Source organism: Gorilla gorilla, chromosome 2 (genome assembly GCF_029281585.2).
Source record: "Gorilla gorilla gorilla isolate KB3781 chromosome 2, NHGRI_mGorGor1-v2.1_pri, whole genome shotgun sequence".
In the NCBI taxonomy this organism is placed as follows: domain Eukaryota; kingdom Metazoa; phylum Chordata; class Mammalia; order Primates; family Hominidae; genus Gorilla; species Gorilla gorilla.
Window position 1 is genome coordinate 191,991,547 of NC_086017.1, and position 144,179 is coordinate 192,135,725.

Sequence of the window (144,179 nt, forward strand, 5' to 3'; positions counted from 1 at the left end):
ACCATTCAGTCCTATCGTAATTTTTTTATTTTTAACAAAAATGAGGACTGGAGAGAGAGAAATTATGTTCCCAAACTTATCATACATTTGTCACTAAATTCTAAACTCACTAGCTGTTTTTAAGTTTTCGCCTACATGTTAGACTAGCCCTGCTTGTTCCTGTGAACCAAGCAGCAATCTCTAGCTCTAACTCAGAAAAGACAAGAGGGATGGTAATGTAGAAATCCAGATCAATATTCTGGTTCTGGGCAATTATCCTACAAATCCTGGAGATCGTGATGGGGATAAACAGGATGTCCATCACTTGGAGGTTTCCTTTTTGGGAAAGTAAAACCAAGGGAGCTAACAAAAGCCAGGAACCATGCACCCAAATCCTAACAAGCATAACTATAGCTACCAGTTATCTGGGTGTGTCACAAGACATCCTTTTCTCTCCCTTGTTGGAGGAGGACTCAATTCCACAGTTTCACCTTAGCATTCGGCTTATGATAAGGAGTCTATGCACCGCCCCCTCGTGACACATTTTTGTCCCAGACTCAACTTCAAGCTTCAAGTCAAAGCCGTGGGAAAGAAAACTGGATCTAAGGGATCCAGAGGCAGATGACAACAGAGGTTAAAAGGCACAGCGCAGGTGAGCGTGGCTGATTCCTGCCGATTAAGCCAAGTCCAAGCTTCCTATTTCATGGATAAAGGCCATGTTAGTATCCATGATGTAAATTAGGTCTAGGCAACTCCAAGGCTACTGACAGCAGGGGAGATAGGGTATATGTGGATAACAGCAGATGATTCTCGCCCCCTAGATGCCCCCTGCTTCATGGGTGGAAGTCGCTTTGACACCCATGGCGGCACCTGCCAAGGTCGCAAGGACTCGGGGATGCAAGGACGGAAGATGGAAATAAGATGCTCTTCAGTCTCTCCCTCACATACCCTGGGTATCTGCTAGGAAGAGAAGGGAACCAGGGAAACCTGCTTCCCTCTTTCTAGATGGGTAGCCATTCATCTTCAGTCTGTACCCCATTCAAACGCATACTGAACCTCTGGGACTCCTTTAAAAATGCCTTCTTTTTCCTTTCTCCTCCTCTGTTCTCTCTTCACTAATAGGTAATTGTGTTTTCGTACTACACTCCCCTGAGATGCATCCTCCAACCTGAAAGAGTTAATTTGCCAAGCTTTAAACTGGTTATCTTAGGATTGGACTTAGGGGAAGGGAACCCAGAAGCCCAACATGCTAGCAAAAGGGTAAATTTTTTTTTCCAGTTGGGCTTTTGGCCTCCCTCTCCCTGTGCAAACTGGTAAAAGGCCTAAGGATTTTTGAGCTGTCCTTACCCCTACCCTTGTTTCGTTTTGATACATGTTTTCTAATAACCTGGTTTGTCTGTTCTTGCCTTCAGGCCATCAAATTCCAAACAGTCATGCAACTGGAGCTTCTGACAATGGCCTCTTCTGCCAGGAACCCTTAAATAGGCCTCTGAGGGAGCTCTGACTGCTATTTCCCCCAAAACAGCACCCCCTGTCAGCAGGAAGCAGTTAAGATTGGTCTTCGTCCTCATCCTTAATCTAAGAGCAGTTAGATGTACCTTTTTTTTTTTTTTTTTTTTTTTTTGAGATGGAGTTTCACTCTTGTTGCCCAGACTGGAGTGCAATGCATTGCATGATCTTAGCTCACTGCAACCTCCACCTCCCGGGTTCAAGTGATTCTCCTGCCTCAGCCACCTGAGTAGCTGGGATTACAGGCATGTGCCACCATGCCTGGCTAATTTTGTATTTTTAGTAGAGACAGGCTTTCTCCATGTTGGTCAGCCTGGTCTTGAACTCCTGACCTCAGGTGATCTGCCCGCCTCAGCCTCCCAAAGTGCTGGGATTACAGGCGTGAGTCACCGCACTCGGCCAGATGTACTTCTTTAGAGAGGGGAATGAGACAGCCAGGTGGGAGGGGGTCCTCAGAGAAACTCCAGCCAGTCTGCCCACTGACATGGAGCCTTGGGAAGTTCACTTTGCAGCAGGGAGGAGACTGGCCCCTCCTCTTCCTGTGTGGAAAGTGGGATTCGAATAGCGTGTGGGAAGTGCTCTGACGGGGACTCTGACCTAGCGAGAGTCCCTGTTTCCCCCTTTTGTTCCTTTTCATCCAATAAAACCCTGCTTTACTCACCCTTCAAACCATCTGTGAGCCTAAATTTTTGCAGCTGTGGGACAGACAAGGACCGCATCTTTAGCTGAACTAAGGAAAAGTCCTACAACACCAGCACTTTGGGAGGCCAAGGCGGGCGGATCACCTGAGCTCAGGAGTTCAAGACTACCCTGGAAAACATGGCAAAACCCTGTCTCCACTAAAAATACAAAAATCAGCCAGGCATGGTGGTGCGGGCTTGTAATCCCGACTCTCAGGAGGCTGAGGCAGGAGAATCACTTGAACCTGGGAGGCGGAGGTTGCAGTGACTGCACTCTAGTCCAGGCGACTTAGCGAGACTCTGTCTCAAAAACAAACAAGAAACCCAGTTTATCAGATTTAGCCAGTGGGAACGTCTCCAAACTGGCTGGTGGGTTCTTATAACATGGTCCATCAGTATTTGAGCTATACGTATATTGTGGCACAGCAGCATGTACTAGGTTCATCTCATACTCTCCTTCCCCTGACATGGAATCAGCCATTTCTCCTGGAAGCCTTGGTTCCTATTATTGGGGAACTGCGTTTACAAACTGAAGTCTGAATGATGGGTATACGTCTGCTTCTTTAAAAATATAAAATGTTTTATCAAAGACATTTTTAATGAACTAAAAAGGTAAGACTTTAGAATTTCTAATGAACTAAAAAGATATGACTTCAGAATTTTATTCGTAGGCATAAAATATGAGCTAGGATGCCATGGACTTCAAAAAGTACTTTTTTTGATTTTGGTGGTCTTGAAAGCATTGGAAACTAGGAGTTATTTTATTGTAAACATAGACTTGACCTTAGACTTTTATGAATATCATAACTTATTACTGTAGTGAAGACTTTGAAAAACATACACAAGGCCAGGTGCAGTGGCACACGCCTGTAATCCCAGCACTTTGGGAGGCCAAGGCAGGCGGATCACGGGGTCAGGAGTTCAAGACCAGCTTAGCCAACATGGTGAAACCCCGTCTCTACCAAAAATACAAAAAATTAGCTGGGCATAGTGGCAGGTGCCTATAATTCTAGCTACTTGGGAGACTGAGGCAGGAGAATCGCTTGAACCCAGGAGGTTGCAGTAAGCCAAGACTGCGCCACTGCACTCCAGCCTGGGCAACAGAGAGAGACTCCATCACAAAAAAACAAACAAACAAAAAAAGAAAAACATATGCAATTAATCATTTTTAATCATCTTTATCCTTCTATAACTGTTCATTTTCTCTTTCCATAATTGTGCATTTTATTATTTTTAATCTTCCATAACTGTTACCTTAAGTGCATTTATTTATTTTTAAGTTTTTTTTTCTTTAAATCAATGTTACTGTGCTCTTATTTAAAAGGAGGGGACCACCATTAGCTTCAAACAGCACTAGGCCAATGTTTCTCAAACATTTAAGTAAGCCTTTATTAGTGGAAAGTTCTCTGGTCTATTCATTAGTATTTTATTTCAACTTTTAAAATGTTGATAATATCCACTGAATTGATTTCATGATCCAATAATGAATCGGGATTAGCCGTCTCTATTAAAAATACAAAAAAATTAGCTGGGCGTGGTGGCATGCGCCTGTAGTCCCAGCTATTCAGGAGGCTGAGGCGGGAGAATGGCATGAGCCCAGGAGGCGGAGCTTGCAGTGAGCCGAGATTGCGCCACTGCACTCCAGCCTGGACGACAGAATGAGACTCATTTAAAAAAAAAAAAAAAACACTAAGTAAGGCTGTGCGAGGTGGCTCACGCCTGTAATCCCAGGGCTTTGGGAGGCCAAGGTGGGCAGATCATCTGAGGTCAGGAGTTCAAGACCAGCCTGGATAACATGGTGAAACCCCATTTCTACTAAAAATACAAAAAATTAGCCAGACATGGTGGCACACACCTGTAATCCCAGCTACTCGGGAGGCTGAGGCAGAAGAATCGCTTGAACCTGGGAGGCAGAGATTGCAGTGAGCCAAGATCGCGCCATTGCACTCCAGCTTGGGCAACAAGAGTGAAACTGTCTCAAAAAAAAAAAAAATCACTAAGTATTTATAATGATTTCAAATAAACGAGTCTTGTACTTAAAATACTGAATCTAGCAGTAATAGACTTCTAGAGTTTAATAATAATAATTTAAGTGCTTATTACATGCCAGACACTGTGTAGTCAGCACCTTTACATATATTTCTTCACTTGATCTTATTAGCCCATTGAGGTAAACATTATTCTACATTTTAAAAAGAGAGAAGTAAAGCTCAGAGATGTTAACCAACTCACTAAAGACCATATAGCAAATAAAGGATTCTAATTCTAAAGTTCATGCCCTTAACCGCAACATCACAATATCTCAGCACTATTAGCAATTTAATTAAGGTGGAATGAGCATAAGAGTTACATTGTAAGAGTTGCCTAAAAAGCATAGTAAAGGAAAGCAGCTTAAGAGTTGAAAAATGGCATGATAGCATAGGCCTGAAATATGATCCTAAAGTTAAGAACCATGTCTTGTCTATTGACTTTCAGAACATTCTATTTTTCTCGGTCACTACTGGTGCTACCAGACCTCAGACCCTCAGTTCTGCATTAATGCATCTCAGTCCTGGACTGTCTACAGAGCAGAAACTATACTCTTTCTTCTGAAGAAAATTGTATTTCTTCTTTTTAGCTTTGATCTTTGTCAAAAATTCTACCTATTTAAAGAATCAGGCTGCTTTGGGCACACTGCCTGTGGGGTAGCCCTGCTCCAAAAGGAGCAGTTAAAAAGAAGGAAAGGGGCCAGGTACACTGGCTCATGCCTGTAATCCCAGCACTTTGGGAGGCCGAGGTGGGTGAATCACCTGAAGTCAGGAGTTCGAGACCAGCCTGACCAATGTGGTGAAATCCCATCTCTACTAAAAGTACAAAATTAGCTGGGCGTGGTGGTGGGCGCCTGTAATCCCAGGAGGCTGGGGCAGGACAGCCTGTAATCCCAGCTACTCAGGAGGCTGAGGCAGGAGAATCGCTTGAACCTGGGAGGCGGAGGTTACAGTGAGCCGAGATTGCGCCACTATACTCCAGCCTGGGCGACAAGAGCGAGACTCCATCTCAAAAAAAGAAAAAAGGGCCAGGCGCAGTGGCTTAAGCCTGTAATCCCAGCACTTTGGGAGGCCAAGGCGGGCAGATCACTTGAGGTCAGGAGTTCAAGACCAGCCTGGCCAACATGGTGAACCCCCATCTCCACTAAAAATACAAAATTTAGCTAGGCATGGTGGCAGGCACATGTAATCCCAGCTACTTGGGAGGCTGAGGCAGGAGAATCACTTGAACCCAAGAGGTGGAGGTTGTAGTGAGCAGTCTGGGTGACAGAGTGAGACTCCGTCAAGAAAGAAAGAAAAAAGAGAGAGACAGAGAGAAAAGGGAGAGAGAGAGAAAGGAAGGAAGGAAGGAAAGGAGGGAGGGAGGGATGGAGGGAGGGAGAATCAATTAGTTCTCAAAAAATTTTAGAAAAACTTCAATGTCTCACTACTCTCCATAATTATTTTCCTTTTCCCAGAGACAACTGCGTTTAACTTTTTAGCTTATTATTTGGTGTCTTCCATATCTCTAAAAAATATGTGGTCATTTATCTGTTGCCCATATATTATGGGCATTGTGGAAGATGAGACCTCAGCTCTCTTCCCTTTATTTCCCACATTACACATGCACAAGTACCACTGCTCTTTCTTCAACTTACTCATGTTGGAATTCAGTTGGATCAATTTTATATGTATTTTCATAATATTTATACATTCAGAGCTGAGCCGTGAGATAAATGAGGACTACTTTTCTGGAATGACTTTATTTCTTCCTAATGTTGTTAATTATCTTTTTAAAACTTGCTTAATGTTCTAACTACCTATGCATAATTCAGTCCCAACAGTCCATTAACCATCTAAATATCCGCTCAAGAAGTTCATTCACAGGAAGCATTCTATCAGATTAATCCTGAAAAAGTCTCTCTCAAAGATGTTCTTACTTCCTAAAAACTGGGCTGGAGGCTAGGTGTGGTGGTTCATGCCTGTAATCTCAGCACTTTGGAAGGCCGAGGCAGGCAGGCAGATCACCTGAGGTCAGGAGCTGAGGCAGGAGAATCCCTTGAATCAGGAGGCAGAGGTTGAAGTGAGCCAAGATTGCTCCACTGGACTCCAGTCTAGGTTATTTTTAAAACAAAAAACAAAACAACAACAACAAGAACAAAAAACTGGGCTGGTTACACTCTTTTGTGTTGATGTTGTTACACGCTTTTTAAAAAATATATTTTTTTAGTTTTTCAGATAGCCATTTCTGGGTGCAAGGGCTGGTTAAACTATTTTTTCTTTCCTTTTTTTTTTTTTTTTTTTTTTTTTTACTGTTGGACACCATTGACTAGACGGTTACGCTCCTAATACAACTGTTATGCTGACATCTTCCTTCACCAACACCTGGGGATTCACTTTTCACCTCTCCTCTGTGTTAGAATCCTTTGTTGACCACTCAACTTTCTTTTTTTCCTTTGGAATAACCATAATCTTCAGCTGCTTCCTCAGAAAAAAAGTTGAGTAAGTAAATTTTTTACATTTTTTAATGTCTTCTTTTCTTTTTTTTTTTTTTTTGAGACAGAGTCTTCTGTGTTGATCAGACTGGAGTGCAGTAGTGTGATCTCGGCTCACTGCAACCTCCACCTCCTGGGTTCAAGTGATTCTCGTGCCTCAGCCTCCTGAGTAGCTGGAATTACAGGCATGTGCCACCATGCCCAGCTAATTTTTTTTTCTTTTTTTTTTTTGAGACGGAGTTTCACTCTGACGCCCAGGCTTGAGTGCAGTGGCACAGTCTCGGCTCACTGCACCCTCCATCTCCCAGGTTCAAGCGATTCTCCTGCCTCAGGCTCCCAAGTAGCTGGGATTACAGGCGCATGCCACCGTGTCCGGCTAATTTTTGTATTTTTAGTAGAGACAGGGTTTCACCATGTTAGCCAGGCTGGTCTCAAACTCCTGACCTCGTGATCCACCCGCCTTGGCTTCCCAAAGTGCTGGGATTACAGGAGTGAGCCACCGCACCGGACGTTTTTTTTTTTTTCTGAGACAGAGTCTCGCTCTGTCGCCAGGCTGGAGTGCAGTGGCATGATCTTGGCTCACTGCAACCTCCACCTCCTGGGTTCAAGCGATTCTCCTGCCTCAGACTGCTGAGTAGCGGGGGCTACAGGCACACAACACCACGCCCAGATAATTTTTGTGTTTTTACTAAAGATGGGGTTTCACCATGTTGGCCAGGATGGTCTCCATCTCTTGACCTCGTGATCTGCCTGCCTCAGCCTCCAGAAGTGCTGAGATTACAGGCATGAGCTGCCGCGCCCAGCCTTATTTTAATTAGAGAAGGGTTTTTGCCATGTTGGCCAGGCTGGTCTTGAATTCCTGAGCTCTAGTGATCTGTCTGCCTTGGCCTCCCAAAGTGCTGGGATTACAGGTGTGAGCCACAGCGCCCAGCCTTAAAGTATTTTCATTTTACTGTTACAGCTGATGATAGTTTGGCTGGCTATAAAATTCTAATTTTAAAATAATATTCCTTCAGAATTTTGGAAGGCATTGCTCAAGTATCTTATTTCCATTGTTGCTATTTAAAAGTCTAAAGTGATTTCAATCCTCCATACATTCTTTTATTTCTAGAAGCTTGTAATATCTTATTTTCTTCTCAGGCATCCTTGAATTTCTTGATGTGCTTTGGTGTGGGTGTGTTTATGTGTGGGGCACTAGATGGGGTCTTTCAATGTGGCACTACGTGTCCTTCTTCTCTGGGAAATTTCCTGAATTATTTCATGTACAATTTTTCCTCCTCCTTTTTCTCCATTCTCTCTTTTTAGAATGCTTACTATTGGGAAATTGTATCACTTAGACTGATATTCTTATTTTCTTATATTTTCTAGTGTCCCTATGTTAATCTCTTTGCTCTATTTTCTAGAACATTTTCTCAACTTTATCTTTCAACTCCTTTATTGAGTTTTTTGCTTTTGCTGACATACTGTTAATTTCCAGAAGCTCTTTTTAATTTTCTAAAATAAATAAATATATAATGTATGCACAATAGCATATATACGTCATAGATTTTATATATATATATAAATATATACGTATGTATAATTCTACACACACACACACACACACCCCACCATCACCACCACCACACCTAGCTAATTAAAAATTTTTTTTCTGTAGAGATGAGGGGGTCTCACTCTGTTGCCCAAGCTGGTCTCAAACTTCTGGCCTCAACTCAAGCGATCCTCCTGAAGAGCTGGGATTACAGGGGTAAGCCACCATGCCAAGCCTGAAGTTTTTTTTTTCCTTGAGACAGAGTTTTGCTGTCATTGCCCAGGCTGGAGTGTAATGGCGTGATCTCGGCTCACCGCCACCTCTGCCTCACGGGTTCAAGTGATTCTCAAGCCTCAGCCTCTCGAGTAGCTGGGATTACAGGTATGCGCTACCATGCCCGGCTAATTTTTGTATTATTAGCAGAGACGGGGTTTCTCCATGCTGGTCAGGCTGGTCTCGAACTCCTGACCTCAGATGATCCACCTGCCTTGGCCTCCCAAAGTGCTGGGATTACAGGTGTGAGCCACCGGGCCCGGACAATATTTTTAATATTTATAAAATCAGGCACAATTAGTTCTAGAAACTGTTGGTTGAGAAATTAAAAGTTATTTTATATTTCCTAATTTTTTGTTTCTTGAGGAAGGATAACTATCGTCTCAATTTAGAAAAGTTAAAATTGGCCGGGTACGGTGGCTCATGCCTGTAATCCCAGAATTTTGGGAGGCCGAGGCAGGCAGATCATGAGGTCAGGAGATCGAGACCATCCTGGCCAACATGGTTAAACCTCGTCTCTACTAAAAGTACAAAAATTAGCTGGGTGTGGTGGCTCGCACCTGTAATCCCAGCTACTCAGGAGGCTGAGGCAGGAGAATGGCTTGAACCTGTGAGTCAGAGATTGCAGTGAGCCCAGATTGTGCCACTGCACTCCATCCTGGCAACAGAGAGAGACTCCGTCTCAAAAAAAAAAAAAATAATAACAATCAAATAAAAGTTAAAATTAATTTCAAGGCTGGGCACAGTGGCTCACGCGTCATCCCAGCACTATGAGAGGCCGAGGTGGGCGGATCACCTGAGGTCAGGAGTTCGAGACCAGCCTGACCAACATGGACAAATCCTGTTTCTACTAAAAATACGAAATTAGGCGGGCGTGGTGGCGCATGCCTGTAATCCCAGCTACTCAGGAGGCTGAGGCAGGAGAATCGCTTAAACCCGGGAGGCAGAGTTTGCGGTGAGCCGAGATTGTGCCACTGCACTCCAACCTGGGTGACAAGAGCAAAACTCCATCTCAAATTAAAAATAATAATAATAATAATTAATTTCAAGTGAAATACTTTAAGGAGATTTAAAATGATAGCACGTTTCAATATCACATTAAGACAATTCAAGCTAAAAATAGTGCCACAAAATTGATCGAAACCTTAATCTTAATAAGTGTTCCAGTAGCTGTGTATACAAGGTTTCAATCTGCATTTACTTTTATTTTAAAAAAGTATTTTCCTTTTTGGAGTGCAGTGGCACAATCTCGGCTCACTGCAGCCTCTGGGTTCAAGTGATTCTCCTGCCTCAGCCTCCTGAGTAGCTGGGATTACAGGCGCCCACCACCACGTCTGGCTAATTTTTTTGTATTTTTAGTAGAGAAGGGGTTTCACCATGTTGGCCAGGCTGGTCTTGAACTCCTGACCTCAAGTGATCTGCCCACCTAGGCCTCCCAAAGTGCTAGGAATATAGCATGTAACCCAGGAGGCAGAGGCTGCAGTGAGCCAAGATCGGGCCACTGCACTCCAGCCTGAGCAACAAAGTGAGACTCTGTCTCAAAAAAAAAAAAAAGAAAAAAGAAATAGTACTGCTTTTCAATACAGAAAACTTGGAAAATATAGAAACTCACAAAGAAGGCAGGGCATGGTAGCTCATGCCTCTAGTGAGACTCTGTCTCAAAAAAAAAAAAAAGAAAAAAGAAATAGTACTGCTTTTCAATACAGAAAACTTGGAAAATATAGAAACTCACAAAGAAGGCAGGGCATGGTAGCTCATGCCTCTAATCCCAGGACATTAGGAGGCCCAGGCAGGAGGATTGCTTGAGCCCAGGAGTCCAGGGTTGGCCTGGTTAACACGGCGAGACCCCAATCCCTATTTAAACACACATACAAACACACACACACACACACACACACAGAAAGAGAGACAGAGAAATAAACATTCATAATGCCACTACCCTAAGAGAACCACTGTTAGCATTTTGGTAAAGTCTTTGTAATACATTTTCATGCAATATACATATATGTATCCTGTACAAAATTGGTTGCATACATAAGCTGCTTTTTACAGTTATAGACATCTTCTCATATCAGTAGATAGTCTTCTATAATTTCATTGCTAGTGGCTGTAGAAGATTCCATGGTATAGTATTTAAAAATGAAAATATCTTTTTTTTTTTGAGACAGTGTATTGCTCTGTTTCCCTGGTTGGAATGCAGTGGTGCAAACACAGCTCACTGCAGCCTCAACCTCCAGGCTCAAGCAATCCTCCTGCCTCAGCCTCCTGAGTAGCCTGGACTACAGGTGCACACCAACACGCCCTGCTAACTTTTGTCGCTTTTGTAGAGATGAGCTCTCATTATGTTGCCCAGCCTGGCTTTAAACTCCTGGCCTCAAGTGATCCCCCTGCCTTGGCCTTCCAAAGTGCTGGAATTAAAGGTATGAGCCACTGTGCCCAGCCAAAAAGAACTTTTTTTTTTTTGATCAGGTAACATGCTCATTGTGAAAAATTCAGATGAGGCAAAAAATATAGACATTATATAGTTTATGTAAATCATTAGCCCATCTTCTGGAAATATCCTCTAATAATATATGGAAATATTAACTTTCAGACTTTATATATGTACATACACACTGCATATATATTTTAATATGATTATGTATGGTGTTTTGTGACATTCTTTAAAGTGAACATCTTTTTATGATGATGAAAATAGATCTACATCAAAATTTTAAAGTTTGTGTAATGTCCCATTTTGAATATTATATGGAGGCTGCAAACAGTCATTGATGTGGCACTGGAAATGGAAAGCAAGAGGGCTCAAATCATAGTTCTGACACTTATAGCTTGTCTGATCTTACATGTGTTACTGGTTGCTATAGGGCTCAGTTGCTTAACTGAAATCACGAAGTCTACCTAGAAGAAGTAGTAAAGTGTTGGCTGGGTTCCAAATTCAAATGTTTTCGCTATGCAAGGCCTGAAGAGGGACAATACTTATTCTTTAGAGTTCAGGCAGTATGAGATGCTTTGGCCTGTGCCCAAGTGGAACTTTTACATCCATACTCAAAATCACTCACATTGAGAACAAACAAAAAATACACTGAAAGCCAAAACAGAGAGAGAGAGGAGAGAAGAGAGAAGAGAAAAGGAGGAGAAGGGAGGGGAGGGGAGGACAGGAAAGGAGAGGGGAATCCATAAAGAAAAGCACACTGGGACCCTCATACACTGTTGGTGGGAATGCAAATAATGCAGCCACTTTGGAAAAGTCTGGCAATTCCTCAAAAGGTTTAAACATGGAGTTATCACGAGTCAGCAATTCCATTTCTAGCTATATACCCAAGAGAAACAAAAACATACATCTGTCTATACCAAAACATATACAGAAATTTTCATAGCAGCATTATTCCTAACAGCCAAAAAGTAGAAACAAAGCAAACGTCTATCAATTGATGAATTAATAAATAAAATGATGTGGTATATCCATACAACAGTATATTTGACAAAAAGGAATGAGTAGTAATACATTCTACAACATGGATGAAACTATAAAACATTATACTAAATGAAAGAAGCCAGTCATAGGCCAGGTGTAGTCGCTTACGTTTGTAATCCTAGCACTCTGGGAGGCTGAGGCAGAGGCAGTGGATAACTTGAGCTTAGCAGTTCGAGACCAGCCTGGGCAACATGGTGAAACCCCATCTCTACAAAAAATACAAAGATTAGGTGGGCGTGGTGGGTGGTGTCTGTACTCCCAGCTACTTGTGGGGCAGGGGGTTGAGGCAGGAGAATCACTTTAGTCCAGGAGGTGGAGGTTGTGGTGAGTGGAGATCAAGCCACTGCACTCCAGCCTGGGCAACAGAGTGAGACTCTGTCTCAAAAAAAAAAAAAGATTAAAGAAAAAAGAAAGCCAGTCATAAAACAACACATATTCTGCAATTTCATTTATATTAAATATCTAGACTAGGCCAATCTATATAGGTAGAAAACAGGTTAGTGATTTCCTAGGGCCTGGGGAGCTGGGGTTAAATCCAGAGTGAACGCTAACAGGTATGGGGTTATTTTTGCAGTGATGAAAATGTTCTAAAATTGACTGTGGTGATGGTTGCACAAATCTGTGAATATACTAAAAACTACTGAATTGTACATTATAAATGGGAGAATTATATCTAAAGAAAACTTTTTAAGAAAGCAAATAGGACATTATAATTCTGAAGGATCATAATGAGATACAATATAGAGTGTTAGCATAAGGTGCCCTTAATAAATGGTGGCTATTACTCATTGATGGGCATTTAGTTGTTTACATTTTTCTCATGATGATCAACACTTTAAAAAGAACATCCCAGCCCAGTGTGGGATGGCCAAGAGTTCAAGGTTACAGTGAGCTATGATTGTGCCACTGCACTTCAGCCTTGGCCATAGAGATCCTGTCTTAAAAAAAAAAAAAAAAATAGGCCGGGAGTGAATAAATAGGCTGGGCACGGTGGCTCATGCCTGTAATCCCGAGGCAGGCAGATCATGAGGTCAGGAGTTCCAGACCAGCCTGGCCAACATGGTGAAACCCCATCTCTACTAAAAACACAAAAAAATTAGCTGGGTGTGGTAGTGCGCGCCTGTAATCCCAAGTACTCCGGAGGCTGAGGCAGGAGAATCACTTGAACCAGCAGGCGGAGGTTGCAGTGAGCTGAGATCTCACCAATGCACTCCAGCCTGGGCGATAGAGCGAGACTGTCTAAAAAAAAAATAATAAATAAAATAAAATAAAATAAATATTGTAGTCCTAGTTACTCGGGAGGCTGAGGTGGCAGCATCACCTGAGCCTGGGAAGTCCAGGCTGCCACGTAATCACACCACTGCACTCCATCTTGGGTAACAGAGTGAGACCCTGTCTCTAAATAAATAAATAAATAAATAGAATATCCTGTACATAACAACAGTGAGCACTTTCACAGCCCTCATTTTTTCCCAGAATCTTCAGAGATGCAGACGTGCTCATAAAATGTTGTGTACATTTTATTTTTTTAGAATCTGAAAAACTGGGTCAGTGGGCGTTTCATGGGAAGTATAGAATGTTAGCAAAGTATCCTTTCTTAAGTTTTTCTGCGAAAACGGTAATAATGTAAGTATAACAAGGAGCACTTATAGTATTATTTTCCAAAGCCCTTGCTTAGGGAAGGAGCTTCAGTATTAAGTTGTTAAAATCCATACCCAAAGTATTTGTTATGCTTACAAAACTGGAGATGGTTCTGCTTTGATCCTATTTGCGGAAATTTGCATGCATTTAGCAGAGGAAAACGTGGTCTCCTGCTCTATTAAGTTTGTCTGACTACTTTTAATAAGGCGAATTCACCTAAACTCTGTTCTAGGGTGTGAACACAATTACTTGCCCTGAAAATACTCAGTTTGACTTTTAAATAGCTAAAGTGGTAACAGGTGGGGAGAGGGCTAGGTCAAATTGTTTGAGGGGGTGTGGAACTGTGGAATTTGAGTCAAGAGAAGGCCCAACTTTTTTTAAAAAAAGAGCGGGGCGAAATAACTTGGGGCACAATAGTATGTCTATTTTGTAGGCATCCCTCTTCCCTAGGGCAACTGGAGCCCAAAAAGTGGGTGAGAAAGCCATTCCAGGGCAGCCAGCACTTCCAGAAGTTTAAGGTCAGGCTGCCGGAGCTCAGGGGAATGCCGATGCGCCGCGCAGGCTGTGCCTGGGCAGTTCATTCTGTGGCAGCTGGAGGCACTACTCGGCCGCCGCGGTGCGAACTGCGGGCACGGTGGGGCGGGGACCTAGGGGCGGGTCAACAAAGGTCGGGCGATTGTGTCTGGAGGCAAATCCGACGTAGACGGCGGCAGGCGGAGCCCAAGGCCAGTGATGCAGGGTGCGCAGGGATCCCACCTGGAGAGTCGGGGCGGCACGTTGAGACCCCAGGGGTGAAGGGCGGGGGATTCCAATCCCAGCCCTGTTTTCCCCTCCCCTTTCCCCGCCTCCTTCTCGCCCCTCCCCCCTCCTCCCCTCTGGTTGGAAAGTTTCTAGAATCTCTTCCCAGCGGCCTTTGCGGTTCCAACATGGCGGAGCTGACGGTGGAGGTTCGCGGCTCCAACGGGGCTTTCTACAAGGTACTGACCGTTTTGCCACTTTGTCTAGTGTTCTGGGGGCTGGAGCGCGTTTGAGGGAGGGTTGGTGGTCCCAGAGAGTGAGGTTTGGGGTCGGAAAGGCAGCCAGGCCAAAGCTCGAGGCCGCTGGATTCCTTGCTTCTCCCCCCTCCACCCGCGGTTTAACGGTCTCGGGGGCCGGGGCTCCGTTATGTTTTGAAACAACACGTCGGACACCTCTTACATTTTCCTAGTTATGAACCCTCTTGGTTGCTAGTACGGTTCTTGGCGGGTCGGTGGGAAGCAACTGAGTGGCTGCTGGGCGGCGGGAGCTCCTTCGGAGCAGGCCCGAGCTCTGGGAGGTGGGGGAGTCGTGAAAGGAGGCGGTGGGATTGTGTGGTCACACCCGCTCCCCCGCCCCTCGAACTGGGCCGGGCGGGAGCTCCTCAGCCCGCTCCTCCGACCCCTCCCCACCCCTTGGGGCGGGTGTATCGCGGAATCTTTGGAATTCACCCTTGTATTTGAGTTTTGGGCCAACAAATGTTTAGTGTCTGAGGAGAATGGGGGTACCGGATTGAGGGTTAGGATCAAATACAGAAAAGCAGAAAACCTTGAATTGTGGCGGGTTGGAATATTTTTACGGCCTGGGAAATTGGGCGGCGCCTTAGCCCCTCTATTACGGAAGAAAAGGAGAGTTGTGAGCTTTAAAGTAGGATTTAAAATGCGAAATGGATCAGGGAGATAGGTGGAGAGGTGACTAATTTCTTTATATCACTGCCCCTGTTTTTGGAGGGAGGTTTGGTTTTGTTTTGTTTTTTCTCCCACGAGGTTTTTTGTTTGCTTGGGAGGAAGGACATCCATTACTATGGAATCGGGGCTGAAAAACGTAAGAGGAATAGAGTAGAGGAATTTGGTGGGGCATTCAGCGTTCACATATCTGAAAATGAAATCCTAATAGTTTATTTTTTGCCACTGTAGCGTTCTTTTCTCCTTATTTTCCCGAAATACGCCAGGCTGTTAGAAGATCAATACAGAATCTCCCCAGCTGTTGTCTGTCAGTCAATCTCACTAAGCCAGCATCTCAAATGTTTGAGAGTCTTGGCTATTTTTATGAAGGGCCTTCTTCTAATACATGAGTATTGTGCGTATGCAAAATGAATTCTCACAGGTTTTCATTTCAGCGTACCTTTTATCCCATGGGTTTTTATTTTATTTGGCCACGATTTTCTATTTTCAGCATTTTGATTTTCTTAGTTTACTGATTAGCTCTGTGGATTTGGTTTAACTGTCACGTGGTACTAGCATAATGGGGAATCACAGCGTATAAAGGATCCCCCTAAGCTTTTTACAAGTTTAAATCTCCTTAGGTGGTAAACTTAAAGTGGGAACAGTGCCTGTTGGAAATGAGACTTTATGTTAATGCGTGAGTAGTTAACATTGACGTTCTCGGTTTAAGACTTGATGTCAGACCAATGACCTAGGTGAAATTTGAGTACATAGTTAATTGACTTTTGTTGTTATTGAAACCTGGTGGTTGCTTTCCCTGGACTACTGCAGATACAGTTCGCTGGGTAAGACGGCGAAAAGAATAGACTTATCTATGTTTTTCCTATCAAGTGTAGATAAGTCGTTTTGCATCACCCCCCACCCCTTTCCCGAAAAGTTTTAAATTCTCACTATTTGGCTCTATAGTTCTTGTATAAGGGAGGTATGCATTTTTTCTTGCATATTGGAAAAATAAAGTGATTATTTTGCTTTAATTCATGGTTCTGCATCATGCATGTGGTAGACCACTATTTTTAGCAAAGTATATTTGTCAATAGCCTGCTATGCAAGATATTTTTTCCTTTTTTTAATAAGGTGAAGGTAATTTTAGTAAAGATTGTTTGCAGTCTTACTTTGGTTTCTCACGGTATTTTTTTTTTCCAGTCAATTCACAATGAATCAAATGTCCCCATTTTGGAACTCTGAAGTATTTATAATTGATCTCTATACATATCTACAGTCTACTGCTTGTTTCTACTTAGACTTTGACTCCATTACTCATTTTGCCTCACAAAGTGAGTTGGTACTTTGACAGAGGTTGGAAAGGACACTAGCCACCTGTGTGTGCACTGAAATCATGTACGCTTGAACATTTGGAATTTTATGTCCAGCCATAATCCACTTGCATATGCACTTTGTGGAAACTGTGGTCTTCAGAACTCTGGAAGAATGAGAATGGCGAAGTGGAAAAGAGTCCTGGATTTGAAGTAAACAGATGAGAATTCTAGGTCTGTACTTCACCTTACCATTATCTAACAATGGACCCCTGAACAAATCTGTCTAACATGAGGGGCTTGAAGTAGTTCTGTGATCCCCAGTATATTTTTATCCTATTAAACTGCTGACTTGAAAACCATTGGCTTATTGCACAGAAATTTATTGCTTTTTATTCATTAGAATGTAAAAGTTGATGTTAATTTACATACAGTAAAATAAGCCTTTTTTGGTGTACGGTTATGAATCTTGATAAATGCTGACAATTATCAAGATTAACTGTCACTTTAACTGTGGTGGTGTCAGCATTTATCAAGATTCATAGCCCCCAAGTTTCCGTCATGCCCTTTTCAGTCAACCATTCCTCAACTCCAGCTTCTAGAGTGTTTTCTGTCCCCATAGTTTTTCTTATTCAGAACGTTACGTATATAGAATCGTACACTATATTGTGTAGTGTTTTGAGTCCGGCTTCCATTTAGCGTAGAAGCAATTTAATTTTAATTAGTTTATTTCCAATTTAGAAGATAATACATGGTCACTGAGGGAATTTTGGAACTCAGCAAAAACTAGAAGTTGCCTTGAGATGAGAGCTGTTAACATTTTAGTGTATTTCTTTGGTTTTTTGTGGTGGTTTTCAATGTACAGGTGATCTGAATTTCCCTTTTTTCCTCTCCTCTTACCCCGTGTAGGCAGAAGACACACATTTGGCCATAAGTGTGAATTGCCATTGATGAGTTTCAAAGTCAGTTGTCATGCCTTGAGGCAGTACTCTGTAGACTTTGATTAAAGTTTTTGTAGTAGAACTGAAACTTCATTTCACAAATTAGTTGGAACCAGTGAAACGCTGAAGATCTGAATATTTTACCTAAAATTAGGGTAGCCTTTAAAAAATAGTATGTACACAAATGGTGGCGTGCTAAATACATTGTTCTGCATTTAACAGTGGCTCTATAGTTAGAGATATTAAAAACTTGAATTGTGCATGTTCGTAGCCCTATAAATCTGTGGGGATGAGAGAGAATGGGAAGATGTTAATTAAGCAGTTGTTGGTGGGCTGTGCTGTTATATAAAATAACATTATAGGCTTTGTACTTTTGTACTTATCATACCTAAAGTAGCATCTTAGGTTTTATACTACTGGACATTTAAGGTGTCTTGAAAAAGAAAGTTTTAATGAGGTAGAATGTATATTCTATAAAACTAACCTTTTTTAAGTGTACGGTTGAATGACATTGTATTTACAGAGTTGTGTAACCACCGCCACAGTCTTCCTTCAGAACATTCCATTACCCCAAAGAAACCTCCGGCTCATTTGCATCATTAAAGTGCTTTTTAACTGATGTATAAATATATATTAGTCTTTGTAATAGCATTGCAATTTGTATGGCCTTGGGCTGAGTATAATTTCATTTTATTTTTATTTTTTGAGACAGAATCTTGCTCTTTTGCCCAGGTGGGAGCGCAGTGGTGCGATCTCGGCTCACTGCAACCTCCACCTCCCAGGTTCAAGTGATTCTCCTGCCTCAGCCTCCCAAGTAGCTGGGACAACAGGCATGCGCTAACATGCCTGGCTAATTTTTGTATTTTTAGTAGAGACGGGGTTTTACTATGTAGGCCAGGCTGGCCTTGAACTCCTGATGTCAAATGATCGCCCTCCTCGGCCTCCCAAAGTGCTGGGATTACAGGTGTGAGCCACCACGCCCGACCATGAGTATAATTTTAAATAGAAGTTGGAAGTAAGTCACTCAGTTTCTGGCTCATAGGAAAGTTTCCATGATGTTCCAAGGGAACCTGTAAGCTCTAAGATTTCAATCACTTTCTGCAGAAGATAGAGTTACTTTTTTTTTGTTTTCTTGAGACGGAGTCTTGCTGTGTCACCAGGCTGGAGTGCAGTGGTGCAATCTTGGCTGGCTGCAACCTCTGACTCAGTGGTTCAAGCGATTCTCCTGCCTCAGCCTCCTGAGTAGCTGGTATTTCAGGCACGCACCACCACGCCCAGCTAATTTTTTGTATTTTTAGTAGAGATGGAGTTTCACCATGTTGGCCAGGATGTTCTCGATCTCCAGGATGGTCTCCATCCATCCGCCTCGGCGTCCCAAGGTGCTGGGAATACAGGCGTGAGCCACCGCGCCTGGACAGAGTTAATTACTTTTAGAGCTGTCTGCTTCAACCGTGTAACTGTCTACAAAACAAATCTCAAAGTACTATATTTCTATAATTCCCTGTTTAGCTTGATTTAATATTAAGTGGAATTTGAGTGTAATCTAAGTTATGCAGTGGATATATTAATAATGATGACCTATAGATTTATAGTAAAAAGTTGCGTTCAGAGGGTATGCTGACTTTTCAAGGTTAGTACAGAATCTTGTTAGTTGGTTTCATTGTGGAGATTTGTAATTGAAAAAATGATAATTGTCTTAATATTAGGCCACCCTGTTAATTTAAAAATACATAGTTCCAGATACTTTAAAATGGTTGTTTTGCATATTTAAAAAGATAATTTTTGTTAAAATGCTAAGGAATGAAGATTTAACTGGATGTCAAAATAAATGATCACAACAGCTTTTATTTTCATTCACAGATAGTTGCAAAACGTGGAGGGGAAGGAAGGCTGGGATTTTCTACTCTATCTTGCTGATGGTGATCACAGTTATTAAAAAGTCAACTTAGGCCGGGCGCCGTGGCTCACGCCTGTAATCCCAGCACCTTGTGGGGCCGAGGTGGGTGGATCACGAGGTCAGGAGTTCGAGACCAGCCTGGCCAACATAGAGAAACCCCGTCTCTACTAAAAATACAAAAATTAGCCAGGTGTGGTGGCACGCGCCTGTAGTCCCAGCTACTTGGGAAGCTGAGGTGGGAGAATCGCTTGAATCGGGGAGGCAGAGGTTGCAGTGAGCCGAGATCATGCCATTGCACTCCAGCCTGGGTGACAGAGTGAGACTCTGTCTCAAAAAAAAAAAAGTCAATTTAAATGCATATATTTCTTGTAAAGTTTTGTATTTTGTATTAGAAGAGCAACACATAATTACGAAAAATATGAAAGCAGAAAAGCACATCTTATCTATCTAGAGAGATACTGTCAAGGCCCTGGCTTTAAATACTTCCAGAAAACATTATTTTTCCGTAGTTTTACTTTTATGTACCTGTTATTTTCTATGTCAGATATTTGTGTGCCTTCTGTAAGATAATAGTTTAAGATGAGAGCCTGTTCTTTACTAGATTATGTATTAAGCTTCTATATGTATTTCCTGATTTTCTTTTCCCAAGAACTCTGTGAGGTTGGTTTTATTTTTTTAGTTTTTATTTTTTAGTAGAGATGGGGTCTTGCTATTTAGATCAGGCTGGTCTCAAACTCCTGATCTCAAGCAATACTCCCATCTGGGCCTCCCAGAGTGCTGGGATTACAGGCATGAACCACTGAGTCTGGCCAGCTTTAGGGATTTTTCAAAGTAACTTTTGGGATAGTGAGCTTACATTTTCATTAGGAGGAAAAGGGCAGACACTTTGCTGGATTATCACTCTGAGTAAGTTCTCTATCACAGTGTTTAAGGTTGTCAAATTAGCTTTTTTGTAGTGGGAAGAGGAATATGCATTCATTCCATGATTGACCCCTAATTCTTGTAATAGTCTTTAACTGGCAGGATCATCCAGGTAAACACCTTGGTTTTTTCATATGCAGTATGAAGCAGTTGTATTTCCTTTAACCTATTTATAAGTTGTGAAATCTTTGCTAGTTTCTGTTGATGGCAGTCCCATCTACTTCTAGCAACTGTAACTAATTTTCATTGAGTACCCAGACTACTTACCAGACTTTGTAGGTGCCTTACTCGAATTTCCCATTTAATCCTTTCAACCACAGTGAAGTAGATAACAACACTATTTGAGAATACTGAGGCTAAGTGAATCCAGGTCTGTAAAGTTAGATGCTGATTCAAGATTCAGACTGTGAAGTTTGACGCCACAGAACCAATTTCTTTAACCATTATGGTGCAATATTTTTTGAAGTACAAATACGTTTTGCCACATTATTACTAATTTTGAATTGTTACTAATATGAGGAGAATTATGAGGAATAAATTGGGAGGTTCCCAGAGAAATGATTTGAGCTATGCCTTTGCTTCAGACAAATCTGCTTTCTAATATAGTAGCCACCAGCCATGGAGCTGAAATGTACTAGTCTGAATTGAGATATGCTTTAAATGTAAAATACAAATTGGGTTTCAAAGCCTTAGAATTAAAAAAAAAAATGTGAAACACCTCAATAGTTTTTTTTTGGTTTTTTTTTTTTTTTTTTTGAGCCAGAGTCTTGCTCTGTTGCCCAGGTTGGAGTGCAGTGGCACTATCTTGGGTCATTGCAACTTCCGCCTCCTGGGTTCACGTGATTCTCATGCCTGAGCCACCCGAGTAGCTGGGATTATAGCTGTGTGCCTCCACGGCCAGGCAATTTTTGTATTTTTAGTAGAGACAGGGTTTCACCATGTTGGCCAGGCTGGTTTCGAACTCGTGACCTCAAATGTTCCACCTGGCTCAGCCTCCCAAAGTGCTGGGATTACAGGCGTGAGCCACTGTGCCAGGCCAATAATTTTTTTACATTGATTACATGTTGGATAATACTTTAGGTATATCAGGTTAAATAATACTGAAATTAATATTACCTATTTCTTTTCATGCATTTTGTTTTATTTTGAGACGGAGTCTTGCTCTGTTGCCCAGACTGGAGTGCAGTGGCGCAATCTCAGCTCACTGCAACCTCTGCCTCCCGGGTTCAAGCAGTTCTCCCGTCTCAGCCTCCTGAATACCTGGGACTAAAGGTGCCAGCCACCACGCCTGGCTGATTTTTGTATTAGAGATGGGGTTTCACCATATTGGCCAGGCTGGTCCCAAACTCCTGACCTTATGATCTTCCTGCCTCAGCCTCCCAAAGTGCTGGGATTACAGGCATGAGCCACTACCTCCTTCTTTTAATCAAGATAATTTATGCTATCAGTGTATTTAACTTGCCTGCCATTCTCTATCTTCAGCGTTTTTTGCTGTCTATTTTGGGAAGATGAACAGAGGTCTCCATTAGTAAAATAGCTGATGAAGTTTATTATTGTTGGCAAAGGGATGCGCTCCTGTGTTGAGATTTCTTCAGATCAGGAGCCTCAGAGGCTCCTGAATTCCTTTCTTAATCTACATAATTAATCATAGGTAGCTGTTTTTGGTTCCCTTTTCATATAACCTTTTTGTTTTTACAGTTTTTCAGGTTATTTTCAAGTCTTAAATTTTGTTGATATATGTACTTAGTTCATAGTAAGCCCTCAGTATATATTTGTTGAATGATGTGTAATCTTAGTAACTGCTAACTTCGTCATTTCTGATTTTGGTTCAAACTGAATTTAAATGATTTTTTTAAAGAAGTTATGTTTTGATCTTGGTCAAGTTCAGATACTGTCACAAAACTTTATGCATGCATAGAGGGAACTGTATAGAACTTAAACTCTGCAACAAGAAAGTCAGAATAGTTTTGTTCTTTTTTTTTTTTTTTTTGAGTCTAGCTCTTGCCCAGGTTGGAGTGCAGTGGCACAATCTTGGCTCACTGCAACCTCTGCAACCTCTGCCTAAGAGGCACAAGCGATTCTTGTGCCTCAGTAATTATTGTAGCTGAGATTACAGCCATGCACCACCACGCCCGGCTAATTTTGTATTTTTAGTAGAGATGGCGATTTGCCGTGTTGACTAGGCTGACCTTGAGCTCCTGATCTCAGGTGATCTGCCTGCCTCAGCCTCCCAAAGTGCTAGGATTACAGGTGTGAGCCACCATGCCTGGCCCAGAATAGTTTTGGGTGGCCATTTGGAACCATTAACTTATTCCATTTCAAAGAGAACTGTTAGATAATACATACTAATGGGTGAACCTAACAAGCCAAGAACATTACTGGTATGTAAGCAGTAGTAGTAGACACTTGTGTATTCTTAAAGAAATCTTCACATCCTCATTGTCCTTTTTCTTTTTTCAAACTCAGAACAGTTACGTGCTCAATACTAATGAATGCTGAATGCTTGCCTTGAATAATTTTTTTTTCTTATTAGAGCTTACTCCATAATTGGCTGGGCGCGCTGGCTCTTGACTGTAATCCCAGCACTTTGGGAGGCTGAGGCGGGTGGATCACTTGAGGGCAGGAGTTCGAGACCAGCCCGGCCAACATGGTGAAACCATCTCCACTAAAAACACAAAAATTAGCAGGGCATGGTGGCTGGTGCCTGTAATCCCAGCTATTCTGGAGGCTGAGGCAGGAGAATCCCTTGAACCCAGGTTGGGGGTGTGTGTGGAGGTTGCAGTGAGCCAAGATCACGCCACTGCACTCCAGCCTGGGCAACAGAAACTCCATCTCAAAAAAAAAAACAAAACTTATAATAATTATTGTAATGTATAATGTAATTGGTAAATTTGCAGACTTTTTGAATTTGTGGAACAAGTATCTAGTGATTTGGAATAATTTTACTTTGTAGATTTAGTTGCGTAGATCTTTTTAAAAAGTATATTGTTTGAAGTTAAGACTTTTTTTGATTGCAGTAGCAGCCTTGACTATTTGGTACTTGTTGGAATCAAATTACAACTTAGATCTTTTAGTTGTTGTAAGCATCTTATAAGTTTATATCTTATAAATTTGAGATCCCTAGCGATGGAAAAATTAGAAGTGGGGAGTGGTGATGCACATACATGCTGTATGGAAAACGTGTTGGCTGACAATAAAATATATTCTAATTCTTAAAAGTATACGTTTACATATACACGTGTATAATTTTACACACACGTGAGTATGATATAAAAACTTAGTCTGTTGTATTTTTTTTTCCCCTGGTTGCTCTTTACCACCTGGGTCTCTCACAGCCGCCTCCATATTAGGTAACCTTTGTTTGTAGCACATATACGTGGTTCCATATATTTCACTATGCTCGTAGAATTGTATATAGGTACGCATTCAGTTACAAGTATAGGGTTTTTCAGTATTACTGTATAAAAATAGGATCATCCACATCTTAACTATTTTCATGTGGAGTATGGTTTATTTTTTAAGGTTATATAATCATAAGAATGTATTAAATTCAGCCATTCCCCAGTTAATAGACATACATTTTGTTTTCAGTTTTTTGTCGCTCTACATACCTATTTCCATTGGATAGATATCAAAGAATGGGATAGCTTGGTGAAAGGGAACCTTTAAAAAAACAAAAAACTGTAATAAATGTTAAAAGATTGCTTTCCAAAAAGGCTTCTGATGCTTCCTGTGTTCTCCATCAATAATAAATGGCAGCTTTTTCTTTTTATCTGTGCCAGAAATTGGCTTTACGATCTTTAATTTTTGCCAGTCTGTTGGATGTAAAGGGATATCTCATTGGAACTTGATCCCAGTTGTGAATTTTAATCTTTGTTTGCCATTTGAACTTGTTCTTTTAAGACTTGCCTTTGTTTGCCATTTGATTTTGTTTTTCTAAGAATTGCCTGTCTTTTGCCCATTTTTTTGTTGGGGTGTCCTTTGTCAGTTTTGAAAATCTTTCTGTATTATGGATATTTAGCCTCTGACCTAATGTAAGAGTGTCCACTCTCCCACCTATTTATTTAGGTTATTAATTTTGAGATAGGATCTCAAAATAAATAATACTGTGTCACCCAGGTTGCAGTCCAGTGATAGGATCATGGCTCATTGCAGTCTTGACCTTCCAGGTTCAAGCGATCCTCCTGCCTCAGCCTCTGGAGTATCTGAGACTACAGACATGTGCCACCATGCCCAGCTAATTTAAAAAAATTTTCTGTAGAGATGGGTCTTGTTATGTTGCCCAGACTGGCCTCCAACTCCTGGACTCAAGTGATCTTCCTGCCTTGGCCTCCCAAAGTGCTGGGATTACAGGTGTGAGCCACACTGTGCCCTGCCTCCCCATCCTTTTAACTTCTTTTCTTATATTGCTGGTCATAGTGAGATTTTAGTTTTTAACATAATTTTTTTTTCCGTTATGGCTTCTGGGTTTCCAGTCCTGGTTAAGACAGTCTGTGCCCAGATTATACATACAATTTCTTAGGTTACTTTGGAGTTTTATTTTTACATTTAAATAGTACGTTAATATTTTTGCATATTTGTATGTATAGGCAGTTATGCTAGTGCCATGTATTAATCATCTCTGTTTGAAAGTTGTTTTTCTTGCATGTGTGTCTCTCCTTAGCTGGATCTCCCTCACTTCTAGGATTGGGATGAGAGGTTGATGCTCAGCATCCTGGAGGGCTGAATCCCATTCCAGATTGATAGACCCTCCTGAGAATTACTCCAAAGAGTCTGGGGTGTCCTGGGAATACCATACAGAGATCTCGAGAAGGGAACATTGTGATTTGCTTTTTGGCAAATAAGGCCAGTTAGGGATCTTATTTTCCTTACATTACTGTCTTGGATCCTCTTTTGTTATACACAGTAAGTAGTGGGATCTGAGACCTTACAGTGAAACCACTGTATTGTAGTGCCTTCATTTAGTGAGGCTTTTTTTTTTTCCTTGCCCTGATAAGGAGCCCTTTATATAATCTGTTAACTATGTAGACAGTCCAGAAACTTTATTATGAATCTTTTAAATTACTTTACTTATCATAAAAGCTCCAGGAAGATTTACCATGGTAGTTGTGGGGAGGGAGTAGCTTTAAGTACTCCTAGCACATCTTTGAGTGTCAGGGAGTACCCCAGTTTAAGAATCTTCACCTCCTTTATTTTGCAAATAGAGAAATTGTTGTTGTTTTAGGAGACCGGTCTGTTGATCTGTCTCCCTATGTTGCCCAGGCTGGCTGGCCTCGAACTACTAGGCTCAAGTGATCTTCCCCCCTCAGTCTCCTGAGTGGGTTGGGATTACAGACCCCTCGGGCATCCTTCTTGAGAACTTTAAAGTTGCCTAGATAACGATGATCACCCAGATCTGGGAGACAAGTCAGACTTTTGCAGCTTGTTTCTTTTTTTTTTGAGACAGAGTCTTGCTCTGTCGCCCAGGCTGGAGTGCAGTGGCGTGGTCTTGGCTCACTGAAACCTCTGCCTCTCGGGTTCAAGTGATTCTCCTCCCTCAGGCTCCCAGGTAGCTGGGACTTCAGGTGTGTACCACCATGCCCAGCTAATTTTTGCATTTTTAGTAGAGATAGGGTTTCGCCATGTTGGCCTCGAACTCCTGACCTCAGGTGATCTGCCTTCCTCGACCTCCCAAAGTGCTGGGATTACAGGTGTGAGCTGTCGTGCCCAGCCTTCAGCCCGAGTTTCTTATCTGAACTATAAAGCGCAGAAACACAGTTTCTCAGTTCTCCTGGTGATGGCACATAGGTCGTAGTACCATTCTAGATATATGTGAGAGAAGTTAATTCATTACACACAGCGGATGCCTTATTGCATCGGGCTGTATTCTCCTAGAATCCTGGTTAAAAAAGATTGTTTGCTGTGTTCAGTTTTCTCTTTCATTTTGAAAATCCTGTTAAATGGATCATGCTGTGTAGGGTGCAGAGCAGGACAACAGATGAGATTCTGACTGTGGACGTGTTGATTTTAGGTGTCAGTAAACTATGGGTGGAGATGCCTGAATAGTTGGAAGTTGGGTTTAGAATCAACAGAATAGATTGTTTTTCCATATATAGATTTGGGAAATTAGTGGAAGATCAACCAATTTTTGTATCTTTAGTAGAGACGGGGTTTCACCATGTTGGCCAGGTTGGTCTCAAACTCCTGACATCAGGTGATCCACCTGCCTCGGCCTCCCAAATTGTTGGGATTACAGGCGTGAGCCACCGTGCCTGGCCTCAATGCAATTTCATTATACATAAAACAGCATCAGTTGTCAGAGGGACTGTACCATGAAGAAAGAAGAAATGTGCCAATTAATCTGAACAATGGCTGTCTTTATTTTTTAATATTCTTATGTAGTTATTGAAAGATATCCTTCTAACAGTCTCATACATAAAATGGGAAGTTCAAGCAAAAGAAATTCATTAAAACATATTCATATTCAGATACCTGCGTTTCTTCTCAAAATATCTTCCTCAGTGCCATGGAGAGTATTGATGTTGTAAACCTACTTTAAAAGTGCTCTCCTGGCCAGGCGCGGTGGCTCACGCCTGTAATCCCAGCACTTTGGGGGCTGAGGTGGGTGGATCACGAGGTCAGGAGTTCGAGACCAGCCTGGCTAATATGGTGAAACCCTGTCTCTATTAAAAATAAAAAAGTTAGCTGGGCGTGGTGGCATGTGCCTCTAGTCCCAGCTACTCGGGAGGCTAAGGCAGAAGAATCGCTTGAACTGGGAGGTGGAGGTTACAGTGAGCTGAGATCAGGCCACTGCACTCTGGCCTGGGCGACAGAGCGAGACTCCATCTCAAAAAAAAAAAAAAAAAGTGCATTCCTCTGTTGTCTCCAGGATTTTCTTCCAGTAATTTTTACTCATTTTGTGAGCTTTGATCCTGGTGCTTTCTAGATTTTATCAGAAGGTGTTAACAGACAAACATTCTGATAGGAAACCGCAGTCATTCCTAAAATCGTTCTTCGTTGGTTTGCTGACTGAAATGCTCAGGGGTTACCATCAGGTGCCACAGAAAATCGCAAGCAAACCAAGTTTGAGTACTAAAGAGTGACATTTATGTCCTGACTGACATGTGGCTATCAGCTATTCCAAGACGCCATCCATTGTAAGAAGCATCCTGATTTCAGAGATGTTAAATCATTCAAATTGATGGGCTGGAAAGGTAGACTGGGGCCAGAGTATGAATCAATAAATAAACTGATAATTGATCAAGGGATAAAAAGTGATAATAAAATCCATTGTGGCAGTTCTTGGGGAAGAAAAAACCCGAGGTACTGAATTTTGCATGAATTATGCTAGTACCTTTTTCTCATGGGCTATATATTTTGTAATCAAATTTATCCACATCAGTAATATTTAACTGATGTAGTTGGGGTAAATGGAGAGTTAACCTAGTCAGAGGAAAGACCCTTCACTATCTAACAAACAGCCCAGTGTCTGTAATAAAGAAGGATTTATTTTAATCAGTTTATCTTTAGAAATACAGTAAGTACTTTACCACAAGTTTGCATCAGGAATTAAGCCATGAACTGCACTTTTTTCTTTTTTTAACACATTTGAGAAGGCATAAAAAAAGTAAAGTTATTTCTGACTGTTGTGCCAAATCTAGAGAGAAAAGTAAAATGTTTAAATTTCATGCCAGCGATTCATGAGAAGAGAATTAAAAAGAAAAACAGTAGTCTTAAAGCTGGAGTGACAAACTATGTAAGAATACTTGATCAGGTTTGAGGGAAGCAGTAATGTGAATCTGATACTTCCTTTTGCTTACTTAAGAGAATAAATGTGAACTTAGAGGTATGATTCCTGACAGGTCTCCTGCTTTACCATGAAACTTTTAATAGGTTGGAATCTTGAGACTGGAGTCATTAAAAAGTTGGGTTAAGCCAAGGATAGTTCCTAATCTCTATTTAGGGGGATTGTACTGTATATATATATATTTATATATTTTTTTTTTCCTGGCCTTTTGTTGGCATTAAAAAAGAAAAAAGGCAGTTTGTTTTGCAATCAGAAAACTCTTCTAAGAAGAATTTTGAAATATGAGAGTTACACTTTTAGGGTGTAAATCTTCGATTTTTTGGTTCTGGACTTGCATTTTAAAACTTTGGATTCAGGCTGTGCTGTTTCTGATTACATTTGGTAGTCTGCCAAATATTAAGGTTTTAAAGTTTCTGTTTACTCCTTTATAAAGTTTGTTTACTCCTTTATAAGGAATGTAAATTTACTGTTGTAATGAATTGAAATGGTAGGAAGGCATCAGTGGGTCTTAAAAAAAATCTAAAGTAACAGATGAATTTGTAATCATGGTTACTTTCCAGTCAAAGGAATTTTTCTAGACTAGGATGGTATATTCTTAATGGGTTTATTAGGAATGTTCCTGAAGGGACATCTGTACAGATTTCTAAGCCACAACTCAATCAAGATACCTGATCTATTGATCAGTATTTCAAACATTAAAATTTTCTTTCAGCTTGAATCCAGGTTTTGGACAAGATAATTGCCTTACCAGTTGTGAGTTGGTTTTTGATACTTTGGGAACCTTGCCTTAAATATCTTTTTATGATAGGTGCCTTATTTCCTCTGATTAACATTACTACCAGACTCAGTCTTTTAGAGTTTAAAACTATATGAATTGGCAAAAGTATTTCATCATTTGGTTCATAGTGATTTAGTGAAAAGAGCTCAAGACAGATGAGATTTTAAATTTGTACTTTTAACCTAGGGAGTGAAACTTTGGGGCTATATAAGATGTGTATTGTTTCAATTTTCCTTCTTTAAAATGAGTGCTCTTATAAAATGAGTGGTTTGTAAATGATATTTTGTCTGCCCTTATACAGTGTCATTAGGTCACTGTTCCACAGCCAGGTTCCATAATACATCTGTTCAGATTTTTTGCTATATTTGTAATATTAATCTTTTAACTCCTGAAATATATTCATACCATGTTTCTTTCTGTTTAGCCTATAGGATTTTTTTTCCCACAACAGCTCCTGTCAAGTTGAGAAACTTTTTGTTTTTCAGCTATATTCTGTAATTTCAAAAATATATTCATAAAGTAAGCAGATATCCTGTGTACTTTTTTCCCCCACAGGCCATTTAAGCGCCCATCTAAAAAAAAATGAGTAGATCTTCATAGTAAGGTAGGATCTACAAGACACAAACTGAAGAGAAAAGCAAAGTTCAGAACAAATTGTAGCAAATGTTTAACACTTTAAAGGAGATTTGTATATTATTAAAATTACATTTTTTCCTGTGAATTACTTGTTCACCTAGTTCATATCCATCGATACCTTTTCCATCAGCTTGTTCTTACTCACCTAAGAATATTTGAATTGGGGATTTAACCCTGTTGTATGCTGTTTCACCCTCTGCCCCCTTTTATCCTTTGTATGTGATGCTTTTATATTTTAGCTTCTGGGTAGTATACTTTTATCAAACTTTGTGGCTTTTGGGTTTTGCTTTTTTGGTTAGAAAGGCCTTCCTTACTGCAAGTTATAGATAATTGGCTCCTGCTTTCTCCTGGAATTGTTACTGATTTTTTTTTGAAGTTTGAATGTTTTGTCTATTGATTTTTTTTTTTTCTGATGAAGACATCCATTTCTGTTTTCCCCAAGAATTATTTAAATGTTCCAATACCATTTTAAAAAGAGTCCATTCCTTCCCCATTTGTAAATTCCTAAATGACTTTAGGCCTACTTTTGGAATCTGTGTTCTGTTCCTTTGAAATATCTTTTCCATCTTCATTATTGTAGTTTTAAGATAATCTTTAAGGTTTGGTAAGTATAGAGTGTTATTGTTCTCTCCCATCCCAGCCCCCCCCCCACCCCATTTTAGAAGTTTCCTTTTTGAATGCTTTCTTTTTTAAAATTTTTTGAGATAGGCTTATTTTATTAGGTCCCCCCACCCCAAACACATACACACTCTTAATATTTCAGTGGGATCCCATTGAAATTATAGGTTAATTTTAGGGGCATATTGAAATTTTTATAATATCAAGGTGTCTAAGAACATGATGGTGTTTTACATTTTCCTAAATTTTGTATTTATATTTATTAGAGCTTCAGACATTTTTGTACATAGCTTTTGTGCATATTTCTGTTGTTGAGGACACTTATAGGATTTATTTTTTGGTTGTTGCTGTAAGTTGAATTTTTTTGTATAAAATTTTTATTTTACAGCTGCCTGTTGTTTACATGTAGAAGGCTAATGGATTGTTAGTTAACTTGCTGCTTAAGTGGATCTTTGACTAGAACCTTTTTTTAAAAAATTGTTTTATACTACATTGCTTTTGAAATTAGTTCTTCGGATAGTGCTTTTTCACTGCTCAAGGATTCCTTCTACTCCTTCCATCCCTACTTTCATTTTACACTTAATTTATGGCATTTTTTGTTTGTTTTTTTTAGACGGAGTTTCACTCTTGTTGCCTAGGCTGGAGTGCGATGCACTACCTCGGCTCACTGCTGCCTCCACCGCCTGGGATCAAGTGATTCTCCTGCCTCAGCCTCCCAAGTAGCTGGGATTATAGTCATGCGCCACCACACCCTGCTAACGTTGTATTTTTAGTAGAGACGGGGTTTCTCCATTTTGGTCAGGCTGGTCTCGAACTTTGCCTGCCTCGGCCTCCCAAAGTGCTGGGATTACAGGCGTGAGCCACCGCGCCCGGCCTAATTTATGGCATTTTTAGTTTTTTATTACATGATGCCTATTTGTTTTGTCAGAGTTATGTGGGCATTTTAAGATTTTTTTTTTCCGCCTATCCATAGCAAGTTGTGAACATTTTAAGATTTTGAATACACTTCAGATGTGTTATACTGCCTAGTTATTAATGATTATCTTAAATTATAGTTAAGAGTTTCAAATGTAAACATTATTGGACTGTGTGAGTGAACAAGACAAGTGACCATTTAATAAGGATGCCTTGAAATCTTCTGTGTCTGGATATGTATGGGAAGAAGAAAAAGACATGTCAAAGGCTTTGTTCTGAGAAATATGGGACCTGAGCCAGGTGGGTGTGAATAGGAAGAGAAACAGTCGAAATCCCCAAAGATTGGATGGAGACTTAAAGGCATAAAGCCCCCTGCCATGTGCAGACAAATGTGGCTGTTATGGTGTCTCCTGACTATCGGATTTTGGCAAAGACCCAGCCCTGTCAATTTGGGTCTCTTGAGCAGGCGGGGAGACCTAGCATCATTCTGGTGGCTTGGGAATACAAAAATACATTTAAAAGTATTGGCTGTGTCCTGTATCAAGTGGACTAAATTTTAGAGAAATCTGGCCATTAGAAACACCTTTCTCTAGAATTTAGGACTTGGGGATTAGATTTTATGGAGTAGGATATTAGAAATCGTTCACTACAGTCCAAATAGATTTTAAGGACTTGGTGTCAGGCCTTACTCTGGTAAATCTTATGGCAGAATGATAGTAGCAATAAGAGTAGATGCTCAAGGGCTGGGGCGTGGTGGCTCACGCCTGTAATCCCAGCACTTTGGGAAGCCAAGGTGGGCGGATCACGAGGTCGGAGTTCGAGACCAGCCTGGCGGACATGGTGAAACCCAGTCTCTGCTAAATATACAAAAATTAGCTGGGCGTGGTGGCGTGTGCCTGTAATCCCAGCTACTCGGGAGGCTGAGGCAGGAGAAGCACTTGAACCAGGGAGTTGGAGGTTGCAGCCAGCTGAGATTGCACCGCTGCACTCCAGCCTGGCAACAAAGTGAGACTCCATCTCAAAAAAAAAAAAAAAAAAAAAAGTAGTTGTACAGAGCTATGTTTTAAAGTTTGTGAAAAATGTGCACTCAAAGTTGATACTGATGTTTATGGTGGAAGTGTTTGTGGGAAAGGTAGAAGTGGTGATTTTTAGATAGAAAAAAGGTTTTTATTACAAAGGAGAGTGAGAGATTATTATAAAGGTGAGAAAGGAGTGAAAGTTTCCAGTGATTTAGAGTTCTGATTTGAACTAATCCACTATGAATTATACAGAGACTAGAAAGATTAATTTGTGAGACTTTTCAAACTTTGTGAGAGTTTGTTGAAGAACTAGAACACGTTAGTGGAAGTTGAAAATATGGCTGTCTTCTGATGGAAGAGATGCTTTACTAATATTCATAAACATGGAAATTCCCAGTTTCTGAAATTTGTTAAAAAGTGGCAAGGGTATAATACAGTTATATTTGGTGGTAACATAACTGAATGCGCTGACCAAAGTGATTTTTGAAAGCGAATGTGGGCCAGGTGTGGTGGCTCATGCCTATAATCTGAGCACTTTGGGAGGCCGAGGCGAGTGGATCACCTGAGGTCAGGAGTTCGAGACCAGCCTGGCCCACATGGCAAAACTCTGTCTCTACTAAAAATACAAAAAAATTAGCTGGGTGTGGTGGTGTAGTCCCAGCTACTGGGGAGGCTGAGGTAGGAGGATCGCTTGAGCCAGGGAGGTGGAGGGTGGAGGTTGCTGTGAGCCCAGATCACACCACTGTACTCCAGCCTGGGCAACAGAGCAAGACTGCCTCAAAAAAAAAAAAAAAAAAAAGAAGTGAATGTGCCCTACTAGAAATAGAGAAACTGGCCAGAAAGTCATTATTATAGCATGGTCAGATAATCAGAGCCTGAACTAGAGTGGCAACTCTTAATATTTAAATTTAGGGAGGATTAATTAATAAATATCTCCAGAATTGCAAGGCAGGAGCTACTATAGCAGTCTTTTTTGTTTTTTTCTTTGAGATGGAGTTTTGCTCTTGTTGCCCAGGCTGGAGTGTAGTGGTGTAGCCTCGGCTCACTGCAACCTCTGCCTCCTGGGTTCAAGCGATCCTCCTGCCTCGGCCTCCCGAGTAGCTGGGATTACAGGCACCTGCTACCACATCTGGCTAATTTTTGCATTTTTAGAAGAGATGGAGTTTCACCATGTTGGCCAGGCTGGTCTCGAACTCCTGAGCTCAGGTGATCTGCCTGCGCTGGCCTCCCAAAGTGCTGGCATTACAGGCGTGAGTCACTGCACCGGGCCTACCATAGCAATCTTCAAGAGAAAGATATCCTGGGTTTTAGGCCTCAGTGGGGATGTTTGCATAGAAATGTCTGGTGGCACACAAATAAATGAGACAACAGGCAGTTGGAGCTGGAGAAGAGAACTGAGCCATTCCCACTGCCAGTTTATATTTTATAGTCTTAATTTGCTAATTTGCTTAGAAAAATGTCTAACACAGAGTATGCCCTTAAACATTAGTTGTTGTGGGGTTTTTTTTTTTTTTTTTGGGGGATGGGGCCACTCTGTCACCCAGGCTGGAGTGCAGCAGCATGGTCATGGCGCAGCAGTGTGATCATGGCTCACTGCAACCTCTGCCTCCCAGGCTCAAGTGATCCTCCCGCCTCAGCCTTCCAAGTAGCTGGGACCACAGACATGCCACCAGGCCCGGCTAATTTTTTTATATTTTTGGTAGAGATGGGACTCCACTGTCTTGCCTAGGATGGTCTCGAACTCTTGAGCTCAAGGTGTCCGCCTTTCTTGTTCTTCCAAAGTGTTGGGTGCCTGGGCTTGCTTTGTTTTTTATTACTTAAGTTACCCTTCTTCCATTTACTTTGTAAGTTTCAAAAAAACAAACAAACAAAAAAAAACAAAAAAAAAAACATTTTTTGTTGTTGTAAGTTTGCCTTTTCCCTTTATTCTCTTCTTTCTTTTGGGTTTATTCCTTCAAATCTCTTTACTGTTAGTTAATGGACTTTTGGGAAGGAGTGAGATAAACAGATGTGTTCATTTTTGTCTTACTTTGACCAGGTACTATACATGTGTTTATATAGCTAGTGTGCCTTGGACATTATGGAGTCTAGTGTGATAAAGATGTTTTAGAAAAGTATTTCCTATGTACCCCATGGTTGAAAGTGTGTGTAAGCATTTGACTAACATTCAGTAATTTGCAGTTCTGATTCATAGTAATATAAAGTCATTTAATGTTAATTGTAATTATATAAGTGCCAAGGACTGCTTGCCTATGGTTACATAGTGGTGGAATCAGGATTTCAGCAACAGTAATTCTACACCCAAGTCCTTTGCTCTTTCTTGAGTATGTGAGATCTTATGGTTTCTTTCAGCTGTATTAATCAAAGGAAGATAGAATAAGAAGGCTAATTTTAATAGTAATTTTAAGGCTGAAAAATGACCGCCAATTGTTATTGAAAATCTGTATTCGTTCCAACATAATCGTGAACAGTGTACTCACTATAGCCCAATTTTCTTTTAAGGGAAGGGAAAGCGAAGTATGTAGGAAAAATAAGATTAAGTTAATGGCAAAGATAGTATTCAAAATGGAGTCATGCATTTTACTGAAGGTGAACTATAATATTGATAACATTTATAACAAAATTGGGTTCTTACTTTGTGCCAGGTACTGTGCTAAACATTACTTCATTTACTTCTGATAAATTTTTCATTAGGTGGATGATACTGTAATTAATTTCATTAGATCAAAACTGTATTCAAGAATATACAAGTGATAGAGCTTGGGTATGAATCCTGGCAGCCAGTACTCCACAGCTTGAACTCTTTGTCACAGTAGTAAATACTGAACTCTTAGTCACAATACTAAATAACTACCTTGCTGAACTAATACCTGAGATGTTCCAGGGATGTACATTTACTTTTGCTAATTCCCAGGTAGATGACACCGGGTGAAAAATGAGGTTCAGAGAGGTTAAGTAACTTAAAAGATCATATGTCTCATAAATGGAATAGATGGAAATCAAACTCACATCTGCCTAATTCCAAACCTTGTGTTCTTTTAGTACTCCCTATTATCTTTGAACTAATACAACCTTTTAGAGTTACGAAGTGCTTTAATATATATGCTTTTATAATGTTTTTGTGTCTTGCAGGGATTTATCAAAGATGTTCATGAAGACTCCCTTACAGTTGTTTTTGAAAATAAGTAAGTTATTTTTGTTGACAAAGGCCTTAATTTTAGAGATGGCAGTGCCAAACTTTTTGCTTTTGGGTGTTCCTACTGCCAGTGGAAAAATGATTTTGCTTTTGGGGGATGGGGAGGTTTGGTTGTTTGATCATAAATCTAGTTTTGATAATTCTTTATCTGTTTTTGTGTCCATAATTGTCACTTTTTTCATAACCCTCTTCGCCAGAACATGTATGGATATGAATCAGTTTTGCAGAAATAGATGGCACAAATTAGATGATAATATGCTTAATATTTAAAAGCCCAGAATTTTCAAATGAGGTTGTAGAAGGTCTTCCAGTTGACTGCTGGTCATCAGAATAAGTATTAAGCCATTTTTAATTGCCTGAGGGGTATGCAGTCTAAAAATGAGAAAGACAGCATGCTGGGTTTGGTTAGGAAGGGCTATAAAAGAGCGCTGGGCTGGGTGCGGTGGCTCATGCCTGTAATCCCAGCACTTTGGGAGGCCGAGGCAGGCAGATCACTTGAGGTCAGGAGTGTGAGACAGCCTGGCCAACATGGTGAAACCCTGTCTCTACTAAAAAATACAAAAAAATTAGCTAGTCATGGTGGGGGGCGCCTGTAATTCCAGCTACTTAGGAGACTGAGGCAGGAGATTTGTTTGAACCCGGGAGGTGGAGGTTGCAGTGAGCCGAGACTGCGCCATTGCACTCCAGCCTGGACGACAAGAGCGAAACTCCATCTCCAAGAGCACTGTTTAATTGATGGTCAGAAAAAAACTGTTCAGCTTCCACTTTTAAGCTGTTTCTGGAATTGCCTGAAAAGATCTTTGCCTAACAGCTGCTTCATGTAGAAACAAGTGTTGAGATGATTTCTATCTTTGAGCAGCTGCCATTTGGACAGTAATGGTGAAAAGAAAGCATCCCCAAATCTTTTACTTGTCAGCTGCTACTTTGCCCAGCCTTGGCAGATAGAAACTTGAGGGACATTTTATGTCATAGTATACTTCCCAGACATATAAATGACCTATGAGAAATTAGAGTAGGGAATAATTTTTTACTTTATAATTTCAGCTTTTAAAATACAACATAAAAAATGTCAGTTAACTGCTAAATTGGTTTAATACATTCATATTTGCTACAGAGTTAAAAGTAAGCTTTTTCTAGGTTCTAATTATAATGTATATATCCACTGTAGGAAAGATAAGTGGAACGTGAGAAAACGAAATCTTTTGTAATTCAGCTATTGAAAATAATTGCTGATAATTTTCTGTATTTCTGTGAACATGTATGCTAAAAAGAATTGCACAGTTTATATTGTTTTGTAATCTATGAAATTGTGTTTCCTTTATTGATAGGTCATGTAGTTGTGAAACGATTTGAAATAAGTTGATACCACTACTATTTATTGGGCAGCTGTCCGAATCAAAGTTAGTCATCACTGTGAACTTAGCTTATTTCATTTGCAGAATAATGTATGTATTGCTGTTACGATGAGTAATTTGGGAGAATGTGTACTGCTGTTAGGATGAGTAATTTGGGAGGTAATGTACAATTGTTAACAATTATGTTAATTATGAACTTCATTAAGAGTCATACAAAATCTGTTCTACTTCAGTAACTAATTACTTGGGAAATTATTAATAGTATGAATGTTGTTTTTCTTCTCTTTAGGGAAAGCTAAATGATAAACTAACTTGAAAAAATATGCAACACCAGGCGTAGACTATATATTTTTAAGTTGTTAATACACCTTTTCTAATCCTTCAGTTGGCAACCAGAACGCCAGGTTCCATTTAATGAAGTTAGATTACCACCACCACCTGATATAAAAAAAGAAATTAGTGAAGGAGATGAAGTAGAGGTATGTATTTTTAAGTTTATTTTCTTGTGGTGTCTATTTTTTTGATTTAAATAAATACTCTTTTAGGAGAATTAGCTTAGTTGATGGAGGATAAATCTAATTCCTTTTCTCTATTCTTTCTGTTGGTGGTAATAGCTGTGTAATATAGCAGTGCTTGAGTTTTGGAGTTAGAATCAGTCTCACCTGTCCCATTTTTAGCTTTGTAGACTTTAAATTTATCATTATAATTTGGAAGTCATGGATGATAGTGCATTTGAATTCTTAAAAGAACTTAGCATAGAACGCTATGCACTATGGTGTTACCCCTTTCCTTCTTTTTGCTAATTACTTTAAATAATTTGTCTTAACGATTTGCCTGGGTGTCTTTATGAGGTGTTAATAGTTATTTTACTATAGTGATCATTAACAGAGTTCATATGTAACAACGTGAAATATTGTAACTAGCTTTCTGCCTTCTACAATATTCTAGAAATGTCTGAGGAAAAATTTAAAAGTACAGAAAAGCAAAAAAAATAAAGGAGGAGGGAAAGAAAAATCACAGCTCACAGATGAATAAAACATTGTTCATGTTGTGCATGTTCTTTCAGGCTTGTCTCAGCATCCCAAAATGATGGGATTACAGGCGTGAGCCACCGTGCCCGGCCCTACAAACATTTTATTTTATTTTATTTTATTTATTTTTTGAGATGGAGTTTCCCTCTTGTCTTCCAGGTTGCAGTGCAATGGCGCGATCTTGGCTCACTGCAACCTCTGCCTCCTAGGTTCAAGCGATTCACCTGCCTCAGCCTCCTGAATAGCTGGAACTACAGGCGTGTGTCACCATGCCTGGCTAATTTTTGTATTGTTAGTAGAGACGGGCTTTCACGATGTTGGCCAGGCTGTTCTCGAACTCCTGACCTCGGGTGACTTTGTCCCCCCAAAGTGCTGGGATTACAGGTGTGAGCCACCGCGCCTAGCCATTTACAAACATTTTAAACGAACATATTCTGTACTAAGCACTTTGCAAATGATTTAGTTATCTGCCAATTTTATTTTACTTTATTTTATTTTTTGAGATGGAGTCTCACTCTGTCGCCTAAGCTGGAGTTCAATGGAGCGATCTCAGCTCACTCCAACCTCCTCTTCCCAGGTTCAAGCGATTCTCCTTCTGAGTATCTGGGATTACAGGTACCCACCATCACGCCCAGCTAATTGTTCTACTTGTAGTAGAGACAGGGTTTCGCCTTGTTGGCCAGGCTGGTCTTGAACTCCTGACCTCAGGTGATCCGCCCACCTTGGCCTCCCAAAGTTCTGGGATTACAGGTGTGAGCCACCATACATGGCCTGATTTTTTAATGATAAATTTTCTTTGAGCTCTCATTAATCTAGATAATATGCTAGGAAGTCAAAAATTGCAGCACTTCAATCCCTGACAGCCTTAACTTAGTGTACCCACTTTGGTGGAAGTCAAAGATAAAAGAGTGAGTAAAGTGAATGCTTTACTCATTCATGAGGGACTTGGCTCATGGCACCCTGACATAATTTATACTTTGCTTTAGTAAAAGCAAAATAGTACACAGTGAACTTAGTGCAAATAATTAAAATCCAGGCAGAATTTTTAAATGGCAATAAGTTAAGAAATAACTTTTTGTAAGGATACCTGTAACTATCTGTGTGTATTAGAGTTCTTGAGGAAAATGTTACTGGTGGCATCTGGGGGAGACACGAGGAAACAGTGGTGAAGTGACTGCTGCAAATCAAGGAGTGTGAAGTGGGGTCCTTGGTGGGTGCTACATATGGCAGTGATGCTGCAGATTACTGTGTTCATTTGGACTTTAGATTTTATTGAAAATGGTTTTCTCAATATTGTATCTCTTTCTAATAGTTTTCTGTGAGAATAAAGGGCTTGATTCATTTTCATTTTTCAAAATTCATTTCTGGTACAGTGTTTTTTTGATTTTGAGTAAGCAAAAGTTAGGTCAAGCAAGGAATGATGTAGGTTTGGACATGTTCTAGAATTAGAAATGTGTGGCACTCAGTTTTGAGAGTAATGCTTCTTACACTTTTTTATTGTTTAGACACTTAAAATTGGTAGCGTCAAGTCTCAGATTAAAGGGAAAACTACTCTTGGTGGGGTGGTGAGGGTGTTGTCACAGTGTACTTTTTCCATTCCTGTCCAGGAGGGTCCTTCCCTGTTCCTGAACAGTCTGGCTCACCCCTGTGGTCTGCCTCCCCTTTTGTGAAGAAGACATTGGTGTTAGAGATTGAATGATTTAGAAATTGAATCTAGAGTTTTTTTTTTTCAATTTCACGTTATGTTTTATGATTCAGCTCTGGTCAAATTTGCTCTCTAGAATTTTGTAAGTCATTATCCGAAATTAAGATGTGATTTTTTTTTCACTTTTGAAAAATTTAAAAATTAATATAAGGAAAAAGTTTAAGCATAGTCTTGCCACCCATAGGATTTTGTTTTTTTGTCACCGTTTATTAAGGATTTATCCATATTACGTAGAGTGTTTAGAAACTCGGAGTTAGTGCTTTCCCAGGTAACGTTTCGAAAGCCTCTTCCCCTTCTTTAAATTTAAAGTAATAAAGCTTAATGTAAAAAATGAAATGGTAAAAAATTATATAAAGTACAAAGTAAACCTTCCATCTTAATGTAGGTGTACTTGTCCACCCACCCTATCTTAAATCTCATTTACCAGAGTTGATTCTCTTGTAAGTTTTTTATTTGCATGTATAAAGGACATATTTAAGTTGAAAAAAAATTGGGATTAAGTTATATATTTGTGACTTTTGTATTCACTTAATTAGGACAGCAAACATTTTCGTGTCTTCTCATTTAAATTTACCTCATTTTTTGTAACCACCTCAAAATTATTTGGTGTGGATATATCAAATTAAAAGACATTGAAATTACCAAATTTTTTGCTGTTAGCAAAAGAAAACAATGCCAGAGTTAAAGTTAATATTCTTATGCAAGTCTGGTAGTATAATTCCTAAGAGGTTAACATTTTTAAAAGTATTAAAATGTACCATTTCATCCTCCAAAAATGTCTTCAGAATTACTTTAAACTTTTATTAACACTGGAGGTATCTTTTTCATACATTAAGTGACTGTATTATATTGTTCATATGTACAGTTTTGTAAACTTGGTGGATGGAAACTGATGTCTTGTGAATTCTCATTTCCTTAATGAATGGTAGTATGGGAACATCACTTAAATTAGTTGGTTGGCTCTTAACCCTTTTTTCTGTGAATTGTCTGTTTTTTGTTTGTGCAGTTTTTGGTGTAGGAAGTCCTTGCATTTTATGGCTGAGTTTTATTTTTTTATTTTATTTTATTTTTGAGATGGAGTTTTGCTCTTGTTGCTCAGGCTGGAGTGCAATGGTGCGATCTCGGCTCACCACAACCTCCACCTCCCGGGTTCAAGCGATTCTCCTGCCTCAGCCTCCCTAGTAGCTGGGATTACAGGCATGCGCCATCATACCCGGCTGATTTTGTATTTTCAGTAGCGACGGGGTTTCTCCATGTTGGTCAGGCTGGTCTCAAACTCCCGACCTCAGGTGATCAGCCTGCCTCTGCCTCCCAAAGTTCTGGGATTACAGGTGTGAGCCACTGTGCCCGGCCCTGAGTTTTTATCTTTTTTGTGTTTTTTTCTTAGGCAATTTTTTTTATTTTTTATTTTTTGAGATGGTGTCTCACTAAGTTGCTCAGGTTGGAGTACAGTGGCACAATCTCAGTTCACTGCAACCTCCACCTCCCGATTTTAAGTGATTGTCGTGCCTTGGCCTCTGAGTAGCTGGAATTACAGGTGTGAGCCACCATGCCCAGCTAATTTTTTTATTTTTAGTAGAGATGGTGTTTTGTGATGTTGGCCAGGCTGGTCTCGAACTTCTGGCTTCAAGTGAACACCTGCCTCGGCCTCCCAAAGTGCTGAGATTATAGGCATGAGACACTGCGCAGGCTTACTTTTACATTTTTAAATTATGTTTTTTACATCTGCTTCCCTGCACTATTTTTCCCTTATACCGGTGGGGGGGTGTGGGTGGTAATCCTTTTAGGTTGCTGCATATCTGATCGCCTTAGTTATGAAATGTAATTTTTTGGTCAATAAACACTTTTTCTTAAAATTTTTCTGGGATCATGCAAAATAGCAGAGGTAAACTGACGTTCTTCAATCATACTTAGAGATGGTCAGGCTCGATTGTTTATTGGTTTATTATAAAGGATACAAGTCAGGAACTGCCAAATGAAAGAGATGCATGAGGCAAGGTCGGAGTGAGGGAAGGGGCTTGGAAAGTAGAGCTTCCATGACTTCTTTGAGCATGCCACATTTCCAGCCCATCAATAGATTCACCAGCCCGGGAGCTCTACCATCATACTTTTTAAACAGATTATTTCAGAGTCACAAAACGGTTTGTGTCCTCTTCTTAACTGTGTGAATACTTTATTAGCTTGTCCAAGGTTAGTCTGGAGGTTGGGAAGCTGATAACCAGTTTCATTTTTTGTTTTTCCAAATGTATTCACAGGGTTTGGTCAGTTTTGTGCCAGACTCACAACATTCTTCCGCAGCTCTAGGAATCCTTCTTTGAAGGAAAGAAAAGGTGACTTTGCCCTTAGTAATAAATTTAGAACAAAAATGATCCAAGAGAGAGCTTTATTAAGCTTGTAAGGTGATTTTTAAAGACTTGAGCCATAAGAAATTTCCATTCTTGTAGGTCAGAAATGGTTAAGTATTGACAGTTTCATATGGTTTACACTAACATTTTGTTACATTAAAAATATATTGGTTGCTTAAATACAGGGTTTGCCTTTCTAGCCCCTTAGAAATTTACATGAAGTTACAGCACATAAAGTAATGTCATGGCCCAGCAGTGGACCCAAGAAGACATCATATGATTTATAGTAGAAAGTTAATTTTGAAAAGGTCTAAAATGGAAATATTTATTTTTATACCTCATTAGTGGCTTTTTATTTGCCTTTTAAAAAGTGGTGTCATCTCTTTAAAAATCTTCATAATACTTAATAGTAAATATTTCGTGAGTATTTGCTTAATGATTGATTTTTTCTGACTAAAGATCGCTAGAAAAATATGCTCAGCCTGTAAAGTTTGAAGGTAGTGTGAAAATGAAGAGTTCTTTAGATTTCGTTTACATTGTGTATCTAGTACAGTGTTTTGGGCTCTTGGAAGGGCAGTAGAAATATCCCTCCTCCCTCATTTCACATGTAACATTTTTGCTTTTTATTTTAGATATCTGCCTTGCTCAGCAAGTAATATATAAGCAACACACATAGACATGTTACATAGTAAGCCTGACATCTAAGGTGATAACGTGTTTTGTTTTTGTTTTTTTCTGTTTTCTTTTTTTTTTTTTTTGGAGATGGAGTTTCGGTCTTGTCCAGGCTCTAGTGCAATGGCGCCATCTCGGCTCAGCGCAACCTCCGCCTCCTGGGTTCAAGTGATTCTCCTGCCTCAGCCTCCCAAATAGCGGAGATTACAGGCATGTGCCACCACACCCAGCTAATTTTGTATTTTTAGTAGAGACGGGTTTTCTCCATGTTGGTCAGGCTGGTCTCGAACTCCTGACCTCAGGTGATCCACCTGCCTCGGCCTCCCAAAGTGCCAGGATTACAGGCTTGAGCCACCACGCGCAGCCCTGATAATGTTTTTTGTAAGGTTTCTTCCTTGCATTTAGCATGTTTGAAATTTTAAAAACCTGTTTTTGAACTGTGAAGTTTTCTGGTTTAGTATTCATAGTTAAAATAGGAATTGGCAAGTTTTTGTTCTTGTGGCATATGCCTTTCCTTTTCTAGTCATATGGCGGATTGTCAGGCATTATGGTTATATATCTATATATTATATTAAAATGTTGGGATAGGCGCCTTGAGAGAAATTGGATTAAAAAAGAGAATAAAAATTATCTGAGGTAAGACACTCCTTTCTTTTACAACTTTTTAGATTTTTTTTTTTTTTTCCAAATTTTATTTTTTTGAGACAGGGTCTTACTCTGTCACCCAGGCTGGAGTACAATGGTGCCATCATGGCTCACTTACAGCCTTGACCTCCCGGGCTCAAGGGATCTTCCCTGCCTCAGCTTCTTGAGTAGCTGGGATCATAGGCGTGTGCTACCATGCTGGGCTAATTTTTGTATTTTTTGTAGAGATGAGGTTTTGCCATGATGCCCAAGCGAGTCTTGAACTCCCGGGCTCAAGCAGTCACCCACCTCAGCCTCCCAAAGTGGTGTGTGCTACCATGCCTAGTCTAATTCAGTATTTTATTTATATAAAAGATATACATGGATTATTTACTCTACTTTTTAAAAAGTTTTAAGTTTGATTCTTTTGGCCAGTCTGAAGTTTTTAGCTGTCTGTATTTAGATGTAGTTTTTCTCATCATACCAAGATACCAAGACCATTGTTAAGTCTTACTGCTTGGGAAACGCTCGCACATAAAGGAGAGACCAACATATTCTTTGTTACTTGTTTTTGTCTTGCAGAGTGGCCAGTTTCTAGGACTTGATATAGTAAAGAAAGCTGGTAGGAAACTGATTTGTTAAAGTGTCAGCCTTAAAGGTGAATGAGATAATACTATTATTTAGGTAGAGAAATCATACATGTTCATTCCAGATGTTAAACTTTTCTAATGCGCATTTTCTTCTTAAAATGTCATAATACAAAATGGCAGATACATAATAGCAGTACTCAATAAATGTATTTCACATGTTGAAAATGGGTCCTTATGATTGATTATTTAGTTTAATAGTAAATAATAGGAAAATTTCTTTGGAAAAATGGAAATAATGTTAATTTACTGAAGACTGGTAAAAATTCTCTGTCTTTGATACTTAATTTGGCTACTTGAAAGGCATAGGTTGGGCCAGGCGCAGTGGCTCACGCCTGTAATCCCAGCACTTTGGGAGGCCGAGGTGGGCAGATCATGAGGTCAGGAGATCGAGACCATCCTGGCTAACATGGTGAAACCCCATCTCTACTAAAAATACAAAAAATTAGCCAGGTGTGGTAGCGGGTGCCTGTAGTCCCAGCTACTCAGGAGGCTGAAGCAGGAGAATGGTGTGAACCCGGGAGGTGGAGCTCGCAGTGAGCTGAGATCGCACCACTGCACTCCAGCCTGGGTGACAGAGCGAGACTCCGTCTCAAAAAAAAAAAAGGCATAGGTTGAACATTATGAACTTCAATGAAAAATTGATGACTTTAGGATCCAGATTGGAATTACATTTAAATCACTCACATTTGTTTGCTTGAGTTTAGAGATTTTGTTTGAAACAGAATTTGACTTGGGATGATTTGGTGGAAAGAATCCTGAAATAGGCTTTTGGAATTTGATTCTTCCTATTTATTTCATCCTGTACTCCATAAAACGATAGTGATTAAAATGAGTGCTATTGTGTTTTTAGGCTTCTCATCATGGTCACTCCACAGTCTCCTGGATTTTAGTATGTTAGAGCAGTGTGTGGGCCATTTGAGAGTGTGAATTGTTCCTGCGAAATAGTTTGCAGAGTTAAGTAAAATCTGAGGAAAAGGAATTTCTGTGGGGCACTGTATTCAATGACATATTCGTAAATCAATTCAGTAATTAACATTTAGGATATAGTACACTAGAGCACAGTTTTAATGCTGGCTTATTGAAGTGATATTTTATTGTGTGAGATATACTCTTCATTTTGTATAGGATATGATTTGATCCATAGCACTGTAAGTGGGGGTGTTTTTTTTTTCCTTCTTCCTGAGACGGAGTCATGCTCTGTTGACCAGGCTGGAGTGCAGTGGCGTGATCTCGGCTCACTGCAACCTCTGCCTCCTAGGTTAAAGTGATTCTCCTGCCTCAGCCTCCTGAGTAGCTGAGATTACAGGCACTCGCCACCATGCCCGGCTAATTTTCATATTTTTAGTAGAGACTGGGTTTCACCGTATTGGTCAGGCTGGTCTCAAACTCCTGACCTCGGGTGATCCACCCGCCTTGGCATCCCGAAGTGCTGAGATTACAGGTGTGAGCCACTGTGCCCGGCTTTTTTTTTTTTTTTTTTTGGAAGGAGTCTTGCTCTGTCATCCAGGCTGGAGGGCAGTGGTGCGATCTTGGCTCACCTCCCAGGTTCAGGCGATTCTCCTGCCTCAACCTCCCAAGTAGCTGGGATTACGGGCGCCCGCCCACCACCATGCCCAGCTAATTTTTGTACTTTTAGTAGAGACGGGGTTTTGCCATGTTGGCCAGGTTGGTCTCAAACTCCTGACCTCAGGTGATCCACCCGCCTCAGCCTCCCAGAGTGCTGGGATTATAGGTGTGGGCTGTGCAGCCAAATTTATAGTGTTTTTGATTCAGGCTTAGGAATTTAGGTTTAGTCACTTTATGAGAGTAACTTGGTCTTTCAGGGGTGAAGTTATGAAGCTTACAGAAGTGGATATTAAGTTTAAAATTGAGTTCAGCATTTCATCGTTCAGTGAGAAAAGCCTCCACGCAGTTGAGATGGTTTATTTAGAAAGCCAGATTCATGAATGATTATGCTTTGGTGAAAATAGAATAAGGGGGTTAAGTAGTTTTAAGACATAACATTTTCAGCAAATGAGGCTTGATTTACCCACAGATTAACAAGAGATATTCGAGCTGCCTCTCTGAGATAGTTACTCGAATGGGCACCTTCTTTTGGTTGTTAGGATATTCTTTTTTTTTTTTTTGAGACGCAGTTTCGCTCTTGTTGCCTAGGCTGGAGGGCAATGGTGCGATCTCAGCTCACCGCAGCCTCCGCCTCCCAGGTTCAACCAATTCTCCTACCTCATCCTCCCGAGTAGCTGGGATTACAGGCATGCACCACCACGCCTGGCTAATTTTGTATTTTTAGTAGAGACAGGGTTTCTCCATGTTGAGGCTGGTCTCGAACTCATGACCTCAGGTGATCCACCCACCTCGGCCTCCCAAAGTGCTGGGATTACAGGCATGAGCCACTGCGCCCGGCCTAGAATATTCTTTTTGTAACCCTCAGTATACTTGGGAAAACAGTCATCACTGATCATTTACCAAATAATTTTGTAGCAGAAAGAATGAAATGGTAGTAAGGTCGTTATTGGACCTTTTTTTTTTTGAGACAGGGTCTTGCTCTGTCACCCAGTTTAGAGTATAGTGGCGTGATCATGGCTCACTGCAGCCTTGACCTCCCAGTCTCAAGTGATCCTCCTTCCTCAGCCTCCCAAGTAGCTGGGACTAGAGGCATGCACCAACCACACCTGGCTAATTAAAAAAAATTTTTTATAGAGACGGAATCTCCCTGTGTTGTCCAGGTTGGTCTCAAACTCCTGGGCTCAAGCAGTCCTCCTGCCTCAGCCTCCAAAAGTGCTGGGATTACAGGCATGAGCCACTGTGCCCCCCATTATTAGACCTTTTTAAAGGCCATTATTGACTCCATGCTGGAGTATAGTGAAGCAAACACAACCCACTGCAGCCTTGACTTCCTGGGCTCAAGAGATCCTTCCACCCTACCGCAGGCCCCCAAGTAGCTGAGATTACAGGCACATGCCACCATGCCTGGCTAACTTTTGTATTTTGCATAGTGATGGTGTTTCACCATGTTGTCCAGGCTGGTCTCGAACTCTGGAGCCAAAGTGATCTGCCCACCTCAGCCTCCCAGAGTACTCGGATTACGGGAGTGAGCCCCACCATGCATGGCCTTATTAGACATTTTAGTAAGGGTTTAAACATAGCAAATCCAACTTTTTCATATTTTCCAGGTTTTGATGATATATGTATCTACAATGAATGCAGTTCTCTAAATGTAACTAACTGCTCACTGTTATACATGAACCTAGAACATACCAATCTTATAAATATTGATAGCAGATTTAAAATATATCTCTAATAAATTCTAGCTTATTCTGGTTATTCTTACAGTTGGATCATCAGAATGCAGTCCTTGAATACTTTGGAACTTTTAATGGCATCTCATTCTATTGAAGAAGGGATAGCCATCTCTGTGCTGTAATTTTAGCACATTTAGTCAATTGGATTGACTAATCTATTGAATATTTTTGCATTTCATTATCTTTCTTTTTCTAGTTACCTTTGTATACACATCTGCTTTTGACATTTCCACTTACGAAGTACATTTTGGCACACAAACATTTCTTAAAATCTTATCTTCAATTTTTATTTTACCTTTTTTTCCCCCCCTGGACAGGGTCTTGTTCTGTCACCCAGGCTTGAGTGTAGTGGTACAATCTTGGCTCACTGCAGTCTCAACTTCCCAGGCTCCAGCAATCCTCCCACCTTAGCCTTGCATGTAGGTGGGACCACAGGTGCGCGCTACGACACCTGGCTAATTTCTTTTGTATTTTTGGTAGAGATGGGGTTTCATCATGTTGTCCAGGGTGGTCTTGAACTCCTGAGCTCTCAAGCAGTCGACCTGCTTTGGCTCCCCAAAGTTTTGGGATTATAGGTGTAAGCCACCGTGCCTGACCACAAACATCTTAAAAGATGGAAGAATACTGTCATATACCCTTATAGCAAACCAGGATGATCTGGGTTCTTGTTGGAGGATTTTGCATGATGGAGTCTCAGTTGAGTCATTAACTGGATGAGAATACACATCATCTTTCCCTCTTCTCCTTAGAAATACATTGTTTGAGAACAATGTGAGAAATACATTGTTTGAGAATTACATTGAGAACATTCATCTAAGATGTCACCATCTCAGACTTCATAGTCTGAGATTTTGCTTTGTAAGATAATTTCACATTTATCAGTACAATCTAGTGTGCTGCTATCTCTTTGCATCTGTTGTCTGATATCTCTAATAATTAGAAAGGCCTTCCTCTGTAAATTTTTCTTCTCTTCGCAATTATGAGTGAAAAATAAATTCATAATTATCAACTGGTCAACGGTAGCTAAAAGCAGACTACAAGGATGGTGTCTTTGGTCTTTTTGAACTGCTTTGAAAGAGATGTGATACCTCAGGCTATGCAGTAAGGAAACTGTATGAACATTAACAGTTTATTTCACTGTTGTATCCTCTAGGTGATGCCATCATTCCTCTGTTCCATTTTAGTCTTTATTTAAAGCATAGCTGAGAATAACTGATGAATGTTGATGAAATTGTAAAGTGTTTCAAGATAGAGGAAAAATAAAATCACTAGATTCTACCTTACACTTATAAAAGGGCCCAGTGGATACATATAATAATTACAGAATAAGGGTGAGTTCTGTTCTAGTCTTAGAAAAGTAAACTTTCTTGTTTTTTGGAATATGTCCTAAGGAAGAATATAAGTCATGAGATATTGATCCCTTTGAATAGTTAGATCTGTTTATAAAAGAAATGGAAAAGCTAAAATTGAGTTTAACGGACCCTGATTGGTATATTGGACTTCCTGCTTTTTCTCATAGCTTTTTTCTAATCATGGTATACGATAAAGTTCATTAGTAGGTTTTGGTTTATTCATTTCCAGTTCCAGTATTCCTACCACTTCCAAGATTACTCTCAAATCATCCTGATAGAAGCTTCAGGCTTTCTAAAAGTCTTTGTTTTTAGTTGTTTGTGTTTATCTCCCAGATGGCTGTTAACAGCCACTGATAGGTTTCCCTGATGATCTCTGCAAGGACAGTCAATCTTGGTTTTTATTGGTTTTTAGTTTCTTCTCAGCCCCCCTTTCCTACCTTTCTCTATATTGAAAATATAATACGTTAAAGAAGCTCTGCTGTGTCATAAGAAGTAACTCTAATCCCAAGGGAAAGCTTCTGTGACCTATTACGTTAATAAAACTGATATTTATAAAGAATATGACTTTTTTTTTGTGGATAGTTTTTATTTTGTTTTTTTTGAGATGGAGTTTTGCTCTAGGTGCCTAGGCTGGAGTGCAATGGTGTGATCTCTGCTCACTGCATCCTCCACCCTCTGGACATGATTCTCCTGCCTCAGCCCTCTGAGTAGATGAGATTACAGGCACCGGCCACCATGCCCGGCTAATTTTTGTATTTTAGTAGAGACAGGGTTTACCATGTTGGTCAGCCTTGTCTCGAACTCCTGACCTCAGGTTATCCACCCACCTTGGCCTCCCAAAGTGCTGGGATCACAGGTGTGAGCCACTGCGTCCGGCCTGGATAGGAATTTTGTAAGATACTTAATGTATTCTGCTAGATGGACTGAATGTGTGTAATTTTTTTGTTCAGTTAAACAATTTTAGTACATTTGATTTAGGTTCTTTAGCACGGGATCTAAATGTCATATCCTCGATGGAATTTAAAAATTACGTTAATCACTTTCTGAGAACAATTTTTAATATTAACAATGTTGACAGAAACAGGAAGACCTGTGTTTTACATTATTTAAAACTCCTTTGTAAGAGCATTTCTTTAAAATAATACTTACGTTTAGTAAACCTCATCAATATGGAATTAATTTCTAAGAAGCTAAATTGCCCAAAAAAGTAGTTTTATTTTTAAGTAGTAAATTTAAGTTACATATCACTTTCTTTAAATTGCATTTAATATGCCAATTTAAATAAAATAGCATTTTTCATTCTTAAGTTTAATGGGATTGGGTATTAATAAAAAGTCATTTACAGCATTGAAATCTTTTGAGATGAATGGATATAGGCATTTTTTTTTCTTCTCAGGTATATTCAAGAGCAAATGACCAAGAGCCATGTGGGTGGTGGTTGGCTAAAGTTCGGATGATGAAAGGAGAAGTAAGTACTCTTCACACTTGCTTTGTGACTAGTTTCTAAGGAAGTACCTCAGTGCTTGGTTTTTGTAAATCTCATTTCAACTGTTAGTTTTATTTCTAAAAGCCTACCTGAGAAATAGTTGATCAGACATTTCCGTTAGCATTAATTTCTGTTTGTGTTCTGTATTGGCAAACACCAAAGCTGCTCTCCAGAGGTACACCTCAAACATGTAAGGACCACCAAGGTTCATGCTTGTAAGAACCTATAATCTAGTTTAGGCAAATCAGATTGATGTAGCTAAGCTGTGCTTAGTATTTTATGCCACATGGGGGAGGGTCCATTGGTTAAGCTGAGCAAGGTAATTAGAACTTCATTTAAACTTCATTATTTTTGTTCAGATGGGATTTTTAAAGTATTTTGATGTCTTTTAGTTTTATGTCATTGAATATGCTGCTTGTGACGCTACTTACAATGAAATAGTCACATTTGAACGACTTCGGCCTGTCAATCAAAATAAAACTGTCAAAAAAAATACCTTCTTTAAATGCACAGTGGATGTTCCTGAGGATTTGAGAGAGGCGTGAGTAATTTTATATACTATTGAATTGTTCTGTGAATTAAGATTTTTCAGTCCTACAAAACATTTTCCCTAATGCCCAATCAAACCTTCTGATGCAAAATCATCTTAATGAACAAAGGTTTTAGTGGGGGATGTCAAAATGAAACACTGACTTTGTATTGTGACTCTCCTCTGACTTTAATCTGTTATTGAGTTCTTACACATAAATTGATTTCTCTCTAGGTGTGCTAATGAAAATGCACATAAAGATTTTAAGAAAGCAGTAGGAGCATGCAGAATTTTTTACCATCCAGAAACAACACAGCTAATGATACTGGTAAGATAGTACCATATTATAAGGTAGCTTATTAATGGGTATTGCACAGATTTTATAATTACATATTTCAGAAGAGAAAAGCTAAGATCAACTTAGTGTATAGTGAATTTATTAATATAGTGTGGGAGAAAAATTTGTTTGCAGCTATAAAGTGTTAATTACTTTACATTCTTAACATCATAAAATTCTTAATGTGTGAGATTCCGGATTTTTCCCCAATCAAACATATTCTGAATAGCAGATCTAAATAATACAGGAATTCAGAAAGGAAAGGGTGATTACTCAGAGTAGTGAGTGTTAGGTGAAAGAAGTGTAGTAGATGAGAAGCAAGGAAGGCTTTGCATAGAAGATGGGATGGTGTTTGTGCTATTTGGAAGAATGATTAAAGTTTTGAGTAATTAGCTTGTTTTTTATAGTCTGCCAGTGAAGCAACTGTGAAGAGAGTAAACATCTTAAGTGACATGCATTTGCGAAGTATTCGTACGAAGTTGATGCTTATGTCCAGAAATGAAGAGGCCACTAAGCATTTAGAAGTAAGTGGGTTTACTTACAAAAGAGTTTTCTGTGTCCCATTTAGCTTTTGTTTGTTTTTTGGAGACAGATTCTGGCTCTGTTGCCCAGGCTAGAGTGCAGTGGCACAATCTTGGCTTACTGCAACCTCCGCCTCCTGGATTCAAGCGGTTCTCCTGCCTCAGCCTCCGTGTAGCTGGGATTGCAGGTGTGCCCCACCAAGCCCAGCTAGTTTTTGTATTTTAGTAGAGGTGGGGTTTTGCCATGTTGGCCAGGCTGGTCTCGAGCTCCTGGGCTCAAGTGATTGCCCGCCTCAGCCTCTCAAAGTGCTGGGATTACAGGCATGAGCCACCGAACCTGGCCCCCATTTAGTTTTATATTTTTCAAGTTCCTTGCTTCAAACAAAGGCAGCCCAGGTCCTCTGTTTCGTGACTCTTTGGAGTTGTGTCTGTAGAAGAATTGCTTTTCCATTTTACCTTTTATCAAACATAGCCTTTCCTTTGCGAAATGCCTGTTGACTTGTTGGTAGGACTTAGATGACAGGTGCCAAAGAGCTAAGAAACTAGGGATACTCAGTAGACTGTATTGCTAGTTCTTTACTTTGTATTTAACCTTTTTATTTTTTTAACTGCCTTGTCATCTGTCAGTCGTGATACCTTTCATCAGTAACTAGTTGACTGTAACAACTCTTGTGTGAGAGGAGAGGAGGACTAGGAGTGAGGCATCATGTGGCATGTAGTATTAAAATATTAAGCTTATCATTATATCTCTGTCTTATCCTAAGGTACTCTGTTTTGTCCTGTTCTTCCCTGCTACACTAGTAGGATACTTGTTCTTCCCACTCACTCACACTTTCTAGATCTAGATGAACACATGTGCATGCACACACTGTGATGTCTTAGAGAAATTAAGATATGTTTATTATCTTTGGGACAAATTTGGAAATGTTCTCATTAATTTAAAAATTCTGAACAAGGGATATGTGAACAAATCTGCCTGTATCTGGAGAAGTGTTTTAGACTAATAAAATAGATGAATAAAACAGTTTCTTTTCCCCATTCATTTTATGACATTAGATGAATTTCCTTTGTTTCTTAAGAAACTTGAGTTTTGGCCTTTTAAAAAAAATTTGTGTGGGTTTTTGGTGGTTTTTTCTTCTTGGGTTTTTCTTTATACTGTGGTAAAGTACATATGAAACTTAGCATCTTAACCATTTTTAAGTGTACACTTAGTATTAAGTATGTTTACATTATTGATCAATCTTCAGTACATCTCATCTTGTAAAACTGCAAATCTATACCCTTTAGACAGCTGCTCATTTTCCCCTTTCCGCAGCCCCTGACAACCATCATTCTATTTTCTGTTGCTATAAATTTGACTATTTTAGATACCTCATGTAAGTAAAATCATTTTAGTCTTTTTTGTGACTGGCGTATTTTACTTAGCATCAAGGTTCATCTATGTAGCATGTGTCAGAATTTCCTTTTTAAGACAGAATGTATATACCACATTATGTTCATTCATTAATTTGTCTGTGGATTTGGGTTGCTTTCACCTCTTTACTATCGTAAATAATGCTGTGAACATGGATGTGCAATAAAACATTTTGTGGCCGCGTGTGGTAGCTCATGCCTATAATCCCAGCACTTTGGGAGGCTGAAGTGGGAGGATTGCTTTAGCCCAAGAGTTCCAGACCAGCCTGGGTAACATAGTGAGAGCTCGTCTCTACAAAAAATAAATTAAAAAAAAAAAATTAGCTGGGCTCAGTGGTGCGTGCCTGTATTTCCAACTATTCAGGAGGCCGAAGTGGGACGATTGCTTGAGCCCAGGAGATTGAGTTGGCAGTGAGCCATGATCACGCCACTGCACCCTAGCCTTGGTGACAGAGTGAGACCCTGTCTGGAAAAAAACCAAACCATACAAAAAAGCCATTTTGTATTTTGATCTTTTATAATACCAATTTTCCTTTTTTATTAGTGCACAAAACAACTTGCAGCAGCTTTTCATGAGGAATTTGTTGTGAGAGAAGATTTAATGGGCCTGGCAATAGGAACACATGGTAGTAACATCCAGCAAGCTAGGAAGGTTCCTGGAGTTACCGCCATTGAGCTAGATGAAGATACTGGAACATTTAGAATCTACGGAGAGGTAAGTTCTCTTTCTCCTGCCTTGGCCTTTAGTGTATTAACCATCTATTGTTTGATTATATTTTTATCTGAAATTCCAGTTTCCCGTGAAACATTTTTGAGGTAGAATTTATTCAATTAGCATCAGTCAGCCTAGTACTCATTACTTATGAAGCTGAATTGAAGTTAACTTTGTATTGAGGGGAGTGAAAGATTTACTAAGTAATTAAATATGTAGTTTTTTTTATTGAGGTTTCTTAACCGCTTCTGAGTTTACTTCAGTTTTATACCCGTAACAAATAATCTATTGAAGTGTTTTTTTTGAATGTTTACTGTGTGCCAGGCACTGGCAGGAGTAAATGGCATATATTAGAATAGCTTTTCTAGAACTTGAGTTTGTATAATACTTCGTCACTGGTTAATCATGACGTTTGCAGGGGCAGAAAATTAGTAAGTTATTTTTAAAATGTTATTCAGCCAGGTGCAGTGGCACACACCTGCAGTCCCAGCTACTTGGGAATCTGAGGCAGGAGGATTGCTTGAGCCTATGAGTTTGAATCTAGCCAGGGCAACATAGAGTTTAGAAAAGTATATATAAATTTATATATATACATACACACGCATCTTATCTATATTTTTATATATGTAAATTGAGACCATCCTTCAAATTAGAGTAACTGGATTTTTATTTTTTAAAGAGACAAGGTTTTGCCATGTTGCACAGGCTTGTCTCGAACTCCTGAGCTCAAGCAATCCACCTGCCTCAGCCTTCCAAAGTGCCGGGACTATAGGCGTGAGCCACCGTGCCTGGCCTGGAGTTTTTTTTGAATGACAATTTTGTGTCTTGACTTTTCATACATAGCTCTTATGAACAGCTGCTTTCACATAGTAAAGCTGACTAGAAGCTTCACTTTTAATTTCAAAACCTTTAAAAGTAGACAGTATAACATGGTAATTAAGAAGACAGCCAGGCACGGTGGCTCATGTCTGTAACCCCAGCAATTTTGGAGGCTGAAGCAGGAAGATGACTTGAGTCCAGGAATGAGAGGCTGCAGTGAGCTATGATCATGCCATTGTCCTCTAGCCTGAGCAACAGAGCAAGGTCCTGTCTTGTTGAGAAGGAGGAGGGAAAAAAAAAAGACGAGCTTTGGAGCTATACTGCCTGGATTGGAATTCACTTTAAGTAGGCCGCTTTGAGTAGGCTTGGAGTTTGTTACTTCCTTGTATAAGTGTTCTCATTATAAAATAATAGTGCTTACCTTAATACAGTTCTTAAGAATTGGATGCATTGTAAAAAATGTTGATTGCATGTGGTATGTCATGTAGTGTGCACACAATAATTTGAGCTATGGTTTTAAAATTTAAAAAAAATTTTATTTGCTTTTTTTTTTTTTTTTTTTTTTTAAGAGACAGGGTCTACTCTGTTGCTCAGGCTGGAGTGCAGTGGCATAATCATAGCTCACTGCAGCCTCCAACCCCTGGGCTCAAGCCATCCTCTGGCCTCAGCTTCTTGAATAGCTAGGACTACAGGCATGTGCTGCCATGCTGGGCTAATTTAAATATATATCTATATATTTTGTAGAGATGGAGGTTTCCTATGTTGCCCAGGCTGGTCTCAAACTCTTGGCCTTAAACGATCCTCCTATATTGGCCTCCCAAAGTGCAGGGATTACAGGCGTGAGCCCACCGCATCTGGCCTTATCTGTGGTTATTAAAGAACACACGTTAAAAGTGAAAGTGACTTTATTGAGAAGTAGAAAGTCTGTGTAGAGACTCACTCCCAACCCTCTAGTTGTTTAAAATTGTACTCATTAGAAATTATGAATTTTGATAATCTTACCAGTAGGTACTTCTAAAAAATGCATCTCTGCAAAAATAGCTTTTTAAGTCATATACCTGATTTTGAGAATAAATAAATCAGACAATTTTAACAATTTGTATTGTTAACATTTAACATGAGAATTTCAAGCAGGAGGTATAGACTAGTATATTTAGGATTGGGTTAAAGTTTTGGCTGTTCAGCAGCTGTGTAATTTAAACTCTGACACTAAATTTCTCAGCAGCTTAAAGATTTTAGAGATGTTATTTTGTTTTTGGTTTTAATAGTACTGACTGATTTGGGGTTTTTAAAAATGATTTTTTTTTTAAGTACTTTGTGAACCACTTCAACCTGAAATCTCTCCCCAGTGGAATGAGCATAATCTTTTAGTAGAACATAATCATTCAGAATTTTCTCTTTTCTCATCTTCTTGTTTTGGATTATGGGTTGCTCCGAGATTGAAACAGGATTTCATTTTTACTTTTCCCCTCATCTACAGAGTGCTGATGCTGTAAAAAAGGCTAGAGGTTTCTTGGAATTTGTGGAGGATTTTATTCAGGTTCCTAGGAATCTCGTTGGTAGGTACTTTTACTAAATGTTAAATAAGTTAATAAACATTATTTAGTTACATATAGTGACTTAATTGAAAACTAGACTTGTAGTCTGATAACCTTATTCCAGTTATGTGTAGATTTATTTAGATAGCAATACTTCTTTTCTTTTTTTGGTGATAACATTTTGTGTAACTTGTTATTGTCATATGTTAAAAAGTAAAGATGTTTCTTCTGTACAGGATGACCCAGTAATAAGGCCCAGGGTTTTTATAAGTTTGTCATTACAGTTTTTCATCAGTCTTTCATCCCTTGGGATCTTCCCTATTATTCACTCCTTTACTCTCTTTTTATCACTGATATATATTCATCAAAATTATGATAGTACTTTTTGAGAAGGTATTGGGGATATTTGTTTTGTTTAGTGCAGAAGAAAAGTAACAGTGAACTAACAATAGGGTAATAAACTTCTACACAGTAGGTCCTGAATAGTAGGTTGTTGCAAGGCATAGAATAATAAGGTAAGAAGTTGTGGGCAGGAGAGAAGGATGATAATATGAGGGGAGGTTTCACTGTTTATTATTTGACACCATTATTGAAACTGTTGTACCCATGGATTATAGTTAAGTGACAAGAATTTGCATTTGAAGCTATGGTTAAATGAGCATTATAGCTTGGAATGAGTTAATTTATAGCTCTGTTATTAATATGCCCTACATCTGTGCTGTCTTTGCTATTTGAGGCAATCGGGAAGGCTTTGGTTATGTGTTAAGTATGCATTGACTATACTAAAAATTGACTTACCTAAACATTTAATATAAAAAGAAGCATCAAGATAATGTAGTGTAGTTTACTAGGAGGGGGACGAGTTTTTGTTCCCTGTTATCTCTCATTAATTTTTTTTTGACGCTAAGGAAATACTTTCAGCTTCTTGGGTTCCATTTATATAATGCGGCCTGTTCTGCCTTTAGGAAATGATGTTTAGCTACGGACATTCTATTTGTTAAATTGTATAAAACAAACGTTAATAGAAAAATAAACACTTCCATTCTAAAAAGATTTTTGTTTTTTTTGGTCATTAGTAAGTAGTATATTCAGGAAAAGTAGTTTAAAACACAGGAATTTGTTTCTTGGAATTTAACTGTTAGTATTTATGTAAAAATAAATTTTTTTTTTTTTTGGAGATGGAGTCTTGCTTTGTCACTCAGGCTGGAGTGCAGTTGCAGTGATGCAATCTCGGCTCACTGCAACCTCTGCCTCCTGGGTTCAAGCGATTCTACTGCCTCAGCCTCCGAAGTAGCTGGGACTACAGGCGCCTGCCACCATGCCTGGCTAATTTTTGTATTTTTAGTAGAGATGTGGTTTCACCATATTGGTCAGGCTGATCTTGAACTCCTGCTCCTGATCTTGTGATCCGCCCACCTCGGCCTCCCAAAGTGCTGGGATTACAGGCGTGATCCACCGCGCCGGGGTGTAAAAAGCCTTTCCATTCTGCTCAAACATTTGGATAGGTATGACATTACTGCCAATTGTGTAAACTCTACTTTATTAGTTCTTGGTATACCATTGTTCACTGTAGACTGAACTGCTAGAAAGATGAGATGTTAAAATTCAATATAAACTTGAAGAATTTTGTATAATTATACATAGGTAAGGTGCACAATGTTATCAAATGTTTATCAGTATCAAATGAAATCACCTTTGATAAGTTGCTTTTGAAAATGCTGCCCTTTTAAAGAAATCATTAATTATTGACATCTGTCAGTACTAACATTGTGGTAGCTGCTCTACAGATGTAATTTTGACTTAACTAAGGTTTCCTCACTTGTAAAAATGATTTGGCAGTGGGTTTGTGAAAGGGAACCAGGTTTCTTTTCAATCCAAGTCTGTCAATTATAAAAGATAGCCTTGGTCTTAGAGAGTTGTGGTAGGTGTTGTGAGTAAAAGTTTCTGATATTTCAAAAATAAGAAAATTGGGTATATTTGTAGTTCTTTGTTCTCTTTATTCAGTGAAGTGAGTACCTGTTGTCTCTTTTCCTGTATCCTGTCTACGTTGGCTTTGGTGATGTGGGTTGTGTGCTCTTCAGGAAATACACATTAGCAGTGACTATTACACACTGGTGAAATACTCAGGAGTAGTACAAGAATTTCTGTTGGTTGTCATGTGTAAAAATACAATGTTTCCCTCCATAATGTTTTATGGATGAAGCAGGCTTTTGAAAAATAGTACATTCTTAGTCCAAATGAAAGAAAAAGAGAACTGAGGATTAAAAGGGAATGAGAACACTTGGGTAAGTTCCAGAGAGGATTTCCTTACACATTCGGGTTCTGAGAGTTCTAAGATGACCATTCCCACCCCTCCCAAATCAAAGGGAAAAATATCTGAACGTTGATTTGAAAATGGTTCAAAACCTTTCACCTCCAGAAGCCTTCCTTAATCACTTCTCTCTGTCCCTTCAGCATTTATATTCAGTGCTCAATTTATACTACAGGTCTACTTCAGTTTGTCAATATGGTCTGGAATTTAAACTGTGGAAATGATCATTTAAAATATTGACGGTCTGTGGTGGGACTAAATAAAACTTTTGCAGGTAGGTTCCTGCCAAGGACCCCAGAAGGGTGATGGATGATCACTCAAAACTGGTATAGTTCACGAGAAGGAAGTGGCAAAGGTTCTGGGGGAGGAATATGGTATGTCAACCTAATCTTTGTTTTTCGAAAGACATTTGCTTACTTTAGCAGGGTCAAGGATGGAGTTGCTGCTTGAGCTTCACTGTGTTAACAATGAAGGTTGCTTTTATGTGCTGCTGCTAGGGCTGCTCAGAGAAGATGCACGTCATGTGAATTGCCTGCCCTACTTTTTTTTTTTTTAACATGTTCAATTGCTGCTGCTTTTAAATTTAGGGTTATTAATGGGGAAGGAGGCTTGAGAGTAGGAATACAAGAGAGAAAAACCCATTATAGTCCTTTTATTGTATTGACCAGTCTACTGTTGTCGTTCTTATTCATTCTTTAATAGAAACTGTTCAGGCATGCAACAGGAAAATCTTCCATTTTAACTCTTTCAACCAAGGTTTAAGTTTTTGTGAAAAGTGATATATTTAAATTAACTGAGGATGTGGACTTGATAACAAATATGCTGTCGCTGTTCACTGTCTAAGGGATGCATCGGTTCCATATGGTGAAGGTTACTTAATAGTACTTGTTAATAGGTACACAACTCAGTGTTGGTTTGTTATTTATGTGAGTATGTGCTAATCGTTAGATAGTCCTTTAGGGAAAGAGAGCCTTTTGACCCCTTTATTTATTAATATACTCAATAACTGCTGTTTGACAGGCTTACGAGTTAAGTGTAGAAAAGTTAAATACTTGAATTTTATGTAATTTTACAATATTTTATACCTAGCAAGACAGCATATCATGTACATGCTTTATGTCATTTTTTATATAGCTGTGGAGTACTTGAAAAACTTCTTGGTGTAAAATATAATACATGTAAATATTCATTCTAAAGTTATCTTCAAGTCATAGAAATCTCTTGGACCCATAGAAACTTGAAAATAAAAGCAAGATTGATGAATTTGTTACTTATGTGAATTAATAAAGTGCTAATGATTAATGTCAAAATAGTTTTCTCTTTGCCTTTATGTATACATCCAAGGTTTTGAAATGGGTTGGATATTTTAAAAATATGAAAATGATATAAGCATATTTTAAAAGTCTAGATTTTGAGAATTCCTTACATGTGAGCACTGTTGTCAGTCCCAGTTAGTAACCTTAGGCATGCTGAAAGAGAAGTAAGTTTCAGACCAAGGGTAAAATTTCTTGGTAGTCTGTAGGGCAAGTTAATTGAAAGTAAAAAGATGGGAGCTTCACTTGATGGTTATAATTTAGTAGCAAGTTACAAATAATTTGGGCTGACACTGAAAGAATAGCAAATTGAGTTTTAGCTTACCATTATATTTGTTTTCTCTTACTAAAGGAAAAGTAATTGGAAAAAATGGCAAAGTTATTCAAGAAATAGTGGACAAATCTGGTGTGGTTCGAGTGAGAATTGAAGGGGACAATGAAAATAAATTACCCAGAGAAGACGTAAGTATTTAAAATGTAATCTGCCTCTTTAAAACGTCCTTTTTTTGGCCAACTTAATAGTTGTAAACATTTTGTCTGTTTTATCTGATACAGAGGGTTTTTCTTTCTTGTTTTTAAAATTATGTTTTTATAATATTATTTCATACACTTAGAAAACAAGTCATTTTCTACTATGTGGGCCTTGTTCTTAGTTGTTTTGATAGTACTTCAGTAAAAAAAGCCAGTTCTTGACATAAAGATTTCTATTTGATAATCTTAACAGTTATTTTTCATACATAGAGTGTAAAGCTGTAGAACTTGATACTCCCAAAGGAATTTTTTTTTTCAATAGTTATTGGGGTATAGGTGGTTTTTGGTTACATGGTTAAGGTGCTTCAGTGGTGATTTCTGAGATTTTAGTGCACCTGTTACCTGAGCAGTGTACACTGTATCCAATATGTAGTCTTTTATCTCTCACCCCCCTCCCAACCTTCCTCCCCACTGAGTCCCCAAAGTCTATTATAGCATTCTTTTGCCTTTGCGTCTTCATAGCTAAGCTCCCACTTACAAGTGAGAACATACGATATTTGGTTTTCCATTCCTGAATTACTTCACTTAGAATAATGGCCTCCATCCAAGTTGCTGCAAAAGACATTATTTTGTTCCTTTTTATGGCTGAGTAATATTCCATGGTATATATATACCACATTTTTTTTGTATCCACTCATTGGTTGATGGGCACTGAAGTTGGTTCCATATCTTTGCCATTGTGAACTGTGCTGACAAAGGAATTCTTGATTGTACTCTCCTTAACTATTTTATAGAATCTGAAAGTATTGACCATTTCTTAATTGAAATCCCCTTACACTTTTACATTGCTATAGAATCTGAAAGTATTGACTTTTTTTTTTTTTTCCCCTGGAGACAGAGTCATACTCTGTCACCAGGGTGGAGTGCAGTGGCACGATCTCGGCTCACTGCAACCTCTGCCTCCCTCATTCAAGCGAGTCTCCTGCCTCAGCTTCCTGAGTAGCTGGGACTACAGGTGTGTGCCATCACGCCCAGCTAATTTTTGCATTTTTAGTAGAGATGGGGTTTCACTATGTTGGCCAGGATGGTCTCGATCTCTTGACCTTGTGATCCGCCTGCCTCCACCTTCCAAAGTGCTGAGATGATTACGAGCGTGAGCCACCGTGCCCAGCCTTGACCATTTCTTAATTGAAATCCCCTTACGCTTTTACGTTGCTATAGAATCTGAAAGTATTGACCATTTCTTAATTGAAATCCCATTACGTTGCTGTTAATTCGTTAATTCTGATCCTGGCTTTCTAAAATTTTTTGTCGTGTTTCTTCCCACATGTTGATGATGTTTCGTCTCCTTAAAATTCCTGTTTTTTGGTCATATCATTAATGCTGTACAATGAGTTTTTTATGAGAATGCTTAGTGTTTTTTTTTTTCCTGAGATTTTGATTATCCTTAGAACAGAAACTATTCTTATACCTTAGCAGAAGATCCTGGCAGTTAACAAATAGATGTTATTTGGAATTAGGTAACTAGATGAAATTGGCTGGCTTGGTTGCTAATTTTATGACTTCAGCAAGTTATTTTGTTAACTGTGAAACTGGTATACTATTTCTTAGTCAATTTTTAAATGAGTATTAAATCAGATACATGAAATGCATAATACAGACCTGAAAACAGGCTATGTGCTTAAGATTTTTTTAGGTCCTTGCCCTCCCACCCCCCTTTTTATTCACTTTGAATGCCCTTTTATCTGCTTGTGAACTCCTGAGGACAGTGTTAAGACTTCCTCACTCCCTAATCTTAAATTAGTTTCCCTTGTTTCGTGCTTTCATAGTTGAAATGACTTCTTCAAAGCCACTGTGAACCTCTGTAATAGCTGTGCTACTGTATCCCTAGCACTTGCCCTGTTGCCTAAGTTTTAAATGAACCATATCTAAAAATCATTACTCTTAAAAATTACTTTGAAAATAATTGAGTCATATATAGAACTAAAATGTCTTAAACCACGCTTAGTTTCATATTTAGAACAAAAAATCCCTAAACCATTCTGTTTAACTGTTAGAAACCATTCTGTAAAATGAAGAAAATGGGAGACATGGAAACTGATTGGGGGAGTTAAGCTTTACTCTCATTTTTCTCAGCCATTAAGAAGCTGGAAGTATGTTTCTTTAAAGAAGAAAAATTCACAGTGTGCCATCTTATTTCTCTTTTCTGCCACTTTTTAAAAATCTTCTTATTCAGAAGTTCAGCAAAGTAAACCAAGTCTGGCCTAATACTTTGATTTACTTGAATACCTCTATGTATCTTAATAATTCCTTTAATTTTACATTGTGTAAATATTTATTCTCTGGAGGTGATATTTCTTTTAGTGGTCAGGAAGTACCTCTTGTAGTACACAGACACTCAAGATTTTGTTACCTGAGCACATACTGTAGGGATAACTGGGCTAATGTGCTTTATTATGCTTTAAAGCTATACCTACTAAGGTGATGTATCTATCTAGTCTGTAAGTTTATAGACAGTTTGAAGGAAAATTGTTTATTTTTGTTTTTGGAGACAGATTCTTGCTCTCTTGTCCAGGCTGGAGGGCAGTGGCACAGTCTTGGCTCACTGCAATCTCTGCCTCCCAGGCTCAAGCTATCTTCCTACCTCAGCCTCCTAAGTAGCTGGGACTACAGGCATGTGCTACCCTGCCAGCTAATTTTTGTATATTTTGTAGAGATGGGCTTTCTCCATGCTGCCCAGGCTGGTCTCGAACTCATGAACTCAAGTGATCCACCTGCCACAGCCTCCCAAAGTGCTAGGATTACAGGTGTGAGTCACCATGACCTGCCAGAAAATCATTTTAACTTTAAAAGTTGATTTATATACTTGGAAAATTAAATTAATTATAAATCAGAAAACTTGATATAAACTGATTTTTAAAAATTATTTTTAAAGTGTTTAGCACACAGAACACAATTTACAACAGTAAATTGGGGTGCAAATATGACAAGTTATTGAAAATCTGAGTATTTAAACTTACATGGATTTTAGCATTTTTTTCCTCCTTAAATCTTGAAGTTTAGTACATGTAAATTGCTGCATGTTTCAGAAGAGTTTTCCTAATTATATATTGGGGCTGAGTACGGTGGCTCACACCTGTAACCTCTTTATGAAGTCAGTAATCCCAGAGCTTTGGGAAGCCAAGGCAGGAGGATTGCTTGAGGCAAGGAGTTGGGCAACAGAGCAAGACCCTGTCTCTACAAAAAATAAAAAGTAATAGCTGGTTGTGGTGACACGCATCTATAGTCCCAGTTTGTGGTGACACGCATCTATAGTCCCAGTTACTCTGGAGGCTGAGACAGGAGAATCACTTGAGCCCAGGAGTTTGATGCTGCAGTGAGCTGTGATTGCAACACTGCACTGTAGCCTGGGCAACAGAGCAAGACGTCATCTCAAAAAAAAAAAAAAAAAAAAATGTGTGTGTGTGCGGCCTGTCAGTTTCATGTCACTTTTAGGCTAGAACTTTGTTAAAATATTAAACACTGAAGACTTTTTTTTTTTTTTAAACAGGGTATGGTTCCATTTGTATTTGTTGGCACTAAAGAAAGCATTGGAAATGTGCAGGTTCTTCTAGAGTATCATATTGCTTATCTAAAGGTTTGTATACGGTTCATACTATATTCTGATATTGTTGCTGCATTTACTACATAAATGTTGTACATTTGCTACAAATTTAAAATGTCCTCACATTAAACATTTTATATTTGAAGTAAACTTCAAATCCTTAAATATTTTTGTTAATTCAGCTTCAGATTTGCCATTGTTCTACATGAGAATTTAAAAAGTCCTTTGTCATCATAAAATGATTGGCCTTGTGTGCATAATTTCTCTTCTTTCTGAGCTTTTATATTTCTTTCTTTCTTAAGAAATGATTCCTTTGTCTTCATGCAGTTTGACTCTCAGATCACTTATGTATCTGCATGTTCATACTGGAGTCATTTTGTTTTTACTTTTGTACTTTACATACAAATAAGGTACAGAACCAGGAGTGACATTGGGCTTCCTTGGTAACTTTGGCATTATGCAAATCATCTGCATCATCTCCACTGACATTACTTGATAATTTGTAACCATTGTTAACAAAATAGTCTATTTGAGTTGATACATAAAGAGCAAGGGTTTTTAGAAAAATATGACCCATAAATTATTAAACATTTTATTTTCTACTCTTTCCCTTTTATTCCTGCTGTGTTTCTTTTTAAAGTATAATAATATCCTCACCTGTTCTCTGCCTCTAGTATGTTTTCCTCCCAGTCTGTCATATCATTGTTGCTGTTACTATTTTGAGATCACTCCGATAATGTCATTTCTTTTCTTTTGAAATTCATCTTTATATGAAAAGTCGCAATTAAAGCTGGCATTTTAAAGAAGCCAGTGCTTTATCTTTCAGTACTCATCTTTTAACCAAGAGCTTTCTCTAGACAGCTAACCTTTGCATCCTGTAATGACCTCAATTTCTGAATGACCAAGTCTAGCACTCCTTCTAGGTCACAACTCGTGTCACTACTTTGATAGGAAAGTAGCTTGTTAATAGTACCTTTCATAGATGCTACCTGTATCTCATTCAGCAATTCTAACTCCTTGAGGGCAAAATCTGGTAATATTGTATAATTGCTAGCTATTTAATAAATAACTTATTTTTAAAGCTGTCTGTTAAACATCCCCTTGATTGGGGAGAGTCCATGTCTTCTTTTATATTGTTTGCCTATAGCAGCATGTTTGGCACACTCTAGACCATTCAGTAAATGTTGAACAGAAACAGCAAATGACCTCATCAGTTCTGTTGACTAGGAACACAATGCTCTTTACCATCTAACTGCCTAAGGTCACAGCTTTGATAGGGAGTACAGCTCTAGCTTTAGGCTTTAGGAAAACAAAAAGTTATATATAAGAAGACTTACTCTTTTTTGTTTTGATTGTAGGAAGTAGAACAGCTAAGAATGGAACGCCTACAGATTGATGAACAGCTGCGACAGATTGGTATGGGTTTCAGACCTTCTTCCACCAGAGGGCCTGAAAAAGAGAAAGGATATGCCACTGATGAAAGTACCGTCTCTTCTGTACAAGGTTCTAGGTCTTATAGCGGAAGAGGCAGAGGTCGTCGGGGACCTAATTACACCTCCGGTTATGGTAAAAAAAAAATTTTTTTTTTTTTTTTTTTTTGGTAATAGTAATAATAGTAGTTATAGTTTAGGTGCTCTAACACATTTTCTTATAATTAGTTCATTACTCTGTCTTGGCTTTGAGGGTAGAAGGTAGTTCTGAAGGTTTAGTACATGTCTTAATAGTAGTGATAGTATACATTAAAATGACAGTAAAATATATAAAATTTCCAAGCAGTTATGTAATGAAGCAAAGCATGTTTTTAAGTTGGTAGTTCATTGTCATGTTTATTATATTTACAAAGAATACATATGTAACTTGTTTTTCAAATACTTTGCTAGTACAGTTTTATACATTTCCCAGTAAATACCTAGTAATGGTGGTGGTGATACTTCTAGGAATCATCTTTTGTCTACCCTCTTTAAGTAAAAAATGAAAAGTGTGCGAATCACTGCCAAGATTGCATATAGCAAGTCTTTTTACTAGCTTTTAAAAAATATTTTATTTACTCATTTGGCGTATTTGAATATATTAACATCTCACATCTGGAATTATTTTGTTTAACAACATTTCACTAAAATGAAGGCTCTGAAAGCCAGAATCTAATTTAACACTTTATAAATGAACATTTTCTAAAATGTATTTCACTGTGAGGATTGGGTCTAACCCAGATAGGAAGGGGGACAGTGGAGTGGTGATAGTCAACAATTCTCTAATCCTAAATTCTCCCTTATTCTTCTTCAGCTTTGGAGTTGTTCCATTTTTCTACATTTGGACTTGGATCTTAGCAGTGACCTGATTTGTTTTTTTCCTTCACCCCTTTTCTTTATTTTCTCTTTTCCTTTTCTTTTCTTCACTCCTATACTTACTCCCTTTTGAGGAAATATAAAACCTTTTCCAAAATGTAAGGCATTTAAGGAAAATAGAAATAAATGCAAATTTCATGCTTTAATTGAAGGATCATCTAATGCTGACAAAGTTATATTAAACCTGAACTATCTTCAATTTGTTGTAGAGTTGTAAGTTTGTGTCCCTGCCCTTTAATATCATATCTTTATGTTCTCATTTTCTTATATATGTTTTTATTTAATGCAGTATTGAAACCTAAACAGCAAAATTCTAAGAAGTGTTCAGCATATAAAGGGATGAAAATTGCAAACTATTATTATATTTCTGAAAATGTTTAATGCAAAAGACAGTTAACCAGTAATCACATAGAAATTAAATATATTCTCATTGATTTTTGAACCATACATTATTAGCATAGATAATCAGACTTGGCTTATTGGATGATGTGTATGATGAATTCATTGAACAATTTTATTAGCTTTTGTGGGAAGTCGGCTTATTGATGAGAGCTTACTCTGGCAAAATGCTTTTGTTGAGAGTAGATAATTATGTGAGAGGTAGAGAAACATCTGGATTCAAGAAAGCTGTGCAAATTGTTCAGTAGATGGCACTCTTAGCTCTGAATCTTAGTGGAATTGATAACATTTTATTTCTTGAAATAGTTACCAAACCTGAGTGGGCTTGGAAAAGCAAGAAAAACCATTTGAATTTGGTTGTAGACGTTCATGTATACTTTATATCAGAGGGACTTGTAGTTGATTTTATATATATATATATATACACATATATGTGTGTGTATATATATATATATATATAATGAGTACTGTAGTTTTATCAGTTTAATAGGAACTATAAGAAACATTTCCCAGTATAGCATCTCTGAAGTTGGTATGTGTGTTAAATTGGACATCTTACAACTTTAGCAGCATTTTCTTTTTTAATGGCACATAAAATAATGTCTTAAAATTGATGGCCTCTTGGAGTCGATAAAACGTGATTATTTTTAGCTGTTAAGCTTAGCACAACCAACCATTGAAAAATGATATAAACCATCTTCATAAGGTGATTTTAGAAGTTTGAGGGGAAAATATGACTTTAAAATTGGTTAAAAACATGTCATTATGTTTTGTTACTTTTTTTTTTTTTTTTTTTTGAGATGGAGTTTCGCTCTTGTTGCCCAGGCTGGAGTGCAATGGCACAATCTCGGCTCACCGCAACCTCTCCCTCCTGGGTTCAAGTGATTCTCCTGCCTCAGCCTCCTGAGTAGCTGGGATTACAGGCATGCACCACCATGCCTGACTAATTTTGTATTTTTAGTAGAGACACGGTTTCTCCATGTTGGTCAGGCTGGTCTCAAACTCCAGACCTCAGGTGATCTGTCCACCTCGCCTCCCAAAGTGCTGGGATTACAGGCGTGAGCCACCAAGCCTGGCCTAGTGTCATTACTTTTAAAGCTTGTTTAAAAAAATGACTTTGAATCACCAACCTGTGTTTTACAAAATTAAGAGGTTGGAATAAATGGTTTCCCTGATTTTATTAGAGTATTTGTTTTCTATTGCAGTAATAAATTATCACAAACTTAGAGGCTTGACCACAGAAATTTATTATCTTATAGTTCTGTTGGTCAGAAGGCTGACATGGGTCTCACTAGGCTAAAATCTTGTCAGCTAGGCTACGTTTCTTTCTGGAAAGTCTAGTGGGGATTCCCCTTTCAGTAGTTTAGAAAATTTCTCTACTTTTTAAGACCCAGTGAGATTAGTTTGGACCCACCTGGATAATCCAGGATAATCTCTCTATCTCAAGGTCCTTAACCTTAGTCACATTTGCAGAGTCCTTTTTGCTATCACAGAAACATTGAATATGTGTTATTAACAGTTATTTAATATGAGTAATGTTGAGCACTAGCCAATACATTAAAATTTTGGGGGGGTACGGCCTCAATATCTGTTTTACCTGCTGAAATGTATGATTTAGACATTCCCTCTAAGTATCTTGAATACTATATGTAGGTTAAATTTAAGGAAGACTTTACTTGCTGTGACACGGGGTTAGATAAATACTACACTGGATTTCTAAGGATACTTCAATATGAACTTTTGAGAGAGTCTTCAGAATGAAGTATTCTTCATTTGCCCTGAATTTTGGTAATGTTTTCAGGTAGGGTATAGGTTTGTAAATAAATTCAGAAGTTCTTAAACATTCTGAAAGGTTTTTTTTTTTTTCACTATTCAAGGAAAGATAAATTGCCTTCATTACAACTTTTATGACATCCTGTTAATAAAGTACTTTTTGTCATTTGGTGAAGTAAATGTTAGGGGAAATTAATTCCCTTCCCCGAGATTCTAATCCCAACAAAGAATTGAAAGTGAGTAATAGAAATTTGATGTATTCTTTGAAAAATACACATCCAACTAATTACCTAATTGTTCTTATAATTGACTAGTTACATCTGTTAACACCATGTGGAGAAAAGGTAGGCATCCTAGAGTTATCGTTAAAGGAGAAAGGAAGTGAGGCACCTTCATGTATAAAACTTCACATTTTATTCCCTGCACCTTAATACTTAAAACTTCTTATGTCTGAAGAGCTCTTGTTTGCATTTTTCCTCAAATGATTGCAGAGTTTAAATATAGGGAACTTCAAGGTATTTCATGAAATCACTCTTATCTGAGAGTTTAGCAAATGAACTTCAAAATAATGCAGCAAATTATTTGGTTGAGAAAATTGTTATACACTCTGCCAGGCATTTGAGGACATATAAGATGGAGTTCCACCCTTTATCACAGACCAATTTTGAAGTAATTCCACAGGGGGAAAAATAACAACACGGCACAGTCTGTGATAGATGTGGGGCGATTTTAGGATAACAAAAAATGGGGAGAGATCTGTCTTAGTTGCAGTGGTCTGAAGTTAGAATTTGAACTAGGCCCTGAAGGAGATATATTTGGTCATGTAAGAGGGAAAGAAGAAGTGGCATCCCAGAACTAACAAGTGGAAATGAATATGATAGTGATCGAGTCATATGTATCTGACATTTTAGTTACAGTAATTATTAAATAATGATAATGTAGGCTTCAGATTATATCTTTGTGGTGTTTAAATAAATTTTTGAAAGGTCACCATTACAATAGTTGCAGTGTTAGAAATGGTCTGTAAACTTTTAAAGGCAATGCTGAATATTTGTCACACTGGTCATGGCTTCAGTTCTGTTGTCAGGTGAGAGACCTTCTGTTTCAGAGAAACTTTAAATTCTGTTCAGTAATTGCAAATATTAGGTTGGTGCAAAAGTAATTGCAGTTTTTGCCATTAAAAGTAAGAAAAGCAAAAAGTAAAAGTAGTTACTTTTAATGGCAAAAACCGCAATTTAAGATGCTAGTAAAACATGCCATCATTTTATATACAACCTACTGGAAAAATTACTTCTAGCTTATAATAAAGATGCCATCAATTATAAGAAATATCTTGATTTCAGAGATGTTAACATGTGAAAAGTATACCCTAGAATCAATGAAATTATGGTGAAATACACTATACAGTTAAACTATTCAATTTTCTAAATATGATTAATTTACTCAAATATCGAAGTTATTTTTATTGTACTAATAATTTAGGTTACTAAAACCCAAATGAGCAGAAACATTTGACTATCCATACTAAGTACATTCTAATATTGATAAATGATGTTCTGTATGTTTTTTTTTTTTGGTGCCAAAACCTAGGAATTAATGTTCTGTATATTTTCTGTAATTTTTCTGTTGACTGCATTTCTGCACATCAGTTTTTTTTAACTTCCATGACTTTGTATTTCCTGGATATTATCCCCTTTTGCTGATGAGATGGTCACACCTTTGACTGTATTACATGACATAGCACATCTTAGCAGACTGCAGTGAGGTATTCTTCTGCTGGTTTTGAAGAAGTGAGCGGCCTTCTGCACATTAGTTTATTTTTTAATCTGTATTAACTAGTAGATACTATACTAGTATATTAATAGTATAATAATTGATTATTCCTTAGTACGTTTCAGATTGATTTTAACTTTCATGGATCTTTCTTTGAAGCAGCCAAACAGTATTGCTTATTTAAACAGTAATTTGTAGGACATAATTTTGAACATTTTAAAAGCCTCTTTTTATAGAAATCTAAGTGGTTTATGTTCTTTTCTTTTCCAAGGTACAAATTCTGAGCTGTCTAACCCCTCTGAAACGGAATCTGAGCGTAAAGACGAGCTGAGTGATTGGTCATTGGCAGGAGAAGATGATCGAGACAGCCGACATCAGCGTGACAGCAGGAGACGCCCAGGAGGAAGAGGCAGAAGTGTTTCAGGGGGTCGAGGTCGTGGTGGACCACGTGGTGGCAAATCCTCCATCAGTTCTGGTAGTCTTTTCTATACTCTGTCAGCATCCATTATTTGTAAACAGTTTAATTTTACAAAAGTTAATTCATCTCCCAGGGCCACCCATTTTTGGAAGTTTCTCTTGCTACTCATTGTCTTAGAGAAAGTAGTGGACCATATAGCAGTATCAGGAAAAGCCCTCGTAGAGTGTTTCTCAATGAAGGTTTACTTAGAATATACTGGTCAGAACTTTAGTTGGCAGCTTTTCTTTATATGATGAGGGTCAGATGTTTCTCTCTTCAGGTTTTGGAGGCTTATTTAATTAGAATTTTTTTGTTTTCCCTAGAATTTTGGGGTTATGTATTTTTGTTTGCCAGACAGACCCAGAGATTTCTAATGCACAGAGAGATGTCAGTACTTTTTTCTACTTAATATTGAAAACGAAGTGAAGAGCATTCTTAGCTACACTATGTAGTACTTTGGGAACAGGGAAAAATTGTGGAATTAACTAAGTTTTTTAATTGTTGGAGGAACTGTGCTGTAAAGAGGAGTGTTTGGATGACTAAAGATTTGAGGGTGTAGGAAACGTTTTACTTGATTACTTCTGTCTTCTAAAATTTTTTTATGCTTTACATTAAGTTGTAGGAGTTTCCAGAATATCCTTGGTTACCATAACGGGCTAGGGAGTTAATTGCCAGGGATACATAGACTATATTAAGGATATAACTTTAACATCATTATGGTATACCACTTTAAGAAACCTGCACCTTCCTTAATGTTATACCCATGAAAACTTATGTAGTATTTTAATATTATAGAAAGTGTGTGTAGATACATTAAATATAGATGCCAACTGTGCTTACAAATTACAAAAACTGGAACAAATCAGGGCAAAAATTAGGAACTTGTTCTTTGTTTGTTTAGATTTTCTCCCTTTCCACAGTAATACTCTTTGAGCCTTAAGTTTAGTTTACAGGCTTTCAGGGTAATAGTTTTTATATTTTAGTACACTTTGTACAGTTACCAAGGTGTTTAAAATTACAGTATACTGAATTGCAAAATGTACTTGACCTAGTGTTTTATGATTAATGGATACGCTTAGTGTCTTTTGCAAAGATGCTTAGCTTGCTAGCTGTTACCAAAGGAATCTTAGGAAAAATCGGAATTAGGTGCATTTCTTCTATAAATTTGATTGTTGGAGGTAATAAATGCACATAGGTAAGATGGGTATTTTTCTTATGAATTGTACCTTACAGTTTTTCCTTTTCCACCTTCACGTCACCTTCCATATTGTTTCTAAAGATGGAGTACTAGTCAGCATTCGTTTCAACATTTTCCTTTCATAACCAGTTAGAAGTTCAACCTTATTTAATTGGCTGCTTTGTTTCAACTTGTCTTGATTGCTTCAGTTCAGTTACGGATTTCTGTTATGTCATGGAATGCAGGTATTGAATATTATTTGGGAAATAGTCCATCAACATCAACACAACAAAGCTGCAGTCATTTTGAACTCAGTTAAGGGGATGAAAGCTCGCTCTTATAATTATTTCTTAACAGCTGAATATTTGTTTCTTTTCATTTTTGTTTTTCTAGTCTCTGGGCAGGTTTACCTTGAAATGTGAATGCCAGAATGAGCATTTAATACACTATTTTCTAATGTATATTTTAAAAACAAGGCACAGGAAATGTTAGGAAGCCAAGATGTCTGCTCACTTTCTGCTTTAATTTTTCATCACCACTTAAAGTTTTATATTTAATTATCTTTGTTATTTTCCAGGTAAATAATATTGAAAACATTTTATTTGAAGACAGTGCATTTTTATTGGGGGAGATTGAAGTTTATTTGTCATTGATATAGTTCAATATAGATCAAACATTCATAATTGCAGTCCTCTTAAACGAATATTTCTTGCCTCTGACATGAATATAGTGCTCAAAGATCCAGACAGCAATCCATACAGCTTACTTGATAATACAGAATCAGATCAGACTGCAGACACTGATGCCAGCGAATCTCATCACAGTACTAACCGTCGTAGGCGGTCTCGTAGACGAAGGACTGATGAAGATGCTGTTCTGATGGATGGAATGACTGAATCTGATACAGCTTCAGTTAATGAAAATGGGCTAGGTATGTAAGCACTTAGGGAAAAGAAATATATATATATATATATAATTGTAAACTGTTGTTAGTATATGAAGCTTTTTTCAAAGAAATATGCAATTCACAAATTGACTTTTTCTTAGTGTTTACTTTGAACAAGGTAGATAGCTTTTTGTCTGTCTTAAATGTTCTCAGATTTGTTATAGCCAAATTATTTGAAACTTGGAGGGTTAAAGTGCCCTTTGATGCCATTAAATCAGTACAAATATTCAGCTGGCAAGGTACTTAGTGCTTTTATTGTCCCCAAGCTAAAATCAGGCTTTCATCTTGCCTCTTTTAAAATGATTATAAATGACACTGGTAGAGGTACATATATCAAGAGTAGACATTAATTTTCAAGGGCTAAAATGTCATTAACTTCGGTATAAACCAAACTGTACTAGAGAGGAAGACTGTGTCCCTGAATGATGGCAGTTTAAGTCTGAGTTTTACTGTGAGTAAAAACCCTCTGAATTTCCAGATGATAATTCCATTTTTAATCCATTTGGAATGCTGAAAGCTACAAAAATGTATTTCCTGTCAGTAAACATTTGTTGTTTTATTTTTGTGTTTAATTAAAAGTTTATTTTTCCCCTTTAAATCTTTGAAGGAAAGAAGGTTTTTTTGTTTTTTTGTTTGTTTTTGTCAGAATAGTTCATGGTAAACTTTGCAATTACAGATGATAGTGAAAAAAAACCCCAGCGACGCAATCGTAGCCGCAGGCGTCGCTTCAGGGGTCAGGCAGAAGATAGACAGCCAGGTAACTTGAGTGGACCTGTGGACACCATCAGGTCACAAGCATGAAAAAAATGTCATATGTCTGCTTTCTAAATATATTATACTTACATGTACACGTGTGCATATACATTCAAAATTTGCATTGCATAAATTGTTTATTCAACTAATAAGACTACTACTATTAAGAAAATGCATTCTTCCTTCACAGTGTGTTAGTAACTTGTCTAATTGAACTAATGTTGTGTCCTAATTGTTTACATGGAAATACTGTTGAGAAGACCATTTTGTTCACTTGGCGGTTTCTTCACACTTGAGATGGGGCCTGCCATCCGAGGGACTGTGTTGTAGATTGTGATCAAGGTTGATTGGCAAAACTGGGCAGCTTTTGCATGGTGCCTGCTTACTATATCTGAATTCAGCACCTCATTTTTGTGGGAGTTGTAATACCCACAATTAAAAAAAAAGTATAAAAGAGAAAAATATTTGAAGGTGTCTTTAACCTAATGCGAGGAATGCATGTTGTTTTTGTTTGTTTATTGTAGTGTGATGCCTTTTCCCTTACACCTACTAACTATTCAAATAATACTTACTTAGTTTTAGAATGTTTATTTTATGTAGTCATTAATTTTTAGTAACTTCAAAGAAACTTGTTTGCTGTGTCTATTATTTTGAACATAATTCCATTTCCTGTGTACAGAGAATCACATGTATATTCACAATGAAGCAATTGTGTGCACCAGAAATAAACCCCTTTCAAACTAATCAATTTTTGCATTCTTTCCAAAACCAGTTCTTTCATGTGTTTTCCCCAAATAAAGAATGTAAATTCTGGCATCTTTACTATTTTAAATTTAGTGGTTGTAGAGACATTTGGGAAAACTGGTTAAGAGAATTAGTTCCCATCCCTAAAAGTTCATGTTTTAAAGATAGTTGGAAATTTTTAGAGCAATTAAATATTGTCAAAAAATAGAAAGTGTCCAGAAAATATTTGTTTTCTTTCCCCTTCTTTCCTCCCCTCCTTTAATGTTGGAAATATATTTTAGGGCTGGGCGCAGTGGCTCATACCTGTAATCCCAGCACTTTGGGAGGCCAGGTAGCAGGATTGCTTGAGCCCAGGAGTTTGAGACCAGCTTGGGCAGTGGGATCCTGTCTAGAGAAAATACAGAAATTAGCTGGGTGTGGTAGTGAACACCTGTAGTCCCAGCTACTCTTGAGACTGAGGCAGGAGAATCACTTTAGCCTGGGAGGTCAAGGCCGCAGTGAAGGGTGATCGTGCCACTGCACTCTAGCCTGGGTGACAGTGAGACCCTGTCTCAAAAAAAAAATGTTTTAGATGAAGAGATTATTTCATTTTTTGAAGGTGGTACAGCAGTGAATACATTTCTGGCCCTACTGTAAACAAGAAAATTCAGGCTATCAGTATGAACTTAACAGAATATATTACAACATTTATTAACTAGATGTATGGTGGTTTATTACCAAGTCAACAGGTATAAAAGGAGTAACAGTGGGGTTTCTTGGAGAAGAGGCAAAAATTTCTGTATGGTATTAATTGCAACTTAAGTAGTTTAGAGGCTTCAACAGTTTGACAATGATTTCTGTTCCATACTACATCTATTCCTGTTTTACTTCTTTGGGATTACTACTTCCCTCTTTTAAAACTCCTCGCATTCCCTAGCCTGCCCCTTTTCCCAAAAGATAGGGTGGGTAAAACAGGCACAAAACTGTTAACCCTTGATCCTAGTAGCAGTTCTAGGAGGCAGCCTCCCTCTAAAGCTAAATCAACATTCTGTTTAAAACACTCATTTGATTTGATCTCATCTGCTCAAAATTTCTTGTTGCTCTTAGTGTAAATTAAGCAGTGAATATTCTTTACCACATTTAGAATGTGACAATACACACTGGTGTCCAGTTGATTAACTTGGATCCATTCGAGGAAATTCTAGAGTCCATGTCATTACAGAAATTGCCTGTATTTTTTTCTAGATATTGTTAATTATTAATCTGTATTGGACTTTTAAGGGGCTTGTATTATAAGGACTGGCTATAAACAGGTTTTTATTTGAATTAACAGAGGTTTCTTTTGGCTTCCTTTTATTTAGGTAGCGGATACCCCAGCTAAGTGCTTGTTAATTTAGTTGATAACTGTATCAAAATATTATTCTCTCTCTGTACACAGTGGATGAAAGGTTCTAGGAATTGTTTCAACAGTGTGTTAGGTTGGTGCCGTTTTTGCACCCACCTCAAAATGGCAAAAACCACAATTACTTTTGCACCAACTTAATTTAGCAGCAGGATTTCCAATTAGATGTTTTCCTAGCTGTCACTGAGGGCCAAACTTGGAAACAGTGCATTCACTATGCTGTTCCCCACACTGGCTAGAATTGTTCTTGTAATAGGTTTGCTACCATGTATGTAGACATAATAAAGTGGATTATGACAATAGCCCTTTTTCCAATATTGTAAACTCTTTTTAATGTAGTTATAAATATATTAGCAATGAATTTAAATAATTTAAAAAGCTTCAAGATGAGCGTACTGCTTCTTACAGTTTGGAAGGAAGGAGGCAGTTTCAGATTTGAAACATCTTTAGTGGTTTTCTAGTAAATGATGTATGTAAGTTCTGAAATAGGTTGTTCCTTTGTGGTTTTAAAAGATTTACATAATAGTTCTAGAAAGTTCTTGGATCTTATGAAAGTGTTAGCATGTTAATTCATAATTAAGAAACGTGAATTGTAAATACCATCCAGCTTTTTATTATACCAGAATGATTTAGTTGTTTTCATAGAATTTATACTTTATGGACCAATTCTCCCCATACCTAGTGACTTTAAATAAATAATTTAAAATTTACTGGAGATTTCATTCTTTACATAATTAACTTGCTCCCATAATTTAAAGTATATATTGTACTTTTAGATATCAGGGATTTTCTGAAACAGTTTGCGATAGAAAATACTTGAAAGAAAAAAGCATGGTTCTTTTGGTATTTCTTAAAATCAGTGAATTCTAAGTTTCAATTCTTTTTTTTTTTTGAAACAGAGTTTCACTATTGTTGCCCAGGCTGGAGTGCAGTGGCACAATCTTGGCTCATTGCACCCTCCACCTCCCGGGTTCAAGCAATGCTCTTGCCTCAGCCTCCCAGGTAGCTGGAATTACAGGCTGTGTCACCACGCCTGGCTAATTCTGACGGGGTTTCACCATGTTGGTCAGGCCGGTCTCGAACTCCTGACCTCAGGTGATCTGCCCACCTTGGCCTCCCAAAGTGCTGGGTTTACAGGTGTGAGCCACCATGCCCGGCCCTAAGTTTCAGTTCTTGAAGAGAGACTGTTGATGTATAAAGTGAGTCAGTCCACATACTGTAGAACATAGGTCATTTGTTGAAGTTGGGTTGACGTGACAGTAGGGTGTGAGGTTGGGTTTAGTCTTTTTCCTAATCCACTACTGCCACTTCTTTGCAAATACATATTTCAGATCGTCCCTACCAAGATTGGCAAAGGGGGTGTGGGAGGGGTGTCATTGAATACACTCTGGACCTTTTCCCACTCTGATCAATGTCCACATTTTTAGGGTGGTGGTCTGTCATCTTTAGTTTGCTTGTAGTTTCTTATTTTAATCACTCAGAATCGTTTCTAGTGTGAAACGTTAAAACAAAACCATAGAATAAACCACACTTGGATATCTTAATTGTGCTTTAAAAAAAAAACACACACATTTGAGTAAATATTTTTGTATCTGAAATTTTCAAATTTAAGTATATCATACTATGATTTGGACCAAATTTGCCCCATTCCCCCCTCCCCCCCACTCCCCGATAATTGCAAACACTGGGCTTAGAACACTGCGTTTGTATTTCCTTTTACTGGTTGTGGGTTTCTCTAACAACTTTGTTCCACAACATTAGGGTCAACCAGAAGCAAATAGCTGGATTCTTGGGAAAGAGGAATTTAATCTAGATTTCCTCCATCTCAAGCTTGAAATTTTCTTCAGCACCAAAAGCCCAGGCAGATTTTTAAAGCTTTGTTTTTGGTTGGAGGTGATACCCAGCTTAAGAAAATTTTGACACTGGGTGACCCACCACTAGTTTAATAGTGAAATTACCCTTTATCCATAAATAAACTTTAGAAATATTTTTTCAACACCTGTAATTTTTTTCTCATCTTTAACAGTCACAGTTGCAGATTATATTTCTAGAGCTGAGTCTCAGAGCAGACAAAGAAACCTCCCAAGGGAAACTTTGGCTAAAAACAAGAAAGAAATGGTAAGGAGAATTTAACCTGTAGGTGTTTTTTTTTTTTTAATTTTTGGTATGGTTTAGCTTTATTTTTTACTACTTTTACTGTGTGATCACTTGTTTCCACAAATAGACAATACTATTTTAGTTAAAGACTCTTGAATATGTTCTTGGCCCCAGGTAACTAAAGATATGCATGCTTGAGCCTGAAATACTTTTTAGTTAGAGCTTCAAATAGCATTTATAAAATTCATTCTGCCCAAAGATACTGGGCATAGAGACTATTGCCTAATTCAGGAGCAATAGGCTATATACCTCTTCTCATTGATGGATATAGACCTTTTAAATTTTAGTTCTTTTAAATGCTTTACAGTATTTGATATGTAAATGTGATTTCTCAAAATAAGGTGAGTAAAGTAGGTGATTATTTGTTTAATATTAACTATGTCATTTTCATGGTGAGCTTTCCAGTGTTTTAAAATTAGGTACAGTTTTCATTAGTTTAGATGTTTTGTGTGGTTTGGGCACTGCTAGGTACTAGAGATACAAAGTTGAAAGACCCATAGAGTGGAATACTTTGGTATTTGTTTTGAATTTTAAAGATGTTTTAATACTTTGATCCATTGTGGTATATAAAACTGAAATTTTTAATTAGCTAATTAGTGTTTATGTAGCTGTTTTCCTCCTCAGCTATAGATTTCATTTATAAAGAAGTTGAAAAAGTTGTCTCCCTTTGGCAGGCAAAAGATGTGATTGAAGAGCATGGTCCTTCAGAAAAGGCAATAAACGGCCCAACTAGTGCTTCTGGCGATGACATTTCTAAGCTACAGCGTACTCCAGGAGAAGAAAAGATTAATACCTTAAAAGAAGAAAACACTCAAGAAGCAGCAGTCCTGAATGGTGTTTCATAAACTGAAGAAGTTCCTAGTTTACAGTTCTTTTACATTACATTTACAATAGTGCTTGTACAAGCTTGCCAAAGATAGAATATGGATCGCCAGTCTTTACATCGCACTTTCAGTTCCTCCATTTGGAATTCAAAAAGGGGAGGGATCCTGAAGAAATCATATGTTAAACATACTTTGACACCTACTGTGTTATAAAATATATCATCAGATGTGCCTTGAGAATAGTATATGTAACATTAAAAAAAAGTTGCTGGCTATAGGAAATGTTATTTTGTTTTCAAAATATGGCAGAGATGGGGGGTGGTGGGTGGGGTGGGATCCCTAACGTAATATTCTTTATGAAAGCATTAGCTGCTTTTGTTACATTTTTAATATGCAACCACTTCTTCACCTGAGGAAAACTAGAATGAAATGCAGTCTAAAATATTTTGCACTGAATTGTAATTTCTTCATTAGTTTAGTCTGGAAACTGGTCTGTTTTAATGTGTTTTTTAAATGCTGTATGTAGAGGAAAATCTGCAGACCACTGGAATACATTTGTTAAACTCTCATCTGCAGGGACACTGGGCGATACTTGGCAGTGACTGTTCTACCTTGAGGCTTTGTTTGGTTTATTTATTAAAGTGTACAGTATTTAAAAATCAAACATAGCTTTAGTTAAAACACTAAGCTGAATTAGTCATGTCCATTCAGACATAACCTGAACTACTGAAAAGATCAATTTCCAGAAGGTTTATTCTGTATAAACTACATGTTAGTCTTCAGTAGATTATCTTTTTTTTCCTTTTTTTTTTTTTTTATTTCGGTTGTTTGATGTGCAATATGTTTTTGTATGCAGGTAGTAAATAAACTTTGATCTTCCATTTGCTGAATTTTTTTAACTTTCTACTTTTTACACCAATTGTTGCAAAATAGTTGGAGCTATTAATAGGCTTAGGAATAGTATACTTTGCTTTTTAAAAAGCATTTATACTTGCTCATAAATAGCATTAAAATGTCAGTTGGCCATTTAATCATTTTGTAATGAATCCTCTGAAATCTTTACACAAGTTTAGGCTGTTAGATGCGTAGGTAATTAATAATACATGTGATAATTAGCAAAAAAAACCTAACAAAATTCTAATCAAAGGCAACTTTGGAAGACAATGGGGGATAGAAGGGATGACAAGCAATTTTTAAATAATAGGCCAATGATTTGCTTCTTTATTTTCAACTTATTTTGAAGGCTCTCATACCAGTGACCAAAAATCAGTTATTAAACTTTATGTATATATTTTAGCCAGAGCTTAATTTTTATGAAGATAAAGACATGAAGTTTAACAATGGTACAACAGTTAGTACAGCTAATTGTGAGGTCAAGTAATTGTTAGACATAGGGGAAGGCTTTGTTCCACAATATTATATGGACCACTGAACGAGAATGACAGCCCTTTGTTATCACTTGGCATATGAAAAGTGTTTTGTGTGTGCATAGTTTGTGTTAATTTTTTATGTGCATAAAAATGTGATTTTAATTTATATGCTCTGAAGGATAATTCAGGGTATAGTTAAAAATGTAAAATGTGCCAGTTCAGTATATATAACCCTAGCCCTCAAATTATTCTGATTAAGGTTAAAATGTGCTGGTATTAAGTGCTTTTTCCTGAGGCCTTCTGATTGGTTCTTGGTAACAGAATTTTAAAGTAAGGTGTGAGTAGTGCAACTCCTGTCCTTTATATATAAAAGGTATCAAGTAATTTCATGTCCTGATATTTAAAAAAATTACCCACAAATGTGTTTTTTTAAATCGATCAAAGCTAGAAACAGGTTAAATTGTCTCAGTTCTCTTACATAATTGGGTTAAAAATTATAAGGTATTAGAAGAATTTTAATTAATGCCAAATTGGTAAATATGGTAAAAAAAAAAAAAAGACTTTTCATTTTCTCCCACATAGAATAGTCAGATATATTAAACATCCCTTTTCCATAAAGATTGTTTCAATGGGAATGGAAGAAACAAAATCTTAAAGAGTATAGCTGAACCAATTCTTCATTCTAGCAATAACCACACTAAGTTCATTACTTTACAAATGACTAAACCCAATGTCTTGTCCTTTAAAAAATACAGGTAGTGCAGAATTGTGATAAATACGCATTTGTTTTTTTAGAGAGCCCACTCCCCAAAGGGTAGCCATTAATTCAGGTAGCCTTTTAAATGTATTTGAGAGGGGTCCGTCTTTTTGGCTGCTATCCTAGTTAGGTGAGATGTTGCTATGGGAAGAACTTGCCACTATACACTAAACAGACACTTAAGCAAAAGATGTATTCTGGAGCCTGGCGCAGTAGCTTATGTCTTTGGTTCTAGCTACTCAGGAGCCTGAGGTGGGAGCATCGTTTGAACTCAGTTCTGGGCCACTGAGACCCTCTTTAAAGAGATGGAAAAAAGGCATTCTGGAAGATCTTGTGCAGTTCCAACAATGTTTCAGCATATATATGTGAATTCATATATGACACCTGAACGGAATCATGAAGTAACAGCTGAGATTATATGGTGGCAAAAATGACCTGCTTTTCCTGAAGCTTTGGGAGGCCTAGGATTCTTGCTTTAGGCATCACCTTTGTTAAGCCTTAAAGGGGGCTACAACTTGTGCAAAATGGTGTCTCTGGTAACACTTCAGAAATAATTGGCAAAAGTGTAATAGGAATACACAAATCTTTATTTTGAAATAATCTTGTATTTTAATGTGGAATTAGAAGCAGCACATCAAACTGGTGACTTCATAGAAACTTACCTGAGATGATGCTGGGTTCCATTGCCGTTGTGCTAAGTCACGTATTTTTGTAGCTGCTGTTAGCTGTGTCTAGCGTTTTGTAACCTAAGGAGGGTCTTATAAAAGTTGGTATGTTAACTAAATCTTGGATTGGGAAGCAGCACCATTTGTATCCTCTGCAAACAGATTTACGCTTTTGAGGCTCAAACCAACTAGTGTTCTCATAGGCTGTTGCCTAAGGACAGATAAACATGGAAAACAGGCTATGTCCAGGGACAGATGATTGGTGGTTAAGAATTGCAGTAAAGGAAAATTACACCTGGATTTTCTTCTGTAAAGTTTCAAGGAACTTGGATTTGAACTGTGAATCTACTGTTTTGGCAAAAAATCTCAAAGAAAAGGATGTTTGTTACTGTCTCAGTCTTCCTGTCTTTGCTACACGATTTGGATCCCTTACGCTTTTTCGTTAAGAATATCTGTCTGCTATAGTGAATTTGCTAGCCCCTTATTTTTTTTTTTAATTTTAGTTCTTTATTAGAACGTGTACTTGAATGGACTGTAGTTGCTCGTAACCCATGTTAATCTCTGATAGTATTTGGGTTTTATTTCCGGAGCTTTTGCAATAAAGCAGTAACTGCAATCTGCTAAAGTCAGACCGTTAGCAAGTGGTGTTAAAACTGATTTAAGTCCATTACATTGAACAGTAGGAAATTACCACTTTTGTAAGGCTCAAAAATGATCAACTATTAACAGTTTCTTATGGTTCAGTCTAATTACAAATTTTTAAAAAGTTTTATCAGTATATCATTTCAGATTCATCTGTATCTTCTGTACTATTATTTCCAGTACTGAGGTAAGGTACACAAAAATTCCCCTGGAAAAACTATAGTTTTGTAAGATGATTTCCCACAGTCCATTTGCTTATTTCTTCCTTTGATAATTCAAAAAGATGCTTTAGGTAATGGTACAGAATTAGAAGCTGCTATTTTAGCTCTATTAACTTTTTCTCTATGGTTTCAATTTTATGCAACCAGAGAGGGCTGGCCTAGTTGGTATCTTTAAGGCCCTTCCAGTAGTAGTTTGAGTCTAGTCACATGTCAGACCCTGAGCAACACCTAACCAAATGCCCAAGTATTCTCATAAGGAGTATGCTGAATTTAAGTGGTGTTTGTTTTACATATGTATCCATCCCAGACATTTTCAACTATGCTGAATGCAATCTATAAGATATTCCAAACAAGGACAAAGTAATTTTTCACAAGTCTTACAGCCCCACCATTAAGTATGCTACTTATTAGCTTCTTGAATTTCTTTGTATTTCAGTGATTGGGATGTTCTTTTTTTTGGGGAAAGTTTTTTTACCCCTTTGTACCCTCTTAATTGGATTAACTGTAAAATGTACATATTAATTTTCTAGTTTTAGAGACCATTTTCATTAAAAATATTTTCCAATAGTTTTTCTAGATAAACAATTTATACTTAATTGTTGCTTGGTTGCTTACATTTCAACCTCTAGGCTTCCTTTTTCAGCTAACTTGGCTGTCTTCAGGTTGTAAAGAAAAATGTAAACATATATTTGAAATTTCATTAACTGCTGTAAGGTGTTAGCAAATGTTAACCATAACAGATTATCCCATATCATTGGACTGTTCTATTATTGGGTCAGGAATAATAGGTGACACAGGATAGAAGCTCTTCCTATATATATCTTGTTGCTAAGGCAGTAGTTGGCTCTAAGCTGATAAACAGCACACTGTACAGCAGTCCAAAAACTAAAACCAGAGCTTAGGTCATTCAAGTTAACTGGTACTCAAGGTTACTCATTCCAGGATACTTTTCCAAAAACCTAGGAGAGCATTCTACATTGTAATTTTTTTATTTTGTTTACATAAAATTTACAGGGTTTTGTTTTTTTAAGCTTAGTCTGTTCTTTGACGTTGATTCATGTTCTAAATTTTCATCAGATTTAACACGTTTGGAGGCTCATGTGCACTCAATGTGAACCTACTACAAGCTTCTGAACTGCAAAATAAACCTTTTTTTTAGGTCACTGTCAACAGAAAGATGCCTTATAGAATTTCTCATGATTGAAACAGAACTCTGCATTCTAATCTAAAACCCCTCTAACCCTTTAAATGAAGCATTATGCCTGCATGAAATTTTATTTTTAGACATTTCTGATACTAGATTTTCTTTACGGGAGGGCATACATATTCAGTATACTGAATTTATACAGCTTTCAGTGTGGCAATATATTAAGAAGCCAGTTCCCTAATTTTTCTCAGTTCTCATTGGTTTTCCATTTAAATGTTTCCATAAGTACTCTCATCATTGGGAAAATACTTGATGGCAGGAGAACTTGCTTAAAACTAAAGGTGGAGAAAGAGTTAACTTCCAGGACAACCCATTATAGCTCACTTCTTACCAACAAAGCAGTTTTTATACAGCACCTTAGGACTCATTTCTAATAATGTCAACCCAGATGGCCAGTAAAGGCAAGGGAAGAGGCTAAGTGACTCACAAAAATCTCTGATATTGAGGTCTAATATGAAGGCTATAGATAGATAGGAATTCCCCACAAACTTCTAATGAGGACTAATATGAACAGCGAATTGGAGAAGACACCCAGGACCTAATTTTAGTTTCACTAGCCGTGGGACCTTAGAAAAAAGACCATTTGCTCTGGACTTTTGTTTCCCAAGCCACAAAATGTGGAAGAATCCTCACAATTTCAAGTTGGTCATATATATTTCCCTTTTACAGAGAAAGCTGAAGCCTCAAGGCTCAGATTTACCTGGCTTCTGTTTACCTGGCTTCTGCAGAAGTTTAACTTGTAACCTACCTCTCATTCCCAAAGTGTGTTTAATCATGCCGCCTTCTTTAAAATATATCTGGAAGCACCAATGAGTAAAGACAAAGGCCCCAAGCTAGATCTGTAGAGATAAGTACTAGACTCACATCTCAGTACTATCAAGGAAAACATGCTTAGGTTATCAGAATTGTGAAGGCCATAGTACAAAAAGTTAAGAGAATGGAACTCAGGATCTGAGAAAGATCAGCCATTCTCAGCATGTTGCCTTGGCTGCTTAACCTTACTAAACTTCCATTTCCTCACATGTAAAATGTACATCATAATAACTAGTCTACTGAGATACGGGAAGAATACTTAGCACAGTGCTAGTACACTGTAAGTACTCAAATGTTACAGATCCAAGTATTTTGTAAGAAAATACCAGCAAAAGATAAAAGTTTTTTTATGGATCGTATTTGTATCAATCACCTACCATGATCTAGAGCCCTCACATGGATGACATTTAAATGTTCAGTTTGCCTAATAGCCTTCAATGAAACACGGATTCTTCTACTTAAAAAAGGTAAGCCTGGAGAAAATAAAACTGATTACTATGCAAGAAAAAAATGTGCTCTGCTGTGCTCCTTGGTATTATTTTTAAGTGGTTTCCATTGTCTTAACACCTGTCTTAAAACAGGTATGTTGTTTGCACTGAACCCTCAAAAGTATTTATACCTATTAAGTTAAATTTCCCTTTTTAGAGTTAATGCTTCATTGCCTGTCGGCATATTATCACTATCTGTCTTTGAAAAATTTTCTTTTAAGTCTCAACTATTTCTTCATAAAGCTCTTGTTCAGAGAAACATTTTTTGGTTTGTCCAATGGACTGAAATAAAAGGTTAGTAAACCAAAATACAGTTGATCCTCATTATTAGTAGAATTCCTTATCTGTGAATTTGCCTACTCACTAAAATTTATGTGTAACTCCAAAATCAACATCCTTTTCTGGTCATTTGTGAGTATTTGCAGAGTGACAAAAAATTTAAACCACTTTATGTGCACAAGGCAATGCTCTACCTTGTTTAAGGTCTCACACCATAAACAAATATCCTTTTTGTGGTCTATTTAGTGCCAAGTTTCATGTTTGTGCTTTTTGTTGGTGATTTTGCTGTTTTAAGATGGTTCCTAAGAGTAGTAGTGAAGCGTGCTACCTAGTGTTCCCAAATGCAAAGAAGGCCGTGATGTGCCAAGCATGAGTTATAGTGCCGTTGGCTATTAATTCAAAGTTAATGAAATACTAAAGAATGTTTTCAAGCAGAAACAGGTCGATCAAGGTTATATACTGACTGGCAGACAATATTGTGACCAAAGGGTCACAGAATCTGTATTTCTCTTAGGAACTTGTTCCTTATTTGCTAATTCAGTGTTCATAGCCACCTTAAAGAACAGAATTACCACAAACAAGAACCAGCTGTACCTTCATGTCTCCTTGTCCCTGGAAATAATTTATCCTGCATAAAAGCCTTAGAAGCTAGTATTTCATCATACACTAAATCATAACAGACTCCATCAGATTTTAAACAAGGGTATAGGATAGAAAACACAAAAAGCAGATATACCTTTACTTTATAAGGCAGATAAATATTACCTCCACTATTTTTTTTAACCTCAAAAGTCCTTGTATCCTCCAATAATTAAGAACCTTATGATGATTTAAGGAAGTTTAGATGGTAGGTAGTATAATTTATCATCTCAGAGCTACACATAAGAAATACTCCTGTTGAGAAATACATACTAGTTTATACCAGATGTTTTATACAGGTCCTCTTAAGATCCTTATATATTTTATGTTAGATGAACAGTAAGTAATTTGCCTTTAAACATCATTTAAATTTATTAGTGTATAAATTCTAAAGAGTCCAAATTAAATATGTTGATATTGAGAACATTTCAGTTTTCAGTTTTGCTAACAGGGTTTAAGCTTAATCATAACAATTGCAGAAGTTTGATTATGTCAAGAAATAGCCAACTGAAGGAATAATTTATAAATGGTCAGTACCTTTAAGGGGCTAGCTGAATACAATGTAAATACTCATGCCTGTAATCCCAGTACTTTGGGAGGCTGAGGCGGGAGGACTGCTTAAACCCAGGAGGTTGAGGCTGCAAATGAACTGTGATTGTACCAGACCGGTACTCTGAAATCTTTACCATACTATTTTTAATGCATGAAATAAAAATGGTTTATATGTACATAGAATACACACACACACACCCCCCTAGGTCAATTTCTTAGGTCTAAGTTGTGGTTAAATTCACTTTTAAATACAAGGTTCCAAGTATCCAAGTTGCCAGGCCAGTTGCCTGTACCTGGAACAGCCTTTCCACCGAATAAGAAGAGTCCCTACTTAAACAGCTTAAGCTAATTTCCATCATACTATTTATCACATAGTCTAATTACCAGTTTATCAGTCTCCCATTAAAGTGGGGGCTCCCTGAGAGCAAGGACTGTCATCTTCACTTTGCCTTGAAAAGTAGACACAGGTCCCAAATTATCTGCTAAATGAATAATGAACAATATTTCTATTCAGATGGTGTGTGCTTGCCCATAATTAATATGCAAATATTCTAAACTATAATCTGATTTAAAATCCCCAAATTTAAACAAGAAAATTATACCAAGGCTTTGAGATTTAGCTTGTGCTAAATCATTTTTTAAAATTGTAGCTCTGAGGCATTTTATTATAAAAACAGTACTCATATACATAAACTAATATGAACTTAAAATTCATCATACATTTACTTCATTTTTTAGCTTGACCTTCTAGTAAATCTTTAGCTTCATTGATTTTGGCTGCTATATAAGGAGATCCTCCTATAGGAAGAAAGAAAAAAGAACAGTTACAATATGGATTCTCGATTTCTGCTTGGTAAAAAGCTACTCTTGTTTCAAGGACTCCAATGCTTATCTGAGGGAGATTTAGCAGAAACAGTGTTTTAATTTTTAAAAAATAACCCTGACACTGCAACTGGATGACCAGATATATGGTAATATATGTGACCAGTGAGAAATGAAGTAATTTATGTGGGAGATATTTCTACAAAAATAACACCTTTTTAGAAAGCTTAAACTGATAGAAATAGGATTTCTATCATATATATTAGATATATATGTATATGCCTTTGAACTGGTGTTAGCCTATTCATGATTACAGGTCATAAATGAACATCAATTATACCATGTTATTTTAATACCATGATATTCTCAGAGGCTTCTGAGCTGTTTACTGGAAAGATCCCAGTTTGCTTTGCATCCTTTTTCTGTCCAGTTTTTCTTTTCCTATTATCTACTGTCCCTTCACAATGTCATCTACAGCTGCTTTCCTACGAATCTGCTGGAGGAGTGATTCTCAAAGTATGGTCCTAAGACCAGCAAGAAATAACAGGAAATGTAGTATAAATGCATATTTATGGGGCTCCACTGCCGACCTACTGAATCAGAAGCCCTCCATATAATACAAACTAAATTTCATAAAAGATACTGTGAAGTAGATATCAAACAATTATAACCCTGTTTAAAATGTCAAAACCCTTTTTATTAATGAAAGCCCTCTCCTGTATAAGTAAAAGGATACAAACACTAGAACATGAATTCTGTGGTCTATTTTTTGGTATTCAAAGAAATTCTTGCTTTCCTTCAACACAGCCAAGGCTGCATAGAAGTCTATCAGAAACGAATAAATAAATCCCATAAGTTTCTATCTACAGAAACGAATAAATAAATCCCATAAGTTTCTATCTAGGTAATCTCCGTTTCAAGGTATCTAAAATGGATAAGGAAAAATTACATTTTAGTTTTACGAAATTTAACGTTTCAATTATAATAAATGTAGGCCAGAAAAACCCACAAAACATAGTAATAGTAGCACTTACATCTGCTCATTCTGTAAGTAAAGTTTTTACTTAATTTCTTTTAAGACACCAAAAATATATGGCTCCAGCCTAGGAGACAGGACTTACAGATTTAAGCGTTTCCCTTCTAGTAGCCAGGAATTTGAGATAAAATTATCCCATTAATAACTATTGGTCACACCAACAACATCAACGAGAATTTAATGACTACTTACCTTTGTCAGGATGATTTAAAAGCATAATTCGTCGATGAGCATCTCTTATTTTCCCTTTATTGGCAGTAGGGCTAATTAAAAAAAGAAATGGTATTTACTTCATCCTACTTCTGCATCACATCAAAAAACTGTACATAAAGGCCAATTAAAGACACTGTGAAACTGTAGTAAATTAACACAACAGTATGAAAAGCTGTTTAGAAACCTCAACACACCCAATGCGTATCCTAAATTGGGAAACTAAACTCCTTAGAAAAGTAAGGCACTCTCAAAAATGTGTTGAACTTGCAGTACTCATTACAACGGTCCTTTTATTGATAAGCATGTTTAAGGATTTGAAAATGAAGAAGGCAGAGTTTTTTTTTTTTTTTTTTTGAGACAGTCTCACTCTGTCCCCTAGGCTGGAGTGCAGTGGCTTGATCTTGGTTCACTGCAACCTCGGCCTCCCGGGTTCAAGCGATTCTCCTGCCTCAGCCTTCCGAGGAGCTGGGATTACAGGTGTGTGCCATTACGCCTGGCTAATTTTTGTATTTTTAGTAGAGACGGGGTTTCACCATGTTTGCCAGGCTGGTCTTGAACTCCTGACCTCAAGTAATCCACCGGCCTTGGCCTCCCAAGGTGCTGGGATTACAGACGTGAGTCACCGCGCCCGGTTGAAGGCAGAATTTCACCACAAAAAAAATGTCAGTTACAGAGAACAACACTGAACACTGTGATAATCTGCTGAGGAGTCTATCTTTAAATAAATGAAAAAGTGCCTGTGTTTTAGTAAACACTCTAGGAAAAAAGAAAAAGTGCTTAAGTGCTAGTGTGCCTTCTCATTTGAAGGACTGTTTACATCTTAAAAATAACATGAAGGAACAGTACAGTTTCATTGATTAGAACTGGTAATATCAATCTTCCTAGGACAAAATCCCCCATGACCCTCTCCTATTAAAGGAGAGAAGGTCTTTCTTATATTTCCTCATGGCTCTACAGTGGTAGAAAAATGCTAAAAATATTAGAGATTATTTTACCTTACACCTAGTATTAATGCTGCTTCCCGTTTTGTCATTTTGGGTTCAAACCCACCTCTATAATAGCCACCACTGAAGGCCTGAAAGAAGAAATGCATTTGTAAAGAAAGGTTAATAAAATAAAGTTGCTTTAAAAAAGAAGTCTGGAAATATTCACAGAACTAAGAAAAACTAAGACATTTCAGAGGACTTTAAGTGCAATTCCCGAGGTATTTTAGCTAAAGCTGAATAAAGTTTATAAATAAGTAGCAACAAGTAGTATTTTAATGATCATTAAACAGATTCATTTTTTTCCAGTCAATATGAACTATCTTAGAAATATAAGACAAAATAACAGTGTCTGAAAGCCAGGTCTTCCAGGAGTAAAGGAAAGATCGTTCCAAATTAGCCATATTCTAGATAAAAATCTGCAAGAAGTGGCTCAAGAACAGAAGTCTTTTGAGACAAGAGGTTCAAGTGTATTTGAAACAAGACTTTAAGATATATATACAGAAAATACCACTATTAGGTCCTCTGACCTTGCCATGTCAGAAATCATATTGGTAAAGCCTACAATCACTCTGTTCTGTTACACTTAATCACAACATAAATATTCAACAGGTGATCACAGCCAAATCTATTCTTAACTGTGACCACACAGAGTATGACCATAACATCAAGCCAAACCCTATAGCCTAATTAACTAGAGTGTTACCTATGTATGATGTTTGGGAGTGCCAGGGCCACATGGTAAGATCGGATCACTTTAGAATCATATACCTCTGTGTGTGCGATGCAGAGCAGATGAAGGAAAACAAGAATATGTACAGATGATGCTGAAGGTGATGGTATGTGAAAAAGTGAAACTTGGGTCTAGTGGGGTACTAGAATTGTCAAAACCCCATCCAACTCTGTCACATATAACATCTGATGTTTCAGGGTAGCACCATCACAAAGTTCAGAACTTCTATACTCTCCTTGCAGGAAGCAGGAGAATGGGTCCAAAGCAATCACTTAGAACTTCATGGATATTTGGAAATTTACCCTTCCCTAAGTGTGGCTCTAGGTTTCAAATAGAAGCAGCAAAGAATTAACAAAGTCTTACAGATTTTGGTAGGCTTTGAAAAACTTGTTTTACTTGAGGCTCCATATGCTTCATGGCTTGCAAAACGTAACGGCCTAAAACCAAAAGGAACAGAATAAGTAAACTAAATCTCCAATCTCCCCGACTTCACTTCCACCCCCAAACCATAAACAAACCTGCAAATCCTGCAGCAGCAATGGTCAGTCCAACTGCTACCACTGTACTGGCCTGGTAAGGGGGAGAAGAGTAAATATTTACTTCTCTAATTCCCACCCTTTCTCATTTTGCCCATTCTTCCATCCCCAACTCATTACAAACTGTATTTTAATAGGAGAAACAACTTTTTTTTTTTTTTTTTTTTTTTTAAGAGACGGAGTCTTGCTATGTTGCTTAGGCTGGTCTTGAACTCCTGGCCTCAAGCAATCCTCCCACCTTGGCCTCCCAAAGTGCTAAGATTATAGGCATAAGCCACCATGCCTGGCAGAGAAACAACTTTTAAGGCGGAAATATTCTGTCCAGTAATCTTTAAAACTACTGCATCTGTTATACTGAATGCATTAAAGTTACAGGATTCATCATATGGGAAAGAAGGCAAGTTCGACTTGCTTATTTATCTCTACAATAGTGAAAAAGATGATTCCCTCCCTTTGAAAACTTCTTTCATCACCAGACAAATTAAGTCATATTAAAGTTCAATCAAAAGTAGTGGAAATAGGCCAGGCGCGGTGGCTCACGCCTGTAATTCCAGCATTTTGGGAGGCGAGGCGGGCGGATCACTAGGTCGGGAGATCGAGACCATCCTGGCTACCATGGTGAAACCCCGTCTCTACTAAAAATACAAAAAAAAAAAAAAAATTAGCTGGGCGTGGTGGTGGGCGCCTGTAATCCCAGCTACTTGGGAGGCTGAGGCAGGAGAACGGCGAACCCGGGAGGCGGAGCTTGTAGTGAGCCAAGATCGTGCCACTGCACTCCAGCCTGGGCGACAGAGCAAGACTCCGTCTCAAAAAAAAAAAAAAAAAGTGGAAATAAGGTTTCTGCTACAGAAGGAAAACGTGTTTACAGACAGCTCCTGTAAAATTCTAACAACGCATTTTCGAGGCTAAACGTGGACTAAACTAGGAGACTAATACCTTTGGCACTGCCCTGTTGTTTCCTAACAAGACAGGCCCAAATATGTTCAGGAAGCATGGAGAAGACATCTGTCAGCAAAAGCCAAAGAGAAGGACATAGCAAAGTGGAGCTAGTGCTGTGAAGATGTGTTAGGGCAAGGGCACTTATAATCAAATACTTTTCCACTAATCTCCGAGTCCATGACAGCCTCCGACCTTACAGGAGTTCCAGGCAAGCAACACCTGCAGAGCCCGTGCGGACAAGAAGCTGGAGAACCGTGCAGAAAGACGATGTAAAAACACAAACCCCCAAGAGAGCGAGCCAACAGGGTTGTGTCCTGGTGAGTGTGACTCCCCAGTAACCGAAACCTCCCGCCCAGAGTCGCACTAAGGGGCACAACTTCAACTCCACACCTCCGAGGCCGGGAGCTGAGGTTGAGGCCTGGGCCGGAGGTCGCCAAGAAGACCGGAAGGCCGCACTCACCATGGCTCCGGCTGGGCTCCCTTGCTTCCACCGGGAGCACGGCTCATCCCAGCTCAGAGGCCGCGGCCAACACCTGCACGCCTTTACCAGAGAGCGACGCAACCCCCAACCTCAAGCACAGGCGCCCTACGCAACACGGCAGGAGCAGCCGCAAACTAGGCCGGAAAACTGTCGTAAAAGGGGACGCGGAGGAGAAGGAAAGTCGCTCAAGCAGTGGACAGAGCGGAGAAAGCGACTTCGGGTTGGTTGAAGGGTGGGCGGATCTCTTTATTTCTGGGTGTAGGGGTGGGGCTTCTCTGTGTTTTCTGTCCTTTGCTCCTGGGCGGTGGGTATTTGGAAATTCTTGCAGGGAAGGGCATGGGCAGCCTTACTCAGACCGATTTTTTCCCCCTACATCTTAGCGGCTTGTTTTGCCTTTATTTTATGTTAATAATTGTCAAGGGTAATGAATGTAGTTAAGCATGGTGTGACATTTCCACCACGAACCCAAACAAATATGTTGTAACCCAGTGTAGGAAACGAGATGCCCAGAAAAACAAATGAAACCAACCACACTGTGTTTCAGGGATTGCTCGGTAGCATTTTTTTAATGTAAAAGAACTTCATTTAAGGATGTGACTTGACAAGACTTTGTGAATGTTTGGGTTTTCGTTTTGTAGAATGGGATTAAAGGCAGTTCATATTCTGAACATGGAATGTCAAGATCCTACAACTGAAAAGGGCTATTTAAAAGTTTTCCTCCTCACCCAAAATAAAAAGTAGGGCTGGATTTTGCCCTTACGTGGACATCAGTTTCATACATCCCTACATAAATGCTTGAGAAGAAAAAAATAATGGAGACAATAATGGAATTTTACAATGCAATGTTTGCATGATCAAAATAAGTTTGGAGTTACTTCCCACTCAGAATATACAGAGTGTTAAATATCCGTTTACACTGCAATGCAATTCTGCTTTGATGAGTTGGTTAGTTATTAAACAAATATGCAGAATTTTTGGGTTTGTTTTCCTCATCTGTAAAAGCAGTTTGCATTTGATAATCCAAGAGCTCTTCTAGCTCTAAGGTTTTTGTGATGTAATTTATTGTCAACACATGATTTAAGGTGACGTCCAGCACTAAGACACTAGCATTAAGTTTATAACTTCCTCTTTTACCTCTCTTTTATCTGGTTTTTGCCCAACAATTACAAAATAAATAATCAAGTGAGGCATAAGACCTTGGGACCAAATTGGCATCAACAAGCTAGAATGCTGTCTGGAAAAATTTATTATGCATATTTTTGGTATGTACAAACTGTGTAATGCAGTTTCTGGAGGAATAGATGTACAGTAGACTCTAATTAGCTTTGAGACTTTACAAAAGCCCAGACTCAGGAAATTGGGAGTAGCAACACAGCAAGACATTTTGTTGAGCTGGAGATAGCTCTGTTTTTGGTGGCAGATCAAACTGGAGGTAACCTGGCTCTGTCACTTACTAATACTGTGACTTGGAAAAGTTATTTCTGATTGAGTTTCTTCCTCATTTGTAAAATGAAGGTAATGATAACTACCTTGCCGAGTTTTTGTGAACGTAGAGATTATGCACATATTGTGTTCTGCTTATGGTCATCACTCAGTGTGGGGCTATTATTATGAGGGAAGCCAGAGTGCAAATTGGAGTGTAGAAGCCTTCCTCATTCTCATGATACCTCACTCATGAATCTTAAGTCTGGTTGCCTCTTACCTACCTGCCAAGATCCTAGAAACAGCCTTGAAAAGTAATCTTTTTAAATGTCCATTGACTGATGAATGGATAATCATTCCTCATTTCTTCTAGCTTCTGGTGACTGCCAGCATTCCTTGACTTGTGACTGAATCACTACAGTCTTGTAAGCCAGCATCTTGAAATCTCACTCTGCTCCAACTTCTCCATCTTCACATTGTTCTTCTCTTCTGTTTGTAAAATCTCCTTCTGGTTTCCTCTTAAAGGATATATGTAATTGCATTTACCAGCTACCCAGATAATCCAGGATAATCCCCCCTTCTTAAGATCCTTAACTTAATCATAGTTTCCAAGACTTTGCCATATAGGGTAACATTCACAGGTTCCAAGTATTAGGACCTGAAATCTTTGGAACACATTATTTAGTTTACTATAGAAAGTAATAAAAGACAAAAGAGGGGGTAGGGACAAAAGAATGAGAAAGGACTCAAGCACATCTTAGTTTCTCATCCCACATTTTTAAATCAGGTAAGTCACTTCTCCTTGGGAAGAAATAAGTGAGAGTTGAGAGCAGTAGCTAAGAGTGTTCTTGCACTGTGGCTTTCAAACATTTTTTGACTGTCATTCTTAGTAAGAAGTATATTTTACACTGTGACCCAAGGAGCAAATACATACTTGCACGCACAGCTACACATAGTAGAAATTTATTTATGAGATAATACTTATCCTTACTTCGTGAAATGCATGCTGGTCTTTTCTGTTTCTTAAAAAAATAAGTGCTAGAAAACCTACTAAACTCACAGCCCACTAATTGATCATCACCTAAAGTTTGGAAATTATCACTGCAAAAATCCACACTTGGAACTATAATGCCAGGCAAATAAGGGGTTCCCCCACCAACTAAAAGCCGTACGCCAGACATTGTACTAAATGCTTTACATAGATTGTTTCATTTCACCCTGTGAAAGTAACATTTACTTCACTATATTGCTATATTGCTTTGCTATATTGCTGGATGTATTTTGCTTTTCCCCAGATCCTCTCTCTACCTTTTTTTCCTGCTCTGTGCTCCAGAGGAGCAGAAAGGTTAGGAGGGTGACCTTAATGAACTGTATCCATGAGCAGCTCTTTCGTTTTCTGACTTAGGGTTCATTTAGGTCTGTGATCGGGAGATCAGAAGGCAGGAGGAAAGTGAATTCATGGTTTTTATTTCTACCTCTCACTTTCTGGTGATTGTTGTAAGCTGACTGAATTGGTCTGCTGAAGAATACAGCTCCTGTTGTGTGCATGTGTTCTGGTCATTACTCCTTCCTGTTGCTCCTTCACATTTAAGGATAGTCATGCCTTTGCTACTGGCCCCTGCTTGCTAGGCACAGGGCACTTGAACATTTTGTGCCAGTTTCCCTTAATCCTGTCCACATCTATGTAAACAGTCCTCCTATTAAACTCTCCATTTGGCTGTGGTGTGAATGTTTGTCTTCCCCCAAATTAATATGTTCAAAGCTAATAACCAATGCGATGGTATAAGGAGATGGGGCCTTTGGGAAGTGATTAGATCATAATGGTAGAGCCCTTGTGAATCAGATTAGTGCCTTCATAAAGAGGCACGAGAGAGACCCTCGCCCCTTCCACCCTGTGAGAACACAGTGAGAAGGAACTGTCTGTGAAACAGAAAGGGCCCTTACCAGACACAGATTCTGCCTTTGTCTTGGACTTAAGGGTGAAAAGATGGCTGTCTGTGAAGAAATGGGCCCTCATCAGACACCAAATCAGTCAGGACCTCACTCAAACTTCCCAGCTTTCCAGAACGCTGAGAAACAAATTTCTGTTGTTTATAAGCTGCCATTTTATGGTATTTTGTTATAGCGGCCCAGACTAAGGCAGTGTACCATCTGTTTCCAACGTGAATAGTGACTATTATTTTTATGCTATTTTTTTTTTTGAGTCAAAGTCTTGCTCTGTTCCCCAGGCTGAAGTGCAGTGGCATGATCATGGCTCACTGCAGCCTCTAACTCCTGGCATCAAGTGATCCTCCCTTCTTAGCTTCCCAAGTTACTGGGACTACAGGCATGAGCCACTGAGCCCAGTTTGATGATGACTTTAATAAGAGGCCGTTGCAATAATTCAAATGAAAAATGATGGTAGCAGTGGTGGTAGAGTGAAGTGGCTGGACTCCTGCTTACATATTTAAGGTATAGCTGAAAAAATTTGCTGATGGATGAGGTATAGTGTGTGAGAGAAAGAAAAGTCAAGAGTGACTCTAAAGCTTGAGGCTTTAGCAGCTGGAAGGATGGATTTGCCACTGAATGGAACTAGAAAAACTTCAGGAAGAGCAAGCAGGAAGTGGAAGGCTTTTGCCATGTTAAGTTTGAAATGCCAATGAGATATCCAAGTAGTGCTGTCCAATAGGCAGTTGGACATACAACTCTGGTGTCAAAAGAGAGGTTTGGGAGTCATCATCCCATGGAACAGGTAAAGTCATCCTTTGCATGAGTGGAGACAGAAAGAAGAGGAATAAGAACTGTGTTTTGGGATACACCTGTGTTTGGAATCTGGGGACATGAGGAAAAAAAGAGAAAATTATTTAATAGACTGAAAAAGGGTAGGCATAAACCAGGGAAGTGTGGTGTCTTGGTAGCCAAGTGAAGAAAGTGTTCAATGGAGGAAGGAGTGATTAACTGTGTCAAATGCTGCTAATATTCTTCTGAGGGAGAGCCTTTGGAAACCAAAAAGCAAAACAAGCAAACAAACAAATGTTGCTAGTAGTCAAATAATAAAGAATTGAGAATTGACTATCGGAGATCATATTCATGAGAATTTCTGTGGTGTGATGGGAATGAAAGTCTGATTGGAGTGGGTTCAAAAGAGGATGGGAGGATAGAGAGTGGAGATATGGATTATAAGAAATCTCTTTTGGCCGGGCACAGTGGCTCACACCTGTAATCCCAGCACTTTGGGAGGCCGAGGCGGGCGGATCACGAGGTCAGGAGATTGAGACCGTCCTGGCTAATACGGTGAAACCCCAACCCTACTAAAAATACAAAAATTATCTGGGCGTGGTGGCACGTGCCTGTAGTCCCAGATACTCAGGAGGCTGAGGCAGGAGAATCGCTTGAACCAGGGAGGCGGAGGTTGCAGTGAGCCGAGATTGTACCACTGCACTCCAGCCTTGCGACAGAGGGAGACTCTGTCTCAAAAAAAAAAAAAAAAAAAAAAAGAGAAAGAAAAGCATTTTTAGCTACTATAGGAATAGGAATGATCTTATAGAGGAGAAAATTTGGAAAAATTCATTGAATTATGTAATTTAAGAATGAGAAGAAAATGTAGAGACCATATTTCCCCCAGCAGCTTTATTTTATAAATGAGGAAACTGGGCCTCAGATTGGTTGACTGACTTTTCCAAAGCCCTGACAGAGTCCAGTAATTGTTTGCCTTTCTGTTCACTTTCTAGATATGTATAATGTTAGGGTCATAAAATGAGTTGGTCCTAGAATTGTCTTTGCCTATGTTTTCTTACCACTCTTTCTAGGGATTATTCGAGATCTGGATTAGTGACGTCTGAATTCCTCATTAGTAGCTATTTAAACCCAGGGGATCTATCTTGTGTAGGCAGCTGTTCACATAGTGCTGTATGGAAAAGCCCTTTGCCTAAAATTCAGTGGCGCTTGGTAGATACTCCCTTCCTTTCCCTTCTTCTTTGTTCCACCCATTTTTGTCTCTTCTTCTCTCCTTTCTTTCAATGATCCTGCCATCTCCTGACAATCTACTGTGAAAAGAAAATAAAAATATGGGACCCCAATTCACTACTCCAAAAGAAAAAAAAATGAAGCTGAAAGCTGACTAGTGCAAAAAGCTGACTTTCCTTTTGTTCCTAAGCAGATAGCTACAGATACAAGGTTAAATATCTCCATAGGTAGCTCCTCTATGTTCACCTTATCTTCTGCAAAGTGTTGGTTAACTGAGCATGAGACAAATGCATCATTGACTATTCTCTTGCCTGCCCTTTTTCTCTTGCAACATGTGGATTACCATACTTTCCCTCTTTCCCCTCCAGCCCATGTTTCTCCTTTAAATATTGAAGCCCTCAAAATTATCTTTGAAGGACGGCGTAGACCACAGACTGTTTCTGTGATTCTGTGTTTATTTCTTCCAGGCATGTCCTTAACCTTAGCAAAATAACTTCTAAATTGATTGAGACGTGTCTCAGATACCTTTTGGTTTACACTACCATTAGGAATTCATCTTATGTCTCCTGTCTGAATGTAAAATTCTTGGTGAATGATCAGACTGAGATATGATCAACAGACTCCTCTACGAAGTGTTTTAAGAGATCATTTTGGTATTAATAACTAGTCAAAGGAAGATTTTAGCTGGAGTGCAAAAAAAGAAAGGAAGGAAGGAGAAGATATTTAGAGCAAGAGAGGTTGAGGACAGGCCCAAGTAGGAATGATGTGAGGACCCAAGACACTGGGAAAGAAGAGGGGATGCTGGGAAGCCAGAAGGGAACACCCATGGTCCAATCACTTTTTCTTCCAGCTGGCCTCATCTGCATCCAAGTCAGGTGACCTTGCTCTGCCCTGTGGATATTATAAAATAATTTATAACTGTTTCTCCTGCGATTTTCTCACCCCTTTTCTCAATTTGCTTCATTTTCTCTCATTGCATCTGTTTTATTTTATTGTATTATTTTTTGAGACTTAGCCTTGTATCACCCAGGCTGGAGTGCAGTGGTACAATCATAGCTTACTGCAGCCTCGAACTCCTGGGCTCAAGGAATCCTCCTGCCTTAACCTGCTGAGTAGCAGGGACTATAGGTGTGTGCCCCCACACACAGCTAATTAAAAAAAATTTTTTTTGTAGTGATGGTGTCTTACTATGTTGTCCAGGTTGGTCTGGAACTCTTAGCCTCAAGTGATCCTTGGACCTTGGCCTCCCAAAGTGTTGGTATTACAGGCATGAGCCACCGTGCCCAGCCTGCATCTGTTTTAGACTGGGTTCCTACTTTCCTTTCTAATTACAAAGACGTGTGTGTGTGTCTGTGTGTGTGTAAGTCTAGAGCATGTGGGTGGTGGACCAGTGAGAGAACTGCAATGTGTTTGATCAGAATGACAGCATCCAGGAAACATATATTTCAGGATAAAGGCTTTGCTCTTTTCTCAAGCAGTGAGGAAAGAAAATTGAGACTCTGTGGATTTCAGAGAAAACTTGAAAATTGGGGTAGCTTAAGTGCCTTTCCAAAATGGAGATTCCTCAACTGACCCTCCATTTCGTTCCATCTTAGCATGCCTTTGCCCATTGCCCTCCTCAGTCTTTTTTTTCTCCTTCCTTAGCCTGGGTTCCAATTATATGCAGCAGCTTTATGTATTAAATAAATTGAGCTCTCCCTGCTGAGCTGTCAGCGAATGGAACTGACCAACAGAACAATCTATGTAAGTGCATCTTGTGCCTGGGCCAGACAAGCACAATTATTTGATTGCTGGAGATTGCTACTAAATGAGGATGAAATAGCTGGTCTGAGACTTGTTGGTGAATATTATTAATAATATAGTGTCATGCATTAATAACACAGTGTCATGGGAAACAAAGCTACACTGGAGGGTCTGTCTGAAATCCCATTTGAAATCACATTTTCAGGGGGCTAGATGGTTGAGGAGATGAGCAATAATAAAGCAACTTTAAGCACAAATTTAGGAGTTTCAATTTGACTTAGGCTGAAGTTAAGAGAATATACATCACCGTTATACGTTATTTGGTGGCCAGAATAAAGCATGGGATACATCCCTGTCTAATTGTCATAAAAATTGTGCTTCTATAATATTCTACTATGAAAAATCATCTTCACTGTCATCATTAGAGGGCTTTGCAAAAACTCCATAAAATTCTTTCTGGCACGTGTTATGCCCTCAGTTACTACACGCATAGCAAACTTCTTTAGCCCGGCACCACAGACAGTCTTTCCAGACTTCTCTTCCACTTCTCCCCTACATAAACCTCATAGCCTTGTCAAACGGGATTTGTCACCACTATTCTTCAAATGTGCTCTGAAGTCCACTGCCCCCTGGGCTTTTAGCCAAGTCACGCTTGCTTTTCCAAGTGCCCTTCCCAAATCCCATCTCTGTCCCTCAATTAAATGTCCAGATCAAATGTGCCTTCTGCAAAGCTTTCTTTGTTCACTCAAGTCTGGAACAGGTGTCTACAAACTTTATGTAAAGGAACATATAGTAAATATGTTAGGCTGTGCAGGCTGCATATAATCTCTGTATTCTTTCTTCTTTTTAAATGAAAATATTAAAATGATCCTTAGCTTGTAGATCATTCAAAAACAGACCACAGGATGAATTTGGCTTATGGAGCATAGCTTGCCAAACCATGGTCTAGAGTGATCTCTCCTTTCTCCAAACTCCTGTACAATTTTGTTTGTGTCATACTGCCAGTTTCTATATAATGTATAGAAATTATTGGTATAGAAGTGTTTTCTCTATTAGACTGAAGATCCCTGAAAGAAAGCATGTCACATATACTTCGTCTTTTTTTTAGGTTTTTTTTTTTTTTTTTTTTTTTATGAGATGGAGTCTCGCTCTGTTGCCCAGACCGGAGTGCAGTGGTGCAATCTCGACTCACTGCAAGCTCTGCCTCCCGGGTTCATGCCATTATCTCACCTCAGCCTCCTGAGTAGCTGGGACTACAGGTGCCCGCCACCATGCGCAGATAATTTTGTTTTTGTATTTTTAGTAGAGACGGGATTTCACCGTGTTAGCCAGGATGGTCTCAATCTCCTGACCTCATGATCCACCTGCCTTGGCCTCCTGAAGTGCTGGGATTACAGCCATGAGCCACCGTGCCTGGCCTTTAGTTCTTTAAAAAAAAAATTTTTTTTTATACTTTAAGTTCTGGGAAACGTGCAGAATGTGCAGGTTTGTTACATAAGTATACACATGCCATTGTGGTTTGCTGCACCCATCAACCCGTCATCTACATTAGGTATTTCTCCTAATGCTATCCCTCCTCTAGCCCTCCACCCCCCCGACAGGCCCTGGTGTGTGATGTTCCCCTCCTTGTGTTCATGTGTTCTCATTGTTCAACTCCCACTTATGAGTGACAATATGCGGTGTTTGGTTTTCTGTTCCCGTGTTAGTTTGCAGAGAATTATGGTTTCTAGCTTCATCCATGTCCCCGCAAAGGACATGAACTCATCCTTTTTTATGGCTGCATAGCATTCCATGGTATATATGTGCCACATTTTCTTTATCCAGTCTATCATTGATGGGCATTTGGGTTGGTTCCAAGTCTTTGCTATTGTGAACAGTGCTGCAGTAAACATACGTGTGCATGTGTCTTTATAGTAGAATGATTTATAATCCTTTGGGTATATACCCAGTAATGGGATTGCTGGGTCAAATGGTATTTCTGGTTCTAGATCCTTGAGGAAACACCACACCATCTTCCACAATGGTTGAACTAATTTACACTCCCACCAACGGTATAAAAGCATTCCTATTTCTACACATCCTCTCCAGCATTTGTTGTTTCCTTACTTTTTAATGATAGCCATTCTAACTGGCATGAGATGGTATCTTGTTGTGGTTTTGGTTTGCATTTCTCTAATGACCAGTGATGATGAGCTTTTTTTCAAGTTTGTTGGCTGCATAAATGTCTTCTTTTGAGAAGTGGCTGTTTATATCCTTTGCCCACTTTTTGATGGGGTTGTTTGTTTTTTCTTGTAAATTTGCTTAAGATCTTTGTAGATTCTGGATATTAGCCCTTTGTCAGATGAATAGATTGCAAAAGTTTTCTCCCATGCTGTAGGTTGCCTGTTCACTCTGATGATAGTTTCTTTTGCTGTGCAGAAGCTCTTTAGTTTAATTACATGCCATTTGTCAATTTTGGCTTTTGTTACCATTGCTTTCGGTGTTTTAGTCATGAAGTCTTTGCCCATGCCTGTGTCCTGAATGGTATTGCCTAGGTTTTCTTCTAGGGTTTTTATGGTTTTAGGTTGTACATTTAAGTCTTTAATTCATCATATGTTAATTTTTGTATAAGGTGTAAAGAAGGGGTCCAGTTTCAGCTTTCTACATATGGCTAGCCAGTTTTCCCAACACCATTTATTAAATAGGGAATCCTTTCCCCATTGCTTGTTTTTGTCAGGTTTGTCAAAGATTAGATGGTTGTAGATGTGTGGTGTTATTTCCAAGGCCTCTGTTCTGTTCCATTGGTCTTTATATCTGTTTTGGTACGAGTACAATGCTGTTTTTGTTACTGTAGCCTTGTAGTATAGTATGAAATCAGATAGTGTGATACCTCCAGCTTTGTTCTTTTTGCTTAGGAGTGTCGTGGCTATACAGGCTCTTTTTTGGTTCAATATGAAATTTAAAGTAGTTTTTTCTAATTCTGTGAAGAAAATCAACGGTAGCTTGATGGGCATGGCATTGAATCTATAAATTACTTTGGGCAGTATGGCCATTTTCAAGATACTGGTTCTTCCAATCCATGAGCATGGAATATTTTCCCATTTGTTTGTGTCCTCTCTTATTTCCTTGAGCAGTGGTTTGTAGTTCTCCTTGAAGAGGTCCTTCACATCCCTTGCAAGTTGTATTTCTAGGTATTTTATTCTCTTTGTAGCTATTGTGAATGGGAGTTCACTCATGATTTGGCCCTCTGTTTGTCTATTATGGGTGTGTAGGAATGCTTGTGATTTTTGCACATTGATTTTGTATCCTGAGACTTTTCTGAAGTTGCTTATCAGTTTAAGGAGATTTTGGGCTGAGATGATGGGGTTTTCTTTTCTTTTTCTTTTTTTTTCTTTTTGAGACAGAGCCTCTCTCTGTCGCCCAGGCTGGAGTTCAGTGGCTCAGTCTCGGCTCACTGCAAGCTCCGCCTCCTGGGTTCACACCATTCTCCTGCCTCAGCCTCCTGAGTAGCTGGGACTACAGGCGCCCCCCACCTCGCCTGGCTAATTTTTTGTATTTTTAGTAGAGTTGGGGTTTCACCGTGTTAACCAGGATGGCCTCGATCTCCTGACCTCATGATCCGCCTGCCTCGGCCTCCCAAAGTGCTGGGATTACAGGCGTAAGCCACCATGCCTGGCAGATGATGAGGTTTTCTAAATATACAATCATGTCATCTGCAAACAGAGACAATGTGACTTCCTCTCTTCCTATTTGAATACCCTTTATTTATTTCTCTTTCCTGATTGCCCTGGGCAGAACTTCCAATACTATGTTGAATAGGAGAGGTGAGAGAGGGCATCCTTGCCTTGTGCTTGTTTTCAAAGGGAATGCTTCCAGCTTTTGCCCATTTAGTATGATATTGGCTGTGGGTCTGTCATAAATAGTGCTTATTATTTTGAGACAAATTCCATCAATGCCTAGTTTATTGAGAGTTTTTAGCATGAAGTGGTGTTGGACTTTATCAAAGGCCTTTTCTGCATCTATTGACATAATCATGTGTTTTTTGTCATTGGTTCTGTTTATTTGATGGATTATATTTATTGATTTGCATATGTTGAACTAGCCTTGCATTCCAGGGATGAAGCTGAGTTGATCGTGGTGGATAAGCTTTTTGATGTGCTGCTGGATTTGGTTTGCCAGTATTTTATTGAGGATTTTTGTATCAATGTTCATCAGGGATATTGGCCTGAAATTTTTTTTGTCTTGCCTTTGCCAGGTTTTGGTTTCAGGATGATGCTGGCCTCATAACATGAGTTAGAGAGGAGTCCCTCTTTTTCTGTTGTTTGGCATAGTTTCAGAAGGAATGGTACCAGCTCCTCTTTGTACCTGTGGTAGAATTTGGCTGGGAATCCATCTGGTCCTGGGCTTTTTTGGTTGGTAGGCTATTAATTACTGCTTCAATTTCAGAACTTGTTATTGGTCTATTCGGGGATTCAACTTCTTCCTGGTTTAGTCTTGGGAAAGTGTATGTGTCCATGAATTAATCAATTTCTTCTACATTTTCTAGTTTATTTGTATAGAGGTGTTTATAGTATTCTCTGATGGTAGCTTGTATTTCTGTGGAATCAGTGGTAATATCCCCTTTATCATTTTTTATTGTGTCTATTTGATTCTTCTCTCTTTTCTTCTTTATTAGTCTGGCCAACAGTCTATTTATTATTTTGATCCTTTCAAAAAACCAGCTCCTGGATTCATTGATTTTTGGAAGGGCTTTTCATGTCTCTATCTCCTTCAGTTCTGCTCTGATCTTAGTTATTTCTTGTCTTCTGTGAGCTTTTGAATTTGTTTGCTTTTGCTTCTCTAATTCTTTTAATTGAGATGTTAGGGTGTAGATTTAAATCTTTGCTGCGTTCTCCTGTAAGCATTTAGTGCTATAAATTTCCCTCTAAACACTGCTTTAGCTGTGTCCCAGAGATTCTGGTACGTTGTGTCTTTGTTCTCATTGGTTTCAAAGAACTTCTTTATTTCTGCCTTCATTTCGTTATTTACCCAGTTGTCATTCAGGAGCAGGTTGTTCAGTTTCCATGTAGTTGTGTGGTTTTGAGTGAGTTTCTTAATCCTGAGTTCTAATTTGATTGCACTGTGGTCTGAAAGACTGTTTGTTTTGATTTCAGTCCCTTTGCATTTACTGAGGAGTGTTTTACTTCCAATTCTGTGGTCAATTTTAGAATAAATGTGATGTGGTGCTGAGAAGAATTTTTGGGGTAGAGAGTTCTGTAGATATCTATTAGGTCTGCTTGGTCCAGAGCTGAGTTCAAGTCCTGAATATCCTTGTTAATTTTCTGTCTCTTTGATCTGTCTAATATTGACAGTGGTGTGTTAAAGTTTCCCACTATTATTGTGTGTGAGTCTAAGTCACTTTGTAGGTCTCTAAGAACTTGCTTTTTGAATCTGAGTGCTCCTGTATTGGGTGCATATGTATTTACGAGAGTTAGCTCTTCTTGTTGCATTGATCCCTTTACCATTATGTAATGCCCTTCTTTGTCTTTTTTGATCTTTGTTTGTTTAAAGTATGTTTTATCAGAGACCAGGATTGTAACCTCTGCCTTTTTTTTTTTTTTTTTTTTTTTTGCTTTCCATTTGCTTGGTAAATATTCCTCCATCCCTTTATTTTGAGCCTATATGTGCCTTTGCACGTGAGATAGGTCTTCTGAATACAGCACACCGATGGGTCTTGACTCTTTATCCAATTTGCCAGTCTGTGTCTTTTAATTGGGAAATTTAGCCCATTTACATTTAAGGTTAATATTGTTATGTGTGAGTTTGATCCTGTCATTATGGTGCTAGCTGGTTATTCTGGCCATTAGTTGGTTAGTTTCTTCATAATGTCGATGGTCTTTTCAATTTGGCATGTTTTTTCAGTGGCTGGTACTGATTTTTCCATTCCATGTTTAGTGCTTCCTTCAGGAGCTCTTGTAAGGCAGGCCTGGTGGTAACAAAATCTCTCAGCATTTGCTCCTCTGTAAAGGATTTTATTTCTCCTTTGCATATGAAGCTTAGTTTGGCTGGATATGAAATTATGGGTTGACAATTATTTTCTTTAAGAAAGTTGAATATCAGCCCCCACTCTCTTCTGGCTTGTAAGGTTTCTGCAGAGAGATCCGCTGTTAATCTGATGGGCTTCCCTTTGTGGGTAACCTGACCTTTCTGTCTGGCTGCCCTTAACATTTTTTCCTTCATTTCAACCTTGGTGAATCTGACAATTATGTGTCTTGGGGTTGCCCTTCTTGAGGAGTATCTTTATGGTGTTCTCTGTATTTCCTGAATTTGAATATTGGCTTGTCTTGCTAGTTTGGGGAAGTTCTCCTGGATAATATCCTGAAGAGTGTTTTCCAACTTGGTTCCATTCTCCCCATCACGTTCAGGTACACCAATCAAACATAGGTTTGGTCTTTTCACATAGTGCCATATTTCTTGGAGGCTTTGTTCATTCTTATTCATTCTTTTTAATCTAATCTTGTCTTCACGCTTTATTTCATTGAGTTGTTCTTCAATCTCTGATACCCTTTCTTCCACTTGATTGATTCAGTTATTGATACTTGTGTATGCTTCATGAAGTTCTCATGCTGTGTTTATCAGCTCCATCAGGTCATTTATCTTCTTCTCTAAACTGGTTATTCCAGTTAGCGATTCCTCTAACCTTTTTTCAAGGTTCTTAGCTTGCTTGCATTGGGTTAGAACATGCTCCTTTAGCGCGAAGGGGTTTGTTATTACCCACCTTCTGAAGCCTACTTCTGTCAATTCATCAAACTCATTCTCTCTCCAGTTTTGCTCCCTTGCTGGCAAGGAGTTGTGATCCTTTGGAGAAGAGAAGTTTTGGTTTTTGCAATTTGCAGCCTTTTTGCACTGGTTTTTCCTCGTCTTCGTGGATTTATCTACCTTTGGTCTTTGTTGTTGGTGACCTTTGGATGGGGTGTCTGTGTGAATGTCCTTTTTGTTAATGTTGATGCTTTCTCTTTCTGTTTGTTAGTTTTCCTTCTAACGGTCAGGCCCCTCTTCTGCAGGTCTGCTGGAGTTTGCTGGAGGTGCACTCCAGACTCTGTTTGCCTGCCTATCACCAACAGAGGCTGCAGAACAGCAAAGATTGCTGTCTGTAACTTCCTCTGGAAGCTTCATCCCAGAGGGGCACCTGCCAGATGCCAGCCGGAGCTCTCCTCTATGAGGTATCTGTCGACCCCTGCTGGGAGGTGTCTCCAGTCAGGAGGCACGGGGCTGAGGGACCCACTTGAGGAGGCAGTCTGTCCATTAGCAGAGCTTGATCGCTGTGCTGGGAGATCCATTGCTCTCTTCAGAGCTGCCAGGCAGGAATGTTTAAGTCTGCTGAAGCTGCACCCACAGCTGCCCCTTCCCCTGATGCTCTGTCCCAGGGAGATGGGAGTTTTATCTATAAGCCCCTGAATGGGGCTGCTGCCTTTCTTTCAGCGATGTCCTGCCCAGAGAGGAGGAATCTAGAGAGGCAGTCTGGCTACAGGGGCTTTGCAGAGCTATGGTGGGCTCTGCCCAGTTCAAACTTCTGGGCGGCTTCGTTTATACTGTGAGGGGAAAACTGCCTACTCAAACCTCAGTAATGACAGACGCCCCTCCCCCCACCAAGCTTGAGTGTCCCAGGTTGACTTTAGACTGCTATGCTGTCAGTGAGAATTTTAAGCAAGTGGATCTTAGCTTGCTGGGCTCCATGGGGGGTGGGACCCACTGAGCTAGACCACTTGGCTCCCTGGCTTCAGCCCCCTTTCCAGGGGAGTGAACGGTTGTGTCTTGCTGGCATTTTGGATGCCACTGGGGTATGAAAAAAACTCCTGCAGCTAGATTGGTGACTGCCCGAATAGCTGCTCAGTTTTGTGCTTGAAATCCAGGGCCCTGGTGGCATAGTCACCTGAAGGAATCTCCTGGTCAGTGAGTTGTGAAGACCATGGGAAAAGCATAGTATCTGGGCCAGAGTAAACCATTCCTCATGGCCCAGTCCTTCATGGTTTCCCTTGGCTAGGGGAGGGAGTTTCCCCACCCCTTGCATTTCCCAGGTGAAGCGATGCCCCACCTTGCTTCAGCTCACCCTCCATGAGCTGTACCCACTGTCTAACCAGTCCCAATGAGATGAGTTGGGTGCCTCAGTTGGAAATGCAGAAATCACCCTTATTTTACTTAATGATGGCCTGAAACTGCAGGAGTAGTGATGCTGGTATATTGTTATACATGTTCTATTATTATTGTTGTTCATCTCTTACTGTGCCTAAATTTATAAATTAAACTATATCCATAGGTATGCATGTATAGAAAAAATAGGCTGAGCACGGTGGCTCACGCCTGTAATCCCAGCACTTTGGGAGGCTGAGGTGGGTGGAGCACTTGAGGTCAGGAGTTCGAGACCAGCCTGGCCAACATGGTGAAACCCCATCTCTACTAAAAATACAAAAATTACCCAGGCATGGTGGTGGGTGCCTATAATCTCAGCTACTTGGGAGGCTGAGGCAGGAGAATTGTTTGAACCTGGGAGGCAGAGGTTGCAGTGAGCTAAGATCACAACACTGCACTCCAGCCTGGGCGACAGAGCAAGACTGTGTCTCAAAAAAATGAAGAAGAAGAAGAAGAAAAAATAGTATAGTCATGTGTCATTTAATGACAGGTATACATTCTGAGAAGTGTGTCCTTAGGCAATTTTGTTATTGCGTGAACATCATAGAGTGTACTTAGACAAACCTAGATGGTAGAGTCTACTACACACCTAGGATATGTGGTGTGGACTACTGCTCCAATGCTACAAACCTGTATGTATAGCGTGTCACTGCACTGAATACTGTGGGCAATTGTAACACAGTGGTAAGAATTTGTGTATCTAAACATAGAAAAATTACAGTACAAATATGGTATAAAAGATTTAAAAATGGTACACCTGTATAGAGCACTTAGCATGAATGGACCTTGCAGGATTAGAATTTGCTCTGGGTGAGCCAATGAGTGAGGGGTGAGTGAATGTGAAGGTCTAGGACATCATTGTATTTTTCTTTCTCCAATAATAAATTAACCTTAGCTTACTGCAACCTTTTTACTTTACACACTTGAAAAAATTTTTAATTTTTGACTCTCCTGTAGTAACACTTAGCTTCAAACACAAACACATTGTATACCTCTACAAAAATTTTCTACAAATACAAAAATTTCTACAAATATTTTCTTTCATCTCTTTATTCTATAAGATTTTTTCCATTTTTAATTTTTTTGTTTTTGTTTTTTTACTTTTTAAACTTTTTTGTTTAAACACACACATTAGCCTAGGCCTACACAGGGTCAGGATAATTATTATCATTTTCTGTCTCTATATTTTGTCTCATGGAAAGATCTTCAGTGGCAATGAACCCATGGAACTGTTGTCTCCTATGGTAATAATGTCTTCTTCTGGAATACCTCCTGAAAGACATGCCTGAGACTGTTTTACAGTTAACTTCTTTTTAAAGGTAGAAGGAGTGCACTCTATAATAGTGTTAAAAAAAGTACAGCATAGTAAATACATAAACCAGTAATGTAGTCATTTATTATAATTATCAAGTATTATGAACATATATATATTTTTGAGACGGAGTCTTGCCCTGTTGTCTAGGCTGGAGTTCAGTGGCATGATCTCGGCTCACCGCAACCTCTGTCTCCCAGGTTCCAGTGATTCTCGTGCCTCAGCCCCCTGAGTAGCTGGGATTACAGGTGCGTGCCACCATGCCTGGCTAATTTTTATAATTTTTGTAGAGACGGGGTTTCGCCATGTTGGCCAGGCTGGTCTCGAATTCCTGCCTTCAAGTGATCTGCCCACCTTGGCCTCCCAAAGTGTTAGGATTACAGGCGTGAGCCACTGTGCCTGGCCTGTACATAATTTTATATGTTAGACTTTCATATGACTGGCAGTGCGGTCGGTTTATATACATCAGCATCACCACAAATAGGTGAGTAATATGTTGCTCTATGGTTGCTATGACGTCACTAGGCAATAGGAATCTTTTAGCCCCATCATCATCTTTTGGGACAACGTTGTATATGTGGTTTGTCACGGACCAAAACATAGTTATGTGGCACATGACTGTATATATAAGGCTTTGTACTATCCATGGTCTCAGTCACGCACTGGGGGTCTTGGAACCTATGCCTTGAGAATTAGGGGGACTACTCTAACTGCATTTAATAATCTTGTTGTCAGTCAAGATAAACTGATGATCATAATTGTCACTTAGGTACATTACAGATGATAAAAAAAGTCTACTAGAGGCAATATCTTGATCACAAGCTAAATTAAGCAACATTTAGACTAGGCACATAGAGCTAAATAATTGGTGGTAGTTTATAAAAATAACTTACTAGGTAAAGGAGTAAAGATTTGACTTAAGGTCTATTTGAATTCTAAGCCTATGATCTTTCCCATGTAATCAAAATAATGTTGGGTCATATTGAGTTCTATTCTGAGCACAGATTTGCATTGAAATTAACAACAGTGAACTGAAAAATAAAAATAAGAAATAAAAACAATCTACACATACAATTAGCTGAAACACATCAAGATATTTTATGGCTGTGGACCCCAACTCCCAGGTCACAGACTGGGTATCAATCTGTGGTACCGGTTAGGAAACAGGCCACACAATAGGGGTTGAGCAGTGGGGGAACAAAGCTTTATCTGTATTTACAGCCACTCCCCATCACACACATTACCACCTGAACTCAGCCTCCTGTCAGATCAGTGGCAGTGGTGGCATTAGATTCTCATAGGAGCATGAACTGTGAATGTGAAATGTGCATGTGAGGGATCTAGGTTACATGCTTCTTGTAAGAATCTAATGCCTGATGGTCTGTCACTGTCTCCCATCACCCCCAGATGGGACTCTCTAGTTGAAGGAAAACAAGCTCAGGGCTCCCACTGATTCCATATTATGGTGAGTTGTATAATTATTTCATTACATTTTGCAACGTAACAATGATAGAAATAAAGTGCACAATAAATGTAATGCAGTTGCATCATCCTGAAATCATCCTCCCTCCCTCCGGTCTGTGGAAAAATTGTATTCCACAAAACTGATCTCTGGTGTTGGTGCCAAAAAGGTTGGGGACCACTGTTTTATGGCAGTCTCTAAAGGAAATATCACGAGGGAATAAGTTCTTAATAGTCAGAATTTCCTTATGGCCATTTTTCTTTACTGCATCTTTCTTTTTTTTTTTTTGAGATGGAGTCTCGCTCTGTTGCCCAGACTGGAGTGCAGTGGTGCAATCTTGGCTCACTGCAACATTCACTTCCTGGGTTCAAGTGATTCTCCTGCCTCAGTCTCCCAAATAGCTGGGATTACAGGCACCCGCCACTGAGCCCAGGTAATTTTTGTATTTTTAGTAGAGACGGGGTTTCGCCATGTTGGCCAGGCTAGTCTCGAACTCCTGACCTCAGGTGATCTGCCCACCTTGACCTCCCAAAGTGCTGGGATTACAGGCACCTGGGATTACACCACACTTGGCCCTTACTGGATCTTTCTTAATGTCTGTCTCACACAAAATCCATTGCCAGACAAAATTCAGTCTCCCAATTGTCTCCCAATTCTGTTTACTCAGCTCTTTTTCTTCTTGCCACCACTCTTCAAGCTATGCCATTCCCTTCTTCAGTCACTCTCTGCCCATTCAATGTTTTTCCCTTTTCCTTATTTTCCCTCCCTTCCTCATCTACACTATGGTAGGCTGTTCTTTGGTGGGTAACCTATGCAAACCTACTCACAAAGGCCAAGGTAACTGAGAGGCTGAAGAAATAGGCTGACAAATCCATTTTTTTTCAGAAAGAAACATTAAACAGGGACTTATGGCTGGGAGCGGTGTGACTCACACCTGTAATCTTAGCACTTTGGAAGGCTATGGTTCCATCCCCTTAGGTTCCAACCCCTTAGGAGGCTGAGGTGGGAGGATTGCTTGACCCCAGGAGGCAGAGGTTGCAGTGAGCTAAGATTGCACCACTGCACTCCAGGTGACAGAGTGAGACCCCATCTCAAAAAAAAAAAAAAAAAAAAAAAAGGAGAATTACAAACAGAAGCCGGAAGCCATGTCTTAGGTGGTTGCAAGACAGTGGATCCTTGGACCATTATCCTTTAGACACAGGGCGTATATACCATAGGGAAGAGATAAACTTGCTTCAGAAGGAATGTGTGAGACAATTGGAGTTGACACCTCAGAAGAAGGCAAGAATGTTGTGTGTGTCATAGCCTGTAATTTGCTTAAGGGCAGGATTTATGGTATTTTCTCTTACACATGGAAAAGAAGATAAAATAAAAATCTTAAAGGCATTTCTGGAACCAGGGTTAATCAGAAATTAATATGACAAAATAGCATCCAAGGTGGAGTTGCTTAAGCCTCAACATAGGCCAAATTCTAAGATAGACCCCAAGAATTCCACCTATCCTGGTGTACACCCCTTAAATGATTTTCACCCCCTTGGGTGTGGACTGGAACTGTGAAGACGGTGAGATAGTCATGTAACTGCCCTACAGGTTCACCTTTCCCGCTGCCTAGATAGCCGACTTATCTAGACAGGGGAATTATAATAGAGAAAGAGTAATGACACAGAGCCAGCTATGTGGGAGACCAGAGTTTCATTATTACTCAAATCAGTCTCCCTGAGCATTCGAGGACCTGAGTTTTTAAGGATAATTTGGTGGGTGGGTGGGGGTGCCAGTGAGTCAGGAGTGCTGACTGGTCAGGTCAGAGATGAAATCATAGGGAGTCAAAGCTGAGCCAGTTCTTGCGTGGGGGCCACAAGATCAGATGAGCCAGTTCATCCATCTGGGTGGTGCCAGCTGATCCATCAAGTACAGGGTCTGCAAAATATCTCAAACTCTGGTCTTAGGTTTTATGATAGTGATGTTATCCCCCAGAGCAATTTGGGGAGAGTCAGAATCTTGTAGCCTGCAGCTGCATGACTCCTAAACAATAATTTCTAATCTTGTGGCTAACTTTTAGTCTTACAAAGGCAGTCTAGTCCCCAGGCAAGAAGGAGGTTTATTTTGGAAAAGAGCTGTTATCATTGTTTTAAACTATAAACTAAGTTCCTCCCAAAGGTAGTTTGGTCTGTGCCCAGAAATGAACAAAGACAGCTTGGAGGTTAGAGGCAAGGTGCAGTTGGTTAGGTCAGATCTCTGTCACTGTCTCAGTTATAATTTTGCAATGGCAATTTCAGTCACTCCCTTGATTAGATGACATAATTTGGTAAAGGTGATGAGATATTCACTCTTGTGGTTACATTACTTTATATAAGACACCATCATAGCAGACTGTAGTGTGATTTTTCTGGCTTGCTTTGAAGAAGGAAGCTGTCATGTTGTGAGAGGGCCATGTGGCTAGGACCTGAGAGTGGCCTCTAGGAGTTGACAGCCAGTAAAAAAAAGGAAACTTCAGCTCTATAACTGCAATGGCTGAATTCTGCCAACAACTTGAATGAACCTAGAAGAGGTCCCAAGCTTCAGATGAGAGCGCAGCCCTGGCTGACATCTTGATTTAAGCCTTGTGAGATCCTGAGCAGAAAATCCAGATACATTGTGCCCAGACTTCTGACCTACATAAACTACGAGATAATAGATGTTGTTGCATGGCAATACATTTATAGTAACTTATTAAACAGCAATAGAAAATTAATGCATGTACATTAACTTAGTTTGTGTGATAAGGTCCAGAAATATCTGGGAAAAAAGTGGTTCTGATCTTTTATTCCCACTACAATGCACAAATAAGACACCTAAGGATGTGGCATTCTTCTGTGACAATAGTGGCTCCCTATATCTGCGACTCTCAAAGGCAAAGGGAAAGGCTTACGTAGTTTGTCAAAGCCCCCAGGTAGCTGGGATATGCTTTGGGTTGTGAACTACTGCATTATAACATTTCAGGGACTGCTTCAACTGGGTCTGCCTCCCATCTCTGGATTAGGTTATACACTGACTATTTGATTTTAATGAGCTGGAAATTTTAAGTCAACAAAGGTGACTTAAAAGTCATGTTCCCTCTTCCTGATAAAATTCAATGCCAGACAATATCTAGATATGAATTGCTCCTATGGTTTTGTGAAAATAAGTAATTCAAAATCTAAACAGTTGGAACTTTAAAATATTTGAGCCTTAAGGGAATGTAGTTATGGGACCCTGTTCACATGACAGGCAGCAGTAATCTAGGTAGCTGTAACCTTAATTTTCTGATTAGATTAGCCTTCTTCCTCACCCACATTGGTAAAATATTGTAAATGACTGAAGAGTGCCAAGGAAGGCCCCTTTTCTCTTAACTGTTGATCTTTATTATAGATTAACTTCCCTCCTTCCTCTCTCACACAAATACTGTATGACTATCACATTGTCTAAGATATAATGTTAAGTACATGCTTTTAAATTGGAAAGGAAAAGAAAACAAGTTGTATGAAAAAGACTTCTGAGTTGGTGCTAAAATGAGGCAAGACTTTGGGGCTATGGGGTTGAAATGAATATATTTGTAAGTAAGAAGGACATGAATTTGGGGGGACCAGAGGCAGAATGCTATAGTTTGAATATTTGTCCCCTCCAAACCTCTAGTTGATTTTTAAAAAAATTTTTATTTATTTATTTTTGTTTCAGTAGGTTTTTGGAAAACAGGTGGTGTTTGGTTACATGATAAGTTCTTTCGTGGTGATTTCTGACATTTTGGTGCACCCATCACCCAAGCAGTGTACACTGTACCCAATGTGTAGTCTTTTATCCTTCACCCTGCTCCCACCCTTTTCTCTGAGTTTCCAAAGTCCACTGCATCATTCTTATGTCTTTGTGTCCTCATAGCTTAGCTCCCACTTATGAGTGAGAACATATAATGTTTCGTTTTCCATTGCTGAGTTACTTCACTTAGAATAATGATGTTAAATTCCATCCAGGTTGCAGCAAATGCCATTATTTCATTCCTTTTTATGGCTGAGTAGTATTCCATGGTATACATATATATACCACATTTTCTTTATCCACTCGTTGATTGATGGGCATTTGGGCTGATTCCATATTTTTGCTATTGCGAATTGTGCTGCTATAAACATGCATATGCAGATATGTTTTTCACATAATGACTTCTTTTCCTCTGGGTAGACACCCAGTAGTGGGATTGCTGGATCAAATGGTAGATCTACTTTTAGTTCTTTAAGGAATCTCCACACTGTTTTCCGTAGTGGTTGTACTAGTTTACATTCTCACCAGCAGTGTAAACGTGTTCCCTTTTCACCGCATCCACGCCAGCATCTACTATTTTGTGATTTTTTGATCATGGCCATTCGTGCAGGAGTGAGGTGGTATTGCATTGTGGTTTTGATTTGCATTTCCCTGATAATTAGTGATGCTGACCATTTTTTTCATATGTTTTTGTATCTTCTTTTGAGAATTGTCTATTCATGTCCTTAGCCCACTTTTTGATGGGATTGTTTGTTTCTTTTTTCTTACTGATTTGCTTTAGTTCCTTGTAGATTCTGGATATTAGTCCTTTGTCAGTTGTATAGATTGCAAAGATTTTTCTTAGAGTGGCAGTATTAAGAGGTGAGACTTTTTTTTTTTTTTTTTTTTTTTTTTTGAGACGGAGTCTCGCTCTGTTGCCCAGGCTGGAGTGCAGTGGCATGATCTCGGCTCACTGCAACCTCTGCCTCCTGGGTTCAAGCGATTCTCCTGCCTCAACCTCCCGAGTAGCTGGGACTGCAGGCGTGTGCCACTACACCTGGCTAATTTTTGTAATTTTAGTAGAGCTGGGGTTTCACCATGTTGGCCAGGCTGGTCTTGAACTTCTGACCTCAGATGATCCACCCACCTCGGCCTCCCAAAGTGCTGAGATTACAGACGTGAGTCACCACACCCAGCCATCTGTTCATATTTTTACCATTTCCTTCCTTTGATTTATTTTGTTTATTTTGCTCTTCATATTCAAACTTTTTGAGATGTTTAACGGGTTAATTTCTAGCCTTTCCTCTTTTCTGATGTATGCAAATGTTATAAATTCTGATGTATGCAAATTCTGTAAACTCCCTCTAAAGATTGCTTTGGTTGTATCTCACAATTTTGGTTTCTTATGTAGTGTTTTCATTATTGTACAATTCCTAATATTTTCAGATTTTTATTGAGATTTATTTTTCTTTGATCCACATTGGTTGTAAAGTACATTTATTCATTATCAAACTTATGGAGATTTTATATTACTTTACTTTTGAATTGACTTCTAGCTTAATTACAATGTGGTTTGAAAACATATTCTATATTATTTCATTTTTTGAAATGTCTTGAGATCTGATTTATGGTTCAGCATATGATCACAATAAATATTTTATGTGTAATTGAAAAGGATATGTCATCTGCCATTGTTTAATATATATCATTAGGCTGTTTACTAATAATGTGATACAAATCTGCTATATATTGCTGATTATCTGTTTGTTGTGTCAGACTATAAGAGAGGTTTGTTAAAATATTTTACTATAATTGTGGATTTTTCTATTTCAGCTTTTGGTTCTTTTGCTTTTTGCTTTTTGTGTTTTGAAGCTATGTTAGCTTACATAGAAATTCAGAATTATTATATATTCCTGGTTGGATTGCTCTTTTATTTTTATGAAATATTTTCTAAAATCTCCACTAATACTTTTTGCTTAAAGTTTTCTTTCCTGACATTAATATGTCTACAGCAATTTTCTTTTGGTTAGCCTTTGTGTGCTGTGTCTTTTCACGTCATTTCACTTTCTACCCTATTCCTTTATATTTAATTACTTTTATACCTTTGGAGTTAAAAAAATCCAATTTGACAATTTTAGCCTTTTAATTTGACTGTTTAGTTCATTTATATTTGATCTAATTTATGGCATCTTATTTGTTTTCTCATTAACCTTCTTATTTCATGTTCTTTTTGCCCTTTTTTCTTGCCTTCTTTTGGATGTCAAGCTTTCATTTTTAAAATTCCGTTCCTGCGTCTCTATTATTTGTTGGTTATGCATTCTTTGACAGTCTTCTTCTAGTGGTTAACCTTGATAACCAGCATGAATCTTTAACTTATGAAAATGTAATATAAATTAGTACTTTTTCCATCTCCTAAAAGGCTTTTCCCCTTTCTGCCTTTTGTGTTATTGTTGTCATCTATTTTAATTCTACATATATTTTAAATACTAGAAACTTTATTTTTACTTTATATAATAAATATTCTTTAAGATTTATCTAGATATTTATCTTTTCTGTTGCTTTTTATTTCTTTTGTTTTTTACCTACATTTTCATCTCTTTCATGATTATATTCCTTCCACCTGAAGAAATACTTTTAGTATTTCTTTTAGTCTTCACTAAAAGATCTATTGATCTATTGATCAATCTATTGATTGCCACAGTTTTTGTTTATTTGAAAACATATTTGTTTAATTTTACAATTACTGCATATAGTTTCTAGCTCACTGACAAATGTTCAATAAAAAAGTATAGCTGTTTTAAATTTACATCTGATTAATTCAAACTCTGAAACCTTTATGGCTCTGTTTCTCTTGTTTGTTATTTTTACTTATTCTTGTTCATGTTCTGTTGCCTTCCTTTGTATCTGCTTATACTGGATCTTCTGCCGGACATACTTGAAAAATTATTTGTAGAAATTATTTGAGAACTTGTAAGATGTTACCTTTTTCCAAAGAGGATTTTTTTTCTTTAAGTGTCTACAAACACTAACCTTTGGGTTATCATTAATCTGCATTTTCTGGACCACTCAGATGACTTAAATCTGGAATTCCATTCCTGGTTCTCCTAGGTACAGCTCTTTGGGATGCCAATGCAAAAATGGAGGGTTTACTAGAGCCCTCATCATTGGGAGGCCGGGACTCACTCAATTTTGTCACCCTAGCTGCACGAGCCTGTCAAAAATGTATTCTTTAGTGTCTCAGCTACTTTATCCAAAATTGGCAAATGTCATCAGAGTAAAAGGGGTCAATATTTGGGTAGCCTCTTTGGATTTCTGACATTGTTGATACCTCAGAAAAGTTATTTTCACAATTGTGTTAGCTCTTTGATCTATCTGTGTCAGTGTTTTAAATATTATTCATTTTTTCGCAGTTTTCCTTTGTTGGTAGGGTAGTGTGAAAAATCATTTAGTCAACCATGAGTAAACTCCAAAATCTTCCTGTTCTTTACAGCGAAATAAAAGATAAGCAAGATCTGACTACATACAATTAAAGACATTCAATAAAGAATGTGTAGAAATTACATGTCGTTTTCCCCTGTTGCAAAAATATCACTCATCTTCTGGGAATGGACATAGGAAACCTTGTATGCCATGCTTAGATATACAATAGTCATCCCATTTACTTCCAATGAGTAGAAACATTATTTACACAGTAGTTAGAGATCTCTGGCCTCATGAATAGAATTTTCCTTGGGAACTCTTATATTATGTGCTATAAATGGAATGGATATGGCTATGTGTCATTTTAAATATAGTTAATAATGTTGGAGGAGAGAAAGAGAGAGAGAGAGAAACTGGTTTGCTGATGATATTACTGTAAACCTAATCCGATTTATAAGTAGACCTGTGGGATAAACTGTCATGGGGGTTAATTTCATGATAGTGGTGACTGGATGTGATGGGAGATGGAGAGGAGAGCTTGGTATTTTGGATTTCTGTTTAAGCCCTGTGGAGAGAAGAACTTCAAGCAAAAGCTGAAGGAGTGCTTTAATGATGGGTTTGCTGAAATGAGGGCACCAGCAATGCTGTTATGATTCTCAGTGACAAGTGAGACCCAGAAAGGCCACAAGAGGGTCTGGCACTGAGAACTCTATGGGGATCAAATGTCATTTTCATAACTTGGTATTGTGACAATTAGACATCCAAAGAGAGCTCAACAGGCAACTGGAATTATGGTACAGGGTATGGGCTGGAATTTAGTATGGAAAATACAAATTTGGCAGTCCTCAGCCTAGAGGTAAGAGTGACACCTTCAAAAACAAAGACATTAATTGTTAAAAATAGTGATTCTAGGCTGGGAGCAGTGGCTCACGCCTGTAGTCCCAGCACTTTGGGAAGCCGCAGTGGGTGGATCACTTGAGGCCAGAAGTTCGAGACTAGCTGGGCCAACATGGCAAAACCCTGTCTCTACTAAAAAATACAGAAATTAGCTGGGCATAGTGGTGTGTGCCTGTAGTCCCAGCTACTTGGGAGGCTGAGGCACCAGAATTGCTTGAACCTGGGAGGCGCAGGTTGGAGTGAGCTGAGATCGTGCCACTGCACTTCAGCCTGGGCGATAGAGCAAGACTCTGCCAAAAATAAATAATAATAATAATTCTATAGAAACTATAAAAATCCGATTGTTTTAAAAACATAGTTCAAGCATTTCTTTATTCTTGGACATATCCCCGAACTGAGATGACCTGGATTATTTAAAAACAAAGGAGTTCTGTACGTGCAAATTAAAGGACAGTGAAACAGTAACCTGAACCCCACTGAAAGAAATCTATCAGGTAGCAGAGTAGTGATGGGCTTATAGGTGGTGGACTTATTGAAGGTGAAGACAATGAAGGCAAACATGGAATAAAGAACTGAATTGGCTGGGCGCGGTGGCTCACGCCTATAATCCCAGCACTTTGGAAGCAGCCTCAGCAGGCGAGCGGGTCACCCGAGGTCTGGAGTTCAAGACCAGCCTGGCCAACATGGTGAAACCTCATCTCTACTAAAAATACAAAAATTAGCCAGATTGTGGTGGCACATGCCTGTAATCCCAGCTACTCGGGAGGCTGAGGCAGGAGAATCACTTGAACCTGGGAGGCGGAGGTTGCAGTGAGCTGAGATCACGGCACTGCACTCCAACCTGGGTGACAGAGCGAGACTCTGTCTCAAAAAAAGAAAGAAAGGAAAAGAACTGAATCATTTGTTTTCAATAAACTAGAATGTAGTTTATAATAAATTAACCACAATAGCTAGAAAGACATGTTGGGGTTGGGTGTGGTGGCTCACGCCTGTAATCCCAGCACTTTGGGAGGCTGAGGCAGGTGGATCACGAGGTCAGGAGTTCAAGACCAGCCTGGTCAGTATGGTGAAACCCTGTCTCTACTAAAAATACAAAAAAAAAATTAGCCAAGCATGGTGGTGCATGCCTGTAATACCAGCTACTTGGGAGGCTGAGGCAGGAGAATTGCTTAAACCTGGGAAACAGAGGTTTCAGTGAGCCGAGATCTTGCCACTGCTCTCCAGGCTGGGTTAAGAACACCTGAGATTTCCTCTCCATTCTCCCACTGTGCCCAATTGCCTCAGGTAGGAAAACACTCACTAACCACAGGCCCAGGGAATCCAGATTTTCCCTGGGCCTTGCCCAGTGTTTGACAAAAACATATTTACTAGGTCCCTGACATCCTGGCTAAGTTCCCTGAAGTTCCAATAGGTAGCACTGCACAATTTCACGTAGCCCTTACTTTGAGTTGGGTTCATTTCCTTGATATATCACTTAGCCACATATCTGTTACTAGAAAATATTCTTCATTAGGAGCTACTTAATTCCACAGTCCACAACTTGGTTTATCTAGGTTAGTTGCCATTTTTTCTTTTTTTTTTTTTTGAGACAGAGTCTCGCTCTGTTACCAGGCTGGAGTGCAGTGGCGCGATCTCGGCTTACTGCAATCCCTGCCTCCCAGGTTCAAGCAATTCTTCTGTTTCATCCTCCCAAGTAGCTGGGACTACAGGCGCATGCCACCACGCCCAGCTAATTTTTGTATTTTAGTGGAGATGGGGTTTTACCATGTTGGCCAGGCTGTCTTGAACTCCTGACCTCGTGATCTGCCTGCCTTGGCCTCCCAAAGTGCTGGGATTACAGATGTGAGCCACCACGCCTGGCTAGTTGTCATTTTTTCTAAGAGCTCCTACTGTACAGCCCTGCCAGTAGGACACATCTGTGAGTGGGTGGTCCCAACTGCCATGGCTTATTTGAACATATGATGCTTTTACTTCATCCCTATTTTGACTTTATGGCCAAAATTTCTTAATACCCAAACTCTCTGGTTGAAACAGACTATATTATTCTTAGCTCCTGGCCTGCTCTATCTTATTATCTTTTATCTCAATCCCCATATCTAACGAGTCACTTCCCTTTGCTAATTGTAGCTTTGAATTATCTTCTCTTTTTGTCATTCTTGCTGCTACTGCCTTAGTTTAGATCCTCATCGTTTCTTGGCTGAATTATTAACTAACAAAGTAAGTGACTATGAAAATGGTATGGTGGAGTAAGCTGGGTTTTTCTGAAGGAAATATTTACTTACTTGAACTGGAGAAGGGAGAATTTTCTCCTTTAAAAAAAAAAAAGTAAAGGGGTATTGGACATAAACTCAGGAACATGGACTTACATGGAGATTCCACTCATGTGAGTGGAGAGGCTTTTTCTTCACTGAGCCCTGGTAGGAGGCATGCATGGATTCAAAGTCAGATTTTCCCTTATTATTTCTTTTTTTTTCTAAAAATATTTTAATGAAAAAGTTATCTTTCTGTAAACATTTCATTATGCTACAAATGAAACATCTGAATCCATTACAGAACACTTCTGAATTCTTAAAAATCAGAAACCATATTGAAGTTTTAAAGTAATTTTGAATATTTAGATAGGCTAACAGTCCTTACATTACCCTTGCACACTGGCATGCTTATTCACTATTTTGTGACATCAATTATTGGAACTCCAAGAGATACTGTCATTATTTAGGCTTCAAATTGTGACTACTATATACTGGAACTCTTAAAACCAAGCCTATTTCAATTATTTGGTTACTTAACAAATATACTTTATTATCACATATTCTCCTTTAGGACATGAGTATAAATACAGCTTTTTAGAACTGTAATATTGGAAGCAGTAACCTACAAATTGGTTTAAAAAAATCAGTTAAATCTGCCTCAACCAATTATATAACAATTTTTTTTTTTACTGCTGCTACAACTTATGAGAATACTGTATTTTTCAGAAACAACAATGGAAAGCAATGTTATTTCATAAAGAAATGAACTAGAAAGAACAATGCTGTTAAAATATAAAAATGTTTCATGGTTTAGGAAATTTGCTTCACTAAAACCATGTTGTGAAAGAAATTCATCAAAGGCTGTTACCTTACTCAACACACGTATAGAAATTGGGTTCTGAGGCCGGGCTCGGTGGCTCACGCCTGTAATCCCAGCACTTTGGGAGGCCGAGGCGGGCGGATCACGAGGTCAGGAGATCGAGAACATCCTGGCTAACACGGTGAAACCCCGTCTCTACTAAAAATACAAAAAATTAGCCGGGCATGGTAGTGGGCGCCTGTAGTCCCAGCTACTCGGGAGGCTGAGGCAGGAGAATGGCGTGAACCCGGGAGGTGGAGCTTGCAGTGAGCCGAGATCGCGCCACTGCACTCCAGCCTGGGCGACAAAGCAAGACTCCGTCTCAAAAAAAAAAAAAAAAAAAAGAAATTGGGTTCTGATTTAGATACAGAGCCAACCAGTTATTTTCTGAGAACACTGGCAAACTGACTGCTCTTCATGTAGGAAATTGATAATTTAGAAACTAGTTTGCATTTTCCGTATTTGTCTCCAAAGGCTTTTTTTTTTTTTTTTTTTTTTTTTTTTTAGTAAACTAACCACCTGAAGTGTTAAGCCCTTTTGGGGCAGCAAAAACAGCTGTTATTAACCATCAACAACCAGTTTGAACAGATAATTCAGTATTCTTTGGGAAAATGTCTTCTTACAAAGGAGCACTAATTAGGCCCCCAGCTGCTTCTGGTTAACATATGAACCAAAACAAAAAAGAAACCAAAATGTAACCTATTGGTCCAATGAATTCCCTGAATTTATATGCAAGAGTAACTTATGAGGCCACTTGAAGACCAACTTTTATCCGTGACATCTGGTAACTTTTCTTTTTTGAGATGGGGTCTGTCACCCAGGCTGGAATACAGTGGGGCAGTCAGCTCGCTGCAGCCTCGACCTCCTGAGATAAAGGGATCCTCCTACCTCAGCCTCCCAAGTAGCTGGGACTACAGATGTGTACCACCAAGCCTGGCAAATTTTTATATTTTTTGTAGACAGGGTCTTGCTATGTTGCCCAGACTTGTCTCAAACTCCTGGACTCGGGATCCATCTGCCGTGGCCCCCTAAAGTGCTGGGATTACAGGCGTGAGCCACAGTACCTGGCCCTGATAACTTTTAATGTTCTTTTGAAGATGTTTTTCCTAATATGAGGATTGGCAGTTTACTGAGTCTGTTGTGTGTCATGCTTATTACAAAAACGGTTTTCACCAAAGCTGAAGCTACTTTCTCTTACCAAAAATTGAGTTTACTCTGAAGACACTAATAATGAATTGTATACACCGGGGGTCACAACTGACTCAAGAGGAATACTTATGGCTACTGCAGGGGAATTTTTAAAACTAAGGTTTAAAATGTGTTGGACATGGTACCAAGGTAGTTTTCAGCTGAAGATTTTTACCAGTGTGCCTACTAGAGAGGGACAAAGTTGTGAAATATGTAATATAGACTTGTAGGGAAACAAATGGTGTCATCAGATTTTACTGTCAACTAGAAACCTTACCCAGCCAGAAATCTTTGTATTTTAGGTAGCAGGAAAGATGTTCCTCATTTAGACAAGTAGGGTTCTCATTCAACCTGCAAATCAAAAAGATTACTCTTATCTTGCTTTACAAAAAAGTACTCTTTAATTAGTGAAAAAATTCAAATTCAAGCCTTGCCTAATGCTTATTGCCCTTCCTTGCAGGTCTAAATGCTAGACCTAGTGACTGTGGCAACTATCTCTCACTGATGTTCCAGAAAGAGAAGAACTCCTTCCTGCTAGACTTTCTTCGATATTTCAGTTGTGATAAGCAGATTTAACTAGCGTTTGGAAAGTTGCTCACTATCATCAATGCATGTTATGCCTTCACTTCTCTGGATTTGAAGCTCTTGCTGCTGCCTTGTCATTCTTTATTTATGCTGACTTGTCCATACACAAAAGCTGCTGAAGTCCTGTCTTAGTGAGTTTCGTTTGATCCACACTGTACTTAAAAAGCACATCTTACATCCTTTAAAGCTGGTTAAATCGCTCTCCTCATGGCTTACTTTTCCACACTGTTCACAAGAGCTAAGCTAATACAACTTATAAACAGGTCACATACACAGATTTCACCTGCTTATATGTTGTAAACATCAACTTACTGTAAATGTTTTCACTATAATGCTAGTTCCAGAACATAAATTTTCTTATTATTTCTAAGAGCAATTCTAGGGAAAGTTACATTCTGTGTTGGAGTTTCTTTTCCTCAAGTCTTCCATAGTCTTTTAAAAGTGTTACTCTACACTGTGGAATTGAGGGAAACATTATTTCCTTTTTAAGGCTAAAGTGGGGACATCAGCAGACTCTCCAGTGAATTAATCCTCAGCAGAGCGGTGTCTCCAAAGGAGTAATCCAGAAGAGGCAGTACCACAGCGATGAGAGGAGGGGCAGGTAGAACTTATGGAGGAAATTATTCCTGATCATGTCTGTGGCAACTCACTAGGAAACTCCCAGAAATTATACTGGGAGTGGCAGAAGTAAAAGAATATACTTTCAACTTCCAGCTAGTAGGCCAGTGGGGCTCACATCGTAATAACTTGGGTAAGAATAATCTCTGATAATATGCACAGGCTGGTCAGGCTGGTGACATATGGGTTATCTTCAGTATATAATTTTGAATTACTTTGGATAGCTTAAGGATGGCCGTGAATTTACTTGGTTTATAATCAGAGAAGTGTTTATTTATAAATAATCTATCTATCACTAACTGATACCTTAGTAAGAAAAAAAGTTAACTCAAATCCTCCTGTCCTTCACATTTTAGGGAAATGCAGTAGAATATAAAAATAAATTATAACAAGTTATGGAGGACATCTGTTTAAAAATGGACCACAAGGATATCAGATTTGAATAATTTCTCATTTTCTCTTTGCACAGAATTTTATTGAATCAGCAAGACTATATCCTTTCTAAAAATAAATTCATCAAAAGAGCATCATTTCCTTAAAGTCATTCCTTATGCTATTGTAAATGGCATTTTTAAAACTTAAAATATCGAGATATAATTTATATGCCATAAAATTAGCCATTTAAAAAGGTACACTTCAGTGGTTTTAAATATATTCACAAAGCTGGGCAACCATCTCCACTATCTAATTCCAAGACATATTTGTTATCCCCCAAAGAAACCTTGTACCCATTTGCAGTCACTCTCTATTATCCCCTTCCCTGATCCCCTGGTAAGCACTAATCTACTTTCCATCTTTATAGATTTGTCTATTCTGTATTTATATGAATGAAATCATACATATGTGGCCATTAGTGTCAGGCTTCTTTCACTAAGTATAATGTTTTCCGGTATCATTCATGTCATAGTAGTATGTATTAGTTCTTCATTCCTTTTTATGGTTGAATAAAAATTTATTGTATGGCTGCACCACATTTTGGATATCTATTCATCAGCTGCTGGAATTTGAGTTTCTACTTTTTGACTATTATGAAATAACTATGCTATGAACATATCTGTACAATTTTTGTATAAACATATTTTTTCAATTATTTTGGACATACATCTAGGAGAGGAATTCCTGGATCGCTTGGTAATTCTATGTTTAATTTTTAAGCAGCTATCAAACTGTTTTCCATGGTGGCTGCACCGTTTTATATTCCTACCAGCTATGTATGGTTCTAATTTCTCTGCATCCTCACCAACACTTGTTATTTTCCAAGTTTTTTTTCATTATATTCATCCTATGAGGTGCAAAGCGATGTCCTGTTTTGGTTTCTATTTGCATTTTCTTGCTGACCAATAATGTTGAGCATTGCTTTCATCTTTCATCTGTTTATTGACCATTTCTATATCTTCTTTGTAAAATTGTCTGTTTAAATTCCTATTTAAAAATTGGGCCATCATTTTTATTATTGAGTTGTAAGAGTTCTTTATTCTGGATACTAAATCTTTATCAGATACATGATTTGCAAATATTTTCTTCCATTCTATGGGTTACCTTTTTTCCTTTCTTTCTCCTTTCCTTCCCCTTCCCCTTCCCTTCCCTTCATTTTTAGACAGCATCTCACTCTGTCACTCAGGCTGGAGTGCAGTGGCATGATTATGGCTCACTGCAACCTCAACCTTTCAGGCTCAAGTGATCCTCCTGCCTTAGCCTCTAGAGTAGCTGGGACCACAGGTGCATGCCACCACATGCAGCTAATTTTTAAATTTTTTTGTAGAGATGGGGTCTCACTATGTTGCCCAGACTGATCTTCAACTCCTGGCTCAAGTGGTCTGCCTGCTTCTGCCTCCCAAAGTGCTGGGATTACAGGCATGAGCCACCATGCCTGGCCAGATCTTTTAAAATGAAATGTAGGCATTTACAGATACAGGTTTACCTGAGTCCTGTTCCACTGAATTCCACACTTTTGATATATTGTGTTTTTGTCTTCAGTTAAAGAATTTCCCAATTTCCTTTCTGAGATTTCCTTTGACCCACTGATTATTTTGAACTGTGTTTTACACGTGTTCCACATATTTGTGATCCCCAATTTCCTTCTGCTATGAATTTCCAGTTTCATTCCATTGTCATCAGAGAACATACTTAGTATGCTTTTAATCCGTTAAATTAATGAGACTTGTTTTATGGCCTAACCTGACCTTTCCTGGGGAATGTTTCATGTGCACTTGAGAAGAATGTATTATATATTTTTCTGTGATTAAGTGAAATGTTCTTTAGATATCTGTTAGGTCTAGTTGGTTTATAGCATTGTTCAAGACTTCTGTTTCCTTACTGATATTCTGTCTAGCTATTTATTATTGAAATAAAATTATTGAAAATATCAGTATTAAAATTTCCAGCTATTATTGTTGAATTGCACATTTCTCCTTTCAGTTCTGTTAGTTTTTTTCTTCATGTATTTTGTGGCTTTGTTGTTAGATGCATAGGCATTTTTAATTGTTATATCTTTTTGTTGATTGACCTTTTTATCGTTATGAAACATTATTCTTTGTCTTTGGTAACAATTTTTGTCTTAAATTCTTTTTCGTCTGATATTAGGATTGCTGCTCTGGTTCTCTTTTCATTATCATTTGTATGGTATGTCTATTTTTATTCCTCTACTTTCAACCTATTTGTGTCTTTGACTCTGAAATGCATCTATTGTATATAGTATATAGTTCAATTATGCTTATTTACCAATCTCTACCTCTTGATTGAAAACTTTAATCTGTTTACATTTAATGTAATAACTGATAAGATAGGATTCACATCTGCCATCTTGCTATTTGTTTTTTATAGATCATGTCTTTTTTGTTCCTCAATTTCTCCATTATTGCTTCCTTTTGTGTTAAATATATATATTTTTAGTATACCATTTTAATTCTTTAATCATTTCTTTTGCTATATATTTTAAAGTTATTTTCTTAATAGTTGCTCAGGGGATTACCATTAACATCTTAATATATATTAATCTAATTTGATTAATACCAACTTAATTTCAATAGTATACAAAAGCTTTGCTTCTATATAGGTCTGCTCCTCCCACCCTCTATACTATTTTTGTTGCAAATTACATTTTCATACATTGTATGCCTGCCAGGTTAGATTTATAATTATTGTATTATGCAGTTGTCTTTTAAATTAGATAGAAAAAAAGGCAGTTATAAACAAAAAATACATTTGTACTGTCTCATAGTTACCTATGTAGTTACCTTTATTGGTGCTGTTCTTTTCTGAAAAAGTTAAATAAAGTTATTTACCTGTAACTATATAGGTAAATGTAAGATGCAGTATAAATGTATTTTTTGTTTATAACTGCCTTTTTTCTATCTAATTTCAATGTATTTTAGTATCTTTTAAATGTATGTTAGTATCTTTCATAGAGGTAGTCAGAGGATAATGGTCTAAAGTTTTTACTATCTGAGAATGTCCTAATAGCTTAATATCTCCTTAGTCTTTGAAGGGTAGTTTTGCTGGATATAAAATTCTTTTTTTTTTTTTTTGAGAAAGGGTCTCATTCTGTTGCCCAGGCTGGAATGCAATGGTATGATCATGGCTCACTGCAGCCTCAAGCTGCCAGACTCAGGTGATCCTCCCACCCCAGCCTCTTGAATAGCTGGGATTATCATGCCCAGTTAATTTTTTGTATTTTTTTTTGTAGAGACAGGGTTTTTCCATGTTGCCCAGGCTGGTGTGGAACTTCTGGACTCAAGTGATTCATCCACCTCGGCATCCCAAAGTGCTAGGATTACAGGCATGAGCCACTTTGCCTGGCCATATATAAAGTTATTGCTTTAAAGTTTCTTTCTCATTTTTTTCAGCTTTATTGAGGTGTAATTGACTAATAAAAATTGTATATATTTAAGGTGTACACATGATGTTTGATATATGTATACATTGTGAAATTATTACCACACTCAAGCTATTTAACATATCCATTACCTCACATAAATAATTTTTAAAAATTTCTTCCAGCACATTGGTTTTTTTTTGTTTGTTTGGATTGTTTTTGTTTTTGTTTTTGAGATAGGGTCTCACTCTGTCACCCAGGCTGGAATGCAGTGGTGAGATCATAGCTCAGTGCAGCCTATCTCCCAGGCTCAAGTGATCCTCTTGCCTCAGCTTTCTAAGTAGCTGGGATTACAGGAACACATCACCACCAAAACTGGCTAACTGAATTTTTTTTTTTTTTTTTGTAGAGATGAGGTCTCCCTATGTTGCCCAGGCTGGTCTCAAACTCTTGGGCTCAAGTGATCATCCTGCCTTGGCCTGCCAAAGTGCTGGAATTACAGGCATGAGCCACCATGCCTGGTTCTTTCAGTGCTTAGAATATGACATCCCACTCCCTTCTGGCCTCCAAGGTTTTGGATAAGAAATTAACAGTTAATGCTAGTGAGTATCCCCTGTATGTGATGAGTCACTTCCCTCTTGCATGTTGATAAAGACAAGCCTTTTGATTTCCTAATTATAAGTTCCTAATAATTTTGAAATCTTATTTTCTGTGTAATTTCTTTTTTGACCCATGGGTTATTTAGAAGTGTGTTGCCTGATTTTCAAAATATTTGAGGACTTTCAGATTGCTTTTTGTTACTTATTTCTAATTCAATTTTCTTATACACAGGGAACATGCACTGTATGATGTGAATTCTTTAAATATAACTTATTTTATGTTCCAGAATGTTGTCTATCTTGATGAATGTTTTATGTGTACTTTGCAAAAATGTGAATATCATTGAGCCCAGTGTTCTGTAGGTAAGGTTGGTTGATAGTGTTTTTCAAGTGTTCTATATCCTTAATGATTTTTTTGTCTGCTTTTTCTATCAATCATGAGAGAAGAGTGTTAAATCTACAACTATTATTTTAGATTTTTTTCTATTTCTTTTTTTCAGTGTATCCAGATTTTGCTTCATGTATTTTGAGCTCTGCTACTAAGAATCCACACATTTAAGATCATTATGTTTCATGATAAATTGCTGCACTTAGGAAATGTTTCTATTTCTGATAATATTCATTGTTCTAAAGCCTACTTTGGCATTATTATAGCCATGCCTGCATTCTTATAATTAGTGTTTGTATGATTTTCAAATTTCTTCAAATGGTTTTTATGCTTGTTTTTTTAATCTCTTCTAATCTGTTCATCTAGAGAATTATAAGAAGAATGTTCCTAATTTTGAACCATCCCTGTGTTCCTGGGTTAATGTCTACTTAAATATGATATATTATTCTTTTAATAGACTTGTGAATTCGAATTTGCTCATATATAATTTTAACTTAGTTTTTTTGTAATTTCATGGATTCTGTGACAATTTAAATAACTTAAGAATTACTTGTTACTTAAAGATTTTATAGAATTAACAAGAAAAGCTCCCTGGGCCTTTTTCTTTTATTTTTTACTTGGGAAAAATTGGGAATGCAGATCTTTGATCATCACTTTAATTTATTCTATTCAGTTTATTTACTTCTTCTGGAGTCACTTTTGGTAATTTTTCTTATGTAACAAATTAACTATTTCATCTAGATCATCTAATGCTGAGTTTAGAGTTGAATATAATAGCAGTCTTTAGAATACACGTACCCTTGAGGATATATGACAACTTTCCTAAGTGTCTATAGGCCCTAATTGTTATATGAGAATGTAAGAATAGCATAGCTTTTATCTGAATCTTATCGTGGTATATTACTTCAAGGTGTCAAAATCCTAGTGTATCAAACAAAAGATAAATTTGAAATATTGAGCTTAGCAAATCCTCTTTTAATCAAGACATACCTTTCAAATTGCTTTCTTTGTCTCTTCACGTACTCTCTCTTTCCTCCAGGAAAAATTTGTTTCCATGCTTCTTGTGATTTTTCTCTTTCATGCAGCAGGTTTTTCTCAAATATGTGGTAATTTTTGCTGCTCATTCATGATTGAAAAGAAAGGAAAATGAAGGCTGACTGGGAACTCTGTGTGAGGGGCCAGCCATTGTGCTAGAGGACCCCAAATGCCAGGATTGAGAAAACATCACTGATATGATTTGGCTTTGTGTCCTCACCCAAATCTCATCTCCAATTGTGCTCCCTACGTGTCAAGGGAGAGAGCTGGTGGGAGGTGACTGGATCATGGGGGCGGTTTCCCCCATGCTGTTCTTGTGATAGCGAGTGAGTTCCATGAGACCTGATGGTTTTATAAGGGGCTCTTCCCCCTTTGCTCTCTCTATCTTTCCTGCTGCCTTGTGAAGAAGGTGGCTGCTTCCCCTTCCGTCATGTTTGTAAGTTTCTGAGGCTTCCTAGCCATGTGGAACTGTGAGTCAAATTAACCTCCTTTGTTTATACTATCACCAGTCTTGGGTGGTATTTTTTATAGCAGTATGAAAACGTAATAATACAGTCACCATGGGTTACTGTTATTCACACTAACAGCCTTGACCTTCTCTGATAGGCCGTTCAATTTCTTTAGAATGATTTTGTTGACGAAATGGTGGCAGTGGTGTTGGCATGTAGATCTTTAATCAATTTCGTGAATATCCCTGAGTTTAGTCTTATTCTTATTTCTACCTTCAATCATAGCTGCAGCCTCCAAGTCCTGATCATCTCCAGAATTCTGTTTGTTTTGCAGTAGTTTGTTTTGGTGACTTTGGAGCCAAAGGTGTTCCATTTATTCTTAATTTATACATAATTGCAGTAATTTTATTTATCTTGTAAATTCATAGAATATAAAAGCAACATCTTGGTCAGGTGTGGTGGCTCATGCCTGTAATCCCAGCCTATTGGGAGGCCTGAGGCGGGTGGATCACTCGAGGTCAGGAGTTCGAGACCAGCCTGGCAAACATGGCGAAACTTTGTCTCTACTAAAAATAAAAAAATTATCTGGGTGCAGTGGGTACCTGTAATCTCAGCTACTCGGGAGGCTGAGGCAGGAGAATCACTTGAATTCCGGAGGTAGAGGTTGCAGGGAACCAAGATCGCGCCACTGCATTCCAGCCTGGGTGATGGAGTGAGACTCTGTCTCAAAAAATAAAAATAAATACAAATAAAAGCAATATATTGGAGATAGGTGAGTCATTACGGCAGGCAGACATACTGGGAAGAATGATGACAGGCAACTGGTGAACTGGCAGCAAAGAAGTAAAACAACAGACCCCTTAAATTCAGGCACAAGAACTGAAGCTAACATGCAGAGGAGTTACAGTTCTACATTGCTCAGAAGCCTCTGGGAGTTTCACCATTGCACACCACTGTGTTTCCCCAACGGGCTGATCATCAGCATCACCTGGGGAGATAAACACACGTTCCCAAGCCCCACTCCACATTTTCTGCATCAAAAGACTGTTCTAGTGGTGAGGTACAAAAACTTGTGCTTTTAAAAAACACTCTTTAGGAGATTCTGAAGATCAGTGAGGTTGGGAACTATCATAATTGATATTAGTAATGAAAAATTTAAGTCATTAAAGAAAAGGTTTAATTATTTTCTGTTTAAGAAGGCAGGTAAACAAAGAATACATCATGTTAAGGTTTCCACCTAAAATAGTTAATATTAATAATTAAAAATTTTGTTGCTTAGGGGAGATAAACTTAGCTGTCTGGAAAACATACTGAATTTGATTAACTGATTGCTTAAGGTTTCGGAAAACTGAGATTTTACCACTGTCATCTAGGCCTGCAACCTTAGAAGATGGCAGGCAGATAAGCTTCTTTGATCACGCACAGTCCTTACTTTTGTGGTCTTTTTTCCACTGTGTTCAAGTCTGAGCTACAATATTGAATAGTCCTGTCAGTTTAGTAAAAATCATTGCTGAAAATCAAATGACTGTATGTCCGAAAGTATATCTTTGTGCTCTATTCTGTTCCATTGATGAATTTATAAATCCTTATACAAACACAATATGTCTTGATTACTATAGCTTTATAATAAGTCTTCAAGTCAGGTAGTGTGAGTCCTCCAGTTTTGTTTTATTTATTTGTTTTTGAAATTACTTTGGTTATTCCAGGTCCTTTGCATTTTTATACTCTGTACCCATTAAACAGTACCTCCCCATTCTTGCCTTCTGCTAGCTCTTGTGGTAACTACTATTCTACTTTCTGCTCTATAAATTTGATTATCTTAGTTACCTCATATAAGCTCTCTAATCTGTTCCATTGCTCTATTCTTTCACCAATAGCATTTCCATATGAACTTTAGAATCAGTTTGTCAATAGCCACAAAATAACTTGCTGGTAAACAGGGTGCTGTGGCTCATTCCTATAATCCCAACAATTTGGGAGGCTGAGATGGGAGGGTCACTTGTGGCCATGAGTTTGAGACCAGCCCAGACAACATAGTGAGACTCCATTTCTACAGAACATAAAAAAAAATTGCTTGGCATGGTGGCATGTGCCTATAGTCCCAACAACCTGGTAGGCTGAGGTAAGAGGATTGCTTGAGGCCAGGGGTTCGAGGCTGCAGTGAGTCATGGTCATACCACTGCACTCCATTCCAAGTGTCAGAGCGAGACCCTGACTCCAAACAAACAAACAAAATCTTGCTGGTATTTTGATTGAGAGTGCATTGGATTTATACATCAAATTTGGAAGAATTTACAGCTTAGCAATATTGAGTCTTTCTATTTATGAATGTAAGATATCTCTTCGGATATTGTACTTTTACCTAAATAGTTCTATGCTTTTTGGTATGACTTTTATTTTTTTAACTGAGATTTTTCATATTTTTATTAATTGTAAACATATTTCCTTTACGTCCTTGAGCATAATTTTATAATTACTTTAAAACCATTGTCTGCTATATCTAACACCTGGGTCATCCTGAGGTCACACTTATTTACTGTTTCTTAAGTTGTGTTTTTTCTGTTTCTTCATATGTTAAGTAATTTTGGATTGTATCCTGGACATCGTGAAAAATACATTGTTGATACTCTGGATTTTGTTATTTTAAAAATTGTGGTAAAATTTGCCAAACATAGAATTCACCATTTTAACTGTTTTAAGGTACAATTCATTGGTGTTTAGTACATTTGCAACATTGTTTAACTATATCACTATCTAATTCTAGAACATTTTCATTACCTTAAAAGGAAACCTGTACCAGTTCACCACTCTCTCCCCATTCTTTCTCTATCCCCATCCCCTGGCAGCCACTAATCTTCATTCCTTCTTCATAGACTTGCCCACTCTGGATATTTCATATAAATATAATAATGCAATATGTGGCTTTTTGTGTCTGCCTTCTTTCATTTAGCTTGATGTTTTCAAGGTTCATGCATGTTGCAACACATATGAGTACCTTATTCCTTTTTTTTATGGCTGAATAATATTCCATGACATGGAAATACCATGTTTTGTTTATCCATTCATCAGTTGATGGACATTTGATTTTTTTCTACCCTTTGGCTACTGTAAATAGTGCTGCTAGAAACATTCATGTAGAAGTTTTTGTTTGAATGTCTATTTTTAATTTTTTTGATACATACTTAGGGGTGCACATGGTAAATTTATGCTTTAGTTTCTGAGCAGCTGCAAAACAATTTTTCTAAGCAACTGCACAATTTTATTTCCCTCCAAAGTTCAGCCTGAGAAAACTCCTGAGCATGTGCGAAAAAGAAAAGAAAAGAAGAAAAGAAAAGTGAAGAAAAGAAAAGTAAAGAAAAGAAAAAAGAAAAAAGGGCAAGCTCCTGAGTGGATCTCTCAGGGAGCCACCAGACAGGTAAAAACATACAACCAAAGTTTTTGAGAACAAGGTCCATATTGATCTCTCTGGCCCTTGCAAGCTGCACCAGGAATGTGGGCCGCCATTTTCATGTCCACTGCCTGACTGGGGAAGTGGGAGATGGTAGATGGGTTAAAATGCTACGACACTCTTTTATCAAAGTTTAGCAACTTCTTTCTGTTTAAGTTTTCCTATCATTGTTGTAAGTTTTTTATTAGATTCCAGAGTTCTGAAAAAGTTGATTCTAACATTTTTTTGTCAGCTTAATTGTTACTTTAATGGAAGGACTGAGTTTTAGAGTTCCCTACTCTGCCATTTTTTGTAATATCAGTCCTGTTATTTATTTGGAAGATATTGATTTCTTTTGTTTTATCAAGTGGTTATTTTGACTCAGCTCAAACTAAAAAGTTGGCCTTCCTGTGGATAATGATAGCTTTAACTTCAGTTTGTTATTTTATCTTATCTGGTCTGGCTGACATTTGTCCTGTACAAACATGGTATAAAAGTCAGCCAGAGATTTGGGCAGAATTTATACACAAAATTTGGGACACTTTTTTATGGCTGTTTTCTTTCTGAGATGTCTTTTACTCTGCAAATCTTGTGGTTACCTTGATGCCCAGAGTGGGAAAGTCCATGGAGAAAGTAGCTGGTTTCAGTTTTTAGTTATCCAAATGTCATGAACTTGGGCCTCGGTTTTTTGCCTTTTAAGAAAAACTTGTTATTGGTTTATTGTGGTAAAATACATATAAAAGTTACCATCTTAACTATTTTAAGTGTTCGTTGGTGTTAAATACATTCATAATGTTGTGCAACCATCACCATCTTCCATCTCCAGAACTCTTTTCATCTTAACAAACTGAAACTTTCTATCCATTAGATAATAACTCCCTTCCCTCCAGCCCCTTGCAAGCACCATTCTACTACTAATGCTGCTGTGAACATGGGTATACAAATATCTATTTGAGAACCTGCTTTCAATATTTTGAACATATACCCAGAACTGAAATTGCTGCATCATATGGTAATTCTATTTTTAAATATTTTAAGGAATCACCATACTATTTCCCACAGCTGCAATACCATTTTTGGTTTTTAACAACATTGCATAAGGGTTCCAGTTTTTCTATATCCTTGCCAACACCTATTATTTTCTTTTTTTTTGATAATAGCCATCTTAATGAGTATGAGGTGATATCTCATTGTAGCTTTTATTTGCATTTCTCTAATCATTAATGAGGTTGAATCTTCTTATGTGCTTATTGGCTCTTTGTATATCTCTTTGGAAAAATGTCTGTCAAATCGTTTGCCCATTTTTGAGTTGGGTTGTTTGTTTGTTTTTGTTAAGTTTTAGTTTTCTATATATTCTGGATATCAACCTCTTATCAGACATATCATTTGAAAATATTTTCTCTCATTCTCTAGGATGCCTTTTTACTCTGTTCATAGTGCCTTTTCATACACAAAATTTAAAAATTTTTCATGAATCTACTTTAGTTTTTTGTTTGCCTGAGCCTTTGCTCTCATATTCAAAAAATCACTGCCGAATCCCGTGTCATGAAGGTTTTGACCTATGTTTTCTTCCAAGAGTTTTATAGTTTGAAGTCTTTAATCCAATTTGAGTTGACTTTTGTATATGATGTTAGGTAAGGGTTCAACTTTATTGCATGTGGACCTAACAGTTTTTCAAGCACCATTTGTTGAAGCAGTTTTTTGTCTTTTTTTGGGGAGTGGGGTACGGAGTCTCACTCTGTGGCCCTGGCTGGAGGGCAGTGGTATGACCTCAGCTCACTGCAACTTCTGCCTCTCAGGTTCAAGCAATTCTCCTACCTCGGCCTCCCAAGTAGCTGGGATTGCAGGCGTGGGCCACCATGCTTGGCTAATTTTTTGTGTTTTTAGTAGAGATGGGGTTTCACCATGTTGGCCAGGCTGGTCTCAAACTCTTGACCTCAAATTATCTGCCTTGGCCTTCCAAAGTGCCAGGATTACAGGCTTGAGCCACAGCAACCAGCCATTGTCTTTAATGAAAAGAGGAGTCAGTAAGGTGAGGTTTCAGGCATCATCTTATAGTGAAAGTTGTATTGAGTATTTGGCATCCGTATTTGTCTACTAGTGGTACCATAACAAAATACTTAAGCCTGGGTGGCTTAAGCAACATAAATTTATTTCTCACAGCTCTGGAGGCTGGAAGTAGCAGATCAAGGTGCTAGCAGGGTTGGTTTCTCCTGAGACCTCTCTCCTTGGGATGCAGATTGCTATCTTCTTGCTATGTCCTCACTTGGCCTTTCCTCTATGCTTGTACTCCCCTGTAGTCTCTTCTTATAAGGACACCCATCCAATTAGATTAGGGCCACACCCTTATAATCTCATTTAACATTCATTACCTTTTTAAAGGTCCTGTCTCCAAATACAGTCATATTGGGGATTAGGGCTTCAACATATGAATTTTGAGGTGACACAATTCAATCCATAAGAACATCTTCTTGGTCTCCTGATAGAATTGAAATCAAAGAAAGCTGTGCTTGTTCTTACTAGGCAGGTATGCAAATTTTTTAAAATAAAGGAGAAAGGAAAACTCAAAATCAGCTTCTCAAAGAAAATACCTGTATTGTGTCACTAGCCACTCCTGCCTGGTTGAGTGACAATTGGATACAAGAACTTTCTTTGGATTTGCTTTCCTGTTAGTGAAAACAAGAACTTGTTATATAGAAGCAGTCAACTGAATATTTTCAACTGATTACTAGTATTTAAAAGCAAAGAAGTTATAATAGGAGTTAAAGTTTATGAATGCTTTTTTTCCTCTCGAAGTAGAACAAATGTAGATGCTGCTAGCAATGAAGAATCCAGAATTCTTAGAATTTATTTTACAGAGGGAAATAGAACTACTCAATAAATATCATATTTTCCTCTTAGATGGTGTTTCTGTATGCATATACTGCCTCAACTGGAGAATGTTCTTTGAACACAAATATTTCAGACTGGTGTCAGAAGTGTCAGGCTGTAGCAGATGTACTTAGTTATGGTAAAGCTAGTTAAGTGCAATGTTTTCAGAATGGGAGGGTGCTCTTGACTTACCAGTCCATGTCACTAGATTCCTAGCAACATGCTGCCTCATTGTCCATTTACCCTCATCCTCTTGAACAAGAAAGTGGCTTCCACATGTTGCTAATCAAGAACTCATCCGTTGTGCCAAATTCTAGGCCTGCTTTAACGATTTGTGAGCCTCCTAAGGTGGTTTTATTGGTTCACTTTGTGCCAAGTCAAGGGGATTGTATTTCCCTTGCCAAAATATTGGGACTCACGGTCCTGATAATGGGATAGAAAAATCAAAATTGGCCAGGCATGGTGGCTTATGCCTGTAATCCCAGCACTTTGGGAGACTGAGGCAGGCAGATCACTTGAGCCCAGGAGTTTGAGACCAGCCTGGGCAATATGGCAAAATCCTAAAATAAAATTTGTATTTTTGTGCTAAAAATACAAAAATTAGCTGAGCATGGTGGTGCGCACCTGTGGTTCCAACTACTTGGGAGGCTGGGGTGGGAGGATCGCTTGAGCCCAGGAAGTTGAGGCTGCAGTGAGCTGTGATCATGCCACTATACTTCAGCCTGGATGACAAAGTGAGATTCTGTCTCACCAAAATTATAAATAAAAAAGAACATTCCAGCAAATCGAGGGTATATGACATGGTATGTGGTAGCTAAAAGGACAGACCTAAAATGCCCAGCAGAGAAAGTGAGAGTATAATGTATTGTCTTTTGGTCTGAACATTTTATGGGGAGCAAGCCCTCTTGAAATGGATTGATTCTGAATATTCTGTACATCTTTGGAACAACTTTAGAAATAAAACAGAAGGTTCTGGTTCAATTAAGACCCTGATAAGTTAATTAGAATACCCATGAGAAGTCCACAGCTTCAAGTGCGCTTTTTAAAACTCATAGCCAATATGAATGTTTTTCACCCTGCTTTCTAAAATCCTTTAAAGCAAACTATAGGAATCTTTCATTTGGTTGTGTTTCTGACTGAATTACTGTCTGCTATTTGAAAATCATAATTAGTTTTGAAATTTACATTTAAATATAAATTTTGCACTACTACACCGATTGGTCTGAATCTAGAATAAGAAGAGAATTATTCTTATAGTTTGGTCTTATTATTAACTCCAATGCTTCATCTATTGCATGAATCCCAAATGTATCTTTAAAACCCTGATTGGTGTACAGAGGATCCAACTACTTGTTATTCTTTCCTCAGCTCTTCTTATCTATAGCACCTCTCATTTGTTAGGACACAGTTTTAATTTCCGTAGCCACTGTGGTTTTTCTGTGCTTTCTTAAAGGAAAACCGCTAAGGTTGATAGGTTCAAATTAGACTTTTCTTCCTAAGTGCATCTATGCTTGCCAACATCTTCCTGCTTCGTTACATGCTTTTGATTTTCATGCTTGATGCGCTGCCAGTTGACTTAAGGACCAAGCAATTACAATAATATCAGTCCTTAGATCTGATTGTATAAATCCAGAACAGTATGCTACTTTTCTTTGTACTTAAAGAGTATAACAAGAAGAGTGCCCAAGAATCAATTTAAGGACAATAAATTGTTGAGTTAAAGCATCACTATCATTAAGAGGTATTTTCAAAATGCTTGGTATTTTTCAGTGGATGCAATAATTAGATCTAGGTTCTCAGCTCACTCCTTCCATGACTTATTGGGCACCTTTAGGTAAGTCACCCTAATGCCCCTGAGCTTCCTCATTTGTAAAATGAGAGGTTGAACTGGATGTTTCTTCAGGTTCTTTTAGATTCCTAAATTTTCTGATTAATAAAATTATTCTGCAGAGTAGTTTTTCAAGTTAAATCCACTTTGATGAATGAAAATGGAAACACAGTGGTATTAAAACTAACTTAGGAGCGATATCAGCAAGATGACAGAATAGGAGTTTTTCAGCCCCCTGTCCCTTCACAGAAACACCAATTCTGACAAGCATCATAGATGAGAGTACCTTTGTGAGAGCCCAGATTTCCAGCAGAGAGTTCTTAGCACCCCATTGGAGGTGAAAAAAAAAGAAAAACTTCAGCTGAATTAAATTTAAAGGAGTTTAATTGAACAATGAGCAATACGTGAATTGGGCAGCCCCCAGAATCACAGCAGATTCACAGAGAATCCAGTGCAGCCACATGGTAGAAGTCGATTTATAGACAAACAAAGGGAAATGACATACAGAAATTGGATGTGAGGTACGGAATGGCTGCATTGGTTATAGCTCGGCATTTGCCTTATTTGAACATTGTTTGAACACTCAGCAGTGTATGCATGGTTGAAGTATGACTGCTAGGGTTGGCCAAGACTTAGCTGTTATTACAGATGTATCCTCCTAAGTTAGGTTTTCAGTCTTGTCTACCTATTAAGCTAGGTTGCTGTTAATCTGCAAGGACTGAGATATAGAAGTATGGAGTACTTCTCAGGCCATAATTAGTTTGCTTTAACAATTCCCCACTTTTGGTCGTTTACTCAATTTTGAGAGATTGACCAAAACTTTAGTTATGGATGTCACTATCACCATTGTCAATGTACTTATTTGGTCTTGAAACCCACTGGAAAGCAGTAGAACAGTGAGTTTTGGAAAGGTAGGAACAAGGACTGAGTAGAGGGACCTCCTTATGCTGGAAAGTCCTGTTTACTGGAGAAAAACAAAACCTGATCTGTTCTAGGATCTATGCGTTTTCTTAAAGTCTTAGTTTGATTATGTCACTTTTAGCAAGAGTGACTCCATTTTAGTTTAGCTTGGCCGATTGGGGCCTAGTATGTGAGGTTAATCCAAAACGATGACCTCCCATAATTTTGTTTAAAAAATTCCCCTCTTTTGGTCAGGTTCTTGCTTAGGTGAGAGTGTGACCAAAACTTAGGGCCTTAGCGCCACTCTTTGTTACCATCATTTTGGGTTTCCCATCTCAGCATATCATTCATAGGTTATGGTATCCTTATGGTCACATATTTCTTTTAGCTTTTGTCATTCCAGTTGAAGAGAGACCATTTGATGTTCTAGAGATGGCTGCATACAAACATTTAAAACCTTTGAGAGTATACAGCGCACTATTATTATGACTATCAGGAGGATAATGCCAAGAGTTTAGAGTAAGCTCCTTACTCAGGGTCCGCATAAACCAAATCACCAAAAATCAAATAGAAAAAAGAATGAGCTAGATAAAGCGACTACTCACTTAACTAACCAATCTCTTCATTAATCCCCTACAACTGAATCTCTATAATCTTCATTTGATGTATTTCTTCATAGGCCACAAGTGTCAGCAGTGGCACAGATAGTTTTCTGTTTCGCCAATTCTATTATTTAGCATAACCTTTATAAGAGAATTTAAAGTCTGTTGTGTAACCACAGCCTTTACAGTAAAATCTGCTATAGAGCCTATCATGAGGGATACATTTCTAATTATTGCCTCTTTTATTCTGAACCATGAAAAAAGGACCTAAAAAATGATGTCCTTCTAGAAGAGTGAAGGCCTCCTGGCAATGTTCTCTTTTACCCATGATGTGGGTTAAGAGGAGTTTTGACTGATTGTGAGGCAATGTATGTGCCGTTAAAGTTTCTCACCTACATTGGGTCTTCATCTTTTATCTATCAAAGTATAAAGTTATTCATGTATAAGGCTGGTTGCAAAATCCTTCACAAATTAAAGTATACCCTATAAGTGCACATAGTAGACCCCCTTTTCATTTCTGTTGTTCATAGAGACATAAATAAGGAAAAAATATTCAAAGACAAGAGTCTCATGCTAGTAGAAGTCTTGATCTATGATCTTGGGAAAAGCTGTTAACATCAAGGTTACCAGTTTTACCTTAAGGGTTCCAATGGGTGTACAGTTCCAAGAGTGTGGAGGGACCCTTTTCAGTTGTGAGACTATGAACCCAAGATTCAAGGTTCCAAAGTTTTGTTGCAGGGTGGATGGCAAGGACAGTCTTTCTCTGATATTCTCAGAAGATCCAGTCTTCAGGGTCTAGATTGTGAAAGGGTTGGTTGTTCTTAATGAACCGTAAAAGCTTTCTTTACCTGGTGAAAATATACTGTGGCATAATAATTAACTGTTATAACATAAAACATGGATTGAAAATGACAATTGAATGAAATCTCTTTATAAATGTAAACAGCCCATCAGATAACCAAATGTACTTGAAGGTTTGATTGTCATCCTGGGAATATGGAACCAAATATTGGTTTTAAACTATTTTCACAATTTATAAGTCACTACGTCAATATATTTAATGTAGATCATTTTATCTTTTCCATGATGAGTCATGGAATGCAGAACCTTTAATAACAAAAGCTTTAAGGATTCAGGAAGGACATGGTGGATGCCCTGGTTCTCCATGAGTCCATCTTTAACATTGGACTTATGTCCTCTTGAATACCAGTTGTTTCCCCAGTTTAGGTGCATAGCACTGATAACTAATGGGTTATCATAGGTAATTTGACTTAGACCACGGAGTTCAAATTGTATATCTAAACAATTTCAGTATCAGCTGGTTTAACATGAAAATCTGGCAACGTATTTTCCTGGTATTTAATAATTTTTTGTTCTACTTGGATTAGCAGTTTTATACGAGGAAATCTGGTAATTTCTGTGGTGTAGAATAACTTCACATAATAACCATAATTATGATTAATAGCATATACTCAGACATGTTAGAATTTTAGAAATCCCATCCAAGTTTGGAACATATATTAATATCATTCACTAAAATATAACCTGAAAATTAAACATTATTTTTATTTTGACAATGCTTCCCATGTAACTTAACATGTTAAATAATTCTGTTTATGTCTCTTTTGGATGTTTCAAGGGCCCTCTGTAGCACTTCAAAGTTAGAGGTCAGAAAAGACAGTTTTGAAGCTGAAATTTGATTTTGGGAAGCCTATTAAATATGTTAAAGGTTTAAAACACTTGATATTATGAGCTAGAATCCCAGGCTACCATAAGTCATTCAATTAGCAAAAATGATGACTCAAAAATTTTTAAAAAGGCAAAAACCTTTACTCATTGATAGAGGGAAGACTTAGCTTTCCAAGCAATCTATGTTTTGTCTTTCCCTTCCTTTTTTTTGGTAGTGTATTTAAAAGTCAAACAAAAAATATTTATTATCTTTTAATATTCCATGAAAATCTTGTTCAAGAGAGAAGCCAAATTTCACCTTTGCATTAGTGGACTATTAATGTCAACCCCAATTTTTAATAAAACCTCATAGACAAATCTATCCAACCTTAATCAGTTTGACCATAAGATGAGAGTTTTATAAACCTTTTATAACCGCTTACAAGTTTTTGTTATTAAAAAGCAGATTAGTGCTTTAAGAAAACCCTGTTCTGCTTTTATTTCTATGTTTAATTTATGGAAAAACTGGATAATACCCCTTTAAATTTAGTCAATATTTTCATACATAGAAATTATTTTGCAAGATTAATTTTTACAAACCTTCCACAACTTGTTCAAACCTTTAGATTTTTCCTATCTCACTTAAAGCAATCCTTTAACCCATTAAACTTAAGCAAAAGAATTTCACATTCCCATGACTTTTAATAATCTTTTACCAAAAACACGTCACTCTCTTTACATGCCTTGCATGTAAAACTGTTTTTTCAGTAGTTTCAAATACATGTTACACTGTTAACCCTTAGTGACTTTTACTTTTGGTGGAAAACTCTGCTTAGTTTAGGATTTTAATTATGTACTAGGTGTTGAGCCTAGGACCTAGACAGAAATACGGATAAGATCTGACTCTTTCCAGCATCTCGCTCCACATATCCCAGGCCTTAACTAAGTATAAAGCAGTCAAGTTGTACAGTTAATAATCATAGTGGCATTTTATAAAGCATTTAGGAGGCCTAATCACCTTTAAATTGCACAACATTTCTTGCATAAATTCCCTTTCACAAATTATTTCACGACTTACATAGACCATCTTATGACATGCTTAGACTTTTTGAATTGTCCTAAACATTCCTCTTTTTAAACAACCAGTCATTTTTACTTTAGTTTTAGGACAAGAATTTACCATAAAAGATCCTTTCTTATATAAAATCTGTTTTCTTTAGTACCTTCTTTGCATAGCTAGGGGGCATGGCTAATTTCACATGTTCCCAGGCCTAGGATCTAATGCTTCAAAATAAATTAAACAATATTTTAAAAGCCAAAGAAGCAGTTTATGACTTTAAAGCATTTAGCAAACCTAATATCTGACCTGCATAATTTATACCAAATGTTTACATTTTGAAGACATTTTTATTATATCAATAATTTTTAAAACTGTCTTTATTTCCCAAAGATTACTTAAGTCATATGAGGTAAAAGGCATTAAACTTTTTACTTTTCTGACAAAATATTTGATTTAAGCTTGTATTATTTTTAAACCAATTAGTTAAAGCTCTTTCATGTGTAAACATCATGCACATAATACATATAAATACATAGACAAACAGAAGATAAAGGACTCATTTTCCAAGCCAGGAATTGGACCTTAAACCCAGGTCACCATTGTGAAAAGAGAAAGCACAGCCACATGGTTACAAGGTCAAGCTCCCAAGGACATGACTGACCAGTTTGCTGAGCCATCTTGCAAAGCAGGCTTACAGGTGTCCTAAGCCCATTTTCTATCCTAAGGTACCCCTCTTTATGCTAAAACAATACAGAAAGACATACAAAACACACCACATTGGTTACAACTTAAGATGAGCCTCACAAGCCCTTTTTCCCATTTATCAAAACTTTACAGGAGATAAACAGTGATTTTTTATCATTTATTCAACCAGTTTCCCCTAATGTGAACATCTTACATGAATATGATATATTTGTCAAAACTAAGACATGAACTCTGGACAGGTAACTATTAACTAAATTAGAGACCCTATTTGCCTTTCACCAGTTTTCTCACTAATATCCTTTTTCTGTTACTTGTTTTCATGACTTTGATAGCTTTGAAGATTACTGCTCAGATAATCAAAGTCAGGTAGTTAAAGTCCTTCACTTTGGGTTTGTCTGATATTTTTTAATTATTAGACTGGAGTTATGAGTTTTGTGAAACAATACCACAAAGGTAAGGTGTTCTCTCATTGCATTATATTAGATGGTACATTATATTAACATGACTTACCACTGATGATATTAACTTCAATTTCTTGGCCAAGGTAATGTCTGCTAGGTTTCTCTACAGAAAATTACTATCTTCCTCTTTTTTTTTTTTTTATTATACTTGAAGTTCTAGGGTACATGTGCACAATGTGCAGGTTTGTTACATATGAATACATGTGCCATGTTGGTGGGCTGCACCCATTAACTCGTCATTTATATTAGGTATTCCTCCTAATGCTATCCCTCCCCCCTCCACCCACCCCATGACAGGCCCCAGTGTGTGATGTTCCCCACCCTGTGTCCAAGTGTTCTTATTGTTCATTTCTCACCTATGAGTGAGAACATGCGATATTTGGTTTTCTGTCCTTGCAATAGTATGCTCAGAATGATGGTTTCCAGCGTCATCCACATCCCTACAAAGGACATGAACTCATCCTTTTTTATGGCTGCATAGTATTCCATGGTGTATATATGCCACATTTTCTTAATCCAGCCTATCATTGATGGACATTTGGGTTGGTTCCAAGTCTTTGCTATTGTGAATAGTGCCATAATAAACATACATGTGCATGTGTCTTTATAGTAGCATGATTTATAATCCTTTGGGTATATACCCAGTTGTTTCATGACTTTTTAATGATTGCCATTCTAACTGGTGTGAGATGGTATCTCATTGTGGTTTTGATTTGCATTTCTCTGATAGCCAGTGATGATGAGCATTTTTTCATGTGTCTGTTGGCTGCATAAATGTCTTCTTTTGAGAAGTGTCTGTTCATATCCTTCACCCACTTGTTGATGGGGTTGTTTGATTTTTTCTTGTAAACTTGTTTAAGTTTGTTGTAGATTCTGGATATTAGCCCTTTGTCAGATGGGTAGATTTTAAAAATTTTCTCCCATTCTGTAGGTTGCCTGTTCACTCTGATCATAGTTTCTTTTGCTGTGCAGAAGCTCTTTAGTTTAATTAGATCCCATTTGTCTATTTAGGCTTTTGTTGACATTGCTTTTTGTGTTTTAGACATGAAGTCCTTGCCCATGACTATGTCCTGAATGGTATTGCCTAGGTTTTCTTCTAGGGTTTTTATGGTTTTAGGTCTAACATTTAAGTCTTTAATCCATCTTGAATTAATTTTTGTATAAGGTGTAAGGAAGGGATCCAGTTTCAGCTTTCTACATATGGCTAGTCAGTTTTCCCAGCACCATTTATTAAATAGGGAATCTTTCCCCATTTCTTGTTTTTGTCAGGTTTGTCAAAGATCAGATGGTT

At 38.3% G+C, this 144,179-nt stretch overlaps 2 protein-coding genes across 10 annotated transcripts; one reads left to right on the plus strand and one right to left on the minus strand.

The window, feature by feature from the left end:
* Positions 1–14,255: 14,255 nt before the first annotated feature.
* On the plus strand, positions 14,256–78,988 carry FXR1 (FMR1 autosomal homolog 1). Of its 8 annotated transcripts, XM_019023814.3 has the most exons (18): positions 14,325–14,566; positions 35,225–35,277; positions 37,029–37,122; positions 49,721–49,792; positions 50,203–50,351; positions 50,574–50,667; positions 51,084–51,200; positions 53,155–53,325; positions 55,622–55,700; positions 59,656–59,765; positions 63,325–63,411; positions 64,737–64,794; positions 64,882–64,944; positions 69,940–70,143; positions 72,033–72,233; positions 72,925–73,005; positions 77,153–77,244; positions 77,958–78,988. In XM_019023814.3, the coding sequence occupies exons 1-18, from the start codon at positions 14,516–14,518 to the stop codon at positions 78,126–78,128; spliced, it is 1,947 nt and encodes a 648-aa protein (XP_018879359.2). In that variant the 5' UTR covers positions 14,325–14,515; the 3' UTR covers positions 78,129–78,988. The 8 variants fall into 8 exon arrangements, with proteins under 8 accessions (XP_004038114.2, XP_004038113.2, XP_018879357.2 ...); XM_004038065.5 differs by lacking the exon at positions 72,925–73,005 and having other exon boundaries at positions 14,270–14,566; XM_019023812.4 differs by having other exon boundaries at positions 14,280–14,566; positions 64,737–64,944.
* A 7,386-nt stretch (positions 78,989–86,374) lies between these two features.
* Positions 86,375–91,602, minus strand: DNAJC19 (DnaJ heat shock protein family (Hsp40) member C19). 2 transcript variants are annotated; one of them, XM_004038068.5, is made up of 6 exons: positions 91,463–91,602; positions 90,046–90,097; positions 89,891–89,964; positions 88,807–88,886; positions 87,791–87,861; positions 86,375–86,538 (listed from the first exon to the last, which is right to left on the minus strand). In XM_004038068.5, exons 1-6 carry the CDS (start codon positions 91,463–91,465, stop codon positions 86,468–86,470), a joined length of 351 nt encoding a protein of 116 aa, XP_004038116.1. In that variant the 5' UTR covers positions 91,466–91,602; the 3' UTR covers positions 86,375–86,467. The 2 variants fall into 2 exon arrangements, with proteins under 2 accessions (XP_004038116.1, XP_063560482.1); XM_063704412.1 differs by lacking the exon at positions 90,046–90,097 and having other exon boundaries at positions 91,463–91,560.
* Between the last annotated feature and the right edge of the window lie 52,577 nt (positions 91,603–144,179).

What these genes read in the sequence shown, in the direction of transcription:
- DNAJC19 (XM_004038068.5), bottom strand. An exon ending in TGCTGCTGCAGGATTTGCAG is followed by an intron (nt 89,965 to 90,045) that starts GTTTGTTTATGG and finishes TTTTGGTTTTAG; the next exon opens with GCCGTTACGTTTTGCAAGCC. An exon ending in TTTAAATCATCCTGACAAAG is followed by an intron (nt 86,539 to 87,790) that starts GTAAGTAGTCAT and finishes TTCTTCCTATAG; the next exon opens with GAGGATCTCCTTATATAGCA.
- FXR1 (XM_019023812.4), top strand. Translation starts at nt 14,516, where the DNA reads ATGGCGGAGCTGACGGTGGAGGTTCGCGGCTCCAACGGGGCTTTCTAC. An exon ending in CCAACGGGGCTTTCTACAAG is followed by an intron (nt 14,567 to 35,224) that starts GTACTGACCGTT and finishes TGTGTCTTGCAG; the next exon opens with GGATTTATCAAAGATGTTCA. An exon ending in CTAAAAACAAGAAAGAAATG is followed by an intron (nt 77,245 to 77,957) that starts GTAAGGAGAATT and finishes TCCCTTTGGCAG; the next exon opens with GCAAAAGATGTGATTGAAGA.